General features: G+C 32.0%; 17 protein-coding genes and 1 pseudogene across 19 annotated transcripts; 11 read left to right on the top strand and 7 right to left on the bottom strand.

Moving 5' to 3' along the window:
* Positions 1–5,277: 5,277 nt before the first annotated feature.
* On the top strand, positions 5,278–5,848 carry LOC114369684 (auxin-induced protein X15-like). The gene has a single exon (XM_028326927.1). The coding sequence runs from the start codon at positions 5,346–5,348 to the stop codon at positions 5,667–5,669; it is 324 nt and encodes a 107-aa protein (XP_028182728.1). The 5' UTR covers positions 5,278–5,345; the 3' UTR covers positions 5,670–5,848.
* A 1,164-nt stretch (positions 5,849–7,012) lies between these two features.
* On the bottom strand, positions 7,013–9,280 carry LOC114370308 (annotated as a pseudogene).
* A 13,945-nt stretch (positions 9,281–23,225) lies between these two features.
* LOC114370310 (uncharacterized mitochondrial protein AtMg00810-like) lies at positions 23,226–23,723 on the bottom strand. Its single transcript, XM_028327618.1, has one exon. It carries the CDS (start codon positions 23,721–23,723, stop codon positions 23,226–23,228), a length of 498 nt encoding a protein of 165 aa, XP_028183419.1.
* Positions 23,724–25,990: 2,267 nt separating this feature from the next.
* Positions 25,991–26,899, bottom strand: LOC114370316. Its single transcript, XM_028327627.1, has one exon. It carries the CDS (start codon positions 26,897–26,899, stop codon positions 25,991–25,993), a length of 909 nt encoding a protein of 302 aa, XP_028183428.1.
* A 7,689-nt stretch (positions 26,900–34,588) lies between these two features.
* LOC114370059 (auxin-responsive protein SAUR72-like) lies at positions 34,589–35,300 on the top strand. The gene has a single exon (XM_028327350.1). It carries the CDS (start codon positions 34,663–34,665, stop codon positions 35,077–35,079), a length of 417 nt encoding a protein of 138 aa, XP_028183151.1. The 5' UTR covers positions 34,589–34,662; the 3' UTR covers positions 35,080–35,300.
* An 8,082-nt stretch (positions 35,301–43,382) lies between these two features.
* Positions 43,383–44,738, top strand: LOC114370325. The gene has a single exon (XM_028327637.1). It carries the CDS (start codon positions 43,383–43,385, stop codon positions 44,736–44,738), a length of 1,356 nt encoding a protein of 451 aa, XP_028183438.1.
* A 6,401-nt stretch (positions 44,739–51,139) lies between these two features.
* On the top strand, positions 51,140–51,715 carry LOC114369448 (auxin-induced protein X10A-like). The gene has a single exon (XM_028326680.1). It carries the CDS (start codon positions 51,258–51,260, stop codon positions 51,648–51,650), a length of 393 nt encoding a protein of 130 aa, XP_028182481.1. The 5' UTR covers positions 51,140–51,257; the 3' UTR covers positions 51,651–51,715.
* Positions 51,716–58,776: 7,061 nt separating this feature from the next.
* Positions 58,777–59,420, top strand: LOC114370746 (auxin-responsive protein SAUR32-like). The gene has a single exon (XM_028328143.1). It carries the CDS (start codon positions 58,858–58,860, stop codon positions 59,254–59,256), a length of 399 nt encoding a protein of 132 aa, XP_028183944.1. The 5' UTR covers positions 58,777–58,857; the 3' UTR covers positions 59,257–59,420.
* A 4,882-nt stretch (positions 59,421–64,302) lies between these two features.
* Positions 64,303–64,620, top strand: LOC114370334 (auxin-induced protein X15-like). Its single transcript, XM_028327648.1, has one exon. It carries the CDS (start codon positions 64,303–64,305, stop codon positions 64,618–64,620), a length of 318 nt encoding a protein of 105 aa, XP_028183449.1.
* A 2,670-nt stretch (positions 64,621–67,290) lies between these two features.
* On the top strand, positions 67,291–67,608 carry LOC114370338 (auxin-induced protein X15-like). The gene has a single exon (XM_028327651.1). It carries the CDS (start codon positions 67,291–67,293, stop codon positions 67,606–67,608), a length of 318 nt encoding a protein of 105 aa, XP_028183452.1.
* Positions 67,609–70,535: 2,927 nt separating this feature from the next.
* On the top strand, positions 70,536–70,865 carry LOC114370339 (auxin-induced protein X15-like). Its single transcript, XM_028327652.1, has one exon. The coding sequence runs from the start codon at positions 70,536–70,538 to the stop codon at positions 70,863–70,865; it is 330 nt and encodes a 109-aa protein (XP_028183453.1).
* Positions 70,866–80,008: 9,143 nt separating this feature from the next.
* LOC114370344 lies at positions 80,009–80,929 on the bottom strand. Its single transcript, XM_028327654.1, has one exon. The coding sequence runs from the start codon at positions 80,927–80,929 to the stop codon at positions 80,009–80,011; it is 921 nt and encodes a 306-aa protein (XP_028183455.1).
* A 5,118-nt stretch (positions 80,930–86,047) lies between these two features.
* Positions 86,048–97,510, bottom strand: LOC114372145 (thylakoid lumenal 15.0 kDa protein 2, chloroplastic). 3 transcript variants are annotated; one of them, XM_028329571.1, is made up of 7 exons: positions 97,232–97,510; positions 97,048–97,154; positions 96,249–96,339; positions 96,047–96,115; positions 95,847–95,956; positions 95,688–95,771; positions 86,048–86,293 (listed from the first exon to the last, which is right to left on the bottom strand). In XM_028329571.1, the coding sequence occupies exons 1-7, from the start codon at positions 97,449–97,451 to the stop codon at positions 86,282–86,284; spliced, it is 693 nt and encodes a 230-aa protein (XP_028185372.1). In that variant the 5' UTR covers positions 97,452–97,510; the 3' UTR covers positions 86,048–86,281. The 3 variants fall into 3 exon arrangements, with proteins under 3 accessions (XP_028185372.1, XP_028185371.1, XP_028185373.1); XM_028329570.1 differs by lacking the exon at positions 86,048–86,293 and adding an exon at positions 92,944–94,191; XM_028329572.1 differs by lacking the exon at positions 86,048–86,293 and having other exon boundaries at positions 95,322–95,771.
* Positions 87,187–87,915, top strand: LOC114372146 (auxin-induced protein 6B-like). The gene has a single exon (XM_028329573.1). It carries the CDS (start codon positions 87,270–87,272, stop codon positions 87,666–87,668), a length of 399 nt encoding a protein of 132 aa, XP_028185374.1. The 5' UTR covers positions 87,187–87,269; the 3' UTR covers positions 87,669–87,915.
* A 3,219-nt stretch (positions 97,511–100,729) lies between the features above and the next one.
* Positions 100,730–103,123, bottom strand: LOC114370207. Its single transcript, XM_028327498.1, has 3 exons — positions 102,920–103,123; positions 101,136–101,214; positions 100,730–101,022 (listed from the first exon to the last, which is right to left on the bottom strand). The coding sequence occupies exons 1-3, from the start codon at positions 103,069–103,071 to the stop codon at positions 100,954–100,956; spliced, it is 300 nt and encodes a 99-aa protein (XP_028183299.1). The 5' UTR covers positions 103,072–103,123; the 3' UTR covers positions 100,730–100,953.
* Positions 103,124–108,482: 5,359 nt separating this feature from the next.
* Positions 108,483–110,404, top strand: LOC114369164 (transcription initiation factor TFIID subunit 8-like). Its single transcript, XM_028326351.1, has one exon. The coding sequence runs from the start codon at positions 108,892–108,894 to the stop codon at positions 109,960–109,962; it is 1,071 nt and encodes a 356-aa protein (XP_028182152.1). The 5' UTR covers positions 108,483–108,891; the 3' UTR covers positions 109,963–110,404.
* Positions 110,405–113,241: 2,837 nt separating this feature from the next.
* On the bottom strand, positions 113,242–118,230 carry LOC114372332 (membrane magnesium transporter-like). The gene is made up of 4 exons (XM_028329830.1): positions 117,996–118,230; positions 117,835–117,887; positions 117,654–117,754; positions 113,242–113,665 (listed from the first exon to the last, which is right to left on the bottom strand). Exons 1-4 carry the CDS (start codon positions 118,066–118,068, stop codon positions 113,572–113,574), a joined length of 321 nt encoding a protein of 106 aa, XP_028185631.1. The 5' UTR covers positions 118,069–118,230; the 3' UTR covers positions 113,242–113,571.
* A 5,930-nt stretch (positions 118,231–124,160) lies between these two features.
* LOC114372331 (cell division cycle protein 48 homolog) lies at positions 124,161–128,802 on the top strand. Its single transcript, XM_028329829.1, has 9 exons — positions 124,161–124,317; positions 124,402–124,567; positions 124,651–124,879; positions 125,769–126,535; positions 126,621–126,842; positions 126,967–127,038; positions 127,124–127,405; positions 127,585–127,944; positions 128,270–128,802. Exons 1-9 carry the CDS (start codon positions 124,283–124,285, stop codon positions 128,576–128,578), a joined length of 2,442 nt encoding a protein of 813 aa, XP_028185630.1. The 5' UTR covers positions 124,161–124,282; the 3' UTR covers positions 128,579–128,802.
* Positions 128,803–144,179: the final 15,377 nt, after the last annotated feature.

Consider the following 144,179-nt stretch of genomic DNA (forward strand, 5'->3'; position numbering starts at 1 on the left):
CTGTATGAACCATACGGATTGCTGATTCGTAGGTTTGTAATTTTTTTTAAATTGTGAATAAAATTATATGAATTATAATTTTATCAATTTTAAAAAGAATTTTTTTGTAATAACTTTTTTTTGTAATAATTTTAGCAACTGTGTTAATTTTTTTCAATAATTTTAGCAATTATAAAAATGTTGATTTTGTGATATTATTGTGGTATAAAAAATATTGATTTTGTGATATTATTTTATAGTGGTATAAACAAGTGTATTTAGTAATTAGATTGTTAAAAAATTTATAATATATATAAACTTTTTAAAAATTACTAAAACTAACATTAGATTACTTAAAAATTAATTTACTGATTAATTAAAAATAATTTAATTCATAAGCATGACTAAATTAATGACTAAAAGATATTGTTTGTCGCACAATGTTACTTCAATATTGCAAAAAATTTATGATCAACACATAGTAAAACAACTATAATATAAAAAACTGGTAACTAACAAAGGGATAATATTAGACAACTGGTTTCTAGCAAAATCATAGTTAGGGAATTCCTAATAATTAAAAGGAATAATGTTCCAAGTCCTAATAATTTTGAATTTACTTCATAAATATGACCAAAATAAAACATAGTTAATAGTTGGATCAGGGAATTCAAAGACAACTTTCATGCCAGCTTTGAAGGACAGGGTTTCACAAAAATATTTTCATCAAGCTCCAATTTTAACTGTCTTTTTCCAATGATTGAACACAAGTCAACATTCTGCAATATCCTCCAAATGCAAATGAGTCCAGTCTTTAAGAAAATAATACATGGTGCTTGGAATATCCTGATATCAAGAATAATGTTATGTCAGCAATTTATGAAATTTAAAACTTGGAAGATAAAGAATTGTTGGCAACTAAATTGGAAAGTTGCTTACCAGGTTGCTGCAGGTAACTTTGTGTTGAGTGAGATACACCTTGAAAGTGACAGAATTTGGCACTTGATGGTATAATAAGTGTCATCTTGAGAATGATTTTGGAAGGCTACTGCTCTTGAATATGGTGAGAAAGAATACACTCTTACCATAATGAGTTAATGTGACACTTGATGATCTCCGATCAGGTGATAAAAATCTTAGTGTTGTCCACCCTGCTACAATGACTTGATTTGTCCAAATCTTTGTTGTAGACAACGGTATGAAAATTTCTATCCTTGTTAATGAAATGCAATAAACGGTCAAGTACGTCTTTCCACCTCATAGCAAATGACCTATTAACTTCACCGTAAATCTACATTTGATATAACAAAATAAGGTTGGTTAGATACACAAAATAAAAAAATAATGATATGTTAATTAAATCAAAATGAAGATGACCTGGTCCTTGGCGTTAACAGTGTTTAAAATAGCATATGTAAGAATGACCTTTAGCTTGATCTTGGCCATTTCGCAGCATTGTCCATGCTCTTCATTTGTTAATTATGACATAATTCACATTCAAGCATGATATAATAAAATTGACATTCAATTAGCAGTCATTATGAACGCCAATTCATTCTTAGCAATTAGCAGACTTATTAATCTATTAACTCGACATATATTCGAAAGAAAAATGATTTCAAATAAAACTGTTAAGTAGTAGAAACATAAGTTGAAACAAACATATAGATGTTGCTCCAAAGCGTATAGTTACATCAAACAGTTTAAAGCATTGGAAAAACATGACAAAAAATTAGTCATTAGAATTACGTAATTTTTTTCACGATTAATGTCAAAGTAGGTGAATGAAACTAAGCTCCAGAACAAGTGACATATTCTTAATGAGACGATGAGCCAGACAATACCATATTACTACTTGTTAGGGTATTTGACAATAATTGACCAAACATAACATCCTACTACCAAAGCTAACTAACTACAGACATGTCACATGTGTGAATAAACGTATCAATATGAAATGTAAATATTCTTACTAGGCAGAGTCGCAATAACCATTTCCAGTTCCTCGTTGAGGGTGCTTAACCGTGATGGTGGTGGAGCAGAGCCTGAATGTCCTGCTTCTTGCTTCATCAATACTGAAATATATTTGAAATTTTGATCAACAATCTGTAAGGTGTCTACACTATATTATTTTCAATTAGAAAAATTAAAAAAATCATACGGATTAGCAATCTGTATGGTTTCTACACTATATTTTTTTTTTCCAATTAACAATTTTTTTTACAAAATAACCAACACTAAAAAAATTCTAAAAAATAACTAACAAAAATTTTACAAAACATAATTACACAAAAAAAATTAAAAATATATTTTGGAGTTTACTATTTTCAATTAAGAAAAACTAAAAAAAACATACGGATCACGGATTCGTATGGTTTATACGGATTGACAATCCGTATGAACCATACGGATCAACAATCCGTATGATTTTTACACTATATTTTGTTTTCCAATTAACAATTTTTTTTTACAAAATAGCCAACACTAAAAGAATTCTAAAACATAACTAACAAAAATTTTATGAAACATAATTACACAAAAAAGATTTAAAAATATATTTTGCAATTTATTATTTTCAATTAATTTTTTTTTAAAAATCATACGGATTACTAATCCGTATGGTGTCTACACTATTTTTTTTACCAATTAACTAAATGTTTTTCCACAAAATAACCAACACTAAAAAATTTCTAAAAAATAACTAGCAAAAATTTTACGAAACATAATTACACAAAAAAAAATAAAAAAATATATTTTGGAGTTTATTATTTTCAATTAAAAATATTAAAAAAAAACCATACGGATCAACAATTCGTATGGTGTCTACACTATTTTTTTTTACCAATTAACTAATTTTTTTTACAAAATAACCAACCCTACAAAAATTCTAAAAAATAACTAACAAAAATTTTACAAACCATAATTACACAAAAAAAATTTAAAAAAATAATTTTGAGTTTATTATTTTCAATTAAAAACAAAATTAAAAAAATACCTTACTGATTGTTGATCCGTATGATTCATACGGATTACTGATTTGTATGAACAATACGGATCGGTAATCCGTGTGGGTCATACGGATTACCAATCCATATAATCCATACGGATTACCAATCCGTATGGATTTTTCTCACAAAACTTCATTTTTTCTGACAATGCTTCATACGAACAACAACAAACAACACCAAATACAGTCATTCAACAACATTAACAATAACGACTTGAGATGGAACCACTTACCTTGAAGAAGATGACCCACCAAGAAGACAAAACGAAAGGACCACTGGAAAGAGGAAGAAATAGTGTCGGGGCTAACACGAAGATGAAAGAAGAAGAAGCGGTGTCGGGGCTAATACAGAGACGAAAAAAGAAGAAGCGGTGTCAGGCTAAGAGGAAGAAGAAAGAAGAAGAAACGCTGTCGGGAGGAAGACGAAAGAAGAAGCGTTGCGGGAGAGAAATGAAAAGTGACTCGTATAGACAAGTCACTTTAGCTTTTTATATCAAAATGGTGAAGGACATTTTAGTCCTTTTACTAACGTTGCTGGGTGCCCAAAGCAACCGCCTATAGTTTACCACACAACTATATATGAACTTTTATAAACTTTTGGGTCCCCCCAGCCTTGGGCTGTTGCCCCCATTTAGGCTAGATCAAGGGCTAGCCCTCCCCGAGATCATATGAACTTAATCATCTTGCTTGGTATTAATGTTACACAATCACTATGGGTGACTTCGGTTGTGTGCTTTTGCGTAACCATGCATGATAGTCATGAGAATTGAATTTACTAAATTCTCATAGATCGATTGATGACGCCAATGGCATGTCGAGGTGGACTGCTAACGTACTTGAGATGGAGAATTGATGACCGAACTCCTAAAGTGAGATCACTATGATATATATATATATATATATATATATATATATATATATATATATATATATATATATATATATATATATATATATATATATGACGAGATTTGAGTTCTCTTGCGGTCAGTTGGTACTCTAGTGTAGCTGATATCTTATGGAAAATAGGTAGATAACTATGAATGAATGAAACTTTTTCTGTTAGTGATAATCTCACATTAAATGCTTACCTAATAATATAATAACGTCGACAGTGTTTATAGAAGTTAAAGACGAGCTGATTTTTATAATGAGATTCAAAGCCAGTGCAATGATACTTCATCTTTAATGTAACAATAAGGTAGTAGTAATTTACTAATTTTGCTCCAAACTAAAGTGTAATCTACTGTTTACAAGTGTGTATCTTAGACTCCCTATAATTAACTGTTCATACGTGTGTATCACAGTTGGGTCCAAGCAGAATAGGGGCCAACGAATTAAGACACAACTATATTTTTTAAAAGACATTTGTGAAGTATATATGTCTATATACTTCTACGAATTTAATTATAAGCGGCAAGAAAGTTAGAAGCTGTCAAAAGTGGTTATTTACAATGATGCCAATAATATGAAAATTAACTTTAGGCCAAACACAAGTTCATAACTTCTGAGTACCACCTATCCACCATTGCCTCCCTCACAAGAACTGTCTTATTATTCACATACTGCATCAACAGAGTCACACACTCAACTCCTCAGCCACTAGCAGGAAGAGGAAAGGAGCTAAAAATAGATAATAATTCAACCCATTTCGTATTTTTTATTTTTCTTTATCTCTCTTTTTATAATACTATATAACTTATTGTGTTTACACTTTTCTCTCATTTGTCATTCTTTCTCAAGTTGTCAGGCAACGTGTTTATGCATCTTTTTTCTTTCAGTTTTATACGTCTCGCTAACTACAATCGCAATTACACCTTTATTACGATCCATGCGAAAGATATAAAATTGACTTAATGATAAATGATAAAGAAATAAAAAAATATGTTGTGGGTTCGAATCTTCCAACTAACAAACACTAATAAAAATACAACAAACATTTGTCAATAAAAAAATAACCATGCATCAGAAAAAAATAGTATTGTCTTATGCTAAATTATCTGGTTGTTTGAAACATTCATGATTATGTAATCATGTTAGAAAAAAGCCAAATTCTTGGATTGTAAGGAACGCATACAGTACTATAAGAGAAAGACAGCAGGGACAACAAATTATAGGCCCCCCCTTGGAAGATAAGAGGACCCTTCAAATAATAGCGAATTGTTAATAAATGCAATGCACGGGAACACGTCATGCAATGTTTGGCAAAACCTTACCTTAGAGTGAAGACCGTGTGTGTTCTCAGCATAAATAGCCAACATCTGCATTAGCGGACTCCAAGCTCTAAAACTTTCTAATCATTAGTAATTCTAATTCGCATACTCTATCAGAAGTAAGCTTACAGCACTAAAAGTTCAAGATGCTTAGGAATTTTGTTGGGAGGATACAAAAGGGTCTTTCACTGTTTGTAGCTAGAAGGCCAGATGCATTCAGCTACTTCAGTGAAGATCGCACCGCAACGGCGGCACAAGATGATGTCAGGGAAGGTTATTTTTCTGTTCTTGCAGTCAAGGGTGAGGAAACAAAAAGGTTTATTGTTGGTTTAGACTATTTGCATGATCCTGCATTCTTGGGACTTTTGGACAAAGCTCAAGAAGAGTATGGTTTCAGGCAAAAGGGAGCTCTTGCACTCCCTTGTGGCCCTCAAGAGTTACAGAAGATTCTAGATGGTCCCAAAGCATAGAGCAAGGAACCAAAAGATATGAAGAAAGGGATGGTATAGTCATGCATCTTTCCATTGTAAAGAATAATTATAAGAAAGCAAAATCTAATTACTTATTACTTTGTATATCTCAAATAAAGTTCTTGTTCTTTCAATGAAAACAATAACACATTAATAAAAATAATTAACACTTATGGTAATATTTGCAGGTGCCCTAACTTCTTTCTTGAGAGTTTTTCGTTTAAAACTTACTTGATTTGAAGTTAAAAGATAAAAGTACCACTGAGCATGTAAGTTAGTTAAGTGAGAGTTTGTATTGCTAAGTGTCAAGTGATAAGATGAAGTCTGATGTATGGCAGTTGTCCAGATGGAGTTGATCCAAATATGTTTGACTTTGACAAACGAGTACACATATGGAAATGACCTTGGAGTAAAATGTTAGGAATTTTATAATTTTTAATTAATTAATATGAACTATATATTATATTATAATATTTATATTAATTATTTATATTTTTTATGAGTTCAATTTAAGCGATTTAATTTGGTGAGTCTATTAGACTATCAACAAAAAATTGATATGGACTCAATGAACAAAAATCAGTTTGGTCCATTAAAAAATAATGGGAACCCTAATAAATTTAAAACATAAGGCATGGTTATGATTCTCAATACACAAAATCAAGAAACAATTTCTTCTCTTCTATTTGAAAAGAAAACAACAATCTTATGAGGATTAAGAAGATTTGGTTGAGGAAGGTCATTAAAATAATTGTTTGTGATTGTTCTTCAGATTTCGCTGTATTTGGTTGATCAATCATTATGGATTCAGGTATTTCTAAAAATTTTCTTGATAATCTAACTAATGTGTTCCTGATGGTTATTAATATTTTATAAAGATCTCCTAAAACTCCAATAATTGGTATTAGAACCTCCATTACTATTAGATTATTAGAAATTAAAGTTGTTTAATTTGTGTTATATCTATGTTGCTTTGTTACGTGAACCCTAATTTTATTTTGAGATTTATTCTTTTTATCACCGAATTGATTAAATGTGCAACAAAATTTCTAGCAAGAATGTGGTGATACTTGCACGGTAAGTGTTCATGTACATGACTTAAATATGAGAAAGTGATATATATATATATATATATATATATATATATATATATATATATATATATATATATATATATATATATATATATATATAGTGGCGGATCTAAGATCCTGAGTCAATGGGGACAATTTACTTTTCAAATAATATAAATTAATAATAATTATCATTATGCATATGAAGATAAAGACATAAGTACCAAAATCATAAAATTTTAATGTATTTATTCAAATAAATTACATACCTTATAGTTGTCCTCTACGTGATTTCATGTTTTGAAATCGTTGAATGATCCGTTCATTGTCAATCTTATTAAACATGTCTTTCTCAATATAAGTCACTAGACAATCATTCATCCATGCATCTCCCAACCGATTACGCAATCTATTTTTCACAATTTTCATGGCAGAAAAAGCTCTTTCCATAGTTGATGTGGCAACAGGCAAAATCATTGCTAACTTCAAAAGAAGGTAAACTAATGGATAAACAATATGTCTTCCAGTTTCAACCAACTTCTCTGAAAGATTTTTTAATCCTTTCAAAGATGAAAGTTCTACATTGCTACGCATATCAATGATGTAAGTCTCAAGTTGATTATCAAGTATCACTAAATTAATTGCAGAGAATTCACATGGATAAAACTTTGCAAATTCAATTAGCCTTGCCTTATCAAAAGCAGAGAATAAATTGGTTGGATTTAAACAATCCATGCAAAAAAGCAACCGAGTATTTGTCTCTGTAAAACGATCATTAAGTTCCTAAAGTTGCATGTCCACAACAATATAAAATAATTCAACACGATAATGATGCTCAGTTGTGATACCTTGAGCTTTACCTCCACGTCGTGATCTCCCCTTAGAAAAAAATATGTCTTCCATATTAGGAATGTTAATGAAATGCTTATCACAAAATGAATTTACTTCCTGCAGTAAAGACTCCCATCCATTATCCCTCATAGTTTGCAACCGTAGCTTTGTGATGTTAACCAAGTTCATAGCATTGATGATGTCTTGATCTTTCCTTTGCAATGCCTGTGATAATTCATTTGAAATACCCAAAACATTTTTCATCAAATGCAATGTGAATGCAAAATCAAAATCTTCTAGCAAATGTAAAAAACCATTTGCTTAAGCTCTTTGATCTGCATTTGATCCATCTTCTTTTATAATTTCAAGAACATCAATTATAGAAGAATACATCAATATCAAATTGATCAAAGTTGCATAATGTGAACCCCAACGAGTATCAATAGCTCGTTTAAGACTAGTTTCTTGATTCAAACCTTGTCCACTAGGAATTTCTCCTTTTCCTAATGCCTCTCTAACATAATTTATTTGTTTTTCACGAAGCATGTCATGTCGTTTGCAAGATCCCCCAACAACATTTAATAAAGTGGACACAAAATTAAAAAGAGAGGCAACTTGAATGTGATTTTTTGCAACAACAACTAATGTGAGTTGTAATTGATAAGCAAAACAATGTACATAAAAAGCATATGAATTCTCCTTTAAGATTAAACTTTTAAGACCAGAAAATTCCCCTTGCATGTTGCTAGCACCATCATAACCTTGTCCACGAATTCTTGATATACTAAGCCCATGTTTACAAAACAATTCATCAATAGCCATTTTCAATGATAAAGCTGTAGTATCTTTAACATGAACCATACCAAAAAAACGCTCAACAATACTTCCCTTTTTGTTAACATAACGCAAAACAATAGCCATTTGCTCCTTGTTTGATATGTCACGTGCTTCATCAACAATGATAGCAAATAATTCATCTCCAAGATCAATAATAATAGCATTAGTGGTTTCTAATGCAGCAGCATTAACAATATCTTTTTGGATTTTTGGAACAATTAATTGATGATTTTCGGGAGCATTTTCCAACACAACATGATTTATTGATTCATTGTGTTCAACAAGAAATCTAAGAAGTTCCAGGAAATTACCTTGGTTAGCAGAATTGGTTGATTCATCATGACCACGGAAAGCAAATCCTTGCTTTAATAGAAAACGAATACAATCAATTGACGCTGTCAAACGCCTTCGATACAAGTCACGAACATGTTTAGATTGCTTAGATATAACAACTTCAATATGTTGATTTTGATTCATTAAATCTTGACACTTCCTCCAAGCAATGTTATGAGCACTATTAGGACCTCCAACATGAGATGAAAGTCTTTCTTTCTTATTCCAATTTGTGAATCCCTCTATCACAAATGTATCACCACCTGATTGCTTTCCATAATCATGCCTAAAAAGATAACAACACAAGCAAAATGCAACATCTTTTTCTATGCTATACTCCAACCAGTTGCCAAATTCATTAAACCAAGAAGGACAAAATCTTCTTAAAGACTTTCCAATTTTTCTTTGGGGAAAATTATGTTGAGTAGGTTGACATGGTCCTCTTTGTAAATATGCTCTTCGTATCTTATCTCGATCATTAGGATGATATGCTGAAATTTTAATTCGTTTTCCTGGATCTGATGACAAGTCTTCCAAATTAATTTCAATTCATTGTTGTTGGAGACTTGATTCACAAGATTTTGATGAAGATTGTTGCTCATTTGATGGTAATTTCCTCTTCAAAAATCTATCCATGATCTATTTACAATTTAAAAGAAATTAATAATTCTAAATTTAAAATATCCATAAAAATTAAAAATCTATAAATTCATCAAACATAATTAATATATAATTATATTATTTATATATCAAACTTAAGGGGAAAAAAAGAAAAAGATTTGTGGAAAAACACATAACCAGAGACTGAGAGACATGTTTATAAGTTATAACAATTATCGGTAATTTGGTACCTAAATCTTTCTTTGCTTGTTGTGTTGTTGTGATTTTCCTTGCTCTTGTAGACTTGCAGAGTTACAACCTCATATAACCCTCATCAGCTCATGAGCTCTCTATTTTCTAACTCCTCTATGCAAACATGTGGGAGAGTTTAAAGTAAAAGCAGAACAACCCACTAGAAAACGTGAAAGTAGAAGTGGAAGAGATAAATAATCTAAAATAATAAAAGAGAAACAAGAAACTGTCCACTAGAGAACAAACGTGAAAGTAGAAGTGGAACAGACAAATAATTTAAAATAATGAAAGAGAAACAAAAAACGTGTGGGAGAATGGTAGAAAAAGACAAAAAATTATTCAGGGGGTGCACCAATCATCATCACTAACATAGAAGTCATAAACCTCTTTCTTTATTCAGGGGGTGCACTTGCCCACCCTGGAATACACGTGGGTCCGCCACTATATATATGTATTTAAAATGTCCAAAGACAATCATTCAGTCATTATTTGATCAGAGTAATCATTATATAAGTATTTCATGTGAGCAATGGAGTGTCTAAAGACAATATTTGTTTGACAGGACTTATTAGCAATGTTTGATCAATGCGTTGATAGTACCATTTGTAGTTAGTCTTTTTTAATTCAAAGATTGAAGATTAATGGTGTGCTAGGTATCTTGTTTAGGTCTTGAAGTTTACCATAAAGATTATATGTCCATTGTATATTTATTGTTCTCTTCTTTAATTATTGTTGTTACTGCTATTACAGTTTAAATTACTCATCATTTGAATCACAAAGTTGTATGTATAAAATTTAGAGTTTGAAAGGAATCAATTGAAAGTTAAGGATATTGCATAATTATTTATTTATTTATTATTATTATTTAGAGAAGAAATAAGAGAACAAAATAAGGAATTTCCTTATTGCTTTTGTAAGACATATAAAAAATGTCTCAATTACATTATTTAGTGTGTGAAAAATGGCAAAATTCTCAATTTGGTTTATTTTAAAGTTAATTTAATTTTATACCGAATGATGCTACTGGGGAGATTTTGGTTCTGCTACTCACATAAACATGTCTATACAATGCTACATATGGAGTCATCCGTCAAGTGATAATGAAAGATTCATCTATGTGGACGATGACATAAAGTTGTTGTAGAAGCTATAGAAACTTTTATGTTGCTTTTAAAAAAACTCAATTTCATTTGAATTTGGTTGAGACATATATTGAGTTGTTTATTAAACCGAATTTTATTTCTAATTTGGACAAATTCAGTCATTCTTGTTCAATTAGAAATAATAAAGTTAGTATCTCTCTTGATTCAAATGTTGCAAGTTATGAGTTCTTTTATGGACATTGAGTGTTCCTATTGTAAATAATTTTGGGTGGTACAAAACTTAAAATTAAATAAGAATTTCGTCACTTTATAACATAAGCGCTTAAGTCATATATCTTAATAGAGAATTTGGATGCTTGTGTTATAGGAAATTCTAGATCCTTTATATTGGTTGGATCTTATAGTCTACATTGAGTATATAAAAGGAAAATAAACAGACAAAATGAAATTCAAGTACTGAAAGAACTAAGGATGTCTTAGAACTAATACATACGTATATTTGTGTTTTATTTCTTATGGGTTCATGGAATGAACAAATGTATTTTATTATGTTTATAAATGATTCCTTTTTATTTAAATCATGAGAATTTTTGGCCTCTAGACATTTAGTCTTTCAAAGTTGAAGTTGACCTTCAATTAGAAAAAAAAATTAAGGTTGTCAAATTTGATCGTGGGGAATACTATAATAAATATGACATAAGGTGAAACGTTTGAAGTCTCTCATGTGTTTTCTTCAATAATTGAAAAATTGTTCTACAACATATAATGTTAGGTAAACCTATCATGAACAAAGTTGCAGAATAATGAAACTAGACTCGTACAAATATGATAAAAAAGTTTGATTCTTTTCTACCAAAGTTACTTTGGGAAAAGACATTAAAGAGTGCAATTTATATTTTTTTAGGGTATCAATTAAAGTAGTCACTAATAACCCTTATAACGGTGAGCTGAGGAAATCTCAACATTTGGCATATGCACATTTAGGGATGTCCAACCGAAGTAATGCCTTATAGGCTGTATGAAGGTAAGTTGGACTTAAAAATAATTAGTTATTATATTTTTTTTGTTATATTTAAAATTCGCATGTATAAGTTTTATAATCTCATTTTAAGATCATGTTTGAGATGAAAATGTAAGACTTGTTGAGAAAATTGAGTTTGGAGGGGAAGGAAACATAAGAAGTGTTGTCTTTAAAGAATAACTTGTTATTGACAACAAATAAATCTTTGTACTTACCATTGTTCAAGAAATGAATATGGTAATTAAATAATGATGTTACTCTTAACATTATTAAAAGACAAGACAACATTGAGATTCCCTCTGAAGCACCACCTAAAATTCAAACTCAATAGCCTCAAGAAGTTTTATTAAGAAGATCCACTAGAGAAAGGAAAAAATGTAATTTGATATGCTTATCTCATATTTCTTTAAGAACATGAATATGATATTAGGTTGACTAAGAAGGTATAATCGACTTTAGTCAAGTCATGTTGTGCTCTAACTATCAAGTGGATTGATGTCATAAATGATGTAATAAAATTGATAGTTGAACATGACATTTGGGATATCGTCAAATTGCCTGAAAGTGTGAAACCCATAAGTTATAGATAAACATCTATAGTCGAAAGAGATTTAATGGGTAGTATTGAGATATATAAAGTTTGTCTTGTCGCTAAAAGTTTTACAAGAAGGAAGACATTAGACCATTTTAGTAATTTTTTGCATAGATGTATGTAAAGATTACGTTTCTAAATGGAAACATTGATGAAACAATTTATACGGTGCAATCAAAAAACGTTGTTTAAGATGATTCAAAGTCTATCGTATGCCAACTAAAAAAATATATATTTATGCTTTTAAACATGTCCCTCGTCTATGGTATTACAAAATTCATCAAGATTATCTCTTATGATGTTGAGGTAAATTTGGTTGATGATTGCATATACTAAAAGTGCAGTGAGAGTAAATTTATTATTTTTTTATTATATGTTGATGACATCCTACTGGCATCATACGATTTATTGTTGCAAAATAGTTATATTGTAATTTATCATATATGCTTAAGTTTATTTTTTATTGTCCTGAAATATTATTTTTTTGAGTAGGAGTCCTAAGGTGATATATGAATAATCTTGGTATACAACACTAGAAAGTAGTAAAACGCATAATGAGCTAATTGAAGAGAACAAAAATTTATATGTTTTCATATCGAAAGTCTAGAAGTTTAGAGATGATTGGGTATTATTCTAAGTTTGATTTTACGGAATGTCTTGATAACAATCACTCTACATAAGGATCCACATTTAACCATATTAGTGGAGTTAATATTTTTGCTATGAGACATCGTACTAGAATTTATGACTCCTAAATTATTGTAACTAGCTTTCCTATTGTTGCCAACACTAAAAAGCCATTGGGTGTTTATTAGGACAATATCTTAATGGTCTTATTAAGGATTCAACCAAGTAAAAGTTTGTTGACATAAATATTTGATTATTAAATGAAGAATTCAGAAAATACATAATTGTATAGAACATATAGAGACTCATTCCATGCTAGCTGACCCACTTACTAAAGGCTTGACACTTAAAGTTTTTCCTGAACACATTACTCAGATAGGTGTAATTCCTGATAATACCTTAGTTTAGTGAGAGTCTTGGTTATGTTCTATATCTTATGGTTTACAAATATTTTGTTGTTTGGATTTTCTGCAAAAATAAAGTTGATGTTTATGATCTTATTGTTGATGGATTGACAAGTGCATTAATTCGTCCCAAGTAATAAAGTTAAAATAGAAGTCCGAGTGTCAAATCCACAAGAACTTTGTTTGTACTTAGGTAGATGAATATTTTATTAATAAAAGAAGTTAAGAAAATTGATTTGAAAAGATTATAAGGAAAACAATAATTTAAGTTGGCAGAAAATTAAATCAAATAAGATAAGAAATTAAACAAGAATTTAAATTAATTAATTAAAGATAGAAAAATTAGAGAACCCAATAATATTGTAGAAGTAAATTCATAAGATGAGAATATTGGAAACTTAGTCTATCAGAGCTATTCTTTGATGTAATATTAGTGATTTTTCTCTATTTATAATTATTCTAATTTACACCTGCATCTACTAATATATTCTAACTTTGATCCTCATATGAAAAAGTCTAATTTATCTATTCTCTCCTAAATCCCTTTGCAGAGCTAAAATAGTAAATTACATCAAGAATTGAGATGCATAGCAGGCTAAACAAAAAACAACCTATCCCTAATTATGACTTTATTTAGATATTTTTTTTCCAGTTCTTTTAGAAAATAATGTTTTCTAACGTTATCCCTAAAACTTGTCATACAAATGGGTGATCAAACCACAAACAATAATATTAAGCACAAGAAAGGATAATGCAAATGTAATATTATTAAATAGATAAGAAGAGAAATTATATCAAGAGTAGTTGACTGTCAAGTTTCCAACAAAGGGAGTTTAACCTCTTGTTGTCATGGATGCTTTACAATTGCAAGAGGGAAATATTTAGTAAAAGGGGAAGAAAATAAGAAAGGGAATGGAAGGAAAGAATGACTCTATGCTTGCTTCTCCTTCTTCTAGTCTTTGTCTTCTATAAGAAATTGTATTCTTTTTGGAATTTTTTAGTGTTTTTTTCCTTCTTCTTTCTTCTTTTATAGGTACAGATTAGCTTAGTGCTAAGCAGACTTTTCACACTAAATCCGCCTTTACTTTCTCTAATTAGTCTATTTTTCTTAATTAATCTTGCTTTCCTTAATTATTCTGTTTTCCTTAATTAGTCCTACTTTTTTTAATAATCCTATTTTTTTGGACTTTATTTTATTCACCAAGCATAATAAATTCATCGCTTTTAATATACTCAAAAAGAAAGAATTAGGAGAAAAAAATTACAAATTCATATTAATTTAACCCAAAAATATACTCATAATTAGCAATTATCACTTATTATAAACTTATGTTCTATATCTTATGGTCTTCAATACACCAAATCAAAAAATAATTTCTCATTTCTCCATCTAGAGAGAATACGACAGTCCCATGAGGAATAAGTTGATTTGATTGAGAAAGATCATTAAACCAATTATTTGTGATTATTTTTCAGATTCCGTTACGTTTGTTTGTTTGATCAATTATTATAGATTTAGATATTTCTAAAAATCTTCTGATTATCTGACATAATGTGCTATGTGATTATTAGTATTTTATAAGGATCCCCTAAAATTTCAACACAAAATGCAGTCTCTGCACTACATGTCATGTCAGGAGATTTTAACCATATTCCATGTTTAAAGGGTCAAAATGATATTTTTCTTTTTTATCATAATTATAGGAGTATTTTTACAATTTTCTTTATGTAAGGACCTCTTTGATATTTTTTTATTTCTAGCTTTAGGGATTTTATTGCATTAGAAAATATCTATTTATATATATTTAAGCTTTCTTATGATGACATATTATTATTAAATGAAAATTAATTTGAGTTTATTTTTTTAATTTCTCAATCTCAATATTTTTATGAATCAATGAGTTGTTGTTCCTTATTTTGTTCCATCACGTATGCTGCATCAAAATCTTAGAGATGATCGAATGCCCCCTTAATTAATTGCTATTACTCTTATCTCGCCGTAATTGCAGTTTCTTAGCTTTGCCACAATTGCAGCTTCGAGGGAGTATGTTATTCGCCTTATGAAGCTTCATGAGACTTTTGGATTGAATTGTAATTCAGGATGCTTGTGTAATATTCACCTTATTTCTGGAATTTAATTACATTCAATCCAAAAGTGAAATTATAAAATGATATTGAAACTTATTCATTGTTCGACCACCTGTACTGCCATGGTCCAAGCCCACAATGTCGAACATGAAGGAAGGAGTGTGTTGGAAAGATACCTTTTTTTACTCTTCCTAAGCCCCAAATTCTAGCAGACGACTTTCTATCGAAGAGAGAAGCCATAGATTTGTTGCCCTAAAACAGATACCTTTGCTTAGCCAAGTTGTCAGCAAAATGATTTTGCTCTCTAAAGTCATAAACTACTGCCACACAATTTACTATATATTTCATGGAAAGCATCTATGCAGTTGAAAGTGTTAAGCAATTTCCTTGGCTTAATGTTTTTGATTATTCTCCCGTCCAAACAACTAGAGTAAAATCACATTCTTACAGTATATATGCTTAAGGTAAAATATCACAATACAAAATGAGGGCATTGAGGAGGACCTGCACTTCATCCTCAAAAGCCTACAATCATTTCTTATGACATCACCAATTAATTCCCCAGAATGTTTGACCAACATTGTTGAAAACACCTTCCTGATTGTAATTCTGTTTTGGTTATGAGATGAGCGAAACTCAAAAAAATATAAATTAAAACTAAACTAATTAAAAATATTTAGTTTTTTAAAAATAAATTAAAACATACTGATTGTAATTAAATTCAGTCACGGATGGGAGAGTTGGTCATAGAATGATTGCACACTGAATGATGTAACAGTATAAAATACTGATGGCTTTCGTAATAATATTATTTTTCCTGATAAAATGATTGAGAGAGATCGAAGAGGGGACAAAGAGATAAGAAATGGGCACGAAAATGTTCTTACTAGAGGAAAAGTAATTGGGATAAAGCTGATGAGGTGAAAGAAAAAGTGAAGGAAAACTCTTTAAAATAGCTTTATTAATTTTTGTAATTTATTTATTACAAACAAGTGTTTTTCTTTGAAGCTTCTTAAAATATTATTTGATCTTATATAATTTCCCCTTTAAGCAAAATTAAGAGAAGCTTAAAAAATTAAATCAAATACTACTTAAGTAAAAAAGTCTATTATGTAAAATTAAAAAAGGGGTAAAGTATTTCATCAATCAGCATAAAAAGAAAACAAAGAGGGCATGCAATCTGAGTGCCTATGTTTGAATTAAACAACTATATATACTAGTATCTTGGGATTCCCTTTATTGTTTAATTTAGTCAATTCATGTTTTTCTTTTTTGTCACTAATAAAAATTATATATATTATACTATTGCATAAACAAGACAGGAGTACAACAATACCTTTTAGGATGAATGCAATAATAGATATATGATGGGAAAAAATAAAATAAAAAATAAAAGGTGTTAGTAAAGTGTTTGTAGAATTTAGGTGTTAAAAATCATAACTCAAATTGAATACAATTGAAGTAACAATGTAACATGATGGCATGATAACAAGCAGGTCTTTTATCATATATTATATTATCCTTGTTAAATTGCAGTGAAGAGTGTGACACCCTCTGACTTGATATATATATTTATATAATAAAATATATGAAAATGTAGAATTATATAAAATAATTTTATTCAATAAATATAAAGGAGTTCACGTCGGTAAAATGTTTACATTTGCGTTAATCACCAAATTAAAAACTTATCAATTAGGGCTATGTAAATATTTTCAGCTCAAAACAAGACCGTTCAAGTTTATAAAAGAACTCAAGTTAAGCAATCGAATCAAATAAAATAAAATAACATAATTGGAACATCATACAATTAAAACATAAATCCATGCTGCAATGTCACATCTTATTAGAGCATTATGTCATAGCATTCTCCTGCACAGGGTTTCTTAAAGCAATACACCTAGCCATTTGCTCTCACGAACACAAGATTCAAGATCATCATAGGATCCAAACACAAACAATACAAAGGGAGCAAGTTATTCATTCCTAAATAGGCAGAGATAAACAAAATCACATATGTATAATATAAGTATAACAAACTCAACTTAACACAATTCGGATCATTTTATAACTCATTGCGTAACATCACTTGTCCCAAGGATTTAACTACAAAATCACATTCCATACCTTCAAATTAATTAGGTGTTCAGAACAACACATCTTAAGTACAACACAACATGTCACTCACACAATTCATTACCTACCATCACATAACATGTTACAATGATCATTACACAAACGTTATGCAACAAATACACTAAGACTCAATCCTATATGCAGTGTGGTACCATGTTAGTGAAAAATCTCATCGAACGCCTAAGAGTACATGAAGACAAATCACACACTGATAAGTTAGATCACTCTCACTAGGTAAAATCATAGGAAGACCAGTCTAGGTCACACTGTTTTGTGAGAATGCTTTAACCATGGGAGATCAGCACAGACTTAAAGGATCACTCAAACTGTATTTACCCCTAAGGCCTAAACTCCAAAGAGTCTATTAGAGCCTCTTCCTCCTAATTCAAGTCCAACCCTAGAAAATATTTTAACACGCAGACTCTATCTATGAACTATACAAAACACACGACTCTTTTTTTTTATAAACTCATTGTGCCTCAAAATGATTAAACTCGTCGAGTTCCCATAATGGATCTCATTGCAGTACTTGTCGCATATTAACTTGTTGCCCTTAAAGTATTTTATAGTTGTGTGATTATACAGTTTATAGCTCACAATTCAATACGTACAAAACATTAATTACCATGTATCTTACAATTCAACACATACTTTATCACTTACAATCTCAATCACAATTTCATAATCCTAATACAACAATTTATCATGCCTCATGAATCATATACACGTCACACAATAGTAATATTTGCATGGCACACACACACACACATTAAATCGAACTATATTATTTTCAATTAAAAAAAGTATCTACAACAATTAAATTAAAATTGTATCAAAAGAAATTAAAACTTTACAACTTCTTTAATTTATTATTTTATTACTCTTATTATTACTATGTATACATAACATGTTGATAATCATTGTGGGAAGATACAAGACAAAGACAATAATTTGAATAAAATAAAAAATTAAAGAAAAAATTATTTAGAGTAAAATTCAAGTTAATTAGAAAAACTCAATTTTTGGGGTTCACACTCAATATAAGAACACACCAATTTTATAACAATTTCGTATTGGGACATCAATTGACCCGTTAAACATATATAATTCGCAGTTATAATTGTAAAGATAGAATCAAAATTACAGAAATACCCCAAAATTCATCCCAATTGATCCTCTAAGGATCCTTACATATGTTCTCACTACTCTTCAACTGTGAATAACTGATTCATTACATCTAAGCGGGCTTACGTGTGTAGTCCAACAACAATAACGACATTTCTAGCAGTTCTCTAAGATTACTCAAGCTTTTTCTCTTGTTGCTCTGCTAAGATTTTCAAGCGTTAGAGAGAAGGAGAAGGGATATGAACCTCAATTTTACTGTCTCCATGTGAGGGGCATTTATCTCTCTACAGACATTATTTCATAAAGCCCAATGATGAGAATGCGCATAAATAAGCTCCAAAAGTGGTATCAAAATTTCAGAACGATCGAACAGTTAACGAGTTTGAGATAATAGTTTTACTGGGACATACGTGGGTGTATACGGGAAAAAGAAAAGATTTTGGAAAAAGAAGAAGGGAGAACAAATTTGGAAGGAAGAGAGAGCTTAGAACATAACATAAGATACATGTAAAAACTGACCTAACATGTCTCTATTTATAGTTAGGGTACTTTGAGTTTATTATTTATTCTATTTTTTTATTTTATAAAAAAAACTTTATTTTACTCTTTCATTAAATAAATAAACAATTAAAATATTCATTCATTTTCTACAATGTTTTTTAACTCTATTTATTTACTAATACTATAAAACCCTTATTTTAATTACTAAAAACTCTTTCCTCTCATTTATTTAATTTCTAAAAATTCTATTAATTTTTAAATAAATTTTTTTTTGTTTATTTAAAAAAAACGAGATGTTAGAACTTGTAAGCTATAACATATCTGCAAAATGCATGAATACTAAAATGCTCTTTGGAGAAAGATTAATTGAGTTAAATACTAATAATAGTCTTTCCATGACCTATATATGCACTATATAGTCATACTTGTTTGTCCGCACGTCTCCCCTCTCTGATCAGACCAAAAGCGTTTTTTTGTAGACCCCATTCATGCATGTTGTAGATAATGGTACGTATCTAATGAATAATAACACAAAAATCCAATGATAGTTGGCTCCAAGCAGAATAGGGGCCAACAAAATAAGACACTTACAATTCTTTCTGCAAATTTGCCTCCCCATAGCCATTTTTATCTTGTCGGCATGATTTAAGTCTTTATTCAGTTCAAATAGTCAAAGGAGAAACGTGTTCAAAACTTCAAATACAAAACATAATTTGAAGTTTCTACTTCCAATCTTTTTTATAAGTTCTAATAAGAGCTAATTTTTAAAGGTCTCATGCAATAACATTTTTACAAAAATATACTTCATTATGAATCATTTCTTTGACTTCAATAATACATTAATGTCCTCTGCCCAAAATAATACATTAATGTCTTATACTCTACATAGTATTTTGGGAAAATTATTTTATCTCTTCCCTATCTGAAGTTAATAAAATTTAAAACAATAAACATGCTATTAATGAAAGAGATTAAAAGAAATAAAGTCAGTAAAAATATTAAAAAGAATAAAAGCACGTCTCATGTTAATTTGGGGTAACTTAATTTGAAAAAAAAATTACACAATTTCATTTTACACGATTTTGATAGATATAAAATTATTATGAATGATAAAATTAAGTTTTTTTTTCCAATTATTACATATAATTTTACATCTAAAACTCAAATTTACTAGTTGAATATTATCCATAAATAAGCTATTTGATGATGTTTAGATATAACAACTACTACTTTTTAAATGAAATTTGTGAAGTATGTATATATATTTCTTTGAATTATAAGTTAAGAAGAAAGATAGATGCTACCAAATGAAAATGGTTATCCACACGACACTAATAAGGTTACTCTTATGAATGTTAACCTATAGTTCAGATTTCAGAGATAAGTTCAAACTTTCTGAGATCATTAATTGCATCGCGCCAGAAAAAGAAAAAAAAACTGTATTATTTGCTTACTGAATAACAATGAAATTACGTACACACACTCATCTTCTAGACTGCTACCTGAAACCGTAAATTAACTTCCCAATCTCAGCTGCTGTATCATAAGCCTACTCGATCAACCCCTCAGCTGCACTATATCGATCAGGAAGAGGAAAGGAGCTTAAAAAAAAGGTAATTCAAGTGTACTAGCTTTTTGATTTGTTTCAAGAACAATAATTTAATCAAAATATTGCATTGAAAGAGGACTTATCATGGTTTTAAAATACAGTTTCCAATTATAATTATAGTTACAATATGAGGTTATAAGGTTGGAGTGGTGTTTACAATAACAAAAATTAGAGGACCCGGGGTTTACAATTACAATATCAAAAAGAAAATAATTAGTTACAATATCAAAGTTTCTGAGGTGTTTACAATTACAGTGCGATAACAACTGCACCAAGCCACCAACCTTAGTGGTTCCGCAATTTCTCATAATATCCATACATAGTATCAACTAAAAACCTTTATTCATTTAAGCCAAAACAAGAACCAAATTCTTGGATTGTAGTATTTGAGCATATACATAAGAGAAACACGGGGACAACAAATTCCAGCTAGGCCTCCCTCAAAGATAAGAGAGGACCCGTCAAATAATGGCAAGTTGGCAATAAATGCAACGCATGGCACACGCATCCACTGTTTCGAAATTAATCCCCACCTAGAGTCAAGAAATTACGCTTATGTTCTCAGTATAAATAGTCAAACTCCACATACAACGACCTCAAGCTCTAAAACTTCTAAGTCATTTATTAATGTTATTCTATCAGAACAAAACAAATTTCCAGATTCTTAGGTATTTTATTGGGAGGTTACAAAAGGGACTTTCACTGTTTGTTGCTAGAAAGCCTGCATTCAGCTACTTGATCGGTGAAGATCGTGCCGCAACTGTGATGATGTTATGGAAGGTTATTTTTCTGTTCTTGCAATCAAGGGTGAGGAAACCAAAAGGTTTATTGTTGGGTTAGATTACTTGAATGATCCTGCATTCTTGGGACTTCTGGATCAAGCTCCCCTTATCGTCCTCAAGAATTACACAAGATTCTAGATGGTCCCAAGGCATAACCAAAGATGAAAAAAAGGATATTAGTCCTCTTTCCATTGTAGAAAACAACTATTAGGAACCATAATCTAATTACATGTTACTTTGTGTATCTCCATCTCCTGATATTCTTGTTCTTTCAATGAAAAAAAATAACACCCTAAAAAAATGACTAAAATATGCTTGAGATCTATGATATAGGTATCTGATTTTTGTTTTGAGTTTTTGTTAATTTTTGTTGTTATTTTAATAATTCTGATATATTAAAAATTTTATTTCAAGTTTTTATCGTCAATTAAGTGAGAATATGATACCAGCTTATTGGTTTTTTCAATATATATTACCTGTTAAAAATGTCAAGCAATTTCCATGGCCAATTGTTTTCATTATTCACCCATTTCGCAGCAAGAGAAGAATCACATTCAATCAAGGTCAAAATCACAACAAAAAAGGACGGCATTAACGAAGACCTGCACTTCAGCCTCACACGCCTGCCAGCATTTATTACGACACCACCAGTTCCCCCAAACCAGAAAAACTTCTAGCAGCACCATCAACACAAAATTTAAACATGTAATGAGCTTAGGGTTCTATACAACATTACAAGTAAAAGATATATCAATAATTAAATCACATTAATTGCTGCAATGAAACTGCAATTTGGGCCACAACAGAACCTCAACACTGTTCTATAGGACCTTTTTGTAAAAATCAAAGATTCAGATTTCAATATTCTAAGTGTAGATGATCGAATGAGATCGGTAGTATAGGATATTGGGTGAGCATGGGAGGCATATAATGGTAACAAATGATACAAAATCTTAAAATGAATAAAAATCTATACAACATTATAAGTAAAAGATATATCAATAATTAAATCACAACTGTTGGAAGAAGAAGAAGATTTTATTTCATTTGTCACACAAAATACAAGAGTATTATCCTCTATTTATACTAGAATAGAGTGACTACTCACATAATTTGCTTATTCAAGAATACTGAATGCTCACATAATTGCTTATTCAAGACTTTGTAATTTATAACTTTCATCTTCCACAATTTAAGGCTCATAAAACTTGTTATTATTATTTTTCTAATTAATATCTAACATCCTCCATTAATTGGAAAAATTTTTTGCACAGCAAATCTTGCTCGCAATCTTCGAAAATCTTCAAATTTGAGAGGCTTGGTGAAAATATTCGCAACTTGATCTTGAGTTTTCACATGAGTCAATTCTACTTCTTTCTTGGTAATGCACTCTCTAATGAAATGATACCTTGTATTTATATGCTTACTTCGTTCATGGAACACCGGATTCTTGGCAAGCTCTTGTGCAGATCTATTATCAACATAGATCTTTGTGCTTTCCTTTTGCAACAATTGAAGTTCCTCCAACAATCTTCTTATCCAAATGGCATGACATGTGCAAGAAGTTGCAGCTACATACTCGGCTTCACAAGTAGAAAGTGTCACAATGCCTTGCTTCTTAGAACTCCATGTAAAAACATAATCACCCATAAAAAAATACAAATCCGGTAGTACTTTTTCTATCATCAACATCTCCGGCAAAATCACTATCACAAAATCCCACAAGCTTATAGTTATTGGAGGGAGAATAAAACAATCCAAAATCAATTGTACCCTTCAAGTAACGAAGAATTCTTTTTGCGGCTTTTAGATGAGGAGAGGTAGGAGCCTCCGTAAAGCAACACACAACTCCCACCGCATATAGAATATCGGGCCTTGTATTGGTTAGGTACCTTAAACTCCCCACAAGACTCTTGAAGACCGTGGAGTCTACCTTCTCTCCTTCATCAAACTTTGATAACTTCAAGCCACCTTCCATAGGTGTGTTCACGGGATTGCAATCAAGCATATTAAATTTCTTCAACACTTCTTTTGTGTAGCTTTCTTGTGAGACAAAGATACCATTCTCTGTTTGCTTCACTTCCATTCCCAAGTAATATGACATGAGTCCCATATCTATCATATCAAATTCACGAGACATGGACTTCTTGAAGTCTTCAAACAAATTTGGGTTATTGCCGGTAAAGATAAGGTCATCCACATAAAGACAAATAAATAAGACATCACCATTATTAAAAGTTTTAACATAAAGAGCATACTCATTTTGACAACGAACAAACCCATTGTCTTGGAAGTACTTGTCAATGCGAGTATTTCATGCCCTCGGTGCTTTCTTTAGACCATACAACGCCTTGTTCAATTTCAAGACTTTTCCTTCTTGACCTTCGATGACAACCCATTGGTTGTTCAACATTGACATCTTCTTCAAGATAGCCATTTAGAAATGTCGATTTTACATCAAGCTGAAAAATTCTCCACTTCATTTGAGCTGCCAAGGAAATAAGAAGACGAATGGTCTCTATGCGGGCAACTGGTGCAAACACTTCATCATAATTAACTCCATATTGTTGCTTGTAGCCTTTAGCTACAAGTCTTGCTTTGTGTCTCTCAACCTCTCCTTTTGCATTCTTCTTGATTTTGAACACCCATTTGACTCCAATTGCTTCATGACCTTTGGGAAGGCTTGATAACTCCCAAGTGTTGTTCTTCTCAATGGCTTTGATTTCTTCTTCCATGGCTTGTCTTCACCTTTTTTCTTTCATTGCTTCATCAAAGTTTAAGGGTTCACTGTCAACAAAAAGACAAAACAAATCATTTATAACTTCAGTTTCATCATATAATTCTTGAATATTTCTCATTCTTCTTGGCCTTTCACTTGAACTCCCTTCGAAAGATGATGAGGCTTCATTGGTTGAAGGAGTTGGGGAAAGTGCTGGAGTTGAATCATTTGGAGTCAAGGCTTCTTCATGTATTTCTTCAAAGTACGGGAAAAAATCATAAGTGTCTTCTTTCTCCTCCCAATTCCATGTGCCTTCTTCATAGAACTCGACATCTCGACTCACAATTGTCTTTCCATTGTTTGGATTGTACAATTTGTAGCCTTTTGAGCTTGCATCATAGCCAATGAACACATGTTTCTCACTCCGATCATCAAGCTTGAATCTTCCTTGGTCGGGTACATGAGCATATGCAATGCTCCTAAATACTCTCAAGTGATCAACTATTGGCTTCACTCCACTCCATGCTTCTTGTGGTGTTTGATCTTTGACATTCTTTGTTGGAGAGCGATTGGACAAATAAACGGCACATGCAACAGTTTCGGTCCAAAATTCCTTTGGCATATTTTTAGCCTTCAACATACATCTAGTCATATTAAGAATAGTTCTATTTTTTCTCTCTGCTACCCTATTTTGTTGTAGAGATCTAGGAACCGTTAGAGGGCGACAAATCCCATATTTTTCACAAAATTCATTAAATTATTTTGATGTGAATTCGCCACCTCTATCGGATCTTAGAGCTTTGATTACATAACCACTCTCCTTTTCCACAAGAGCTTTAAAATTTTTAAAAACTACAAATGCCTCAGATTTTTGCTTTAGAAAATAAACCCAAGTCTTTTTACTATAATCATCAATAAAAAGCAAGAAATATTTATTGTTACCACATGAAGGAGGATTGATTGGGCCACACACATCGGTGTAAACAAGTTGGAGAGGCTCCTTTGCTCTTGAATTAGCTTCTTTTGGAAAACTCCTTCTTGCATGCTTTCCAAGGAGACATGCTTCACACAATTGATTAGGATGGTTGATGTGAGGCATCCCTTTCACCATCTTCTCCTCTCCTAAGGATTTTAGTGCTCCAAAATTCAAGTGTCCAAATCTCATATGCCAACACCATGATTCATCTTTTATGCTAGCCTTCAAACATTTTGCTTCATTGGTTTTAATGTTCAAAGTGAACATTCTATTTCTTGACATAAACACCTTGGCAATCAAATTAGAATTTTGATCTCGAAGCCATAAACAACAATCTTTCATATGAATTTCATACCCATTTTCAACAAGTTGTCCTAAGCTCAAAATATTGCTTTTTAGTTTAGAAACATAGTAAACATCCGTGATTAATTTGTGAGCACCATATTTTAAAGAAATTAAAATGGTACCTTTTCCTTGGATTTGCACCTTGGAAGAATCTCCAAAAGAAACATTTCCTTTCACCTTCTCATCAAGTTCCACAAATTTCTCTTTGCTTCCACACATGTGATTGCTTGCTCCATTGTCAAGATACCATAAGCATTTGTCTTCCTTCTCACCATTATTAAGTGATAGTAGTAGTGTTGGATCTTCAACTTCTTTATCTTTTTTTATCATCAACAAGATTGACCTTCTCTTCAAAATTTGTTCTACACTACCAAGAGTAATGGCCATATTTATGACAATTAAAACATTCAACATTAGATTTATCATACCTCCTTTCATATGCTTTTTCATAATTGTTTCTACCTCTTCCTCTTCCACGACTTCTAGTGGATTGATGGCTCCTCCATTCATTATTGTCAAAATTATCACGATCTCCTCTTCCTCCTCTTCCTTGGCCATGACCACGTCCTCTTCCACGTCCACGTGCTTTTTGACTACTTTCTCCTCCATTTTCTTTCAAAGAAGCTTTGGCTATGAGGACTTGCTCCAATGGCTCATCATGTCTTCTATTTAACCTTTCTCCATAGGCTTGAAGAGAACCCATCAATTGGTCTACGGTCATTGAGTCTAAATCCTTAGACTCTTCAATAGCACAAACCACATAATCAAATTTAGCGATTAAGGAGCGAAGGATCTTTTCCACCACACGAACATCTTCCATATTTTCTCCATAACGCTTCATTTGGTTCACAATAGCCAATACCTTGTTGCCAAAATCTGAGATAGATTCGGATTCCTTCATATGCAATGATTCAAACTCTCTACGTAGAGTTTGTAGACACACCTTTTTTACCTTATCAACACCTTCAAGGGAGGTTTTCAAAATCTCCCATGCTTCTTTGGATGTGGTTGCATTTGACACCAACTCGAACATAGCTTCATCCAAACCTTGATGAATGAAAGTAAGTGCTTGTTGATCCTTCTTCTTCGACTTCAACAAAGTCCCCTTCTCATTTGGTGACAAAATAGCCTCATTTTGAGGTTGGGTATAACCTTTCTCTACAATCTCCCATGCATCTTGAGAACCTAACAAGACTTTCATGCGACAACACCAATTATCATAATTCTCTTTGGTAAGACGAGGGAATTGAAACATACTCAAGCCATTGCTTGCCATTTCTCAACTCACAAAATGTTTCTCTCTCAACTCACAAAGTGTTTCTCTCTCAACATTCTAGAACTCAAGCTCTGATGCCACTTTGTTGGAAGAAGAAGAAGATTTTATTTCATTTGTCACACAAAATACAAGAGTATGATCCCCTATTTATACTAGAATAGAGTGACTACTCACATAATTTGCTTATTCAAGAATACTGAATGCTCACATAATTGTTTATTCAAGACTTTGTAACTTACAACTTTACAACTTTCATCTTCCACAATTTAAGGCTCATAAAACTTATTATTATTATTTTTCTAATTAATATCTAACCACAATTGCAATTTATAACTATGCATGAGGTAGTGGTGTCCAAGAAACCTATTTCATATGTTTTATCACTTCGGGCAATATGTATTTATTCCAAATTCCAAATAAGGAAAATTTGATCTAGTGAACTTATGGGGCCAATGCTTATACCCTTACCAAGCCAATCACGCTAGACTACTGTAATCACTTACTTCCATTTTGTACATGTTTCCCACAGGTTCTATGAGATTCCTAAACTTTCTTCTTTTAGCACCCTCCTTCTCTAGTCTGTCATGAGTGACCATGTTAATTTAGCTCTACCTCTAGAATTTAATTTTGATCACGACCCTAAACATGCACCTCTATTCTTGCCCATGTTCTAATAATCTTTGACAAACATTTCATTTTCTTTTTGAAGAAGTGTTAAACTTTCCTAGCCTACAATTATAGTAGAATTGCACTATTTCTCAACCAAATGTTTGAAATCTTCTTCCCCCATAATTAAAGAATTCAAAGGATTTAGTCCAAAATCATCAATTAAAAAGATAGGAACTTGATCCCACAAACTTCTTTTCCGGTTAAGATTGGTTGATCAATATGTGGCGAATTCTCTTAATTAACAATTTATATTTGGTAGTTGATTAGATGATAGTTGATAGTTGATAGTTTTAGAAAGAAGGTTATGTCATTGATTTTTTGGATGCTCAATTACAACATACCAATTGCCTATTTATAGGCTCAAGTCACCAACCTCTCAATGGTGGTGAATGTTTCTATATTACTTTAGGTCTTTCTAGAGTTTTCATGATAGATTAGTATCATGATAGTTTTAGGTTCTTCTATCTTATACATACACTTATAGTTTTAGATTGAGGTTCTTCTATCTTATACATACACTTATAGTTTTAGATTGTTCTACCATATTCATACACACTATAGTTCTAGGATATTCTACCATTTTCATACATATTATATTTAAGAATATTCTAGAAATTTGTAGCAATTTCAACACTCCTCCTTGATGCAAATTTCTGTGACTCCGAGCATAGCTCATAATTCTTCAAATCTTGGTCTCAGCAATGCCTTCGTGAATATGTCTGCAATTTGATCTTCTATTCTACAGTAGTCGAGTTTGATCTCTTTAGTTGCTTCAGCTTCTCTGATAAAGTGATACTTGATTGCTATGTGTTTTGTTCTGCTGTGATGAACTGGATTCTTCGCCATTGCAATTGCTGATTTGTTGTCGCAGTTGATTTTAGTAGGCTCATCTTGTTTTTCTCCCATGTCTTCAAGTATCCTACGAAGCCATATAGCTTGACTCGTTGCTTCAGCAGCTGCCACGTACTCTGCTTCTGCTGTTGATTGTGCTACTGTAGCTTGCTTCTTCAACGCCCAAGAGAACATTCCTGATCCTAGTGAGAAAGCATAGCCAGAGGTACTCTTCATGTCATCTGCCGAACCTGCCCAATCACTATCGGTGTAGCCAAGTAATTCTGAGTTGGTTTCAGTAGTATACCATATACCGAACTTTTTTGTTCCTTGTAGATACCTCAAAATTCTTTTTCCTGCTCCAAAGTGTATCTGACTTGGGCTTTGCATGAATCTTGATAGAAGACTTGTAGCATACATTATGTCAAGCCACGTAGCTATCAAATATAGGAGGCTTCCAATTAGACTTCGGTATTTGGATGCATAAGCTTCTGGTGCTCCATCATTCTTCTATAGTTTCTCATTTGTTATGAGTGGAGTAGCAACAGGTTTGCAACCATATATCTTGAATTTCTTAAGTAAGCCTTCTATGTATTTCTTTTACGAGATGAATATCCCTTCATTTCTCTGACTTACCTCTATGCCGAGAAAGTAACTCATCAAACCAAGGTCGGTCATCTCAAAGGTCTTCATCATGTCTTGTTTAAACTCCATCATCATCTTAGTATTGTTTCCCGTGTAGATAAGATCATCCACATATAGAGAGAGTAAGAGAGTGTACTGACCTTGAGACTTGATGTAAAGTGTAGGCTCACTCTTGATCCTCCTGAATCCTCGATCCATGAAATACTGATCGATTCTGCTATACCATGCTCGAGGTGCTTGCTTTAAACCGTAGAGTGCTTTTCTTAGTCTTAACACTTTGCTTTCTTTGCCTTCAGACATGAATCCTTATGGCTGCTCCACATAGATCTCTTCTTCAAGTACATCGTTATGGAAGGCGGATTTGACATCTAGTTGATGGATACTCCATCCTTTTTGTGACTCAAGAGCTATTAGAGCTCTTATGGTATCAAGACGAGCTACTGGTGCAAATGTCTCATTGTAGTCAATTCCGGGTTGCTATGAGAAACCCTTAGCTACTAGCCTCGCCTTGTGTTTCTGTATGGTGCCATCAGGGTTAAGCTTTGTCTTATAGACCCACTTAACCCCAATGATATCTTTTCCATGGGGACGATTTACTAACTCCCATGTGTTGTTTTTCTCGATCATCTGTATCTCTTCTTCCATTGCCTTAACCTATACTTCCTACTTTGACGCTTCTTCAAAGCTTCCAGGTTCAAGTATGGTCAAGTTACAAGTTTCATATATGTCCACCAAAGATCTTACTCGTCTTGGAGTAGACTCTGGTGATGATAGTTCTTGATCTTGTTGTTGTGGTGGAGGTGAAGGTGGTTCACCTGGGTCTTCTTCCTTAGCTTCTTCTTGAGGTAGTTGAGCGGGTATAAGAACGTTCTTCTCCACTTTTTCTTCATCCCAATTCCAAGAAGCGTACTCATCAACTTTAACATCTCAACTGATGTCGAGTTTCTTAGTTTGCAAGTTGTAGACACGGTAGCCCTTAGAGATATTGCTATACCCAAGGAAGATACCTCGTATAGTCTTGTCTTCAAGCTTGTGCCTCTTCACGTCTGGAATATGAATGTAGCATATAGATCCAAAGACCCTTAGGTGCTTTGCTGATGACTTCTTCCCGTTCCAAGCTTCAATTGGAGTCTTGTCTTTTACAGGCTTAGTTGGACATCTGTTGAGTATGTAAACAGCAGTGTAGACAGTAGACTGCTTCAGCCCAGAATGTGTTAGGTAGTCCCTTCTCCTTGAGCATCGATCTAGTCATTTCCATAACTGTGCGATTCTTTCTCTCGAACACTCCATTTTTTTAGGAGAATATGCGACTGTTAGTTGTCGCTCAATGCCTTCATCCTCACAAAATCTTTCAAACTCGCGAGAAGTGTATTCTTTGCCGCGATCACTTCTTAGTACTTTTATCCGTTTTCCACTTTTCAGCAAGGGCCATGAACTTTTTGAATACTCCAAAGACTTCTGATTTTTATTTTAGAAAATATACCCATGTCATTCTAGAGAAGTCATCAATGAAGAGTATGAAGTATCAGTTGTTCTCATGTGATGGCGTCCTCATTGGTCCACGGATCTTTTGCTCTCCATGCTTCGCTTGTTGAGAAAGGAAATCGGTGTTGCTTACCAAGGAGACATTCTTCACACACTTCATTGTTCTCCTTTATGCTTGGAAGATCTCTCATCATGTTCTTCTCATGTAACAAATTCAAGGCATGTGTGTTGAAGTGGTCAAATCTTCGATGCCATAGCCATGAATCATCAACTTGTACCTTCATGGCAATGTTTGTTGCATATTTTAAATTTAGAGGGAAGCTTCTATTGCTCTTATTCATCTTTACTTGGGCTATCTCAGACCTTTTATTTTTGTTATCTAAGATTTTGCATACACCTCCTTCAAAGTGAAGTGTGTAGCCTCTTTCCATCATTTGGCCAATGCTTAGAAGATTTTCTTTTAGGCTGGGAACTAGTAAGACATCATGGATGAGTCGTGTACCTTTATCTGTCTCCACCATGACAGTGCCTTTGCCTTTTGATTCAACCACACTTCCTTTTCCCAATCGAACTTTGACTTTGACAGACTCGTCAATGCTTTTGAAAATAGTCTCATTGGCCATGTGATTGCTACATCCACTATCCAAGTACCAGCTTCCTCCCTTTTCTTTTATTGAGTCTTGAGTGACATAGAACATACATTGTTCTTGATCATGCTCCTCTGCGATATTAGCTTGATGCCTATTTTTGTTGCGACAATTTTTCTCTACGTGCCCGAACTTCTTGCAATAGTTGCATTATGGCATATTACGGAACCAACAATTTTTCTCTGTGTTGCCTTGCCTTTTGCATTTGCATGGAGGATTTTTATCTGTTTTGTTCTTAAGGAAATTCCTAGAACCTTCTCTTCTTCTGGAAGTTTCTCCATAATTTTTCTTTCCTCCATTTTCTTTGTTTTGGGACTGAAATTTAAACTTTGACTAGAAGGCATTTTCAAGTGTATCTTCTTTATGCCTATACAATCTTTGCTCATATGCTTCAAGAGAGCCCACAAGTTCTGTCTCTGATAGAGTGGACAGATCTTTGGTTTCCTCAATCGTTGTCACAATTGGGTCAAACTTTTGGGGCATAGTAATTAGAATTTTCTCATCAATTTTCTTGTCAAGAATATCTTTCTCAAAAGCTCTCATTTGATTAACTATTTCTTTAACTTTAGAATAGTAATCTTTAACTGTCTTAAACTCCTTTATCTTCAATAGTTCAAAATCTCTTCTTAGAGATTGAAGTTTAACGGCACGTACCTTAACACTTCCTTGAAACTCCTCCTGCAATGTGTTTCATGCTTCTTTGGCAGTCTTAACTCCCATAATTCTTGGGAAAATTGGATCAGTCACCGCTTGTTGCAAGGTGAACAACGCCTTTGAATTTTTCTGTTTATTTTTCTTCAACTCTTTTTCTTGAGATGCATTAAGAGCTGAAGTATCCGCGGGAACGGTGAAGCCTTCTTCTACTATGTCCCATAAATCTTGATATGAAAATATGTTTCCATTTTAACACGTCAGAAATCATAATTTTCACCATTGAAGATAGGGACAGATATAGTTAACGATTGAGTAGTGTTATCCATAGCTTAGAAAAAATATTATTGGAGTAGGTTAATAGTACAAAGGAATTTTTTGAAGTAGTTGGGAGGATTTTGGAATGGTAGGTAGATAATATAACTATGCCCAATGTATGACCGAACGTAGCTCTGATACCACTGTTGATAGTTGATTAGATGATAGTTGATAGTTGATAGTTTTTTAGAATTATTTTAGAAAGAAGGTTATGTTATTGATTTCTTGGATGATCAATTACAACATATCAATTGCCTATTTATAGGCTCAAGTCACCAACCTTTTAATGATGGTGAATGTTTCTACATTACTTTAGGTCTTTCTAGAGTTTTCATGATAGATTAGTATCATGATAGTTCTAGATTCTTCTATTTTATATATACACTTATAATTTTAGATTGTTCTACCATATTCATACACACTATAGTTATAGGATATTCTACCATTTTCATACATATTATATTTAAGAATATTCTAAAAATTTATAGCAATTTCAACAGAGGTAGATATGTATTTATTGTCTTAAGATTTTGGATTAAATATGTGTCCAATTCATTTGTGTGATTCTTATTTGACCTCCCTTTATGGAGATGTTTCTGGTGTTGTAATTCAAGTCTAGTGAATCTCATTGTAGTTCTGTTTGGCCAGAGTTTGAATAAGATGTGTGAAACTCTAAAAGGTTAGATTATAAATAAGACAAGATATATATTACTTTTTTTTCATAAAAATTGTACTAAAATGATGTAACAATATAGTGTACTGCTCGTATTCGTAATAAAAAAATTTTTACTGGTAAAATGTTTGAGAGAGATTGAAGAGGGAACAAATAGATAAGGTACACGAACATGTTCTTAGAGGAAAAAGTAATTAGGATAAAGCTGAGGCTAGGTGAAAAAGGTGAGGGAAAGCTCTTCAAAATACCTTTTCTAAAAGTTGTTTTTTCTATTTTTCTCTATAAAACATGATATTATTTGTAAAGCTTCTTTAAAATAGTATTTATTGTACACAAGATTCATCTAAAAAGATTTAGTAAAGAGAGTTGTTATGATACCAGAGAAATTTAAAAATTTTGATACAATTGTTTCTTGGGGGTCAATGATTGAATAAGTTTAAACACATTGATGAAGAAAATGAGAAGGGGACAGCAAGGGTAAAGAGAGCTTCAAGATAACAGTATTAAAATCCTTAATTTTGGAAGATAGCATAGAATTTTCGAGAATTTCTAAATTACACTATCAATAACACTCAATTGCTATATACTCTAAATCATTACATATCATTGACTCGCAAATAGTAACCGTTAATTAAAGATCCAATTCCACGTTCCCGCGTATAATTAAGAAGGAAGAATTGAATGAGCCAAAGGTTGCATTAAATGACATGTCGCTTTAATATCGTGAAATGCCTCCTTTCTGGCTTATTAGGCTCCCCATGATGGAGATATATGTACACATTGCGCTTTCTTCCCATCCAAATCCAATCCTAGAATTCGCTTTGTAATATTCCTGCAATACTCTAACTGAACACTAATGCTGAAATTCCATATTAGAAATCAAGTTAATTTTTATTTATTTAAAACTACCTTAATTAGGACCTTAAGTTCTATAATGATACTCTAAATATTGTACAAATTTTAATCCTTTGAACTGATTATGAGATTGATCATTGATCGAGATTGAATCATACTTACAATTCCTCTTTAATTTGGAGTTATGTATGTTGTAACTTAATGTAACATAAGATTCATATATCATAACATTTGCTCCAAGATTGAATATCGTAGAGACTAATGGAAGATTCTCAAATCTTTGATTGCAAATGTATTAATCATTCAAGGGTCTCCCACTCTGGACCCGAAAAATCGCTCATCCAAGTGATGTTGATGAGGAAAACGAAACAGCAATAGTGGTGTGCCACTCGCCAGAAAGAAAGGGTTAATCATAGGTAATTTTGGGGCTACGTGGTAGCTATCATGAAAAGAGGTTCATTTATTTTCCTTTCGTGATGTGCTAACATAAACTATACACATCTGAAAAGGATAGTTTCCAGTACCAACTAATCATGCAGAAAAAATAAAAATAAAAATCAAGCAAATAAGGGCACACAAACAATATGTCAAGGCTTAAAGAAAAGAAATCATAGTTCTAGATTCAATTTATATAAGAATATTGCACGGGTGATCCTCACGGAGACACCGCGTGAGGAGTACACGCCAATTGTCTGTATAGTGAGTCCAGAAGGGTGAAAAAGACCCTCAAAATTGTTGCATTTAGTGTGCATGTTTCTGTACCTATAAGTAAAAGGCTCCACAGTACCATATCTCCCAAGAAATTTCATGCATTGCTTCTCTTCATCTTATCCACTTAGTCATCATTATAAATATCTACACTCTACAATCATGAAACTAAAACCTCATTTATAAAAAAAAAAAAAAAAAAAAAAAGCTTTCCAGTTTCAACCATATAGCTTCATAAAGAGTACTTTAATTAATTAAGATAACATTACATTACAAAGTTCATGATGCTCTGGTCTTTCTTTGGAAAGGTACATGACGGTCTTGCGGTAGTGTTTGCACCGATTAAGAGATCGCTGACACCGATCAGCAATGACGATTCAGCGAGAGAGGTGCCGGGTGACGTTTTGGAAGGGCACTTTGTGGTTCTTGCTAACAAGGGTGAAGAAAGAAAAAGGCTTATTGAGGAGTTGCACTATTTGGATGACCCTGCATTTTTGGGACTGCTGGAGCGGGCAAGAGAAGAGTATGGTTTCAGACAGAAGGGGGTTTTGGTCATTCCCTGCTACCCTCAAGAACTAGAGAAGATTCTAGAACAACAACCAAGGGATCATGAAAGTACTGTTGGAGGAGATGGAGGCAAATTAACGGATTCAGTTCAAGATATTAGTGAATGTAGCGCCATTTCATGCAGTAGTTGACATGAAATTGGAAACGAACTTTGTTGAATTTAATAGCAAATTAACTGTTAGATATTTAGATTCAAATCGGCCATATCTTGTTTGAGACTTCTGGGGCTGGCTACTAATAATTTAATAGAGTAAAATTGTTAATGGCTTCATGAACATAACTTCACTGCACCAATCACATGAGAGTCAAACTTCAAGTTAACTTAATTAGCTTGGTCTAACAAGTACAACAATTGTTTTCTTAATTATTATCACATCATGTGTATGTTATAATTCTTAATCCCCACTTCTCTCTTTAATTTCTTCTATCTGAATTGTAAGTAGGAATAACATTATATATACTTAAAAAAAATTCATCAGAAAAGCTTATATTGATAAATATCCAAAAATAAACATATGTAGGGTTCATAACTTCATAAGTTCAAACATATAGCAAAGGTCTAATCAGTGAATTAAGCGAATGAAACCGCATGTTTGAGTTTTATTCAGCACAAAAAATAATTATAAAAAGGGTAAGTAATTAAGTAAATTGAAGATGTATAAAAAGGCTCTCTCAATTTTAGCTTCAAGAGATCACATGGGAAACTGCAGCAGCAACAGCAACAGCGGTGGCAGAAGATGTAAGGTAGGACGTCTACTTTTCTATTCAAGCTATTAAGTGTGAATAAATAAAAACAGTTTATGTAACTGGTTCAGCTTTCTTGAGACCACACTAGAGTAAGCTACGGAATAATCGGACTTTCCACAAAGGAATGCTCTTTGCACTCCCTTACAAGCCTCAAGGTCTGCAGAAGTTCAGAGAAGAGAAAGAAGCATAGAAAGAACATGTGTACATGAGACAGAGAGAGAGAGAGTGCAAAATAAGTTCTAAGCTATTGTTTTTTATCAGCAAAAGAAAGATGTGCATTAGATATTTTGATTTTTGGGTACAAGAGGTACCCAACCCTTACAAATTAAAAAATAATCATAACAATTACCATCTCCATCCTGATTACTTTGTACTAAATTAAAAAAAATTATAATCGTAACTTAGTAAATCTAAATTAAAAACATTTTTCTTTGATATATATCATAAATAAAATAAAACTTATATAAATTATTTACTTACTAATAAAATAGTTTAATTTAATCTCAATCTCTTTTTTGAACATCATTAATAAAGAGAATAATTATTATTTTTGAATTATTGAGAGAATGTTTTCGTGTTTCTGTCTTATACATGTTTCTTTGTCTGATATTTTTGGCTATATTTAAGATGTTTATAACTATTTTTTAAGCATGCATGGTAATTTAAAGAATATATATCAGTATCCGATGGGCAAGAACATGCAAACAATTGGCAAACAAGATGAATTAATAGTGTTAGAGCTTAATTATTTCATGCATTAATGCAAGTACTTATGCAACAGGTTCCTGTATCTGTTCATTGATCGCCATAGTACTACAAAAATATGCATAAATGGGATTAAAGCTTTGTTATTCAGAATTTCAGATAAAAATTATCTAAAAGAATCCAGAATTATTCACCTTAAAATAGAAATCATTATGGAACAAATTGAAGATAACAGCCTTAATATGTAGGTCTTCTCCCAATTTATCCACACATTCTTTTTTTTATTATTAATATATTATTAATTGATTTCTAATTAAAAATGATCAAGAGGAGGTTTTTTTCTTTTTATATACATTAAACATTCTACTCTTCCATGAATCCATGCATGTGCAGTTATGCATTATTGCACTCACATGCTTGTCCAGGACCCTACGACCCTACTGCACAATACGTACAATGAAATCGTTTTGCTGCAATATTCACACCGCAATATTTCATATTTCATATTTAGTTGTTGTTGCTGCAATCAAGAGTGAAGAAACATAAAGTTTTTTAATTTGTTGTTGTTGTTTCCTTTAATGAGACAATTTTGTTCGAGTTAAGTGAGACTATTATGAGCCATACATCTCTCCATTCGAAATTCAAATATCTACCGTAGTTGCATAATCAAGGTTTGAAGGTAAACTATCTTATCATAGTTTTTATTTTTTAAAACTGTGTTATTATAGTTAATCCACTTGTTCGATAATAAAAAAAGTATATTGTTACTGCTTGATTGATCCTGGATTCTTGGGCTCAGACAGCAACAGCCTCTTGCAATCCCTTGTCGGCCTCAAGAAATTGCAGAGTGTCGGAGAGAAGCAGAGCAGACTGCAACAAAGATGCATGAAGATATACACACCCTAATATTGTTAAAATTGATTTTCCCTAATTAACTAGGAAGTTTTAATTTCTGATTATAATTAGTTTAGCCTTTTGTTCCTGCTCCAATATTCGTTATATTTTTTAGTCAATTTATCTTCACTTATTGTAATTAGTAAATTAAAAAAATTAATAAACTAACAATTAACATTTAACAATAAAAAAATACTCAATCTCTGCCATTGTCAGCATCCTCATGTTCCTAATCCATGGTTAATTATGATATGCACCTAACCCACCCAATATTAAGCTCTTAGTCAAAGCTTATCAGGGTATTTCTTTCTGTACCCTTCAATAATCATTTAACACTCCCTTTTTTCATTCTGAAAGGTAATCCAGAATGTAAAACATTCATTATAGATTATCTTTTCCAAAATGAAAGGAAGGTATCGGGTGATTAATTTAATTATGGGGTGCAGAAGAAAGGATCGACTTACTATATTTGCACTCAACCCATGTCTTTTGTGTGCCTTTGGATGGAAAATTATTTGCTTAAAATGATAGTTTTTTTAAGATAATTATTATTTATTAAGTATATCTATTTTATATTACAAAATTAACATTTTCTTTATTATCATACATATATACATATGGGTTATTCACAAAGTTTTGATGTTAAGTCTGTACAACTTGAACTCATTTTTTTGAGTTTAAAGTTAAGTTTAAGCTTATTTGTTTATTTTAAAATAATGAATTAAACTTGTTTTTTGTTTGTATACAATGGTCCACTGTTGGTAGAATTTATGGTCTCATATATATTACTCAAATCTCCTACTACTATGCCAATCTTAATGGTTCTAATGAATTGAACATAATTAAACATTTTAGTGACTCAAACTTAATAGTTCATGCATGCATATGATCTCTTGTCATTTTCGTCTCTAAGGTTGCATTCTGAACTTGGGTAGATGCTAATATAGAAACAATACTATTTTTGCTAGAGAAAACCTTTTAAATCCAGTGCAGATAGCCACCTGTTTTCTTCAAGATTTCTTAATTTTGCTGCAAATCATTACAAATCACAGAAACAAGCTCAGTAAAATGTCCCCACCACCAACTGAGATCTTGTCTCGATACCATGAAAATGGAACAACAGGATTTGAATATGGAGCCATCACTGATCCGTGTTCATAATGGTTCTGTCTTAGTTAACGTTGCTGCTGCATGTTACCAAATAAAAGACTCGGCCCCGCTTGAGATACAGCTGAATCTAGCAACTGACAAAGGATCACGAGTTCTCATAAGTGTTGGCTGAAAGAGATAGCTTATCTCTTCACACTAATTTCAGGAACAATGGTGCTGATTATTAATCCATGCGTGGACAGTGGATCTCATACTCAAGAGTAGATCCATCACTCTCCTCTTTCTCCCCAAGGCTCTGTTTGATTGTGAGGAGAAATAGAATGAATGAAAATAAAAGGGGATAATTTTATTTAGGCAAGTATTTAAATATCTAACTTCCAATAAATAAATATTTAATAATTAAAAAATTTTACAAAAATACTTATTATTAATTTCATGTGTAAAACTAGAGATGAAATTTATTGTGAGAAAAAATAATTAAACAAAAATTAACTCAATACTCTAATTTTTTTATTCATTTTTTTCTATCAATATTTTTTAATTTTAAAAAAAAAATTCTTGTGTATGCACAAAGGATCTTGAGGGAGAAGGGGGAAGCTAGACCCTTGCTTGCCCAGATAATTTGAAAAAAAAAAAGAAAAAATATAATTGAATGTTAGATTGTTTAATTTCAGAAAAATAAGTGAAAAATAGAGTAAAAATAAAATGATAAATTTGTTTTAGTTTGAATGAAATGAGAGAATTAAATTTAACAGTTTTATATGAAATTACTCTTACAATATAGGAACACATATATGGTTAACATAATTCTCTCACAAGGGGCATTTTCCTCATTGCAAGCAATCACTGTCAAATTCTTGCACATAAAAAAAGCTTCTCCAACCTATCACAAGTGTTCAAATCTTTCACCCGGGAGAGAGAAGCTTCTTTGCGCGTCGCACCCACGCTTATTCAACTTATTTCCACATTCAATCATCTCAATCAAACCACTTGTCACATTTCAGTCTTTGTCCATTTGCTCTAAATCAGTACTACCAAGCAAAGAGTATCGTTTGTAAACATTCAAAAGTTTAAGTGTCCATTTTTATAGGGACTTTATTTATATTTGTGTTGTATAATTTCTAATTTATAAGATAAGAGATAAAATGAGGTAAAGGATAAGTAGCAAGAATAGTAAATAATAACAGATATTAGTAGACAAAGAAATTAATAGGAAACAAAAGAATTAATAGGAAATTCAATAAAATGAAAATGTTAGGACTTAGCATGTCTTGTTTGTTTAAGATGTATTATTTTTTATTAGATTACTTGTCCCTGATGTCTCATGATGACAAACTTATTTTATCTATCTATCTTACAAATGTCTTTGTAAAGATTCAACAAATAAAATGCATAAAGTTCTAATTCTAGATATTTCCTTTAATGCATGGGCATAATGCAATTACTCTATGTTTAACAATGATTTTATTAAGATACCTTCCTTTTAATTCTATTAAAAATTATCCTCTCCGAGTGACTAATTCTCAAAACAAATACATGCAAGGCCTTCCTTGTATTTTTATTAAGGATTATTCTCTGTCAAGTACCTAACCTCCAAAATAATGCAAGAAATTAAAAGTAAGAAAGGATAATAAGATAGAAAATACATGTTGCATTGATAAATATGAAGTATATAATACATCTTTTGACTTTTCAGGCATGTTAGGCCCTAACTAAGAGTTTAGCCTCCTAAAGCCATAAGAGGCCTTACACTGAAAAAGGGGTATAAGAACTGGTAGAGAAAAAGGGATAGAAGGAGGGAATAAAAAATAATGAGAGAAAAGAAAGAATTCCCTAAATGAGAGTTCTCAGGCTTCAGGTGTGTATTAGAGTGTTCTGAGACTCGGTGTGTCCTTTCTCCTTGGCTTGACTCTCTTTTTATAGCTGCTGGAGTAGACTTGGGTCTGCATGCTCTCGCTTAGCGCACTCTTCTTGCTTAGCGTGGATGCATGCATTTGCGCTTAGCGCGTTCTGCTTGCTTAGTGCAGGTGCTTGAATTCCCGCTTAGCGTCAATGCTTGTCTTCGTGCTAAGTGCGCCTTGCGCGTGGAACGCGCTACAATTTAAGCATGAATAACTTCTAAATAATTATTTTTAAGGATATTTTTATCATCATAAACATTTCATATTTAACCGTTATCAAGGGCAAAGTTTAGTGTCATTGTCTAGCCTAGGCCCATGCAACTAAGTCATGTGAGTTTAGTGATATTTTGGCCGTTTAGCTTGGCCTCGAAAACGTGAAAGGGTGCATGCTTGATGCTTTTGCTTAATTTTCTAATCCCAAAAGAGGTAATAAATAGGAGAAGGAGGTCAATAACATATTCTTTCCGTCAAATTATAAATGTAGTTTTAAGTTATTTTACATAGACTAAAAAATATTAATAAATAAATGAAAAAATTAATTTTATAAAATTAATTTTATCTAATTATCATTAATTTATTTTTAATTTTTATTTCTTATCATTAATAAATGGAGTACTATTTAACTCCCACCACTAAGGTTGACTCAACCAATTTGTTTTCGGTCCAAACAATCCACGCCAGGAGCATGCACTGATAAAAATCTGTAAATTAATTGGAATTTTCAGGGGATCATTGGTTCATGAGTTGAAAATACATTTCAAGACAACTTGTCTTCAATTATCACTGGAAGCACGAGGTTTCAGTCCATTCATTTAGTTCATAGCAAATGGCAGAATTTACACAATAATTGAAATCTGTTGCAGCATAGACTTTACTGCAAGATGCTTGTGTGATTAATTGTTAAAATTGACGGTGGAATATCTCCATGTGTACAACTTCATGGCCTTCTAGACATTATTGGTGTGTCATAAATCCTGTTTTGCTAGCCATGTGGTGGCACGGGATTATGGCTTTTTTTTCCCTTTCTCTTTGCCTTGTTTTTGTACTGTTTTGCAATACTGTTGCTATTGTTTAGTCTTTATCAATAAATATGTTTTGCTTATTAAGAAGAAAAGAAAAAGGGCAAATAATATTATAGACACACAAATTAAGAGCCAAAATCTGAAGCTGAATGCCGGCGAATATAGGGGAAGAAGTCAACGCGCCAAAGGTTGCATTAAATTGGCTCCACTCACTGCAAATCCAAATGATTGAGATAAACATGTTCACTCCCTTTCGAGATCCTATGCAAGTTCACTTTGTAAATCTCTCCCACAGTACTCTACATTAAACACTACTGTAGCTGATAATTCCAAATTAACTATAAAATCTAATATGATTTTAAATTGTGATTGTGATGAATAAAAATAATAATATTTATGTTACAGGCAATTATGATTGCGGCTGATGAAATCGCAATTGTATTGCGGTGAGAAAAAAATCTTTTGCAATTTAATTGTAGATCGTAATTTAAAACTATATATGAAACCTAGTTTCAAATTGTAACTCACTGTATCACAACTTTGTTGTTGTCTATCCAAGAAAGAGCATTGAAGGACGGGATAGTCATGCATGAAGACATTCATATCTTTTATATATTGGGAATGTTGTGTGGGATCTTTCCCTCTTTTCACAAAGGTACTTATTTGTTTTTCTTTGGCTATGTTTTAATTAAGATATATAGATAGAAATAGGAAAATGATAGTTTAATTTTAACTATTCGTGAAGTTGCTGAGGTAGCATAAGAGGTGGACAACACTGATTATGATAATTCTTACCGTCATGCTTTCAGTGTTGTCTTTTTAGAGTTGTTATGTAAGCTACATGTTTAGTTATGCAGAAATTATAGTTGTAAGTATAATTATGAAATTCTTTGTCATATTCAAGATCTAATTCATCTGAATTTAATTGAGAGAACCTATTTAAGAGAATAAACTATGTCTTAATTTTTTTTCTATTCACAAATTAAATCTGAACCTAAAATTAGTTTTAAGGAAAATAAACTTTGTAACTTTATTTTTATTACAATTTTGCACCTTGAATTTAATATGGGCATTACTATTTTTTATCAGTGATATGGGCATTACTATCAAAGCATATGTTGTGACCTTTTCAAGGAAAATATACCAATCTATTAACCGGTAATAATCATATGAATATCGAAGGTTTTAGCATGGTTTCGAGGGAAAATAATAAGAAGAAAAAAAGTTCATAAGGAATGAGACTTATTTAACAAGCGCCACAACTCGATGTGACTTATTTATCCCATATGGACCTTATTAAGAAGCATGTTGATCCCCACAACCAACATACTAAAGGGAGGAGTCATGCGATTAGCCATTTCCATATTTTTGTTTTGTTTTTCTTTTTCTAAATTATAAAAGCAATTCTTTTAGTATAATACACTGACGATTTGCTTCATAAACTAATATTATATAAAGATGGAGATACACTATTTTAAAACTTACCCTTTTTTGTTATCTTTTTATAATATTTAATTTTCATTTACATAAAATCGTGTGTATGTGTATATTATTTTATGAAAAACAAACCTGCTGCTGCAATAATGGAGCTCGATCACATCATTCTTTCAAGTGGCTTGTACAATAGTAAATCAAAATCAAGAGTTATAAAATTGACTCTTAGTGAAAAAATAAACAATGAGAAAAAGTGGTGAATTTAAAGTCATTGTTCGATAATAATAAAAATTAACATTTAATATCACGATTCTATTATTCTGTTATAAGCTACAATTAGTTAGTTATTAAGCAGTTAGTTAGTTACCTTTTATACAGTTAGTTAGTTACTCCTTATCATTTGTATATAAACCATTTCTTGTAATACTTTCATCAATTAATTACAATCTATTTTTTTCATCCTGCACTTTCATATTTGATATGGTATTAGAAGTTATTCCTTCTGCGCCTATTGCTTCCTCTTGAAGCCTCTCTCTGTACCTTTCCTTCTCTCCTGGTATTGTCTTAGTTTCACACCCTCTTACAAGTGAAAACTACAATTCTTGGAAGAAAGCAATGCGCATGGCACTTCATGGGAAGAACAAATATGGGTTTGTCGATGGTTCAATTCCTGAACTTGATTTGGGTCACTCCACTCATGCTTTGTGGCATCACAATGATAGTATCATCTCTTCCTGGCTTCTTAATTCGTTATCAAAAGAGATGCAAGTAAGTATCTTACATTGTTCTTCTGCCAAAGCAATCTGGGATGATCTCCAAGTACGTTTCGATCAGTGTAATGGTCCTCTGATTTTTCAGCTTAAGCATGAATTGATCATTCTACAACAAGGGTCCATGTATGTTTCTTCCTTCTACTCCAAACTTCATTCTCTCTGGGAGTCACTGTCAGAACTGAAACCATCACATAGTTGCACCTGTGGCAGAATTAAACCATGGTGTGATTTTGAACAGATAGAGTATGCTATGCAGTTTTTGATGGGGCTGAACGAATCTTTCTCTACTATCAGAGGTCAAATTCTATCCATGGATCCCTTTCCCTCAGTAACTAAGGTTTTTGCCTTAGTTGTTCAAGAAGAAAAGCAAAAAGAGGTTGGTGCTTCCACGTCTGGAACTTCTGCTAGTGAAGTTTCACATGTTTTTGCCTTCAAGAATTCTTCTACTGCACAAAATAATTCTGAAAAATGCTCCATAGGCTCTTCCAAGAATCGCCCCTTGTGTGCTCATTGTGGTATGTTGGGTCATACTCAGGATCGTTGTTTCAAGTTGCATGGCTATCCTCCAAATTATAAGAAGACTGGATATTCCTCAGAGGTCAAGAAGCACTATTCTTCTTCTTCTTCTGAACCACCACACAAGGTTGCTCAACAAGTGTCTGTTGATATGCCTCACTCACAACCTTCTTCTGGGGACTTAGGTTCCCAGTTTCAGCTTATTGCCCAGCAATATAGCCAATTGATGAATCTTTTAGAAAGTCATGCTACCAATGTTGTCATTCCTCACGGTGTTTCTTCCGCTAGTGGTATGATCCTTTCTACTTCCACTTCTAATTTTCTTCATGATTGTTGGCTTTTAGATTCTGGTGCAAGCATTCATATTACTTGCTCTCTTCATCATTTTTTATCTTATCAGCTTGTTTATGATAAAATTGTAACTCTGCCTAACAGTGACATTATACCCATTCTTGCCATTGGTTCAGTTTGCTTAACCAATACCTTAGTCTTGCATAATGTTGCCTACATTCCTAAATTCAAATTCAATTTAATTTCAGTTAGTGTCCTTCTAACCAATCCTAATTTGTCCATTTCTTTTTCCCAAAATGAATTTGATATTCAGGAGAAGCAAGCTTGCAAGAGGATTGGTAGAGGGGATCTTATCCAAGGCCTTTATGTCCTAGACCTCAAGGACACTCATGATTGAAAATTTACTTTTTCTGTTATCAATTCACATGCAAATTCCACTCTTTGTAACAATGCTCATATTTGGCATTCTAGATTTGGTCATCTATCAAACAAAGTTTTCAATCATTTGAATAATAAAATTGGTTTACACTTCTCCCCTAATTTCTCTTCTTCTAATTGTTCTGTTTGTCCACTTGCTAAATTTAGAAGATTATTTTTTCCTAACTCTAATCATTTATCTGATTTACCTTTTGACTTACTTCACTGTGATATATGGGGTCCCTATGCCCACCCTACATATGAAGGAAAGAGATTTTTCCTTACATTGGTAGATGACTGCTAAAGATTCACTTGGTTATTTCTGCTTAAGCACAAATTTGAAGCTTCAATCTATGTGAAACAATTTTTCACCATGGTTCAAACTCAATTTTTTGTATCTATCAAGTGCCTCAGGTCTGATAATGCTAAGGAGCTTGCTCTCACTCAGTTTTTGGCTTCCATAGGCACTCTTCATCAATTTTCCTATGTTGAGAGACCAAAACAAAATTCAGTAGTGGAAAGGAAGCATCAACATCTACTCAATGTAGCCAGAGCTTTGTATTTCCAATCTAAAGTCCATATCTCTTTTTGGGGAAATTGTGTTACCATTGTAGTCCTTCTCATCAACAGAACTCCTTCACCATTACTGAAACACAGCTCACCCTTCAACATTCTATTCAAGAAGGAACCCAACTATCATGCCTTGAGGAGTTTTGGTTGTTTTTCCTTTGCTTCCACCCTTCCATCATCTAGGAACAAGTTTTCTCCTAGAGCAGTACCTGCAGTTTTTGTTGGTTACCCACAAGGTTATAAAGGATACAAATTGTATAGCTTGGACACTAAGAAGTTTTTTGTGTCTAGAGATGTTGTCTTTCATGAATCCATTTTTCCATTTCAAACCATTTCACAACCCCAAGTCATCCTTGATTCCTTACTTGATTTGGTTATCCCCATTCCTCTCACTAATACATTACTTAACCCTGACCAAAATACTAGCCAATCACCATAGATAGCTACTAGCTCTAACCAAGACCCAAGTGATTCACCCTTAATCCCTGGCTCAGATCAACCTGACCCTTTGCCCCCTGTTACTTTAAGATGGAGTACACGCCACACTAAGCCTCCCTTATACTTGTCTGACTATGTTACATCACAATCAAAGGCTGCATATCCAATCCAGCATCATTGTTCCTTGTTGGCTCTTAGCTCCCCTTACAGAGCTTTCATTAACCAGATTTTAGCTGTATACGAACCTCAATTTTATATCAAGCTGCTCCTTATCCTGAATGGCATCGGGCAATGAATAAGGAAATCCAAGCTCTTGAGGCAAATTCCACTTGGACACTTGTTCCCTTACCACCTGATAAGCATTGTATAGGATGTAGATGGGTGTATAAGGTTAAATATAAAATAGATGGCTATGTAGATAGATACAAAGCTCGATTGGTTGCCAAAGGATATACTCAACAAGCTGGAATCGATTTCTCTGATACCTTCTCTCCAATAGCCAAGCTTACCACTGTGAGAGTTTTGCTCTGTGTTGCTGCTGCTAGAAACTGGTGCCTCCTCCAATTAGATGTTAATAATGTTTTTTTGAATGGAGATTTGTTTGAAGAAGTTTATATGGAACTTCCCAAAGGTTACAAGTCAGAAAATTCTTCCTTGGTATGCAAATTGAACAAATCATTGTATGGACTTAAACAAGCTTCTAGACAATGATTTTGTAAGTTCTCCACTACCCTTCTTAGTCATGGGTTCCATCAATCCAAGCATGATTACTCCCTATTCATCATTGGTTCAGGAAATTCCTTAGTTATTCTACTAGTGTATGTAGATGACATCATCCTGTCAAGACCAAATTTTGCCTCTATGCAAGCTATTTAGACCAAATTGCAGTCTATGTTTCAATTGAAGATCCTTGGCCCTTTGAAATATTTTCTTGGCTTAGAAATAGCCAAATCCAACAGAGGTATCTCACTTTTCCCGGCTAAAGTATACTCTATCTCTTTTAGAAGATACAGGTTTTTTGGCCAGCAAACCTTCCAATCTACCAATGGATCCCATTCTGAAACTCAATCTTCATGATGGAGACTTACTCCCTAATCTCTCAATGTATAAAAGGTTAATTGGTAGATTGATTTATCTGACCATTTCACGTCCTGATATCACATTTGTTGTGAATCGCTTGAGTCAATATATAAAAGAACCTAGAGTTCCTCACCTACATGTTGTTCATCATCTTCTGCAGTATCTCAAATCTGCTCCCAGACAAGGTTTATTTTTCCCAACTCAGAACTCTCTCAAACTCATTACCTTTGCTGATGTTGATTGGGCCAGCTATGTTGATACTAGTGAAGTTGTTTGGTTAAAACAGTTACTTCTTCACTTTGAAATTGATGTGCCCTCTGCGATGTTGTTTTGTGATAATAAATCTACTATAAGCCTTGCCACCAACCCTTCCCACCATGAACGGTCCAAGCACATTGACATAGATTACCATTTCATCAGGGAGTTTGTTCAGTCCAAAGTAATCAAGCTTGTCCATGTCAAGAACCAACAACAAGTTACTGATGTTTTTACAAAAGCACTTTCAGACTCGACTTTTGATAAATTTATTGTCAAGTTGAAAATGATTAACACCTATTTACTAACTTGAGGGGGTATCACAATTCTGTTAGTCTATTATAAGCTACAGTTAGTTAGTTACCTCTTATACAGTTAGTTAGTTACTCCTTATCCTTTGTATATAAATTATTTCTTGTAGCACTTTCATCAATGAATTACAATCTGTTTTTTTCATCCTGCACTTTCATATCTGATATTTAACAACTAATATTTATTAATAAAAAAATAATATATCAAAATCAATTTATGTATATCGATTACCATATTCGCAATTAATTTGTATAATATGCATACATGGACATACAATTTTGTCATTAAGATATAAAGGAACATCAAAGATAAGACTCGGCTAATTGAAGAAGTTTCTCTCAATTGATCCACGCGGATTAAATAATAGTAAATGAGTGCATACAAATGATCAAGACAGATAAGGTTTATTATTATTATTATTATTATTATTATATGGACTACGTACCTATGTATGCTGCAGTATGCATTATTGTAGTCACATGCTTGCCCCCAGCTGGTCCCTAGATAAAGTCGTGCACCCATACGTCTAGCAGAGAGTGTACACTGAGAAGATTGCAGAGTACCAAGGGTGAAGGAAAGAATACCCTACTGCTGATTTCTGTAATTAACTTCCTATTACTTACTATGACACAGAACACTATAATGAAGTTTTAATGTCTAATTATAAATAATTTAGCCTTTTAATTTGCTACTGCTTCAAGATGTATTATATATATGTGTAGATGATCAATTATATATCCTTTAGCCAGTTTAATTTATAATTGTTAGCATTATTATTATTTATGTAAAGTCACACAAGGTAAGAGAAGCTTGTAATATTATCCACTCATACTTATATTAATTGTAACATTTATAACAATTTGATAATGAATTTTTATCAATAAAAATATTCAAAAAAGCACGTACGTTTATCATAAATTTTATATGAATTCGTTTGTGTAGTACTATTAGGACAAATATAGGGGAAGAAATCAGCGCGTCATATATGGTTGCATTAAAAATGAGTTTGGCCACTCTCCACAAGATTGAGATAAATTAACACTTGCTTTCTCCTTTGAAACCTCTTTCAAGTTCATTTGGTTTGTAACATTTTCCACAGTAAAGAATAGAGTCATTGTCTACCAAGAAATTAAGAGCGTTGAAGATATGGATAATTATGCATGGAATACGCTCAAATCTTATTTGCAAAGGCGGTGAAGTGTTTCCTACTTTTAGCACATAATAACTTATCCCTGCAATGTTGATGATGTAAATGAGACAACCATAGCGATAGTAGTGTCAGAACGAATGACGGATTACTTTGTAGTTATCTTTTGATGTTATGTGGAAAGGATTTTCTCTTTTGATAGTCAAGTGTTATAATCTCACTGATTATTTTTTAAAGCTTCTACTTTACAATAGAACCAAGTATTATATATCATTTTGATCATATAATTAGTTAATGGGAGACCTCTAACATTTATTCGTAGTAAGAACTAAACATTTAAAATGTAAAAGTTACAAGACTAGACATTGTTATGATGGTTTGATTACGGTCTAATAACGAGTAGTTCTATAAGTTCAACAACTATTACTATTGGACATAAGGACATGGTTCCCCAATGACTAGAAAATGAGTGGTCAAATAGCTAGGTTTACAATAGACTCTAGCTAGTAGGATCATATTAAAATTAGTATTTAAGTGTAACCTCTAAAGCTAATTCCTAAAGTGAGAGGTAGTCTACCTATATACACGGTTTTGGCCATTATTACTACTCAACGCAGAATCTCTAATATACCCTCCTCATGTGTGCCTTGAAGTTTATAAAAATGGATGTCTAGCTACCGTTGATTTGATAACAAGCTCCTAAGGAATTATCCAATAGGCCCCACAGCTATTAAGATTAACCTTTAATATTATCTTAGATTTTTTTTTTTTATCATACAGCATCTCAGAATTTAAAGTTTGAATTAAACTTAATTTCAAAAATTAGTTCATTAACTGAGAGTTATATTCTTTTTATATATGTTAGGTTAGTCATATATATCATTTTTAACATCAATCAATCAACATATATGTGAAAGAATTTTACAAGAATTTTACACTTAGAGAAAAAGATTGTTGGAATGTATGTTTGAAGATAAGATTTCACATGAACAAGTTGAATAATATATGAGTGAAAAGACTTACATAATGAATTATACTTTTGATAATTTATTTAAAATTTCTTTACTTTTAAAGAGGTCTAATGTGGTAATACTACATTTTCAAGAACGCAAATAATACAGTTTATTCCCATAAAATTATAATTATGATTCCTATGATTTGACAAAATACTCCTTCCATTCAATTTTTAATTGCTGGTTTTTTGGAAAACTATTTTTTCTATTTATCTATCGTTTAATTTTTAAGATTACATTAATTATTTTTTTTATCAATTATTATATCATTACTTCTTTTTTAATCTTTAATTAATTTACACATACATTTATTGGGGAGTGAAAAACAAATATAATAAAAAATAGAAAATTTTATAATTATTTTATTAGAATCAAGAAAATTTATTACATTTCTTGATTTCTACAAATTAAATAATCTTAAAAGAAAGATAAAAAATCAAAATTTTAGTATATTTTTTCATATTTATAATATATATAGTTTTTAGTTTATTTTTACAAGAAATATTTTTTATTTTATTATCTAATATTTTTAAACTTTTATTTTTAGAACCTATTGTTAATCTAACGAATCAAGACTAATGATAACTATCAAAATCAAAATTTTGAAAATATCAAGTAATATAAAATGTATTTTTTAGGTAGTGAAAAGAAAAAAATATTACAACTACCAAAAACATATTTAAGTTATTATTAAATCTCATTTTACATGATGAAAATAAATAAAAAAATACATATGACCCTTTTTAGTGTTTATGTATGTCTAAAAAAAAGCGTTTATATATGTAAATGCTTAAGATTAAAAGAAAATACATACTGTATATCACTTTATTAAGTTTATGTGTACAGTGTACGCGTAAAATCTATGAACACTTGCACCGACAGTCATAACAAACCGTCAATATATGTACCCTAGCACATTTCATATGTACAAAGCAAGCAATAAAGATCCCCCATCTACCAAATCTGCAGAGACTTTGAACTTGGTTTAGGGCTGGTTCTGTTAAACATTCAGCTCAAATCAAACAAAATCTTGCACATAAGAATGAGTATAGGAGAGTCCCACACACAAAGAATCATCAAACAATCAATATTCGTTTATGGGCCAATCCAAAAGTTTTGGTTGTTATTAGAAACCTTCACTTGAAGCAGAAAGCCATGCACATTGCCAGATTGTATAGGCCATCATATATTAATACAAGGTTTTAAAAATTGGTCCGAGATTGTGATTTAGACTGTAACATCAAGATATTTTAATTTTCTTTGATCACATCGGTTGCATTTGTTCTTGTGATATTAAGAAAAGCGACCAAACTGCAATGCAAATGTAACCTATTATATATATATATATATATATATATATAGTAAGACATAGGGAGAAGAAATTCTTGGCCCTACCTCAACGATAACCTGCTTAGCGCGTATGGGAAAGAACGATTGACCTGTCAAAATCATGCAATGTATCTGTAAGGGTTACACACACACCCGCCACATGCTATTGGCCTCTCACCTACAATCAAGATTTTTCGTGTGTTTTCAGTGTGTTCTCGGTATAAAAAGCCGAACTCATCATGTAGAGTCCCCAAGCTCAAAATTTATATATATTAGAAGCTTTCAATCGCTATTAATTCAATAAACTAAATATATATCCCTTCAAGAAGAAAAAAACTAGCATTCAGAGTTGAAGATGATGCTTAGGACCTTTGTTGGGAAGATAGAAATGGGTATTTCACAGTTTGTACACAGAAGGCCACCACTGAGGAACTTCAATGAATCCACAACCACAAGTGTGGTGCCAGATGATGTTAGGGAAGGATATTTTGCTGTTCTTGGAACAAAGGGCGGAGAATCCAAAAGGTTCGTTGTTAGCTTACATTACTTGAATGATCCTGCTTTCTTGGGACTGCTTGATCAAGCTCAGGAAGAGTTTGGTTTCAGGAAAAAGGGAGCACTTTCAATCCCTTGTCAGCCTCAAGAATTCTTGAGGGTTGCAGAGTGTAGAGAAGAGAAGCAACAAAGTTGCAAGGGATACTTATGGAGGATTCTACTTAAGTTGTTGATGATTCTTTTTATTCTTTAGTCACTTAATTAATTGTTCCCTTTTACAGTGTAACAAAGGTAGATCAAATGTTATTGCTTTAATAATTTCTTTGATTTAACGCACACTTGAAAGCAAAATATTTGCAATTATTTCTTTCGAGAAGCTTACAAAATTAACTATTATTTCTCTAAAATAAGTTAAATCAAACACATTCTGATATTCTTCCATATGTATGATGAAATTGCAACTGTTTTGAGTATGATCTTACCCGCAGAGATTATGCATAGGAATATCAGTGCAACTGTTCAATCCAAGGGATTCCAAGCCCTCTGCTGAACAATCGAGCAGAAAAGGTATCATATATAAAATGAAAAAGGTTACTATATTCACACACAACAAATAAAGAAATATAATTAAAGGAAAATAAATTCAGAAAGTGGAGAAATATTTGATCAATATATACAGTTGGCAAACAAAATGAGGGATATTTGCAATTGAAGAATTGATTTGTTGCTACAAACCATGTCCATGACTTTTTTTCACTTTAATTTCTTTACTACACTGATTCAAAAATATGTTGATTTGATTCTTCTTAAGCAGTCATCACTATGTACAGCTATATCAGATACTAGTACTATATAAGCTTTTACTGAGAGCTTCGTAATGCCCTAATTACTTAGAATGCGTCTCATGAACTTTTTTGTGGGAGAAGAAATAAATCTTTAAAAAACCCATCAAGCTCACTGATATGCATGCACCAAAATGCTTTTACTGCTGAAAAAGATTAGAAGATTACTGGTTGGTGCAGTTGTCCCGTTTTGTACAGTCACGGTGAGTTGGAGGCTAAATCGATCTGTATAGCGAGGAACTGAGGATATTAATTGCAATAATGACAAATTTCAGTCCTTATCTTCCAATGAAATGTCTAACTCTCTCTAGCTTCCAAATATCTAATTCTTTTGTCATCTTAAAAGAAAATAATTTGCATGGATATAATGCTTTCATTTGAAATGAACTATTATATGCCTTTCCCATTGGAATCATAGAATTGATGGTGTACAAATTTATTTGAATAAATTATAGTGAATACTGTAAATGGTTTGTCTAAATTATAGTCACTATTTTCTTGTATACTAACCGCTAATGTGTTCTTCCATTTGAATAATAATTTATTAAAAAGTAGTAGACAAAGAATACATGTTTAGAATACAACAACAACAACAACGCCTTATCCCACTAGGTGGGGTCGGCTACATGGATCAACTTCCGCCATAATGTTCTATCAAGTACCATACTTTTATCCAAACCATTAATTTCGAGATCCTTTTTGATAACCTCTCTTATAGTCTTTTTGGGTCTTCCTCTGCCTCGAATTGTTTGTCTTCTCTCCATCTGGTCTACTCTCCTCATTACAGAGTCTACCGGTCTTCTCTCTACATGCCCAAACTACCTAAGTCTATTTTCCACCATCTTCTCTACAATAGGCGCTACTCCAACCCTCTCTCTAAAATGATTAAGTAAATTTCATACTTCTTCCAATACATTTTCTAGACAGTCAATGATATACAAATTTACCAAGCTCAACACACTTATGATACATTCGTAGCCCGGTCTGCTTAATTTCCTTAAAAACAAAATAAGTTTAGACTAAAATATTGATTTACACAATATTTGGTAAAATTAATCAAAAGCTAATTTTTTTTAAATAACTTATTAAATGACAAATATTCAATAAAATTATCTATCAAAGTATTTTAAAAATATAAAATGACAAAAGTAAATATATTTATATGATATTTTTATATAAATTTTAATTTTATTTTATGGATAAAAATATATTTTGAGGTGTTATAATTTATTTTTAACTATTACTATTATTAAAATGATTTATCTATAATAATAGTTTATTTATATTTTCAATAATTATGAAAATTTGGAGTTTGAGAATAAAAATTAATAAATATTATTCATACGTTATTTGTACAATAGGACTTAACTTCTTCTGAATTTTTATCCAGAAGATGTTAAAGTTAATGAATTTAGAGTAATTTTGATTATATTTTGTGTAGAGTTATAGCAGGGGCATGGAAGAGGATTAATGAACTAAAGTGTCGTGCTCAGCGTGATCTCCTCGCTCAACGAGTTAAAACCGCTCAATTCAAGCAAGCCGCTTAGCGCAAGAAGCCATATTGGAAGACAATTGTCACAAGTAAGCGCGTTAAACACGCATCCTACGCTTAGCATGTGGCCACTTGATCCAGCTGGACATGCGCTCTCAGTGCGAATGTCCCACTAAGTGCATAAGAGATTTCTAATTGGTCACTTAGTTGGTGAAACATATAAAAAGGAAAGGAAACATTTTGTTTTCTAGAAGAATGAAAAAACTAGAAGAACAAAGAAACCAAAAGAAGCAAAGAAAAGCAAGAAGTCAATGGAAAGAAAATTTGTTTCCGAAGCTCTAGTCGATCTGTTTCAATTCATTTCTCTTCCATTTTCTTCTCTTTCATCCCACTTTTATATTTTTAAGTCTCTCATGACAATGAGAGACTAAAATCACTCGTTGTTGGGAGTTTTGTTAACCAAACTCTCCTTTGTGTAATAATTTTGAGCTATCTTTTAATATAATATTGTTATTATTATTTATCTCTGTGTTTATCTACACAATTATAGTTTGATCATCCATCTTCATGTATTGTTTTAGATATAAATATTTGGAAATGTTTGTATGCTAAGAACTTGGAAAGAATATCTAAAGTGAGTCATATTTAGGGAGAGTGGTTTTCTTGAGCTTGTTCTTTGCTCTTAATGCAAATCATTTAGTATTCAATACCAAGGAATTGGGAGCAATATTAAGTGATTTAAGTTCTTTCATTTGAGGGATCTTGGTTAGAATGGACTAGTAGATGCAGATAATAATTATATTAATGTTAAAAGAGAAAAATTTATTAAGATTACATCAAGAGAAGTTCTGACAAGCGGAGCCCCCAACATGTTCTTCAACTTATCACAACACCATCTCATAACTTCAAGCAATTGTTTTCTTAACCTTCATGTTCCTTGCTTTATAGTTAATTCCTTTTAATTTATACTTGTAGTTAATTAATGAATAAGATTCAATTTGAGTCACTAACTGCTTAATCGTTAGATATACATATAACTTTAAGTACAAGCATAGTCCCTGTAGAATTCGATACTTGATCTTACCGTTTTATACTACTTGTATAACTTAGTATGCTTGCCAAGGAGTCAAAAAAATTTTGGCACCGTTGTCGGGGACTTTTGTTCCTTGAACTCGGTAGTTAAATATATCTGATTTTGAGCAATTATTCTTCATTCATTGATTCTTTGTATTTAATATGTTAATACATATTAGATTCTTTAACTTGATAACCTGTTCTCAAGTTATTTTAGCCTTCTTATATGCGAGGTAAGGCTTCTGAGGTAAACCTTGTTCCACTAAATGTGGAAATCGTGGCAACCTATAGGAAAAACAACACCTTAAAGAGGAGGAGAGAATAGCTAGAAAAGCATGCAAATCAAGGAAGTAAAGGAATCTCATCCTCCACAGCATCCTCACCATTTCCACTTGATTTGGATGAGCCAACTACATCCACTCCTTTTTTCTATTTTTGCAGATAACTCAATCGCAGGAGATGAGTCATAGAGAGTTTACCTTGGAGGACTATTCCAGCTCCTCATCACCACAGTACTTCACCAGTATTGTGCAGCCAGAGGTACAAGCGACCAACATCTCATATCCCCATTTTCTTATACAGCTAATACAAGGTAACCTATTCCAAGGATTGCCAAATGAAGATCCTTGCGCCCACTTGGCCACTTACATAGAAATATGTAATACAGTCAAGATAGATGGTGTTCTGGAAGGTGTTATTTGCCTCAACCTATTCTTCTTTTCCCTTGCCAACAAATCTAAGAGATGGCTTCACTCATTTAAAGGAAATAGCCTGAGAACTTGGGAAGAGGTTGTGGAGAAAATCTTGAAGAAATACTTTCCAGAATCCAAGACAGCACATGGCAAGGCTTAGATTTCTTCATTTCATCAGTTTCCAAACAAATCACTCAACGAAGCTTTAGATGGCTTTCGCAATTTACTCCGTTGGACTCCAACGCATGGATTTAGTGAGGCAATACAACTAAATATCTTTATTGATGGCTTACGACCTCAATCGAAGAAACTTCTATACACTTTCACTAGTGGTAAGATAAAGTTAAAAACACCTGATGAAGCTATGAAGCTATGGAGCTAATTGAAAACATGGCAGCCAATGACGATGTAATTCTTCGAGATAAAGCTTAAACTCCTACAAAGAAAAGTCTATTTGAACTCACTTCCCAAGACGCATTGTTGGCTCAGAACAAGCTTCTAGCAAAGAGACTAGAGACCTTGACTAAAACCCTAAGCAAACTTCCCAAACAACTACATTCAGGTAATCCTGCTAATGTTTCTGTAATGCAGGCAGAAGGTTGTGCTGTGTGCGGAGGAGGAGCTCATGAGTCAGGCACCTGCATGACTCAAGGGGGAAGCATCAAAAGAGGTCAATTATATTATCAATTGAAACCACCAAGGGTATAATCAAGGAGGCAATGCAAGCTATCATCCAGGAGGCAATGTAGGTTTTCATCAAGGAGGAAATTTCTCCCAGAACCAAGGTCATGCTTGGAGGTTCCACCTAGGTAATAACTTCAATAAAGACCAAAAGGGTCCATCCAATCACCCCCTTAACCAGGGTCCGAATCTATACGATAGAACCACCAATCGAGAGGACACTCTGGCTCAGTTTATGCAAATTTCTATTTCAAATCACAAGAGTACTGAGTCGGCTATAAAGAATCTGGAGGTTCAAGTGGGCCAACTTGCTAAGCAGTTAGCTGAGAAACCCAATGGACAGTTTGTAGCCAATACGGAGAAAAATCCTAAGGAAGAGTGCAAGGTGATCTTCACCAAGAGCAAGGTAAAAGAAAGTCTGGAAAGGAATAAGAATGTAGAGGGAGAAGGAAAGGAAGTGGAAAAAGATGAGGAAGATGATGAGAGACAAATAAAAGAGACTGAGAAAAGAATATTAGAAGAAAAGAAAAAAAAATACCAATGAAGATAGTGATGAGGTCCTGAACTCAAAGACCAAGAGCCAATTAGCCATAGAGGGCAAGAAGGAAGTACCAACTGTACCTGCAAGGATATTCCTTATCCTTTGACTCCTTCGAGAAAAGACAAAGACATGTATTTTGCTCACTTTCTTGATATTGTCAGGAAGCTAAAAATCACCATCCCCTTTGGTAAAGTGTTACAGCAGATGTCGATGTACGCAAATTCATGAAAGATCTCTTAACTAAGGAGAGAAAGTACATTGATAACAAGAACATTGAGGTGAAAAGAAACTGCAGCGCGGTGATCCAATGTATCATGCCCCAAAAATTTAAAGATCCTAGGATTGTGACTATCCCATGCTCCATAGGATCAACTTTAGTGGGTAAAGCTCTCATCGACTTGGGGGCAAGTATCAACTTAATGTCTCTCTCCACGTGCAGAAGATTGGGAAATTTCAAGGTGATCCCTTCTAAAATGACACTATAGCTTGCAGACCGCTCAACCACGCGACCCTATGGTGTGGTTAAGGATGTCTTAGTTAAGGTAGAGCAGTTGACCTTCTTAGTGGACTTTGTTATAATGGACATCGAGGAGGACGTCGAAACTCCCCTAATTATGGGTCGACCTTTCATGCTCACTGCTAACTGTGTGGGGGACATGGGAAAAGGCCATCTGGAGATGAGTGTGAAGGACCAAAAGGTTTCTTTCAACCTATTTGACTCAGCAACACCCACCATCATAGAGCTCTATGACCTATGAGGGTCCTTTGCGTCAAGCCAGTGATGTTAAAGAAGTGCTTATTGGGAGGCAATCTAGAATTTCTAACCTTTAATTTTCTTTTCTATTGTTTAACTTATGTTGTTAGATATATAGTTGCATAATTGGTGTGATATTTTTGTGATCTTGTGCTTGCTGGCTTATACCCTGATTGTTTGAACTCCCTGGATTAATACATGTTATATCGATAATGTGATCAAGTTCAAATTCAAATTGCTAGTAGGGTGGTTGTTGTTGAAATAGGCTATGATTCAATTCTAATGTTGCGCGCTAAGCGCGCAAAGACAATTTTGGCCTATACGATAAGTCGAAAGCACGCATCTTTTCATCATTCTCCTATTTCTTAATCATCCAACCAACCTTATATCTTCATAGTAGTATATTTTTAGTTTTTATTAAACACATGTTTTTTAGTTCTAAAGAGGAACTAAAATTACATTATTTTTTAATATAAATATAGAGACGATAAAATTATTAATTTTTTGTAGAAACTAAAATTAAATTTTAAAAATTACTGTAACATGATAAAAGTCAATTGGTTTAATTATTAATTTCATCTCTATATTTATTCATACTTTGTAAAATGAAAGATTTTTACGTAACATAATGCGGTCAATTGAGTTAGAGGAAGCAACAATCTAAAAAACGACACTTGAGCCTTGAGAATTCAGCTAACGGCAAAGGACGCAAATCTAGAGGACACCCGTATATGTACCAAGATAAAATAATTAAGCAAAACCTAAATAATAATAAATAAATAAAAACTTAATTTTTTCGGAAGTCAAATTTGAGGATCTCATAACTTATTGGGTCAAAGATTATCTTACTCATAATACGTGATTATTGTTAATATAAAAAAATAAATTTTACATGCGATAAAAATTAAACATATATTTTCTGTTAAATCCATCTTATTATTACTCTCATATAAACACAGCAAGATTTTACATTACTAGTGTGTCAACTTTTTCCTTTAAACCAAACTTATTTAATTTACCCTTACTCTCTTAGTAATATTATATCCCTCTTATTTCAATGTCACGGTCAACTCCTAACAAAACAGAGGGGGCATAGTGATATTTACAAGTCATGAAGCCCGGCAATCCTTTCCTCACTATCGTGATTTTGATCTTATGATTTAAGATTTTGACCAATGACCTGTCCAAATAATGTCATCAATAATGAATGCAATTTATGTATGGCAAGACCCACGAGCAAGCGTGCAAGGTTCCCACACGGTCAAGAAATTTCGTGGATGTTTCTTCATCATCTCAATATAAATAGCCAATCTCTACCCATAGATACTCAACCTCAAGTTTTCAACTTCACTATCACAATCGAAGAAATTTGCATTATTCAGTAATGGATTTCAAGATGCTTAGGTCTTTTGTTGAGAAGATTGAAAAGGGTCTATCACTAATTGCTCCCAAAAAGCCAGGACTCAACTACTTCAATGAAAATCAAGTGGAAACTACAACGAATGTTGTGCCCGAAGATGTTGTTAGTAAAGGGTATTTTGCTGTTGTTGCAATAAAAGATGGAGAAATCAAAAGGTTTGTTGTTGAGTTAGACTACTTGGCTAATCCAGCATTCTTGGGTTTGTTGGATCAAGCTGGAGAAGAGTATGGCTTCAAACAGCAGGGAACTCTAGCAGTCCCTTGTCGGCCTCAAGAATTACAGAAGATCTTAGATGGCTGGAGAGTCATACCGGACAACAGCAAAGGTGCAGGAAGGGCTATTTATTTTCCTAAGTTCCTATGATCCATATATATAAGAGGTTTTAATTTCTGCACTAAAGTTTTTTTTTTCTTCTTTGGGTTGAAGACGTGTACTTTTTTTATATAATGATCATGTTTTAACTTATGACCTAATGTATATTACTTGATTTCTGATATCATTAAGCTGATCCTCGTGGTTATTTTGAAGACGTGTATGTAGATATTATGTAAAATCTATGTTTTCTAATTTATATAACTTAGTGGGTTATTTTTAAGTAGTTTAATTAAGTGGATATGCTAAGGGACCAAAGCAATGTAATAAGGGCTTAATAAGTAGATTACTTTATGAGTTTAATGGTTATGTCAGGTTGCTGTAAAAAAATTACATTATTAATTAATCAAAAATTTTAATCAGTATAACTTTTATAATAATTATTATAAAGATTAATAAATTACTATAAATAACATTTTGTGAATAAATGGTTGCTTAACTCTAACTTTATTAGCTTACTTTGGCATAATAAAAATCATGTTGATGTCAATAAATAAGTAACTCAAGATTCTCAATATATCAATCATATAATTTTTTTTTTTTCTTCTTGTCTGGAGACTTATGAAGGTTCCATTAAGGGGAAAAAAAAAAAAACTTAAGTCAACTAAGAACCATAAAATTTCGAGCTCTCTTGTTCATGATTTTGGCTTCTACAAAGTCTTTAGCATCACCAAGTTGAATAATTGGTGGAGATTAGGGTGGGAAACCAAGGGCAGACCTATGTTATGGGGAGGGGACCAGGCCTTGGCTCTCCTGATTTTTTTTTCCAATTAAAAAAATAATATATTATTATTTATTTATTATAAAAAAATCTAAGTTTTATTTAATAAAAATTCGGATTTTTTTAATACTTACATACCTTCATTTCAGTTAAATCCTTTTGGAAGTAAAAAAAATCTAATTTGAAACTGAATATTATATTTTTATTAAATTTTTATTATACAATTAGTTTTTATCTCTTAACTTTTTTTAGATTGTAAAATTAATAGTAATCTTATTTTTTAAGAAATCTTATCTCAACATTATATTTTATCAACTTTTAGTTATTATATATTCATTTTTATCTCCTAACTTTTTTTAATTATAAAATCAATAATGATTTTATCTTTTTAAACAAATACTAAATATTATATTTCATTAAATTTTAATTATTATATAATTAGTCTTTTACTAATATCTAATTGTTAAACTCTATTTCTTGTTTGTTATAATTTTCAAATTATTGAAATAGACAGTTAGATTTCATCTTAAAACCAACTGCATTAAGAGAAGTTGTTCAACAGATATATAAACGTTGTAGTCTAAGGATTGAGGCAGCGGATGTGGGACTTAGGTATTTCCTAATAAAGACAATAGTCATTGTAGTAATGAGCAACTAGCTTAGAACATTGGCAAGAGACAAATCAACATCACACAAAAGAAAGGAATTTTCAAATATGATATTTATTGTTTTAATAACAAATACCAGCCAGACCAAAAACTTCAACAACGGTTACAAAGAGGGTAAAAGGGAAAAAAAGGAAAAGGAAACAATAAAAAAATAAATAAATTAGACCGTTAAAATTTAAAGCATTATATCTAATCATGTTTAAAGACTCTTCGATGGTGGGAGACATGCTCCCACGTCTTAACCTCCACCCTTCAACAATAATAGCTACAAATCCGAATACTTGTTCTAATTCTTTAATGATTAAGTGTGTTGTAGATCTAAGATTTTTGGTTAATTGTGATAAAATATATAATTAAGTATCTTGTAGACCTAATACTTTGGTATATTGTTATAGTATATATTAAAATTGGGACAGAATTCCATGAGATCGAGCAAGACTTATACAGAATCTTATCCGTTAAGTTTAAATCATTCTTATTAAAAATAAAAATGTTCAAGTAAGCCACGTGACATTTTTTCCCCTGCCCATTCAAGATTTCTAAACTCTTTTCTCCTTAGATCCATGATGTCCAATAAAACTAATTGCCCGAAGTCAATAAAAGGTTCCTTCGTTGGCAAGTTTTAATTAAATGGAATTATGCTACTCCTAATCCGTTGGAAAATTGAAGTCAACACTGAAAAAAGAAAATTCTTGCTGATTGAATAATTGGAGCCAATTGTCCTTTTGCTAATTTGATTCCAAAACAATACTGCACCAAAGTCGATGCTTCTGGGAATGCAACCCTTTTTGGATAACCAAGTTTGTCATCTAGGTCGATAACAATAGAACCAGATCTTGCAATCAACGTGGAATTTTACAGCAGATACCCCGTGTTCCACACGACGAAAATTCATGCAATTCAGCAGATAACCCCAGTCTCGATCCACTGGTTCAAACAACCGGAGAGTCTTCGATCCGCTACGAGACAAGCAAGGTCTCAAACAATGCTAAAATTAACCTAATGACCTGCACAAATAAATTAATTAGGTAGAAAGTAATTAAGTAAAAAAAGTGAGATGATGAATTTTAATAATTTTAAAAATAATTTTGGAAAAGTTATACAAATTGTCAACTTTGTTAAAAGATGTAAACTAGTTTTAAAAAAAAAAAAAAAACTTATATTTAAGGACGGAGAAGGTAGCAAATATTCTTGATTCAATGATGGTTTTGATTTCTACCATTTCGACCATTGAAACTAAGCAAAGGGATCATTCCATTTAACAGTACTTAAGATAGTATAAAAAAGCCAAGACAACAAAAGGAAAATAAATCATTTTGCAAACTTTAATCAGAATAGTTCATCTAATTCATTGTGCCGACACCGCCTACAAATTAACTCCATGTACTGATTTCGAGTACACACGGTTGTTGTCCACGCGAGTCCAAAGCCAGAAGGATGAAAAAGACCTTCAAAACATTGCAATAAGTCGCATGTTTCTGCACCAATTAACAAGCAAATTACGGATGTTTTTTTTTTTCTAATTTATAGCTGCTTGTCCGTATAATGTCCCATATATATTGATATTTTAATTTTACAATAGTGGCACTGCAAGCTCATCTAAACAAGCTTTCAAGATCACTAAATCACACTACAGTGATCTCAGCAACAAAAGATATCAATTCGTTAGAATACAATTAATTATTTTTGGGCAAGACACGTGATGGTTTTAGTCTTTGTTCAATTCCGAGGAGATCACCAGGGCTCAGCTGCTTGATGGAAGATTTAATTTGTTGGAAATTAAATGTGAGTGATAAAGGTTTGATTGGAACTGCATTGCACACCCACGTATTAAGATGCCATGATGAGATGAAAGCTACCATGTGTATATCATTTGAACGTACGTTTTTCTTCTTCCTGTAAATGTGATTCCAAACACGCAGAAAGTCTCATGTTCCTTAAAAATGGTGATAATGGCATTTTTACAACATTAGTGCAATTTTTTTTTCAAAAACACTAAATTAGTGCTATTTTGAAAAGAAAAAAATTACCAAATAAGAAAAAATTATACATGAAAAGAACCATATAATTAACATTTGTATGTCATATTTCCAATGTATGAGTTATCAAATTTTATTTTTAACTCACTCACAAATACCACTTGCCATTTTTTCATTTAATAAAAAGTTGTATAAATAAAAAATATGGTTTGATAATTTTTTTAAAAACGTATTAGGTCACCGTATCCATGTAAAGTACATGATAAAAATGTTAATAGCACATTCTTTAATACATATTTTAGACATATTTTTTTATTGATTAAAATTTATTAAAAATTATAAAATATTGTGAATCTCATCTCATTTAATCAATCAGTCATAATTCTGTATTTTTAAATAAATTTTTAATTTCAGTAAAAAATATTTAATTAATAAAAAGAAAGTGTCCTACTAATAAATCATTATTTCACCAAGTAGATCTAATTCAATGAATTGAACAAGATGTGTAAATGTTATAAATCTATGATACTTTATTCAATTCATAAAAATAAAAAAATTATTATTACCTCTAAACTCACATATAAATAAAAATATGTAATTTAATATTAATTTTAAGAAAGTTATTTAACATCGTTTAATTTTATAAATCTTAAGTAAAAATGAATTTATTTTTAAAATATCTTTCATTAAAATTTGTTATCATAAATTAAAAATATTTTAAAAATAATATCATTAAATAAAATAAAATTAATTAAATTTATTTATATTGAAGTTAAAATATAAGATACTTTTCTTATATATCAACCTAGAGGAAATAATAAGAAAGGTTAGAATATCTACCATTTAAATATTTGTGATTACGAATTCTTATCTTTTTTTTTACCTAAATTACTATTTTTAAAGTGTTCCTTCTATTTATCCTCTAGCCACATCCTTTACCAAGCAATAATTATATATCTCACCTATAAAATATTGCATTTAGAGACTCTGCACTCTACACTTGATTTGGAAAATTTGTTCCATCAAATCGATCAAAGTCTTGATTGATAGATAAATTATATGTTTGGATTAAAGATAAAAAAAATACTAATAATAAAATATTTTTTTCATTTAATTGAAAATTTTAATTTTTAAAAATAAAATTTAAAAAAAAATATTTTTCCATTTTTCTTTGATTAAAATTTCATTTTTTTTATATAATCTCCCATTGTTCATACACGTTTCAAACACATCAAAAGATACGAATCCATAATCACAAGAATCAATTTAAAAATAGCCATTTAGGCCAAAAAACCAGGCTGTTAAAACTAATTAGAAACCTTCACAGTTCAATGGAAAATCAAATTGTTGAATTTTATAGGACAGCCATAAATATTATACAATAAAACATGGGGACAACAGAATCTTAGCTCTACCTCAACGATAAAGGCTGCTTAGCGCGTATGAAAAAGAAGAAATTGATCACATGGCAAAATCAATACATTGTGTGGCTGCACCCACTTGCCACTTGTTTAATGGCTTCTGATGACCACCTAGAAATAATCAAGATTTTTCGTTTTTCTGCATTTAATTCCTCAGTATATATATAGTCAAACTCAGCATATAGAGGCCACAAGCACAAATTTAGAACCTTCCAAATTTTACTAATTCACCATATCCTATCAAGAAGATGCTTAGGTCGTTTGTTGGGAAGATAGAAAAGGGTGTTTCACTACTCTTTGTTCACAGAAGACCACCATTGAATCACTTCAATGAAGCCACAAGAGTGGTGCCAGATGATGTTAGGGAAGGATATTTTGCTGTTCTTGCAATAAAGGGTGAAGAATCCAAAAGGTTCATTGTTGGCTTACATTACTTGAATGATCCTGCTTTCTTAGGATTATTGGATCAAGCTGAGGAAGAGTTTGGTTTCGGGCAAAAGGGAGCTCTTGCAATCCCATGTCAGCCTCAAGAACTACAGAAGATTCTAGATGGTCGAAGAGTGTAAAGCAGAGAAGCACCAAAGGTGTTGGAAAGGATGTGATATTATTGAAATACTATTGATTTGATGTTGCTAACTTCCTATATATGACATACAAGTATGTAGGAAGTTTTTATTTCTAGTTATCGTTGAATGATCAAGCAGCCTTTCGCTACTCTGCATGAAGATGTGTATGTAGTTATAAAAAAAAAATGTGTATGTAGATTATTAATTCATTTTATATATTCTCTAGGTCAATTGATTTTAATACTTCTTGCAATTAATAAAAGTTAAGCATCATCGATCGCATAAAAAAATTCATTGGTTCATTATGCAATCTCGACGTCTCGGAATGAAAATGGGTGCAACTTGTTTGAAATTCTCTCAATATATGTAGATTCCTGAGCAGAACTGCAGAAGTATTATTCTCCGTTAGAAACTGAGCATGAGAGATAACTTTGAAGAATGTGAGGGGAAATTATGTAGTGAGAAAAAATTTCACTATAGAAAAAATATTTCTATATTAATTTTTAATAAAACATTTTCTATTATTTAGTTTGCCTATTAAAAAATTTAATTGAAATGTCTTTATTTTCACATATTTTTTTGTTATTTATAAACATTTATATAAAAATAATGAAAATAAAAATTTGTTTTCATTTTTTCTATACAAGTTTTAAAAAGGTAAAATAAAATAAAAAAATATTTTTATGAGTAAAAACAAAACACTTTTCAAACCACAAACAACCTCGGAATGTTTATTTTTACTGCAGCAATCCCTAAATGTTAAAAGTTTGAAAAATTAATGTAATTTGTAGTATCAATAAATTACCAAAATTTGTCAAACAATTGAATGGAAGAGTACTACAATTAATTAATAATCTTGAATTCAAATTAGTTGAAATTCGGGAATAAAAATGGCAGTGGAGTCGACGAGTATTATTGAAATTTAAACTAAAGAAAAGGAGGGGAAAACCCTTCTATTATCCTCACTTTTTGTCTTTGATGACTCGGTATTGACCTTCTACTTCTAGTTCTATTTATATTATATGTGAAAATCTTAAATAAGCAGATCATAGTTATTTGATCCTTCTGATAGCTAATCAAGATATATTATGTAAGATGTAGACACTTCATTCTGTAAGAACTGCTGCCGATAACTCTCTAAGGTGGCAACGAATTCTGTCTAAGAGTGTTGTGGTTTTCCATTAATTAATTCAATTCAGTGGGAGCTCTAGAGAAAATGAAAAAGTGATTTCAAGCAAGTGATCACGTGGCATAGTGTTAAGATCGTAAAGAGAGCTAAAAAGATATTCACTGAAGCAAATGCTAAAGAACCTGCTGACAATTCTGATTCAAGAGCTTATTCACCTGTTTATAGACTTCACTATCTTAATTAATTAGCTTTGTTTTCAACAAGTTTTTTTTTCTTATCTTGGACTGTTCTGTAACATGTTTAGACATGTATTATTTTAAAAACCTGATGACTTTGTGTGTTTTGGACAGGTAACATGCATTGTTACATCTGTGGATCACACATATGCTTATAAACTTATTGGAATGATCATCTATGCATGCAATCATGCACTATTGCACTCACAGGCTTGTTCCCAGGCCCCTACTCCCGTTACGCATAATGAAAGCGTTTTGCTATAGAGTGTAGACCCCATTGACTATTTGACATTGCATTGCATACGTCGAAGATAATGATAAATAAAAATAACACATGTAATCTACACCACCGTCACACAATATTCACACTAAACTCCAAGCAGAATAGAGAGGTAAACGTTTTGATTCTTACAAGTCATGAACCATATCACGCGGCAATTTCATTGGTCTTATCCTCATATATGGTTGAACATTTTATCAAATGACCAGTCGAATAATGGCATTATAGAATTCAATTTGCAAGACTCGTACTATAGTCTATAGAGTCAACAAATTTCTTGTTTGTTTCTGCACGATATCTCTGTATCGATAGCCAAACTCTGCATATAGATAGCCCAAAGCTGAAACATAAGCTCTCAAGTTCACTAATTCACTGTCATCTTATATCAAGATACATACATAACTATATATTAGGTTTTCATAACTTTTTTAAAGGCTTGCATGGATACTTCGTGGATATATATGTGTGTGTGTGTGTATAATTGTACGGTTACACCCAACACTTCTTGCCACAGCCTACGGATTAAAATTCATCTATTTGTCGTCCCCATATATCCTTTATGAAGCAAGAAATAAAAACCCCACCTAATAAATATTGCAATCAGAAACTTCGCGCGCACCTGGTTTTGGTTTAGAAGATTTGTTTCGTCAACATTCTAATCAATCAAAACCTTGCAGCCCCCCGGCTTAACTATCACTTCAACTGAAAACCACTCTGTTGCATTTTATTGGAAAACCATATATATTATACGGTAACAGAAAGACATAGGGACAAAAAAATATTTGCTCATTTTGAGAAGGAAGAAATTGACCTGTGGCTACATGTACACTTGCCACTTGCTGTTAGTGGCTCCTCCTCACCAATAATAATCAAGATATTTTATGTGTTTCAGCATGTTCTCAGTATATATAAATAGCCAAACCGAGCACATAGAGTTCCCAAAAGCTCAAAATTCAAAAGCTTTCAAGTTCACCAACTCACCCTATATATCAAGAATAAAAAAAATAATTAGCACTGAGTTAAAGATGCTTAGGTCTTTTGTTGGGAAGATAGAAAAGGGTGTTTCACACTTTGTACACAGAAGGCCTCCACTGAACTACTTGAGTGAAGCCACAACAAGTGTGGTGCCAGATGATGTTAGGGAAGGATATTTTGCTGTACTTGCAATAAAGGGTGGAGAATCCAAAAGGTTCGTTGTTGGATTGCATTACTTGAATGATCCTGCTTTCATGGTACTGTTGGATCAAGCTCAGGAAGAGTTTGGTTTCAGGCAAAAGGGAGCTCTTGCAATCCCTTGTCAGCCTCAAGAATTACAGAAGATTCTAGATGGCTGGAAAGCATAGAGAAGAGAAGCACCAAAGGTGTTAGAAAGGATGTGATTGAAATACTATTGATCGATGTTCCTAACTTCCTATATATGTATGACATACATGTATGTAGGAGGTTTTAATTACTAGTTATCTCGTTTATATATTATGCCTTTTGCTACCGATTGAAGATGTGTGTATGTAGATGATATATTATATTCTCTAGGTCAATTAATTTTCATCACTTTCCAATTAATAAAAGTTAAGGATTATCGATCATGTCAATTATTTGTTTGGTTCATCATGCCATCTGTGGATGAAATTGGGTACAACTTGTTTGAAATTTCTCTCAATCCAGACCCTCCGTAGATACACTAGCAGAAGTATTCAGCATGTAATTGTAAACTTCACAAGCATGTTAGTTCATATATATAATACTAGAAAGAGATCCTATCAGTAAAAAAAAAAAACAAAACAAAACAAAACAAATTCAGAACATCCCATGTACAAAGGGAGTTATAAGACATGTGGTATGTACGGATCAGGGTCGGAACAGATTTATCTTTGTCGTTTCTACGCGATCTGAAATTTTGATCGAATTATTTATTTGATTTGAATTCGACTGAATTAAGAGTTGAAATATACTTAAAGGTGGTTGATAAGTGTAATGATACGCTTAATGTTAAGACTCTTAACATGTGCATATATGTACATGTTAACTAAACCCTTCTCTTATATACATAAGGTGGTTGATACAACTTTTGCACCAATCATTTTGTAACTCATTTTTATTTGGGTAAGTTAGTGAACCGGTAATTAATTCAATTCAGAGGAAACTCTAGAGAAAATGGAAAATAGATTCCAAGCAAAATTCTGCCCTATAGCATAGTAGTGTTGAGAAAAGAGAGCTTAAAATATTCCCTGAACGAAATGTTGAAGAACCTGCTGACAATAGCTCTGATAATGAAGAGCTAGCTAATTCACTTTCATGTTTCTTGACTATTAAAAAAAAAATAAAACAAAAGTGGTGCAACACCATCCCATGTTTCTTCACCATATATAGCGTTGTTTTTAATAAGGTTCCTTATTTAATTTTTCATGTTTTTGTCCCTGTCTGTTATGGAACAATGTATAGACTTAAATGTATGATTTCATTTTAAGAACCTGATGCATTGTGTTTTGGACTGGTATGAGCCTATTGGACTGATCTATGCATGCAATCATGCGGTACTAGTATTGTAGTCACAAACTTGTCTCCAGGCCCCTACTCCACTTGCTGTAGACCTAGACCCCATTGACAATTGCAACTTGCAGATATTAATAATAATTATATAATAACACATGTAAACTAACTAATGCCACACTAAACTCCAAGCAGATACGTTTTGATTCTTACAAGTGATGAAGCATATCACGCGGCAATCCTTTCCCTATTGCGAATTTGATTGATCTTATCCGCATATGCGGTTGAATATCTTGACGAATGACCTGTCAAATAATGCCATTAATCAATGCAATTGGCAAAACTCGCTGTTGAGTCAAGAAATTTCTTGTTTGTTTCTGCATGATCAATATAGATAGTCCACATTGAAAACTCAAAAGCTCTCAAGTTCACTAATTCACTATCATCTTGTATCAAAAAGTAATTACTATACCATACATGCAGTCACAGAAGTGAATATATGCTTAGGCCTTTTGGGTTGAAATGTCAATTATAAATTTCTAAATGAAATATAGTAAAAAAAGATTTATTGAAATCGTTAAATAGTTGAGGATTTTATATATATAATATAAATATGATCGACACCATTAACAATTCTGCACTATTGCTGTCTCCTACTTGTTCGAGCTGGGAGCTCCTACTCCCGTTAGTCCGTTACACATGATAAAAGTGTTTTGTTTAGAAACAGTTGCACCTCATACTTCCTGCCAAAATCCATTTATTTGTCCCCCCAGACACCCTCTACGAAGCAAGAAATAAAATCCTACCTACGCCAAATTTACTCATTAATTTACAGCATTTATTTTACAAATAAACAGTGTTCTTTAAGCGCTATCTCTGATGACGATATATATTGATATACAGCGCTTACAAGAAACCACATATATTTGAAACTAATATACAACGCTTAACCCAATAAACGCTTTAGTGTATATATAGCATTTTTTTGCAGTGTATATGGAACAGGACTGCACTTTACAGTGTATATAACAAACATATATTGCAATCAGAAACTGCGCACTTGGTTTTTAGAAGATTTGTTCCGTGATAACTCAAATCAATTAAAATCTTGCATTGAAGGACAGAAGACTCCATATTTCACAAAAAAAATAATTAAGGAAAAAAATAACTTCTTTTAGGCAATTAAAAACTTTCACTTCAACCAAAAATCAAATAGTTGGATTTTATTAGAAAAGAAATTTTTTTATAGACACCCCATATGTTATCTTACATCCAGAGAGAGAGAAAGAAAAAAAATATAGATATAATAAGTTACGGGTGTTGATGATATGTTTATAAAAAAAATATTCATGTATTATTATTGTATTAAAAATTATATATATATATATATATATATATATATATATATATATATATATATATATATATATATATATAAGTTATACGCACAACAAAATCTTGGCTCGCCCACAAGGGCCACTACAATAAAAATTTCTTAACGCGTTTGAGAAGGAAGAAATTGACCTATCAAATATTAAGGCCAATAAATACACTGTTTGGCTACACTAGGTACACTTGCTGCCACTCGTTAGTGGCTCTGCACCAATAATCAAGATTTTTTATCTGTTTAAGCGTGTTCTCGAGATATATATAAATAGCCAACCTCACCATATTTATAGAAGCATCAAGCTCAAAATCCGTAAGCTTTCAAGTTCACTAACTCACTATATCTTATATCAAGAAGTAAAAAAAAAAAAAAAAAAAGCATTCAGAGTTGAAGATGATGCTAATTAGGTCTTTTGTTGGGAAGATAGAAAAGGGTGTTTCACACTTTGTTCACAGAAGGCCCCCATTGAATGATCACTTCAACGAAGCCACAAGTGTGCTGCCAGATGATGTTATGGAAGGATATTTTGCTGTACTTGCAATAAAGGATGGAGAATCCAAAAGGTTCATTGTTGGCTTACATTACTTGAACGATCCTGCTTTCATTGAATTGCTAGATCAAGCTCAGGAGGAGTTTGGTTTCAGACAACAAGGAACTCTTATTGTTCCTTGTCAGCCACAAGAATTACAAAAGATTTTAGATGGTCGGAGTTGGAGAGCATAGAGCAGAAAAATACCAAACCTAAGGTGCGGGAAAGGATGTGATTGAAATACTATTGATGTTCTTAACTTCCTATATATGACAAACAAGTATATACAGGAAGTTTTAATGTCCAGTTATCGTTGATATATTAAGCCTTTGGCTACCACTTGAAGATGTGTGTATGTAGATGATTTATTAATATATTCTTTAGGTCAATTGATTTTCATTATTGCTATTCCATGCTCCCCATACTAGAATAAATATCTGACGGGATAAAATCTCAATCAAGATGACAGATTTATTTTATGTTCTGTACTTTCAATAGGATCCATTAAAATAAATCGCATAATAATAAAAGTTTAATTTTATCGATCGCGTGAAAATTTTATTTTTAATTCATGCATGCCATCTGGAATTAAATGAAATATTTGGGTGCAACTAATTTGAAATTTATAACTCTATAGGACCTCATCCGTAGCACCATTGTTCTCTGCAGAGCAGAAGTATTATTCTCCGTGGAATTGTAAATTTTAAAAGTTTGAAAAAGAATGTAATTTTCAGTATCAATAAATTATTGCAATCATATGCTCAAAGTCTAGGAGGGAAAATTTTGTTGTCCACAAACAATGATTGTATATAGTTTTAGCATAAATAAATGGTCATTCATATACTGACAATATATTGTATACATTGTTATTCAATTAAAAATTATCGATAATATAATTTTTACACAAAAATTAATAAATTTATTATATATAATTACATAATAGATTGTAATTAAATAATAATATAAAATTATTTTAACATGTCAACATTTATTTTGAAACCCTAAGGAAATTGTTGATGATAAGTCAAAGGAAAGTGAGGATGACGTCATGTTCCTTATGTCCTAAGTAATATAAGTGCTATAATAGATGGGACAAAAGATGACGATCCCACAAGGATGAGTTAACCTTTAATGTATAACTTAATTTTTCTATTTATAATGTATAAATTGTAACAACAAAAAATATTACAAACCTTGAACTTGTATAGTTAATGATTAGGCCAATTAAGTTACTATTGCACATAAGTGTACAATTGACCTAAGCTAAATGTACCTGATTAGAGGCATATCGTAGCTTCAACTCATTTATATCATTAAAAATTATATTTGAACACCTAAAATGCTAGTTGCCATATGAAAGAGATAAAATAAAGAAAAATACTAATGATAGATGATATGGCGTGATAAAAAAAATACAGACAAATAAGTGCTAATTAAGTGTTTAGAAAATATGGTGGTTAAAAAATCATTGCTCTTGTTTTAGAAGAATATGATCCACTTTTTGCGCCTTTGACGACCCAGTATTATTGACACCTCTTCAGCTTTAAATTTTAGTTCTATATTCCAAAAGTTCTTATAAAAGCAAAGCATAGACCATAGAAATTTGATCCTTCTGATAGTCAAGATATTATATAGACACTTCATTCTGTAAGCAGAACTCAGCTTCCGAAATCCGAATCCAATGCCTCCAAGGTGGCAACGAATTCTGTGTAAGGCTGTTGTAATTGGGGAAGAAAAGATAATAAAAGAGATCATTTTTTTAACTAATAAAAGAGATCGAATTAGTTTTCAAGAATAAAACACAAATGAAATAAATAAATTAATGAGTGTAATTAATAATACTCTTTAACATGTGTATGCATGCACATGTTAGTTAAACCCTTCTCTTATATACTTAAAGGTGGTTTATACAACTCTTTGAACCAATCATGCATCTCGTAAGTTATTTAATCTCATTTTTATTGAGGTAAGTTAGTGCATGAACCCTTAAATAATTCAATTCAAAGGGAACCCTGGAGAAAATAGAGAAAATAGAGAAAATGAAAAGAGATTCCAAGTAAATGCCATTTGTGGCATATATAGTAGTGTTGAGAATAGAGAGCTGAAAATATATATTCCCTGAAGCAAATGAAGAAACTGCTGACAATAGCTCTGATTGAAGAGCTAATTCCCTTGTTTCTTGACTTCACCACTACTGCAGCATTGTTTCTAACAAGCTTCCTATTTTTAATTTTTCATATTTTTGTCCCTATCTGTTATGTAACAACGTATAGAATTATATGTAAATGGTTTTATTTTACGAACCCGGTGCATTGTGTTTTGGACTGGTATGAACCTATAAATTAATTGGATTGATCATCTATGCATGCAATCATGCACTATTGCAGTCACAGACTTGTCCCCAGGCCCCTACTCCCCTTGGCACTTACGCATTAATCAAAGTTTTTTGCTGTAGACCAAGACCCCATTGACAATTTCATATTTTGCAGATAATATTAATGATAATTTTATAATAACACGTGTAAACCAATGTCACACTAAACTCCAAGCAGAATAGAGAGGTATACGTTTTGATTCTTAAAAGTGATATGAAGCATATCACGCGGCAATGATCCTTTTCCTATTGCGAATTTGATTGATCTTATCCGCATATATTGTTGAATATATTTTGACGAATGACCTGTTAAATAATGGCATTAAATATATTGCAATGTATGGCTAGACTCACTATAGATCGAATCAAGAAATTTCTAGCTTGTTTCTGCATGTGCATGATCACAGTATAGATAACCCTAGTTGAAAATTCATAAGCTCTCAAGTTCACACTATCATCTTGTATCAATAAAACAATCATGCATACAGTCAGTCACAGAATTTAATATGCATGCTTAGGTATTTTGGGTTGGAATGTCAAAGAAAAATATTTGGTAAACATGTAATATGTTAATCAACACCTAGAGAAAGAATAAGAAAAGAAAAAAAAATACAAGTATGATAGGATTTATGAAAGGATAGAATAAGAGATAGAGAAAAATAAAAGGTATTAGTCGTGGGGTGTATAAAATAAAGAGTGGTTTGTTTATGACTAGTCAATCTTTAATATAAATTTCTAAATTAAATATATTAAAAAAGAATTATTAAAATCATTTAATTAATATTTGAGGTTTTTATATATAATAAATTGATAAGAAAAAAGTTGACAACTGTTGATATATATGTTTGTTGTGATCATCATTTTTAAAGAGGGAGATTCTAAAAAATGTATGAAGCAATAGTAGTTATTCAAACAAATTAGTAATTTTGAAGTCATTTACCATTACTATAATTAAATAAGATCTTGTAAAAAGAAAATAGGATAAATAGTCATTTTTGTCCCTAAATGTGTAATTTGCTGACAAATGCATACCTGAAAGATGAAAATATAAAATCTAATCCCTAAAAGTGTAAAAAATGTGACAAATATATTCGGCCGTTAACTTTCATTCATCACCGTTAATAAAATAGCTTACATGACACAAAGACGTATTTTTCATCTCCGAATTTGTCACTGAGATGATTGTCAACGTAATCATCTCTAATTGTCAACATATGAACATATTTGTTACAAGCTTTTTCGACAAACCCTTGCTTTCATGGTTATCTCTCCTTTTGTTCTTCCTTCTCAAGGATCACCACAAATCCAACCACCGACCACCACCGGCACCGCCAGTTGCGCCGCCACCAATCACTGCTCACGTCATTGCCAACCTCCACCACCATTTCCTCCAACTCTCAAACCTCACTTCTCTCCAAAGTTTCTTTCTCACACTTGGCCCTCAAACTAACTCACTTGTGTGTTGTAGGTGAAGAGGAGGAAAGGATGAAAACAAAGAAGAGAATACATATTTGTCATATAATATTTTATTGATTTTTTGTCTTTCTAGTCTTTGGGGATAGGAACAGGGTAAATAGTTACTTTTGTTCCTGAATATATAATTGGTTGACAAATATATCCTTGAAAGATGAAAATACAAAATTTAGTCCCCGAAAGTGTAAAAAGTGCAACAAATATATTCGGTCATTAGCTTTCTTTTGTCACCATTAATAAAATAGCCAAGATTTGAAGAAGTGAAATATGAGATATATTTATCTTTTATTTATAGTAGATTGTGAATAATTATTATAATTTAGAAAAATTTGTAATGATTGATACACTCTAACAATGTTTATTTTGGTAAAGTGGTACAATGTTTATTTCAATTAATTTTTATTGTGATAAAAAAACTATGGTTGATAATCAATATTATCATTATTATTATGTTTGTTTTAAATTATGTTTGACAATATATTTTTTTAAAGTGATTATTGTAATGTTATGCTTGTAATGATAAAAAATAGAAAAAATTTATCCTAAAATTATATTTTACCCTTAAATGAAATAAAATTTTAGATCTAACAAATTAGTCTAATAGAAACATACTGATATTTAGGTCCAATAAAAAATTATTAATATTTTCATCCAATAATTTTAACTTATTGACATTTTGATTCAATAGAGTGTACTGACATCTAAGTTCATAAGAAAGTATTGACATTTTTCTCTAATAAAAAATTATTGACATTTACTTTCAAAAATGATATCTTACTGAGATTTTCGTCCAATCTAGTCAGCATGATCACGCTGACAATCACTTCAGTGACAAATTCATTCATTTGTGTCATATAAATTATTTTATTAACAATGACGGACGAAAATTAATAATCAGGTATATTTGTCCTACTTTTTATACTTTTGGAACTAAATTTAGTATTTTCATCTTTTTAGAGATATATTTATCAGCAAATTATATATTTAAAAACAAAAGTGACTATTTAAATATATATATATATATATATATATATATATATATATATATATATATATAAAAGCCAAAGAAGGGTCATGCATATTGATCATTGCTGAAGAGGTCATATTTACCTAAGATATGTTAGAAAGATTCTTAATCATGAAATAAAATGCTATTATTTTTTTAACTTTTGAGTGATATAGACTCGGATTTATCGGGTGATATATATACTGCTCGATAAAGATTTGTAATCTCTATTTGAGATATATAATAATTATTTATTGAGGTATTTTGGTGATCACTTTGACAAACTGTGTTGAATCAGATTATTTATCCAAATAAACAGTTGCACCGGATACGTCCTACCAACACGGTTAAAATCTATTTATTTGTCCCCCCAGACACCCTCCAAGTCCAAGAAGTAAGAAATAAAATCCCACCTAACAAATATTTGTCAGAAACTGCGCACTTGGTTTAGAAGATTTGTTCCGTGAACATTCAAATCAACCAAAATCTTTCATTGAAGAAAGACACGAGACTTCATTTTCACAAAAAACTATTTTAAAAGAGAAAAAAAAATCGTTTAGGCAATCAAAAACTTTCACTTGGACTGAAAATTAAACCAAATCTGACCAATAAATCTGTCATTCAACTAACGTAAAATTGTTCCAACTTAATTAAAAAAAATGTTGGATTTAAATCTTGTTGCACTAAATATTTGGAGAAAACAAAATTATGCTTATAATAATTATATCCGGTTCAAATAGAATTTTATCATATGATATTTGTGGTAAAAAAAAAACAAATTGTTGGATTTTATGAGAAAACCATATATATATATATATATATATACACAGTAACAATAAGCCATAAGGACAACAAAATCTTGGCTCTCCTTAGCGCATTTGAGAAGGAAGAAATTAACCTTCCAAAAATATTGGCAATAAATACACTGTATGACTACACGTACACTTCCACTTGTTTGTAGCTCAGCACCAATAATCAAGATTTTTATGTGTTTCAGCGTGTTCTCAAGGTATATAAATAGCCAAACTCAGCATATAGAAATCCCAAGCTCAAAATTTAGAAGCTTACAAGTTCACTAACTCACTATATCCTATCAAGAAGAAGAAAAGTATAGCATTATTCAGAGTTGAAAATGATGCTTAGGTCTTTTGTTGGGAAGATTTCAAAAGGGTGTTTCACACATTGTACACAGAAATGTTAAAAAGAACAATGACATACAAGTTTTAGAAAGAATTTTCTTTTTCTTAATCTTCAAATTCAACTACTGCAGTTACAAAGTTACAAATATATAGACTATTGCAGTTATAATATATTTAAAACTATTCCACATAACTACTCCATATAACTACTTCACATAATTCCTAATTACAAGAAATTACCACTAACTTCTTAACTTCTATTAACTTCTATTCACATCAACATTCCCTCCCTTAAACTAAAAAGAAAAACAAACATTTAGTTTATAACTGACGCATCAACCATTCCCAGCATACTCCGTAATTTCAAGAATTATTCTAACTTGAGAGGTTTTGTCATTATATCTGCAACTTGTTCTTGAGAATTACAGTAACTCAACTCCACAATTTTGTCTCTGGTCAAATCTCTAAGAAAATGAAATCTTATATCAATATGTTTGCTTCTGCCATGAAAAACAGAATTCTTTGATAGTTGTATAGTAGAATTATTGTCACATTGAATCAAAGTACTATTTTCCTCCTTATGACCAAGTTTCTCTAAAACTCTTCTCAACCAAATACACTGACAGGCACAAAACGCAGCAGCTATGTACTCAGCCTCAGTAGTAGACAATGTCACTACAGGCTGTTTTTTAGAAGACCATGAAACTGCTCCAGAACCAAGTAAGAATGCAAAGCCAGAAGTGCACCTACGATCATCCAAATCACCAGCAAAATCACTGTCGGTGTAAGCCACCAAATTTGTGCAACCATCCTTTTTGTAGAAAATGCCAAGCTCAGTTGTACCTTTCAAATACCTTAATATTCTTTTTGCTGCAAACCAATGAGATTCAGTTGGGCAAGACATGAATCTACTAATAAGACTCACTTCATACATCAAATAAGGTCGAGTTGCAGTCAAGTACATCAGACTGCCAACTACCTGTTTGAACAAAGTTTCATCAACTTTGGTTCCTGCTTCATCCTTTGACAATTTCGTGCCTGGATTTATCCATTCCAAACCTTCCTAGAATTTCATGAGCATACTTTCTTTGACACACAAAAATCTCATCTAAACTTTGTATTACTTCAATCCCGAGAAAATATCTCATCCTCCCCAAATCAGTCATGTCAAATTCCAACATCATGGAATTCTTAAAATCATTATACATACTTTTATCATTTCCAGTATATATTAAATCATCAACATAAAGACTTACTATTAAAATTTTACCTACTTCCTTCGACTTTGTGAACAGTGTGTGTTCACATAAACACCTTTCAAAGTCTTCTCGAACAAAGTAAGCCTCTATCTTGCTATACCACGCCCTTGGTGCTTGCTTCAAGCCATACAATGCCTTTCTTAGCTTGTAAACTTTGCCTTCTTCACCTTTCTTCTCATATCCCAATGGTTGTTGCACAAATATTTCTTCATTGAGTTCACCGTGAAGAAATGCACTCTTTACATCTAGTTGAAAAACATCCCAATTGTTTTGTGCTGCCAAAGCAAGTATTAATCGAATGGTGTCAAGTCTAGCAACTGGAGCAAAAACTTCAGTATAATTAACTCCATATTGTTGTGCATACCCCTTCGCCACTAGCCTTGCCTTGTACTTGTCTACCTCTCCTTTCTCATTAAGTTTGGTTTTGAAAACCCATTTAACTCCAATTGGCTTCACCCCTTTCGGTAGAATAGTTAACTCCCAAGTCTTGTTCTTTTCTATTGACTCTATCTCTGCCATCATTGCATCCCTCCACTTCTTACTCTTGACAGCTTGTTCAAATGTAAGTGGGTCATCTTCAGTGAGCATTATCATAGCATTCAGACCATCTTCATCTGACAAACCTTCACCTGTTACATAGTCTATTGCCCAAGATGGTGGTCCTCTTACCCTTTCTTCATTCAAAATTGGTGAATCATTTTCAGTTGATTCACTAGAAGAAACACCAGTTTCACTTGAGTTTCTTGTATCAACATCACTGCCTTCTCCTTCAATGTTACCTTCTTCTTCATTGTTTTCTATTCATTCTTCCATGTTATTCTCATCACCATCATCATTCCACTTTAAAACATCTGATCTGCATTCTTCATTGCTTTTGCCCCAATTCCAGCATTCATCTTCTTGAAAAATCACATCCTTGCTAATGATGATTTTCTTGGAAACTGGATGATATAATCTGTATGCCTTTGATTCATCACTTACTCCCAATAAAACACACTTCTTGCTTTTTTCATCTAATTTGCTTCTCTTCTGGTCTGGAACATGTGCATGAGCTACACACCCAAAAACTCGAAAATAATCAACCATTGGCTTCACATTGCTCCATGCCTCTTTTGGAGTTTTGTTCTGCACAGCCATAGTAGGACATCTATTGAGGATATGCACACTCCATTTTACTGCTTCGGGCCAAAACATTTTAGGAACCTGCTTCTTAGCTAACATAGAACGCACCATGTTTATTATCGTTCTATTTTTCCTCTCTGCAACTCCGTTTTGTTGAGGAGTATAGGCTGCAATCAATTGTCTACTAATGCCTTGATTTTAGCAAAATTCTACAAACTCATTTGAGGTAAATTCACCACCTCTATCTGTCCTCAAAGAAGCAATATATGCACCAATCTCCTTTTCAACATGAGCTTTAAAATTTCTAAACATGGAAAAAGCTTCTGATTTTTCATGTAAGAAATAAATCCAAGTTTTACGAGTGAAATCATCAATAAAACTTAGGATGTACCTCTTGTTGCTATTTGATTCTGGTTTAATATGTCTGCATATGTCTGCATGCACAAGTTGTAACTTGTTTGATGCTCTCCATAAACTCTTCTTAGGCATATAGTTTCTGTGTTGCTTTCCAGTTAAACATTCTATGCATATCTTCTTTGGAATCTTGACCGAAGGCAACCCAATTACCATCTTCTTATCAAAAAGTGTCCTCAATCCGTTATAGCCTAAGTGACCAAACCGGCAATGCCAAAGATGAGATTCATTTTCTGATACAATTTGGAAACACGAAGAAGCTTTTGGAATCATGGTAGCCAACACAGAAAACATTCTATTTCCACTCATATCTAACTGCATAATTAATCCTTTCTCAAAATGATATACCCTACACTTCCCATGTTGAATCAAAATAGTTAAGCCTTTTTCTTGAAGTTGCCCTATGCTCAATAGATTATTCTTAAGTTCAGGAACATAATAGACACCAGAAATTGCCTGAGTAAATCCATTCACTTGCATACGAATGATACCTTTTCCCACAACAACCATTCTGATGTTATTGCCAAGTTTTACAGTTTGGCTAAAGCTTTCATCCAGTTCTGAGAACCACTTCCATTTTGTCTTGCTCCAATTCAACATAAGACATTAATAACAATTCTTCATCTTTTTCCTTCTCTAATTCAACATAATTGGCATTTTTCTCCCAATCAGAACATTTATATTGATAGTGTCCTAACTTGTGACATTTGAAGCATTCAATAACAACTTTATTGAATAATTGTCTTCCCCTTCGTCGACCTCCTCTAAATGAACCATTACCTCTACCTCTACCTCTTCCTCTACTTGCTTTGTCTTCGTGGGAGATCTTCAGAACCTGCTCTTCTTCTCCACGACTTCTCATCCTCTGCTCATGAACAAGAAGACTACTTTGCAACTCATCAATAGTCATCATGTCTAAGTTGTTGGATTCTTCAATTGAGCATACCACATAATCAAATTTTGAGATCATTGATCTCAAAATCTTTGCAGTAATGACTGTTTCACTCATACTTTCACCATGAGCCTTCATTTTGTTGGCTATGGTTAAAGTACGAGAAAAATATGCATTCACTATTTCTCCTTCCTTCATTTGAAGAATCTCAAAATCTTTGTGTAAAGCTTGCAGTTGAGCCCTTTTGACCCTGGTTAAACCTTGAAATTTTTGCTTCATTGAATCCCATATATTTTTTGTCGTGTCCCTCTTGAGGATTGTTTCAAGGACTTCACGATCTATTGCCTGGAAAAGGTAATTCTTTACCTTTAAGTCCTTCAACTTCTGCTCCTCGATCAATTTGCATTGTGCCTCCGTAGGCTCTATTCCATCTGCCACCATCAATATCCCATTCTCAATGAGATCCCAATATTCTTTGGAGCGGAGAAAATTCTCCATCAACATTGCCCAATGATCATAATGACCATTAAACCTTGGAATTGCAAGCTGCACAAAACTGCTACTCCCACCTTCTGTCATTCTTCTCAACTCGTTCTACTCGAAAGAAAGAAAAACTGCAGTTTCTTTCTTGACTCACACTCACTGTTTTCTTCACACACTCACTGTTTTCCTCACATGCACTCAATATCAGGCCCCTACAATGGAGCTCTGATACCAATTGTTAAAAAGAACAATGACATACAAGTTTTAGAGAGAATGCTTTTTTTCTTAATCTTCAAATTCAACTACTGCAGTTACAAAGTTACAAATATATAGACTATTGCAGTTACAATATATTTAAAACTACTCCACATAACTACTCCATATAACTACTCCACATAACTCCTAATTACAAGAAACTACCACTAACTTCTTAACTTCTATTCACATCAACAAGAAGGCCCTCACTGAACTACTTCATTGAAGCCACAAGATCAAGTGTGGGGCCTGAAGATGTTAGGGAAGGATATTTTGTTGTTCTTGCAACAAAGGGTGGAGAATCCAAAAGGTTCATTGTTGGCTTACATTACTTGAATGATCCTGCTTGCATGGGATTGCGAGATCAAGCTCAGGAAGAGTTTGGTTTCAGACAAAAGGGAGCTCTTGCAATCCCTTGTCAGCCTCAAGAATTACAGAAAATTCCAGAAGGTGGGAGAGCATAGAGCAAAGAAGAACCAAAGGTGTTGGAAAAAATGTGATTGAAATACTATTGATATGATCATCCAAATTAAACTTCCTATATATGACATACAAGTATATAAGAAGTTTTATTTCCTACTTATTGCTTATTAAGTCTTTTGTTACAGCTTAGGAAGAAGTGTATGCACAACAGTAGATGATTCATTTCTCTAGGTCAATTGATTTTCATCACTTGTTGCAAGTAATAAAAGTTTCTTTGGTTCGTGCCATCTGGGGATGAAATTTGGTGCAACTTGTTTAAAATTCTCTCTATCCAGATTACAGGCCCTAGTAGATTCCTAAGAACTAGTATTATTCTCCGTGGAATTGTTAACTTTATTACTTATTAGAATCTCAGTTGACAATACTGTGCAAAACAGAACAAAACAAACTAAGAACAAATCCCGTGTAAAAACAAGAGACATTGTGATTGTGGTATGGTGATTACTCCGTTTAACTTCCAAATTAGCAAAATTGGTAGAGTATTAATTTGGCCACTATAAAATTGAAGAAGTGAGGGAAATTAAGTGGAGAGGTTATACAGAATTTCACTTAAAAAAACGTTTTCTATTTTTATTTTTAATCAAAAAATGATTTTATTTTCACATTTTTTTGGTTTTTGAATATTTATAAAAAAAAAAACAATAAAGTTTGTTTTTATCTTTCTATATCAAGTTTATAAAACAGAAAATAAAATAAAAAAATTACAATTAAAACTAAAAACAAAACATTTTTCAAACCAACAACCCCAAAATTATCAAAATTTGGAAAATGATGTAATTTCCAGTACCAATAATTTTTACAAAGTTCTTTCATTTTTTCACAAAAATTATTGCAAAGCTTGACCTTCTATAGTTAGGGATTAGTCCAATTAAGTTAATATTGCACACCCACCCTCCTACAGCGAAAAAGATTAATATTGAACACTAGTGTACATTAACCAATTGACCTAATTAACTAAACGAAACCAAGTTAAAAAAAAAAACAATGTACCTGATTTGACACCAACCTAATTAGCTTCAACTCATTTTATTTGGGAGAAAGTACTAGAGGTCTAGAGCAGTGTTTCTAAACGAGAGAAAGGAGGACAAAAAACCTCAATTATCCTCACTTTTGTCTTTGATATTACTCGGTATTATTGACACCTCTTCAATTTCTAATTCTATTTTCCAAAAGAACTTGAATTATTTTTTAAGATCTTAATCAAACAAAGCATAAGCCATAAGTGATTTCATCCTTCTGATGGTATATAAAGATATTATGTAGACACTTCATTCTGTAAGAATTTAGCTGCCGATGCCTCCAAGGTGGCAACGAATTAATAATCCTGTGTAAGGGTGTTATGGTTTTTCATGAATTAATTCAACTCGGTGGGAACTTCAGAGAAAATGAGAAAGAGATTTCAAGCAAATGCCATGCGGAGTAGTAGTGTTGAAGGGCAAAATGAGAAAGAGATTTCAAATAATGCTGAAGAACATTCTGACAATAGCTTTGATAATGAAGGGCAAAATTCACCTGTTTCTTGACTTCTCCTTAGCATTTTTTTAAAGATCCTTTCTTTATTTTTGGTATTTTGGTCTTGGTTTGTTCTGTAGGTTTTTCTTATCGTCAATATTAATTATTAATCTTTTATTAAAATATTATTAGTAAAAGATTCGAACTTATGACTTATCTCATATTTTCCCTTCAACTCTTAAAATTCTATTTTAGACCACCAAGTTAATCTTACAACTCTTGGTTTATCTTATAGTAACCATGTTTAGACCAATCATTTTATTTACGAACCTGAAGGATTGTGTTTTGAACGTACTGGCATATATGAACATATTGGACTGATCTATATATGCATGCAATCATGAACTATTGCAGTCACAAACTTGTCTCCAGGCCCCTACTCAACTTGCTGTAGACCTAGACCCCATTGACAATTGCATACGTTGCAACTTGCAGATATTAATGATAATCATACAATAACACATGTAAGCCAACGTCACACTAAACTCCAAGCAGAATAGAGGTAAAGGTCTTGATTCTTACAAGTCAAGAAGCATATCTTGTGGCAATCCTTTCCCTGTTACAAATTTGATTGATCCTATCCACATATATGGTTGAATATAGATTTTATCCTTTGACCTGTCAAATAATGGCATTAAATAATGCAATGTATATGGTCAGACTCACTACACAGTATAGAGTCAAGAAATTTTTTGTTTGTTTCTGCATGATCTCAGTATCGATAGCCAAACTCAGCATATAGTTATACCAAGCTGAATATTCATATGCTCTTAAGTTCACTAGTTCACTATCGATCATCTTATATCAAGAAGAAATTACCATTCTGTCAAAAAATAATTGTCATCACTTCTATAACTTTCACTCAGTTCCTTTATTGTTTCTCTCTCTCTATCTCTCTCTCTCATACTCATATGTCCAAAAGATGTACATTTATCATTGCACTACTTTGTTCTCTCGCTAGGCTTCTAGTATAGTAAAAAATGTCTTGCGAAGAGGGAAAGGTATGTGCAAGTTTTGTAACTTAATACTGCAGCATGCAGAACTAACTTGGTACATCTTGCACCGGTTTTGTCTTGGTTTTCTTTCAATAATGTATTTGCTTATAAAAAAATGAGAGAAATGATAGAAAGACACATTCTGACACACACTTTTAATACACTATCTATTATTATTGAAATTTATTAAAAATAATAAAATTTTGTAACTTTTATATCATATTTAATAATTTTTTTATATATAATTTATAATTTTTAATAAATTTTAACTAATTAGAAAGACTATGTTTAGAAAAATATGTCAAAAAGATTATAAAAAAAAAGTGTATTCTAACATTCTTCAAGGAAACTTGAGTAACTACAAATCGCACCAAGTGCAGCAACAAGAAAATCAATTAATGAGAGTGTAATAATATTCATGTTAATTTAGGTTATAATATCATTATTAATTGTAAATTAGGTGCGTGAACATAAATGAGCTGTTAAATTTTATTAAACTAATGGAGAGGAAAAGGAGAAAACATTGTATAAGATTTTAAAAAAAAAATCGGATGTGGGCCGGCCCGTTTAACCAAGCTAAACAGTTTAAGTTTGATTGTGGACTTCTAAACATAAAGTCTGTGGGACATGCTAAGTACACCCAACAACATCGCTGATGCACCAACAATTAGGTGAATTGGACAAAATTATCCTTCTGTCAAATTTTGAAAATAAACGCAAGGATTTTGCAGGGGGCTTAGCTGTATACTTAACTCTACCTAAAATCACATAGAAAACTCAAATGGACAAAAATACCCTTTATTATCTCATTTACTCACCAGGCACCCCCCACTCTCAACCCTAACGCACATCCCTCTGGTTCTCTCTTTCTTTCTTTCTTATCGAATCTAGTTATAATTTGATATTGGAGAACCTGTAATAGACAAAAACTAAACACTGCTAGATTGCACTTCCAGAACTATGCATGCATTCCGAAACAAATTATTCAAAATATATGTTATTTTTTGGATTACTTGTTCCAGATTTATGTATGCGTACAATTTTAGATAACCAATTAATTTGTCATTCAATACTTAACAAATATACTATGTGATAAGAACACATGGAGTTTATATATCCTTAAGATGTTGAAATGGGTAGTATACAAGAAACTAACATGTATCCATCACCTTACTGTCGTATCAGTGTCTCTGTTAAGTATTAGATAATTTGTTAATCGGTGTACCAAAATCGCACAAATTTAAAAATAAAAGGACTAAAGTTACAAAATAGGAAATTAAAATCACATATAAATTAATTATATTAGCTAGGGAAATCAATTAAGCCTATATCTAATAATAAGCTCATTTTTACGGTTACTTTTAAGAAATAAACAACAAACGCGGCAATGCTTCAAAGAGAACAGATTTTTGGCCTAGTAAACATCCAATTTTAATTGATTTTAAGGACTATTGGATTAGAAAAATAAATAAATCTATGTGATAAGATATCCGACACCATTTACAATTATGCAGAATCTGCACTATTGTTGTCACCTACCAGGCCACTACCCCCCTTACGCACGATAAAAACAACTCATATTAATTACTTGTTCTTGATAATGATATAACTCAGAAATAACAACACATACCAATTCCACTGCTAACTATAAATTAAATAGATTTGGAAAAACATTGATAATTAATTACAATACAATTCACATGAAGCATCATACCGTGATTTCCTCCCTAGTGAAACTTTGATATTATATATTTTGTCATATTGTAATTTGCACTTAAAAGTAAAAACATCGAAGGAAGAACTCATTTTTGAAGTTTTGTAAATCACATGATAAAGATCATCAAACTTTAGTTAATTGTAAGGAATATTGAGTTAAATTAGAAAATTTAAATCTTTATGATTTTTTTAAAAAGCAAAGTGATTTATTGATATAAGGAATTAAAATGTTTATGGTACCATAAATTCTAAATAAAACAGAATAAACCAGAAGATATATATCCAAATAAACTGTGTAAACAGGTGCACCAGATACTTCCTCCCACAACACGGTTATATTTTATCATGAGCCCGCAACACGGTTAAAATCCATTTGTTTGTTCTCCAGACATCGTTATAAGAAGCAAGAAACAAAATCTCACCTAACAAATATTTCAATCAGAAACCGCGCACTTGGTTTAGAAGATTTGTTCTGTGACCATTCAAATCAATCAAAATCCTGCATTGAAACACAGATGAATCAATATTCACAACGAATCAATTAAAAAAAAAACACACACACACACACACACAATTTTCATTTAGCTAGGCCGAAATAACTGGCATAACTATCACTCAACTGAAAATCAAATTGTTGGATTACGACGAGTGTTAAATACTTTGTTGCACATTTTTTTAATACACTTTTTTCTACCATTGAGTTAGAAATTATTAAAAATTACATAAATAATTAGAGATATTGTTCATTAAATAAAATGTAAGACTTACAAAACTTTATAATTTCCACAAAAAAAAATCAACTAATAAAAGACTATATTTAAAAGAATATGTTAAAACAATTATCATAGGATTTCTCTCTATTAGAAATCATATATATTGTTCCCTCTGATGTTAAATATAAGTAAAAAAAAATGTTTGTATTTAAGTCTTAAATATAAATAAATTTCAATTTTTTATTTAATTAGACTATTTTTAAAATGTGCTTCATTTAATAAAAAATTTGTGTTTAATATCAAGTTTAAATAAAAGATAATTTAAAAAATATTTTTTTAATTGAAATTGACATAATTTAATAACGTTAATTAAATTTCTTAATAAATATAAAATATGTCGAGTATTTTTTTTCCTTATAATTAACAAATATTGCAATCCGAAAGGTTTAGAAGATGTGTATGTGTTCAGCAAGCATTCAAATCAATCAAAATCTTGCAGAGAAAGACAACATTAAGGGCATATTATTATACGGTAACACTAAGACATAGGGACCACAAAATCTTGGCTCTCCCACAACGATAAAAAAAACTTCTTGATGCTTTGGAGAAGGAAGATATTGACGTTTCAAATAATTGCAATAAATACACGGTATGGCTACATGTACACTTGCCCCTCCTTAGTGCGAAGCCACCAATAATCAAGACTTTTTATGTGATTCACATTGTTCTCATTGTATATAAATAGTCAAACTCAGCACATAGATGAGCAAGCTCAAAAGTTCACCACTAACTCACTATATCCTATCAAGAAGAAAAAACTATCATTCAGAGTTGAAGATGATGCTTAGTTCTTTTGTTGGGAAAATAGAAAAGGGTGTTTCACACTTCGTTCACAAAAATCCCCCACTGAGGTACTTGAATGAAGCCACAACCACGAGTGTGGTGCCAGATGATGTTAGGGAAGGATATTTTGCTGTTCTTACAACAAATGGTGGAGAATCCAAAAGATTCATTGTTGGCTTACATTACTTGAATGATCCTGCTTTCTTGGGACTGCTTGATCAAGCTGAAGAAGAGTTTGGTCTCAGGCAAAAGGGAGCTCTTGCAATCCCCTGTCAGTCTCAAGAATTACAGAAGATTCTAGAATGTTGCAGAGTGTAAAGCAGAGAAGCATCAAAGGTGCATGCAGAAAGGGATCACTCATGACACAAATACTATAATAATATTGATGTTCCTATCTCCCTATGATAGACAACAATCAAGGGAGTTTTAATTTTCTTGTTATAACTAATTAAGCCTCTTGTTACAGCTTGAAGATGTATATGCAGATGATTCAATATATTCTTTTAAGTTAATTAACTGTTACCAGTACCACTTCTTGCAATGATGAAAACTTAAGCTGCATTTAGCACTACGGCATCAATAGTTTGATTTCTTTGGTTTAGACATATACTATTTTTGGGGGGATGAAATTGGTTGCAACTTGTTTCAAGTGTTATTCTCCGTTGTTATAAACTTTGTACGAGCATCCAGTTCATAAACCTAGAAAAGGATCCAATGATATCTATAAAAAAAAAAAATGAAACAAATTTAAAACATCCCTTATCTTACCAATAGTAAGATAATGTGGTGTGGAAGAAATTATTATATGATCCATAACATTAATCTTAACATGACATGTAGTCAAGATATTCACTTTAAAGTGTTAATAAAATTCAGCTATTAATTACGAAGAAATTGATTAAGATTTTAGACAGATGATAATTTCAGACTAGATTCAATCCTCTAGAGTTTAAAAAGAAACAGCAGGATATGCAGTTATAAATCCAACCAATAAAATTTAATTTTACAATTTAATATATTATATATTATGTTATACTACAAATTCTATGGATGAGAGTTTTTGCAATTCTACAGCCGAGGATTGGGATCCTTTTCAGAGCATACAATAATTTCTCATGGGGATGAGTGGATTACTCCATCACTGCAACTACAAGCCTTTGAATAATTAGTTGATATGCCATTACTTTTTTCTTTGTTACATCGATTACAAAGATGTTTGATTGTTACTATCAGTTGTTTCTGAATACTTACAAAGGCTGGCGTGGCATAATATCTAGAATATCTTTCATGAGTTATTTTGTAAGAAAAAGAAAAAACTTAAAAAGACCATATTTCTTAGTGATATGTATGCTCCAACATGCTTACACTGCTGAAAAAGATTAAAAGAGTGTTCGTTCGTTGGCACTCTTATCTCATTTTGGATGATGACGTTATAGTTCTAAAGGATTGTAATGATATATATAATTCAGATGGAGAGTATCTAAAGATTCGTTTCATTGATACTGTAACCCAAATATATACTTAGACTACATATAAATCGACTAACTCTGCAATGAATAGTAACTGAATAATAGCTTCAAAACCATGAGCGGATCTACCTATTAATTTGAGTTTGGGGCAGCTGCTTCACAAACTTCTAAAAATTTCTTAATATAATATACTTAAAAAAACTTCGTACCCCATTGCCCAGAGGCTCTTCGCTATGCGAAGGTATGGGGGAGGGAACGCAGCCTTACCCTTGCATATGCAAAGAGGCTGTTTCCGGATTCGAACCCATGACCAACAAGTCACCAAGGCACAACTTTACCGCTGCACCAGGGCTCGCCCTCTCTTAATATAATATACATGTATAATTATTTTGAAATGTAATAAAAAAAAGTCAACCCATAATATAAGCAATGTTTTAAAAATTGGATCGATTATCGACTCGGTTAAAGACTAAATCAATGATCAAACTGATGAGTAGCTAATTGAATCGCATGACTTGATCTAATAGAGACGCAGCAGAGCTGCATCAGTATAGCAGGCTTTTGATGTATTGGGCCATGCAAGACATCAATTTTGAGTGAAAAACAGTCTGCCCAGAGTTGAGTTATACCGGTTTAATCCAGTTTGATGACATAACTACCAGTTTAATAGCATTTCTAACCCAATGATTGATTCAACCCAATGATAATAAGTCTTGTTCCCGACCAGTCCAATCAGGGTTTTTAAACTATGAATATAAGTATTCATCTAATACGGAACCTCAGAACAGATAATAATAAAACAAAGAATTCAGGAAAATGAGAAGTAGTAATTTTGCATCCCCCAAAAGCTATCCCTACACCTACTAAATAACAGAAAGGAAACTGCCCACTAACTCTCTCCCACTCTCTCCTGTAGCCAACTGCCCACTCTCTCCTGTTACAAACTGTCTACTCTCTCCTGTAACAAACTGCCCACTAACTTATTCCTCTTCTACCCCTCTTTTCTTTCTACGGGAATACACTAACCATTCCCTTGGGCCTTTCTGCATCTCATGAACTAAAGGCTCCAAAGGCCCATTGCGAATTTGGTTCCTATCAACACTCTCTCCTTGAAGTAAAGTCTTGTCCTCAAGACTCAATTCTGGAAACTGGCTCTTCAATGTCAATTCGTCTTCCCAAGTTGCTTCATCTACGCTTTTCCCCTTCCATTGTACTAGCCACTAGTTGACTCTTTCGCCTCTCTTCATTATACTACGAGTTGCCAACACCAGTTCTGGTTCAATTTCTCCTTCACGGTCATCCTCCAATCCACTAGGCAGTGTGCTTTCAACTTTGTAATCTTCATGTGCTTTTTTAGCAAGGACACATGGAAAATTGGGTGTATCTTGGAACTTGTAGGCAATTTCAACTTATAAGCTACTTCCCCAATCCTCTCAATCACCTCGAAAGGCCCATAGTATCTAGCGCTTAATTTCGGACTGATTCTTGCAGCCACAGAATGCTGCCTATGTTGCTTCAATTTGAGGAACACCAAGTCACCTATCTCAAAATTCATCTCCTTTCTATGCTTATCCGCTTGTGTCTTCATCCTCTCTTGTGCTCTTGCCAAGAGATTTTTCAATTGTCTCAAAGCTTCATCCCTATCTTGCAATTCCCTTTGAACTACTTCCACCTTCACTTCTCCTTGTACTCATCTTGAGTGTTGTACCTTGTAGTTTCAAGAATTCTTTCCAGAACAGACTCATAAACAACGGATCACGATCACTCACAACAGAATTGGGTACCCCATGAAACCTAATCGCCTCTTTCACAAATATTTCAGCTATGGCTCGTGCTGTGTAAGGGTGTCTTAATGGAATAAAATGACTATATTTAGATAGCCTGTCTACCACGACTAGAATGGCCTCAAACCCTTTGGATCTCGGGAGCCCCGTGATAAAATCTAAAGATATATCTTCCCATACTTGATTCGGTATTGGTAAAGGTTGTAATAAACCTCTAGGGGCTGTTGTTAAGTATTTCTGGCGTTGACAAACATCACAGTCCTGCACAAACCTCATAATATCTCCCTTCATTCCTTTCCAAAACAGATTCGAAGCAAGACGCCTATAAGTACGATAAAACCCGGAGTGTCCTCCTTGGGGAGTAGCATGAAACTCTTCCATTAACTTAGGAATCCAGCTTGAGGTTTCAGCAACTACTAATCTGTCTTTGAAGAATAACACACCTTGTTTATACTCAAAACCAATATGCTTTCCTTGATCTTGCTTCAAGTCTTCAATAACCTTCCTCCAAGTGGAACTTTCATGCACTTCAGTTATTAAATTTTAGCAGTCCAACCACACCGGTATGTATGCTAAGGAATTAAGCTCCATCTCCCCCATGCTTCTTGATAATGCATCCGCCCCCTTGTTTTCTAAACCCGGTTTGTATACAATCTCGAAATTATACCCCAACAACTTAGCTAGCCAATTTTGCTGGCTCCCCGTGGTAATTCTTTGTTGGAGAAGTTGCTTCAAACTCTTTTGATCGGAATAGACAGTGAATTTCCTTCCAAGTAAGTAGGGACACCAATGTTGTATAGCCAATGCCACTGCCATTAACTCTCTTTCATGAGCAGATTTAGTGACATTTCTGCTACTTAAAGCCTTGCTAAAGTACGCCACTGGTTTCCTGCTTTGCATCAAAATGGCCCCAATTCCTAAACCGGATGCATCACATTCAAGCTCAAATTCTTGTTCAAAATTGGGCAAGGTTAGGACAGGGACTGAAGTAATCTTATTCTTTAGTTCCTCAAAAGCCTTTTGAGCCTGGTCATTCCACTCTAGCTATCTTTCCATAGTCTTTGATGAACTTTCTATAATAGCCTGTGATACCAAGGAACCCACGTACTCCCTTGACATTAGTGGGAACTGGCCAATCCAGCACGCTTTTCACTTTGTTTGGGTCCACCTCTATCCCTTGCTTTGAAATGACATGTCCTAGGTACTCTATGCTTCTTTGCCCAAAATTACACTTCTCCTTGTTGGCATAAAGTTGTTGCTTCCTCAGAACTTCCAAGACACATTTCAATTGCTCCATATGCTACTCCCATTCCTTGCTATACACCAATATATCGTAAAAGAAAACTAGCACCCCCCTTCTTAGAAACTTTCTAAAAACCTCATTCATGAGAGAGTGAAAGGTAGAGGGCGCATTCATTAGCCCAAAGCGCATAACTAGATACTCATAATGTCCCTCATGTGTCCTGAAAGCAGTTTTGTGAATGTCATCCTTCTTCATTCAAACTTGATGGTATCCGAACCTCAAATCTAACTTGGAGAAATAGGTGGAACCATGAAACTCATCTAGTAGTTCTTCAATCACTGGGATTGGGAATTTATCCGGAACCGTGGCCTTGTTGAGAGCTCTATAATCCACACACATCCTCCACTTGTTGTTTTTCTTTTTAACTAGAATTACCGGACTTGAATATTCACTTTGACTTGGCCTTATATGACCAATCTCCAACAACTCTTTCACTTGTTTTTCTATCTCGTTCTTTTGATGGTAAGAATATCTATATGGCCTTACGTTGATTGGATCATGTCCCTGTTTCAGCTTAATTGTATGCTCCTTCACACGAACAGGAGGTAATCCCTTCGGTTCCACAAAGACATCATCAAAACTGGTAAGAATGTCTCCCAGAGCTCATTGCTGCTCACTGTTCAGCCCATTCTCCTTCTACTCCTGTCTTTCATCAAGTACCCCACACAAAGTGGCAAACAAAGACTCCTCTTGATTTACTCCTCTCAAGGTTTTCGTTCCCAGTTCTGTTTCAAACTTCATTATCTGCGTATTCCAATCTACTGTCATTACCCCTAGAGTTTTTAGCCAAGACATACCCAAAATAACATCAATATCTTCCAAATCGAACAAGACAGCATCAAGTGTGAACCTTCCTGCCTCTGTCTCTATTTTGATTTCTTTACACATACCACTGGTTTCAGTCGTGTGGCCATCCCCCATCAAAATTTTCATTGATTATGTCTCCTCCCATGTCCAACCTAAAGCTTCAACCAATTTCCTTGAAATGAAATTATGGGTCGCCTCGCTGTCAATGAGAAGAAGAATGGGAATTCCACTTTTTTTTTTTTGGTCAACAAAAATAAATTATATTAATAATGAAGTACCAGAGGTACTAAGGATACAAAGAGGCATAAACCACAGTCACCTGGTTCCAAAGACAGACTACAATCAGTCTCAAAAGGAACCAGAAACTGAAATGAATACATATTAATTACTACGAAATATAACTATTTATATTCCCCCCTGCTATTAATTACTACAAAATATTAATTCCACTTATCTTCTGTTGTAGCTTCATGGTACTATGGCTCCTCTGTCTCATTGTCCTTGTTTATATTTTTCAGCGCCATCTCCCCTTGCGTTTGGGCCTGGCCCATTAGTTCCCTTGCCTCCGTAATTTCTTGACCCAGTTCGACCCATTGCCACCAAGGGATTTCTCTGGCCCGATGCGGTCCTAGTTCCGGATTCCATACATGTGTCTCCACGTCCCACCCATGCTCTGTTTTTGCTAGTCATCTCCATTTTGACGGCCCTCGCTATATTCATCAAACGTCCTCTCGTTAACAGATTGGCAACGTGCAAGCTCTTCAAACCATGTGCGAAGCAAGCGAAATATTGTTCGTCTTGCAATTTGGGAATCTGAGCAATTAAACATTCAAACCGTTGAATGTAGTCATCAATGCTCCTCGTCTGTTGCAGCGCCGATAATTGCTCATATGCTGTTCCCTTCCCTGCATACCTCTGCATCAGTTCATACTTCAATTCCTCCCACGTCAGGTTCTCATTCTCAAGCAGTAACAAATTGAAGAAATGAACGGTCCCGTTCTCCATGCTAATCTGGGCGAGCCTCACCTTCACCTCGTCGCTTGTTTCCTGCACCTGGAAATAGATTTCAGCCCTTGAAATCCAGCCGACGGGATCTTCGCCAGTGAAAGAAGGGAGCTCCACCTTCTTGATCGATTGTCGGAATTCGTCTAGTGCTTCTGCTTCTAAGCTCTTCCAAACTGAACCAGCACTGATCGGATTTGGCCTCTTTCCACCATGCTCTCCGTTCGTTTTGGCCTTGCGACTTCCGCCATGTGATCCTTCTCCCTCTTCTCCATCGTTGATGTTCATCATCAAGCTCTTCGTCACCAGTTCTAGGATCTTCGACTGGTTCTCCTTTGCTTCTTTTGCTTCTGCTTGTATCGCCTCCATCATCGATTTCATCATCTCCAAATCACCTTCAACCTTTTCCATCCTCGCGTCCATCGCTGATTCGTCCGCTGGTTTTCCTCCTCCTCTACGTTTTTTCATTCACCGTCCTGAGAGATATATCCGGCAGGTCGGACCAATAATACAGAACCTCAGAACAGATAATAATAAAACAAAGAATTCAGGAAAATGAGAAGTAGTAATTCTGCATTAGACTGGAAATCATAAAAACTACAAAGGAGAAGGTCCCCCTTGTCCCAGTGCTGAGCTCCTAAATAGAGTACCTCGTAGGTTCTCTCTATTCCCACCAAAAACAGAAAAGATCCCCCCAAAAGCTATCCCTACACCTACTAAATAACAAAAAGGAAACTGCCCACTAACTCTCTCCCACTCTCTCTTGTAACCAACTGCCCACTCTCTCCTGTAACAAACTGCCCACTAACTTATTCCTCTTCTACCCCTCTTTTCTTTCTATGGGAATACACTAACCATTTCCTTGGGCCTTTCTGCATCTCATGAACTAAAGGCTCCAAAGGCCCATTGTGAATTTGGTTCCTATCATCATCCCACAAATTCATACAGTATATATAAGTATTGTTCCTGCATTTGCTGATAAAAAAACAAAGATGGTATTGTTTCTGCAACATAAAATTTCCCAATCCACCATCATTTACAGTCACATTTTATTATTTCAGAACTTATACCAACCTCATTTATTTTTCAATTCTATAATGTAGTATTTTTAAACTTTAACATGGTGTAATTACGTTTCATTGTTTTTAATGTGTTGTAACTTTAAATTTGCTTTTAATAGTGCAAGTTTTAGAAAGTCATGGATGTCACTCACAACTTAATAGAAGTTTGTTAAACGTTTTTTAGTAGAATCATGGTTTATGTAGAACTTATAAAACCGGTATGATGTTAAAATGAGCCACTTCACAGCGGTGTTAAAATGGAATCTAATATATGTATGTACTCCATAAGGCAATCACCGAATTGAGCATGTTGATTCCAGGAATCTCTAGTATCATGATTCATTTTCATAACACAGATTTGGGGTTAAGATAAAACTACAGCTAATTCCATGTATCGGTCACCTTCCAACTACTAACTAGGATCACAAATCCAGTAACTTCCTCCAGAATAAGCCTCAAAGGCAAAAATAGTATATTTACTTTCAAGACATACACAAATTAGGACAGCTATTTAGCATCTAAAAAAGAAAACAACACTACGAAGATAACTCTCAATTGATCCAATTTGAGATAAATACTTATAAGTTTAATCTGCATTTAGCAGACTTCAAAAGTCAATGTACCATCTGAACTGAGACACCTGAGACTCAATTGTTAACAAATCATGCCAATGTTCAATCTCTTGCCTCTCTTATTTATATAATAATGAAAATACATTACAGACTCCATATGTATTAACAATGAATGAAGTACATAAGATCCTTATACGCAGCATAATATACTCTTTTTTTTTTAGAGAACAGAATAATATACTTAAAACATGAAACAGATTCTCCTAAATATTTTAGTTCATATCTGTACACCTATGGTATCACATGACCAAATAATACTGATCAATGAAATTAATTCACCTCAGAACAATTATTAGGCCCAACTGGTTCTCTCAAGCAACTAGAAATTGCCATAACTGCTGCTTCAATAGATGCATCTTCCCCCTGTATCATTTGGTGTTAAGTTAAACCGTTAACTAGGCTAATTAAAAATAGCTACACTGAGAAGCAAGAGACTACCTTTTCTTTCCAATAGAAAATGTTCCCATACTTCCCAGCCAAGCGATTCCAAAAGCTACGTGGGACATCCAAATCAACCGTAGCACCAACATTGAAATTCAATATATTGCCTGCTCAGAACCACTTCATATATTAAAGAAGCCAAAAAAAACACAAAGGAAGAACAAAAGTAACAAAGAAAAGTGTGATGGTTCACTTACCAAATGTGGGATCAGCAACAAAAACAACTGTTCTGTCATCTACTTGCCAGAAATCTTTAATAGCCAAACCTGCAGAGTTTATTAGTTTCAGCTTTCAAGCTTAAATAATAATAGTCTTAAACCCTTAAATTTCAATAGCAGCTTGTGAGTTACATGAGATCCATATTATGCTAAATTGTGCAATGACCATAGAAAAGAAAACCTGGCGTAACAGGATAGTTCTGGGCCAAAACTCTTAACTTGAATCCAGTATCCGCTTCAAGAGCAGCAATCTCTTCTGCTAGTCTTTTCTCCTGCAGAAAAAGCATCAATTGAATATCATTGACATTCTTTCTTCCCTCAACTCACGAACTCAGTAATTCAGTTGTAAGCGTAACTTCATTTTGAATAGGAAATAAAAGAAGCAGCATCATGTTATTGCTACCTTAGAAGCTTTTGGTTTCAAAAAACTTTTTTTGTTTCCATTTGTTGCTTTTATTGTTAATTAAAAAAATATGGCCTTATAATATTTGTAACTAAAATAAGAATTTAATTAGAATGGCATCCAATCACAAATTGTCATTTATGGTAAATTTATTGGTTTTTATAATAATTACTTTAAAAGTTTTGAGATCTTTTCTGATTGTCTTACAATATAAAAATCTCTGCACTGCCAGTGTATGATTAAACTCTTAAAAAAAACAAAAATAAGTAGAGTTTAATAGACATGTTTTGTCAATATAAAAGTTTTTGCACTATCAAACAATCAGAAATCATCTTTAGTAAATTGGTACAACGTTTATAGTAATTGTTATAAAAGTAAACAAATTTACCATTCATAGCAATTTGTGCTTAGATCACATTATAAAAAAAAAAAAAACAGAAAATGTTTCCTCAAACCATACAAATTCCAATTTCATTTCATACAAACAGGTCGATTTCAATTCCTGAGCTTCAAAAAATGCATTGTCACGTCAAAGACTTGAATTAAAGTGTTTGCAAAGATTGCGAGAACACGAGACCTGTCCATCGGATAGGAACCCAGCAACATCAATGACAGTACTAAACTCCTTGGGGAGCAACTCTGGCTTGTTCACACCAACTTTTGCAGCCTCAGCCACGCCAATTCCTACAAAGTTTGAGACTTTGAGTTTCAATTCTACGACTGCAGCATTAAAAAGAAAAAAGAGGGGTAGTGACAATTACCTCCGAATAATAACCCAAGTGAGAGTGCCCCAGAGAGAGCAAAATGAAGAGGCTTGAAGTGCCACGGGGTGCGTGTTGGAAATGAAGGGACACGACACGACAGCGTCTTAGGTTGTAATGTCCGAACAGGAAGAAGCGAGCGAGGCGGGGAAGTGAGAGATGCAGATAAAGATGATAACGATGGAATGTGAAGAAGATAATGAGAATGAGCCATCATCATCTTCCCTTCTCTGGAAACACGCGCATGTTACTTAGTTGTTATGGTTACTTTTTGGAAGGTTTCGGTTTAGGCCCATCATTATGATCATCTATTTCGGTTTAGGTGGATAAGGTGTTGCTGGGCTTATGGTTATGGGTAACTTGGGGATGGCCCATCATTATAATTACCTATAGTCCCTCCATCCAAAATAAATATGGTCTTAAATTGTTTTACATATACTAAAAAAAATTAATAAATAAATGAAAAAAATAATAAAATTAATTTTATTAAATAGATGAAAGATAATAATATTAATATTATATTCAAAAATTAAAGTGACATTTATAAGAGATATTAATAGAAAAGAACAATTAAAGTTATATTGAAAAATTAAATATAACACTTATTTTTAGATAAATTTCTTTCCCAAATGAAACACTTATTAACATTACAATAGAAATATAATTTCATTATAAAAATAGTCAACAGAATCATGTTTCAATTATATTTTCACTCCAAGTATATGCAACTGAATTGTTATTTCATGGGAAAAGCAATTTTGGAAATAAGTAAAAGCTCACTCACATGGGTAATGAAAATAACAAAAAGACTAAAATATAATTTTAGTTCTCCTATTTTTGTCAATCATCATTTTTAGTCTTTTATTTTAAAATTGAGATATTTAGTCATCTTATTTTATAAAATTAGTAATTTTGATTCTCCCATCCAAATCAATGACGTTAGCCATTATAAATTAATTTTTGATTAATTAAAATGTATTTAATTAAAAAAAAAAAAAGCCATGGAAAACTAATCTAATAAGCGGCGAATCCAAACCTGACCTTCACCTACGACGTCGGCTTTGGCATCTGCCGCCATTAATTCCACTTTAAGCAATAAACCCAAACCAGCCTCAAACATCATTAGCTATTGTCGTCATTTGTGCGTTCTGCTATATTATTTTAACGAAACATTTTTCATTCGAAAATTTGTGTGCATATAAAATAACTAACTAATTATCTATAATTGTGATTGTTTATATATAATGCTACAAGCATTTTTCTGATCCTCAGTGTCCCAATTCTTATAATTGCATTTCTTGCCATTGCACACCTAATTATTACTAGGAGGATCAACTTCATTTTACTGCATTTCTCGGACATTTCTTATGCTTGTTAATTTGTGACATTTTTTTAATTTAATTTGAGAAGAAAAAAGCATATTAACAAAAGAGACAACAGATCCAGAACCAAAGAAACACGAAGAAAGCCACTACGGGACCAAAATTATTGATTTTATACATAAAAGAATTAAATATTTCTATTTTAAAATAAAAAATTAAAATTAAGAATTGACAAATATAGGAAAAACAAAATTATATTTTAACCTAAAAAATAGTGGTGATAATAGCACCTCCTCCTGTTCTTTGAAACAACGTCATTTTTTTATTCAATTTAAGTTTGTTGCTACAGGAGTTTAAACTTTAACTGTTTGGATGGAACATTTTAGCAATTCAAAGAAATTGAAATGCATGATCAAAACTAGATAGTATTCCACAGTTCTCTCAATACTTTCAACTCTGAAAATATATGAGCATTGCCAATATCAAATATTTATTAAACCTTAAAAAAATAAGATTAATATAATAAATTTTATATTCATCATCATCTAAAGCTTTAAAATTTTTGGATAAAAAAATGGTATCACATCTAAAAATTATTCAAATCGTTCAATCGAATGGCTAATATGAATAGTAGGGTTGTTCACAATTCAATTCGAAGGAGAAAATTGAACCAAATAGAAAAACAGTTCAAAGGAACTGAACTTATTTGTTTATTTTTAACACCAAACTGAACTAAACTGTTTACAAGTTCAGTTAACTGATTCTATGTTAAAAAAATGTACTGGACTATTATAAATTACCAAGTTGGACATTTTTTTAAGTGAACTAAATTGTTATTGAACCTGTTCTACTGAAGTTTTTCTGATCTGTTTTTGAGCTATTTTGCTGAAAAAATTTTAAACATGCGTCAACAGCAAGAATTTCATACTGAGCTTGGAAGTTTCTATTAAAAGAATCATGTCTACATATAAATAAAAACATATGCAGAAGCCAGAAGTTGTGGAACTAGGTTCTTACGAGGAATACTGTTGCATGGTATGTAATTTGTTCAGTTTGAATTTGACATAACATCAATTGCTTATGAATAAAGCTTGATTTCGATTGCAAAGAATATATACAATACTCAACATGAAATAAAGCACATATAAACCATAAACTTTTAGATAATCTGTACCAAAAGAAAAGTTTACAGATTCAATGTGGGCAGAAGGGGCTGAGCCTGCAATTGATGAGAGAAAAGCACATATAAAGCCTGAACTGCGTAAATAGTACTACTACTAGGTAATGATGTATAATCTCAATCTCTGTGGAATGTCCCTCCACTTGAAAAAAAAAAATGATACATGACTAATAGAAATTCTCTTTCAGATGTAACTTTTTCTCTCTTAGACTCTTAGTTATTAATTTTTTGCCAAGTAATACTTAATTGGAGTAAAAGAAGACACACACCAAAAGAACTTGTTGGTTCTAAATTTCTAATAGATTAAATTACCCATTTGGTCTCTATAGTTTCACAATTCTTATTTTTTTGATCCCTATAATTTGAAAATGATCTTTTTAATCCTTATACTTCATATTTTAATTCCATTTTAGTCATTATCATCAAAATATGAGTAATATTATCAATTATAATTAACTATAAAAATATTAACAAGTAATTCATAACTAATTTATAATAAGATAATTTGTAATATAAAAATAATTGATAATTTATAATTAATTTGTAACTAATTATTTTTATATTTTTTTATAATAAGGACTAAAAGATAATTAAAATATAAATTATAGAAACTAAAAATATCACTTTCAAACTATAGAGACTAAAAGAGAATTAAAATACAAACTATAAGAACTAAAAAAGACATTTTTAAATTATAGGGACTAAAAAGAACATTTTTAAATTATAGGGACTAAAAGAAAATTAAAGTATAGGAACTAAAAAAACCACTTTCAAACTATAGAGACTAAAAAAAATTAAAATATAAATTATAAGGACAAAAAAACCGCTTTCAAAACTATAGGGACTAAAAGAGAATTAAAATGTAAACTATAGGAACTAAAAAAAACACTTTCAAACTATAAGAACTAAAAAGGTAAGAATCATGAAACTATAGGGATCAAATGAGTAATTTAACCTTTTTAATAAAAGGATGTATGAATAAAACTGAAAACGAAGTTTTGCTTCTTGACAAATTTAAATACTTGATTTAAAACTGTGTCACCAAATCATTTCCAAACACATAGTTACTCGTTTCATCACAACAATTGAATCCTTGTATTTGTTTTTCAAGTGATCAGAGAAAAGCATGTGATCGGCGTGGGGGGGAGGGGACATCAATTGATCCAGGTTTGCAACCAAAATAAAGATAGGACAAAGTATGCAAGAAAAATAGAAGTGGCCTAAGGAAAGTAAATAGGCCAGTTGTAGTAGTAATGTTCCCGGTGGTTCTTGTCCCAGGTCTTGTTCCACTGCAACAACACAGTTGTTTTTAGCAGATAATTAGGTACTCATATTAAATAAAGCACAAAGTAAACAAAAGTATCAGCTCTAAAGAAAAAATAGATAGAGTTAAAAAGCATACCATGAACTCATATGGCTGATTCTTCTTCCTTGCCTGTTTCCAGTGATATTGCTCATATAGCATTGCTTTGTCATGCCAACTGTACATTAAAGGATCTTAGAATATGTAATGTAAAAACGAGTTGATGCAAAAGAAAACTTCAAAAGGCTAAATCATAACTACAAAGAGAAACCGTGCAAGCAAAGTGTCAACTAAACTCAAATATCATAAGCAGGATATAGGGAACACAGATGAAGAAAACACCAAATTGACCTTAAAGCAAACAAGACACACGCATAAATTAAGAGCCGAATCCTTTTTTCTATTTTTCAATTTTCTGTTGAAACTCTAGAGCATACATTACATTTCAGCTGTCCATTTTCACCTTTTAACTCATCTTTATGTGTAAGAGATATGAATATGAAATTCTTTTTCGTAGCTACATTTAAACCTGAAATAATGAATTTTCTTCATACCTCTGCTGAAATTATAAGGTTTAGATTAGGAATGAGGAAAAGATATAAAAGTAAAACAAAATACCTCAGCAAACAAGTGTAGGAGCCAACTGCATCATAAAAACACCTTTCTGTATAGTATACATACATACATACATATATATATATAGAGAGAGAGAGAGAGAGGGAGGGGTGGCTAAGATGGGCAAGAAAACTGTCATAAAACTAAAGACAACAGGTGTAGGAGACAACTGCATCATAAAAACACCTTTCTGTATAGTATACATACATAAATACATATATATATATATATATAGAGAGAGAGAGAGGGAGGGGGTGGCTAAGATGGGCAAGAAAACTGTCATAAAACTAAAGACAACACGAGTACAGGACTGGAAGACCTAAATTTTGTGTATTAAAATGAACCTCCATAGCTTACTCGAGAAAAGAAAAGAAAAAATGAACCTCCATAGCAAAGTCATTGCTTCAGATCCATTCAATAAGCTTGTAGGCCATGAGACCAGGGCCTGTTTGGATATACTTTTTCATAAGCACTTATAGGAGAAGGAAAAATAAAAACTTCTCTATAAGCTGCATAAGTTAAAAAATCAACTTTTTGAGAAGTTCCTATTAGAGAACTTCTACAAATTAGCTTATTGATAAGCTAATTTTAGCTTGTAGAGAAGAAAAAAAATCATTTTTCCTTCTTATTTGCTTCTTCTATAAGTGCATTTGGAGAAATTTATCCAAACAGACCCTAAATATCACTTCAGATTCTTGGCTATAAATGTAAGCAATACATACATAATATAAAGTGACTATGTACTCAGCTGCAGTATAAAACTCCTAAAATCATTAGTATTGCATATGACTAAACAATCCACACTACATATATATTAGCTGGGTTTAAACTCCAACTTGGAGGAAAACCAAATCTCACTATCAAAGTAGCATCTATCCGTTCCTCACTTTAGTACCAAATATTCCATAACAAGCTAACAGAAAACTACATAGTTTTCCATACAAAAGCACTTTCTCAACCGAAGCAATTAAACACACACACAAAACACAATACATAAAATTTATGCTACAAACATAATGCTATCATACATTCAAACACACAAATATATAAAACTTATGTTACAAATACAATGTTAAAAAAGTACGAATATATTACTAGCAAATATATGCATATGTTTGAATTCGTAAAAAAACTTATGTCCCATTCCCATATTATCATATTATGATGTATTAAATGTTGACTGAAGAGTAAACCTAGCAAAAAGATATTATGCTGCGTCTATTATCGAAGTTTGAATCAATTGAAAAGAGGGGAAAGAGAGTTGGTACTTGAACTGATTAGAGAGCTGCCACATGTAGGGATTGAAATATGTGAGAACAGCGAAGGCAGCGGATCCGACCCATATGTTGACGAAGCGATCCGGGTCCGAATGGGGCACTCCCGGGTCGCCACGATAAGCGTTTCCGAAATACTTTTCCATTTTTCCTTCTTCCTATCCCTGCTTTGTTTCTCGGTTTCCACAGACCCTCTCTACCCTTTATCCACACTCCTCTCTCTGTATTAAACCACGCCTTGATAACGACGTCGTTTTTGCACTCTTTTATGAAATTAGTGGTTTTGGATTAATGTGTTTTGTTGTGCCCTTCCAAACAGCATCTTTGAAAATTAGGGGGAAAATCATTTTTGAGGTAAAAATATTTTGCAAAAGGATTAAGACTTTTACTTTAGCTTTTATTTTGTTTTCTTTTCCTTCGATTTACATTAAAATACCTACTATAATCATTGTGCAAATCAAATATGTAAAGTTTTTATATTTCGTGATTCGTACTTTGTAGTCTTTATAGTTTAAAAATGATATTTTTAGTATTTATCGTTTAGATTTTAATTTTTTTATAGTCTTTATAATTTAAAAGTTATCTTTTTAATTCTTATAATTTGTATTTTAATTTTCTTTTAATCTCTATAGTTTGAAAGTGATATTTTAGTATCTATAATTTATATTTTAATTACATTTTAGTCATTACTAAAAAAAATATATATAAAAATATTTAGTTACAAATTATCAGCTATTTTTTTATCATAAATTATCTTGTTATAAATTAATTACGAATTTATTATGTAAAAATAAAATATGTAAAAATATATAACATTCTTTTTTGTTTTTTTTTTTTCGTTCGATTAAGACTTTAACTTTAGACTTTAACAAAAAAAAAATATGTAAAAATATTTTGCAAAAGGATTAAGACTTTAACTTTAGCTTTTATTTTGTTTTTTTTCATTCGATTTACATTAAAATGCCTACTATAATCATTTTAAGTGCAAACCAAATATATAACGTTGTTATCATTTTGTGATTTGTACCTTTTAGTTCCTATAATGTGAAAGTGTATTTTTAGTTCCTATCATTTATATTTTAATTTTCTTATAGTCTCTATGATTTAAAAGTTGTCTTTTTAGTTCTTATAGTTTATATTTTAATTCTCTATTAGTCCCTATAGTTTGAAAGTGATATTTTTAGTTTCTATAATTTATATTTTAATTACCTTTTAGTCATTATTACAAAAATATATATAAAAATAATTAGCTACAAATTAATTATCAATTATCAATTATTTTTTTTATTATAAATTATTTTGTGATAAATTAGTTACGAATTACTTGTTAATATTTTTGTAGTTAATTGTAACTGATAATATTACTTGATAGCAAGGACTAAAAGGGAATTAAAATATAAAGTATAAGGACTAAAAGGATCACTTTAAAAAAGGTACAAATAATAAAACTATAGGGATTAAACAAGTAATTAAACCTAAATGTTAAATGCATTGGCTGATTTGCACCTTCCCAAACTATTTAATCAATGTATCTCCTTTTAGATTTTTTATATCATTTTCACAAAAATATCCTATGGCAAAAAAAAACTAATTTCCAAGATGATTTTTTTTCAATGAATAAATATTCCAAAAACTAATTTTTGAAAGGTATTTAATACATTCTGAAAACTATTTTTTGGAACATGTTAAAATTTGAACACTTTCGGAATCTAGTTTCTAAAAATTGGAGAAATTTAAACATATTCCAAAAACTTATTTCAAAAAGGAAGTGTTGTGAAGTCTTTTTGTTGTATAGTATCGAATATATGACTTTCATGTTATTAATATAACGTTTTAATCAATTAAATTAATAAATCAATTATATTATAAAAAAAATTAATGTCATATATATAACACTAAAATTTTTAATATATATTTAATACACATATAAGTTTTTATAATAAATTTTGCAACAATTAATTTTGATCTAATAATATATCTTCTTCTTTCAAATCTGAATATCCATCCATGGCTTCCAAAAAAAGCCGATAACCCTTCCTCCCACAACGGTGCCAGTCTTGGATTCACTATTTGTTTTCTTTTTTAATTTGATTCGAATTGGGTGTGCATGTTTCTATTTTTTCATTCTCTCTTCTGCCTTTCATTATCATTCCCCATTTTTATTTCATCTTTTAATACAATGTTTTTGTTAATATAAATTCTCATTTTCCATTCTGGTACATGTTAAATGTAGATATGTTTAATTGTTTAATGTTTAGTTGTTGGTGACATGCTACTGGAATGTTTAATTGTTTAAGGTTTAAATGTGTTGTGTTTGGCATGGGGTAAGTTTTTTAAAAGTGATAGATGGTTTACTTTTGTTTTTCAAGGATTTTTTACCATTCCTTCTTTGAATATATATATATATATATATATATATATATATATATTGATAGATTGATGAATTTGTTACGATTTTTTTTTAACTAAAGGCATGTAATGCTGAAACTCAAAGGTGCATTTGATTTGCAAGTATTGAACCTAACAAAAGCATATGCTGAGGGGTTGGGTAAAGTGACACATATAGATTTTAATATGTAGCTTAAATGGGTGAGTTTTTTTTTAATTAATTGTTAATATGTGGCTTAAATGGATGAGTTTTTTTTTAATTTATTTACTTTTTGAGATTAAGTTATTATCTCGTTTTTTTTTTTTGTCATTGAGTATGGTATCAATCTATGATTGACAATCAGTTCCAGGGTGTTGAAAAGTAATGTTTCTGAATTTTATCTTTATTTTATAGTGGAAATTTCAAGTTGACCTTTCTGTTGACATCTCTGCTGGAGATCAGGTGTGTGTTGCTCGCTAAATTTTGGAGGTAATTTTAAGTTTCATTTTTTAATTTTATTTTCAAGGATTATATATGATCCACTTAGTTATTGAAAATCAATGAAAATATGAATATTGACTGGATGTTTTTATATTACAGATAATTGTAGAGATATTTGGAGCAACTGTTTCATCTGATCCTAATTAAGCCTATCCCGGTTAGATATGCCTTAGCAATTCTAAAATTGCTAACATGATTTTGTCTTAGTTGGAAACTTCAAATAGGTAGTGGAAGTAATTATCGTTGATATGAAAAGTTTAAAATTATTTGACGTTTTATTTGTTGTATACCTTATTTTTCTTTTCATGTTTTGCATGTTGTTGACAATCAAACTGATTATAAATAATAGATTATCTTTGGTGCTTGTACTGACTGCAGATAACAAGAAGAACCTAAGAATCGTATCTTGTTATTTAGGAAGTTATTGCATTGATCTTATTATGATTCTTTCTAGACAATAGAAGCATTGGAAAATGTTTTCCTTGACAATATCGACTTATGTATTTCTAATATTATGCAATATAGATGCAATATACATTTTGACACAGTATAACTCTCCCTCAATGGTCATTTTTATATATTGTTCATTTTTGTTTCATTGTTCTAGCACACAAAGATCATAGATATGATCCATTATGCTATCTTTTTCTTCAAATGTAAAAGTGAAAAGTTTTGGCCTATTAAAGCTCCCAATTTTTACTGATCTACAAGATGCAAAATTGATTATTTTAACTTTATTATGAATCGTTCATATTCATTAATAAAGGGTATCACATTATAATATGGTTACTATCACATTATAATAATGCTATAAACATATTATTGTCATTTTATTTCATGTCTATCTTGTTTATTCTTAATATATAATTTTTTTTAAAAATAATCTAATAAGCAAATAATTACATACATCGCACGGGTCATCTAATTCAAGATAATGTTAGGGTTCTTGTCCTTTTTATTACATTAAAAAATTGAAAATGAAATTGAACAAAATTATAAAAAGTAACTATTTATCTTAACTCAATTTTTATGTTTAAGTTGTTTCTAAATGAGATTAGAAGAAGAAAACAAAGTAATACAATACACATCACTAAAAGTAAGAAGATGTTTCATAAACATCCAATGTTTGTGTATTTTGAGACTATTATAAAACTAAAAGCATTTGGATTATGCATAATATTATGTTTAATTTGTTTATAAATGAGAATACCTGAAAAAAAAACTAATTAATACAATACACATCACTAAAAGTAGGAAAAGGTTTCATAAATATCCAATTATTAATGTATTTTAAGACTGTTATAAAACTAAAAGAACTACAATTCAAATTGAGGTAAACTATAAAAAGCAACTATTTATTTTAACTCGATATTGTGTTTAATTGGTTTCTAAATGAGATTCAACACACATGACACATCGCTAAAAGTAGGAAATTATTTGGATTTTGGAGTATGGTGCAGTTGCATTTTGCACAGCCTTTTTATGTTCAAGATTTTACTAAGTGGTTTTTTAAGATTTGCAATCACTTGCTAGACAATATAGAAAACGGAGAATTCTGAAATCTTTAATGATAAATTCTTGCGTAATTGGTAATTTAGTACATTAAAAACCAAACTTACTTGCTACACGACTTGATTACTCGTGCATTTGGCGTTATTCTACACCAATGCAAACAACTCTATTCCCAACCAACACAATATTTTGTTAAACTAAATGTTTATTAAAGCTCTTTTAGTAATCTTGGGCATTCAAACATTGGAGGACTCCTTACGTATATGCATCATGTATGGTCAATAACTCACTAGCTTTTCATGTTTCTCTTACATCACTACTTATGTGAATGCAAAATTATTTGCCATTCATCATGGTTTTGAGCTAATTTGGAGTGTTAGCTATAGAAATGTTATTTGTGAATATATTGCAGCAGTGTTTTGTCCGTCATTTTGCATGGTATTCATCACCTCCACATCCACCTTTGATTAAAAGGATTCATTTGTTCATGAATTACCCATCGCAACTGTCTTTCTTTCCAACACATATTTTGTAAAGATAATTAATTATCGCGTCGACAAAATGTGGAGTCTCCTCTAAATAGTCTTTTGTTACTTGAGATATTTGACTAGCTAAACTTGATCTTGTTATTTTTGTTGATACTTTAAGAATGGTTAGACCTAGAGTATTTTTTTTATTTTTTTTACATGAGACCTAGAGTACTTAGTTCTTATTTTGATTTTAAAAAAAGTCGGTCTAGTCCAAAAAGAATAATACGTAAAAAAAATAGATATAATAAAGAATAAATATTCATTTCCATGATAAATTAATCTTGAAACATAAAGAAATTTGAATTTAGTTTCTAAATTATGTGACAAATGACTCCTAATAATACATATAAATCTAACAATAAATTAATTTTTGAACTTTATACACAAAAATCAAATTCATCATTAAAAATTATAATTTGACGACACAATGACTCTCAAATTTAATAATAAAATTCATCTTTCATACTTTTTACCCATTTAAAATTAAATTTAAATTTTTTATTTTCATCAGTAATTTGTTATTAACTCCCCGTTTCAGGTACCAAAATGTTCCACTACGCCAACTATCAAGATAGAAATAAAGAAAAAAAAAATAGCAAGAAAGCATGAAGGGATGTATTGTAAAGGCATTTGCAAAGTAGTCCTTGTGGCTTTGATTGACAAAAACTAGCTCAGTAGTCTCTATAAATAAACCTCCCTCTCCATCCACCTTCTTTCATCTCATTTCTTCTTCCAAGTTCCATTTCTTCCACAAATCTTACTGTTTCTTCTACTTCTCAAAAGCACTTTTTCAACTCCAATCATCTCAACCCTTCACTTCCGGCCATTCCCAAACTAGCTTATTTCCAATACTTCAAGACACCACCACCACCACCCATCCATCCCTGCAAATTCCCCACTTCCAGCAACCACCTAGGTTTCCTTTCAATTTTCTCCTTTATATATTCATTTTCCAAACGCGCCCTTCTTCAATTGCAGTCCCCGAAACACTCAATCCCCAATGGACTCCAAACAATGCCGCCTGCAGAAACCCTAATTTCCCCTCCCAACAACTCATGACCAATGACGGGGCAAGAGCCGCGCCCGACGACTTCGGCCGCGCCGCCGCCCGCCTCGCCGTGGCGCAGCTCTGCGACGCCGCCGGGTTCCATGGCGCCACCGCCTCGGCTCTCGACGCCTTCGCCGACGTCGCCGTCCGCTACCTCCTCGACCTGGGCCGAACCGCCGAGTCCCACGCCAACCACGCCGGCCGCACTCAGTGCACCGTCTTCGACGCAATTCGCGGCATGGAAGACTTAGAAGCGCCGCGAGCCTTCGCCGGCGCCGGCGGCATCAGAGAGATCATAAACTTCGTCGAATCCGCTGCCGACGAAATTCCGTTCGCCCAACCGATTTCTAATTTTCCGGTTGTTCAGGAACGACGCCGCATCATCCCGAGTTTTGATCAGATGGGTGAGGCTCCACCGGCGAAGCATATACCCGCGTGGCTACCGGCTTTGCCCGATTCTCACACGTACATTCACACACCCGTGTGGGATGAAAGAGTCTCTGATCCTCGTGAGGATAAGATTGAACAAGCGAGACAGCGTAGGAAGGCTGAGAGGTCTTTGTTGAGTTTGCAGAAACGATTGTTGCTGCGTAATGGGTCGGTGGAATCAAAAGCAACAACATCAGCTTCACCGAATAGTGCTGCTTTGGATCCTCAAGTGGTTGGTGATGATGATGATAAGGTTGTTGAAAAGGATGTTGAGAAGGTTGTTAAGGTTTCGGTTTTGGATGATGATGGTGGTGGTGCTGGTGGTGATGGGAAGCGCGTTTCAGTGTTGGAGGCGTTTGGTCCTGCAATTAAGATGCTTGGGAGTGGAGGGTTGTGTGATGAGGATGATGATGGGTTGGGAGAGAAAGAAAAAAGTGAGCTTCCTGTTGTGAGGCCTACTGTGCATTTTAAGTTTAAAACTGGGAAGAAGCTTATTGGGGAGTCATTGGATATGAGAAATCGGAAGAAGGATGCGTTGCGGACGGCAGCATTGGCTGGGAGGGAAGATGAGAGGGATGATAAGAAAAGGAGGGCTGAGTATATTCTCAAACAGTCCATGGAGAATCCTCAGGAACTCACCTTGTTGTAGATTGATTAGTTTGTTTATTTATTGCAAGGTTTTAAAATACGGTCTGCAATTGCAATTTCAGCCACAATGTTAATGTCTTTGAGGTGTATGCGCCTCATTGGTTGCATTTGTATGCAATTTCTTGCAATATCGAGAAATGCGATGAAACTGCAACCGCAATTTAAAACCTTGATTTATTGACTTGGACGTGATTGGTTTGCATTGAGTTGAGGGGGGTGGTCGGAAATTAAGGGCTTGCTCATTTTCTGGTGAGGACTTCGTGACTTACATGTAGATCTTAACATGTTTTTAGAGAAGATGAATTTGTTTCTTTTCTTGCTAGTGTAGCTCTAATTTGTGTACGGATTTTTTTCACATAAAGCTTTCTGTTTGTGGCTCATTGTAATTTACACACCAAATTCAATTGAATCAATATAGTGAATTTTCTGTGCCGTGATCTTCATTATGCTGGCCTTGTTTTCTGTGGCACCACTCAGCTGTTATAACCATTGTCTTTATATAATAGGCTGTTCCTCATTGTGGTTTCTTTGATTTGTGTGATTATATTGTCGGTAATGCATTCTTTGCAAAGGAAAACAAACAAGTGTATTTTTTTATCCCCAAATTTTAATTTTAAATTGCTAGCTTGAAATTAAGAAATTTAATGGGAATTTCGTTACGGTGTGGCTACTTCAAATCTTCAATTCTTACTTCTTTACTAGAGAAAATTATAATTGCAATATTAGTATTGCAGTAGATGTGTTTAGGAAAGGTATACTGTATGTGTGCCTGATATTTTCCAATTAATTGTTTCTTCCTGTTCATGAATCAGTCTTTGTTTTATTATTTTGTAATTATGAGATAAACTTAGTGTTTGTTTAGAAATGTGGTGGACCATGTTTAAATCGTGGTAGCCTTAAAGCTACTCTTTGATGTGGTGTAAAATCATGGTGAGATACCGTGATTTTGGGTTCTCACTGCCAATTCAATCACACTGTTAGTAAGTTTTCCCCTGCACCATTTGGATGATTTCAGCAGTTCATGCATTGACCCAGATCCTACATCTTCTAGTGATAATAATGACTACTTTTTCTCCTATCATCTCTGCTATAACCTGCACTGTTTTCATTGAGCTGGTAATTGCTTCAGGATAAGTTGGTACTGTCATATTTGTCTGTATGGCTCCATGCCTATGAAAGTAAATTACAGGCAATGGCCACAATAGCTAAATCATGTGTATCTTATAGGATGTTTGCTTTAGATTTTGTTTTATAACCTCCTGCAAGCAAGGTATGTGTTTAATAAGGCTCTACTCCACTTCCCATTATATGAGGTTAAGTTCGACTATGTATACTCAAACCAAACATTTCTAAATTGGATTATTATAATTTATAGTACTGAATTGTTTCTAACTAGTGTTTTAATGCTACTTTTTTTCAAAATTCATAGTACTGAATTGTTTCTAACTGGTGTTTGTTTTACATTATTGATTTTATACCATGTTGCTTATTGATTGAGGCACACTGCAAAGGCACCTCATCTTATCATGCAATGCATTTGACATAAGTCTTCTGTAGCACTATGCTTGCTTTTGGTAGTATCTTCGTACCAAAAATGGAAAAGATCAATTAGTCATATGAGCTTTGTTAGTCATGTTATGTATCCTTCCTTGCTAATAAAAGGATTCTTTTTCTTTTTCTTTCCCCCTTTCCACATATAACTGATAGCAGACCACTCATCGAAAGGGCCTATGTCAGGAGAGATAAGCAAATGGTAAGGGGGGGAATTGATAAGATGTGGCTAATGACTGAATAACTGTTTGTACAGGGGTGGATAACTACCTAAAAGAATAAGTAATATAAATAAGAGGAGAGTAGTACACAGGGAGATCTAGAGTTGTACTTGAGGTGAGTGAGGTACTCTTGAATATATCTTATAAGTGCAATTCTCTTGCTCTAGTCACATTAGCTATGGTATAGCAATAATCCAGATTTTCTTCAATTCTTTTATGAATTCTTGCCCTAACCCTAGTTGGACCTAACAACTGGTATCAAAGCTATAGTATAGCAATAATCCAGATTTTCTTCAGTAGTTCAGTGTGGTGCCTGCCCGTTTGAATAATGCAAAACCAGAATTGGCTTAGGAACAATCTTCCATTACCACTATCAGTAACAATGGATGCAGGAAATCCATGCAATCTCACTATCTGTTATAAAAACCTGTACAACCCCTTTAGTTAGTGGTAAAAGGGTGAGTTGAAGCTATGAAATGCACATACTTGCCTACTCAATCCACAGCCGCCAGTATGTTATTCCTGCCACGAGTTCTAGAAAAGCCTGAAATAAAGTCCATAGAAATGTCACTCCAGATTTGGGTAGGGGTTGAGAGAGGCTGCAAACGTCTGGTATTTATTTCTTTGGCACACATGACAGTTTGTTATAAACCTCTTAATGTCTTGCATCATACCCCTCCAGTGAAAAACTGTTGCAACTATTTTGAATGTGCGAAACATCCCCACATGACTTCCCATGGCATGGCAGTAGTGTGGAATTCTTGCAGGTATCCTAGAAGAATTTCTAGGGCTTGTTATGATAGAATAGTTTTCTTCCTTCCTTAATCCGATACCCTTAATATAATGACTTTTAAGATAGGTATCATGGATAATAGTGTAAAAACTAGTTATATGTCAGTGAATATTCCATTTACTCTATAAATTTATTGTTTAGTCAAAAGAAGACGGTGAAGCAGAAAAATTGGAGCCAATCACGAGACATTTTTTTTTTTTGTAAGAACACGAGAGCTTGTACGTGATTAACGGATGGTAACAGTTTCTTTGGAGGTATTACATATTTTATGATTTAGAGTTTTTTTAGGGAAAGATTTTTCTAGAAAGCTTTTTTCAAAACTTATGGAGATGTTACTTGTTATTTTTTAAAAGTGATGAATATTTTTTTTGTTGAGAGAATTTTAGATAGAAAATACTTTACAAAGAGAATTTGAGAAAGTTTTCTTTTTTTTTTTCTTTTCAAAATTATAAGAAATGCTGACAATTTTTTTAAAAAATAACAGTAACATGTTAATTGTAAATTTATAGATCTTTTCTTTTATAACTTAGTGACATCTAAAATGGGTAACATTTTATCCTTCATCTCTTCTGCACCCTTTTGTCAGGTCCCAAAGCATTATATGTACAACGATATGGTTAATTTAAACTCGCTTTCATTGCAATAACAGCTTTCCAAACTACTCAGTACGTTCTATTGGCTGTCTCAACTCTCAACCATGCTTGACAGACCCATATACCACAAACAGATCATTTGTCTTCATTTTGGACATTACCATTCTATAGTGCTATAGTTAACACTGGGAAGAATGGTCAAATTAAAGGCTACCTCATCATAAATATTAAGAGGCTCTAGCAGTAACATACTGTCAAAATTAAGAAGACGGGTAGGTGCCCAGTACAGAAATGTAAGGTATGAAGCTACAAAAGAAATCTCCAAAATCTCGTACATCAACCAGTACTAACATCAAAATCAAATGCACTAAGAGATTATTCAATTTTCGAGGAAAGACTCTTTCTTCCTCGTGTAAGAAATGAAGTTACTCGGTCCAATTATATAAAAGTTCTCAATGCTTCAGCTTCACATCCATTTCCACAGGAAAGACTTTGTATCGATGGTTGAAGATCATGAAGTCCACGTTGGAAGGTAAAGAAACAATTCTGCATCCAAGGAAACAAACCAGGTGATTGGGGATCCAACTAATTCCATAACAAGTCATATCGTTAGTAGAATCAGGGCAAATTTACTTTAGGGGGTCCCCTTTACAAACTATTTACGTAAAGGGGTCCCTTCTTTAACATTTTACGGAGGGGGTCTCTTCTTGGGGTGGTGCCGCCAGTGGAATTAGCGACATAGGCGTGCTGCCATGAACAAAAGCGAGAGCTCCTGAACCCGCCAACAGAAATGGCGGGATACTCCTCCACGTAGGCAGCAATGCCGCCAGTGGTGCCTGCGAGACAGGCTAGCAGGGAGTATTCCGCCATTGCTTCCAGCGATATAGGTTCAGCAAAGGAAAAAGAAAAAAGAAATAGCATTGAAATCCATTTTTATTGACCAATTAGAATTGCCTCCCAGGATTTATAATTGTCTCAAAAGATCCAATATTCATACATTATTTTTCCCCAGGTTGCTAGCAAATCTGAACAAAATTAAACCAAATATAACAAAATCATTAACCAATACAAATAGAGAAACCCCTTTATTCCAAGTTTTCTTTTTTCCCTTGAATTTGAAGAAACCCACAAAAGCTAAGAATTTAGGGAGTTATAACCAAATACAGAGACCCTTTTGTTAAAAGCCTTTAAATTTGAGACCTTGCACACACAGGAATAAACCCAAACACCCTAAGGTCAGATTTCAAATCTCAGCAAAGACAGAAGCTTTCAAAAGTTTGCGTTATTTTAGAGAGAGAAAGTACCTGAGCAGACTCAGAGGCTCCTCTGAGAGGAAAAGAGGACAGAAAAAAAAAAACTGGGTGAATGAATCAAGGGAGCAATGAGAGGGGGAGAGGAAGAAAGAAAGAGTTGGCTGTGGTATTCATAGAAGACCAGGGAAAGAAAAGGAAAAAAATAAAAAAGAGAATATTTACGGAGAGGAGTATCCCGCTGGAAGAAATGGCGATACCTCCTAGCCTGTCTCGCAGGCACCACTGGCGGCATTGCTGCCTACGTGGAGGAGTATCCCGCCATTTCTGTTGGCGGGTTCAGGAGCAGCTTTCGCTTCTGTTAGTGGCGGCACGCCTATGCCGCTAATTTCGCTGGCGGCACCACTCCAAGAAGAGACCCCCTTCGTAAAATGTTAAAGAAGGGACCCCTTTACGTAAATAATTTGTAAAGGAGACCCCCTACAGTAAATTTACCGTAGAATCAGCCTAAGTTACTACATTACGAAGTTTCTATACCTCAAGTATGAACCGAGTGCAACCAAAAAAATCAATTACAAAGTTTTGGAAAGAGAAAATTACTTTGACAATGAACAAATATATTAATAACATTTTAACACTTCTTGTACACTACTCTTAACATCCTTTCCAATGCAATGTTTTATCATCAAATGCCACTTACGCCACTCCTTTTTTTATCTCATACGGACGGTAACAACAAATGATCCAATATTAACAAAATAGGTGTAAAATGGTGTCCAAGAAATGGTGGTAAAGTATTACTAGGTATTATATTAGGCAGCATGCTTTTATACAATAACATTAATATATTATTAATCATGCCATATTTTAATGGAGGCAACTGACACTTGTATGACTGACTAAGCAGAAAACAGGTGCATGTTTTCTAAATTGTTATATAATGAAATAAGTCATATTATATCAACAAAATAAATCATATAAGTATGTGGATGGTGATATCAATGGTTAAATCATTGAGCTTGAGCTTTCTGGTAATAATAATGTCGTGCTGAGGAACAGTCAAATTTTCCTTTTTTTTTTTTTTTTTTTTTATAGACAACGGTATATTGAGCATATTTGTCAAATCCAGATACCTAGCATCTAATATGCAGGATTATGAATGAAGAATCAAACATAAGTAGCTTAATGGTCCTATGGCAAATTAATGGATCCTTGCTTATTATATTGAAGGGGGAATCAATTCCCCTTGTTTGGATGTTGAAGTTAGCAAAGGAGGGAAAATGAGAAACCAAAAACAAAGCACATTTTGGTTGAAGGAAAACAATTAAAATCCCTTCTCCACAGCTGATATCAAGATATTGGTTACAGGTAGGAGACTGTACAAGAATAAAGAAGAAAACTCTAAGAAAAGAAAAAGAAATGTACAGACACATTGCAAGTGGGAAACACTTCCCACTCCCTTCCCCACAATAAAAATCTTTGCTACTTGAATAAATGATAGAAAGTCTAGTTTCCAGGTCAAATTTGAGTACAAACACAGGCATTTCCCCTAACAAGGAGTTCCTCCTTCTAAACAAAAGGAATTACATTTGAAACCTTAATTGCCACATAAAATTCTGTAACACAACCTATATGGCCACTATAACTGACATGCCACAACCTGTAACTGCATAATCCAAAATTAATATAAAAACAACTGCCTAACAAAGAATTATAACTTCCTAATTCTGAACTCGGCCAATCAAAATTGAATTAATTAATCCTTGTGTCAATAAATTATTCCTCTAGTTTGAGAGGAAAGAGGGAAAATTAAATAAGTATAAAAATGAAAGAAAACCATAAAGTAATCACATGTACTGAACATGAGATTTTACATTATCATTTAACCCAAACAGAATGATATTTACTACTTTACTCTTACCTAGAAGTATTTGTTTATCTTCTTATCTGTTTCCAAACTCCTAACAAGCAAGGTGGTTATAAAGACAATTTTGAATATTTACCTAGTGGGATAAGGCTTTGTTGTTGTTGTTGTTGTTGTTGTCGTCTGCTTCTACCTTCCCACCAAGAATGGTTAGGTGAAACTAAATTTTTTGCCAAACCTATTAACTTTCACACCAACTCTATTTCCACTTCAATGTAGTTTCACTCCTTACTATCAAGTATGAGTTAAATACCTCAGTGGGGTTTGAATCAGTTAGTAACTGATATGATTAGGCAGCTGTAGTTAGTTGGTCTGACAGCTGGATTATCAATTAGTGAGTTAGAGATTTATTTGTGAGGAGAGAATGTATAACTAGGTGAAGAAGGGGTTTTTGGTTTCAGAGTCGATTTGGGAGGAAGAGCCCAGGTATCTCTTAGAGGAGTCTGTAACCACATTTCCTCATCTCTGTCCTTGTATTGCTTCAATTCAGGTCAAGAGACAGAAGTTTCAGTCAATACAATTCCCATTTCTTACATTCTAGTCCAATATGATCAGTATGCTCACTAAATGAAGGACCAATAAATACAACAGAACTGGTTGAAGGCAGACCAAGCTTTAAAGGAAAAGACAAAAATATAGTAAGAGCAACTAATGAAAGGCATCCTATAATATATTTTGAGCACTATCGCAGAAGTAACTCTTCTGAGTTCTGAGTCCCACAATGAACTTTTCATTCTAAGCTCACATTTCACCACTCATCCAAATAATAAATCCACCACCTCAAACATAAAGTTTCTCTTCCAATATTAATTTCCTAAAATCAAATCTCCTCAAAAGTCATTCTCCACCCAATATCCAAACAAGACTATAACAAACACATCTAGTTTATGACTATGTCCAGTATATACAAGAAGACCAACTCAATGTGAGGCAACTAAACCACAACCTTTCTTGGAACAAGAAGCTATTTGAGAATTAGTTTGCCAAGTTCGCAACATTAACCTCCCTTTTTAACTATCTTGATTTCCAAACCTTCTCTATTTCCATTGTTTTACTATTTCAGGCTTTCAGTCCTCTCACCCAAGCAACATAACCTGATCATGGTACACCAAACATAAAACAGGCAACATAATCACATAGCAAAAACTAATATTGCACCTAAATCACTATGTTCATTCCCAAAGTCAAAGGAAGCATATCATCTTTCATTGGATCTTTGCTAGTCCTAAAAAATTTAGAATAATCACTTGCTAATAGCACTTACAGTAACATTAGCACAATCAAATCAACCACAAGCTCAAATTCACATTCACTAGAATCAAACCTTCAAAAAGAAAAACAAGGAATAATTAGTAATTACCTGTTCTCTTCAGAGTGAGGGTGGATTGACAAAAACTTTCCTGGCACGGTTAGTGCAGCCCACATGCAAAAAACTAACCCTAGAGTCACCTCAATCACCACCTGCAATTCCAAAAATCTAAGATTAACAAAATTCCAATAAATACACAAATAAAATTCACCTCCACAAAATCAACACTCACATTCAAAGGAGGCCCTGAAAACTCTTCCTCCGTAATCTTCAACAAACCCTTGTCTGAAACCAAACCAAACCCAGAATTCAGATCCGCTTGCATCAAACCCTTGAAGCTTTTTCACTAAACAAAGTTCAAATACATAAAAAAAAATAGAGAGGGGTGCGTACATTGGATGGTAGAATATGCGGCGTGAAATAGAATCAGAAGCCCGAGGAATCCGACAACAAAACCTAAACCCATTGTTATTTGTGTGCGATCTACGTTGGTGATTGATGGTTGACGGAGACCAGACAACTACAGAAAGATCGGAAATTGCGAGGAGGATGAGTGAATTATGGACGCAAATTAACAATTGCAATTTTTTTTAGCCTTTTACTCTTAAAACCTTCTTTGTCCAGTTAACTGAACTAACTATTGTAAAGTAGATTAATAGACTTAAATCAATAAACTTTTTTTATTTAAGAACAATCACAACAAATTGCTGCAGTTTAAAAACATCAATTTAAACTAGTATTTTGTTTTAGTATAAAATTCACCAAAGCAAATTTTGAAAAATATTTTTTATTTTAAATAATAGTTTTTTTTAAGAAAGAAATAAGAGTGTGTTTAGATAGGATAATTTAAATAGGTAATGTATTTTTTTTACAGGGAATTAAATTTTTTTATATTAAAAGTAACTGGTTGGATATTTTACTAGAAGGAATTCACAATTTTAGAATTTTAAAAGGGATTTTAGTTAGTTGAAAGAATAAAATTTCAAATTTTATCTTTAAAGGAGTGAATTTGAAAATTTGGTAACAATTCTCTCTTCTCTCTAGTTCGCCATGTTCGTCACGGAGTGCGCCTTTGAGGTTCTGGAAGATTTTTTGGAGTCTGTCAGATCCAGGGTGGCATGCTCGGGCGACGCGTGTGCGAGTCGTGGCCGTGCGTGGAGACGCGTTGGTCGCCGATCTCCCCCAAGTGAACACTCGGACGGCGCTGCCGCTTCGAAGCTAGCGCCAGAGGATCGGCGACCTCGGCACTTGGCTGTGACGTTGTTGCCGGAGCTGCAATTTCCTTTGCGGCATCCGGTGCGGAGGGGATTGGAGGTTTCGGCGGCGCTGGATTGTTTTCGGGCTCTTCCACCATTGTGGTTACAGTGGTTGTGGTGGTGTGCGCGGGATAAGGGAGATGGAGAGTTTTCTGGTGCGGTAGGGTGCAATTTGAAGCTTACTCTGAATTTGAAGTTTTTCTTGAAGAGGGAGAAGTTGAACTTAGGGGAGTTAGGAGAATTTGGGTTTGGTTTGAAATCTGGGGCTTTAGTGGTAATTGGATCCTTGAAGAAAGAGGTTATATCCAAACATAAAATCTTAAAAATAAAAAAATTTAAATTGAAGTATTTGAAATTCTCAGAACTTAAAATTCTAAATCTTTAAATTTTAAATTGCCTCATCCAAACATACTCCAAGATAGTTGTATACTTATATGTTGAGTCTTTTATCAAAACATACCATCATGTTTTATAAAACTAAAAATGTTTGTTTAGTGATATAAAGTTTGAGTTTTCCAGCATGGTTTGGAGGTCCTTTAAAATGGGGTACACAATGATTTACAAACCCTGTTTTGTAAAACTAAAGATATGAATGTTTTTACAAATTTTATTTTTTGGGAGTTAAAATTCTTTTTGCAACGATAAAATAAATAAGCACTTTGTAGTCTTATCTTTATAAGTCATTCATAAATGGAAGATAAAATATAATTTTTTATATAATTAAGATTTATAATAAATGAATAATTTTGAACATATCAATATATTATAATTAATAAATAAGTATTTATTTAAATATATAAAATATATTTAAGATTTATAATGAATAATTTTAATTATGATATAAATTACTTCTATTTGTTACTAATTTATTTTTAAAAAAGAACATAAAATTTATTTAAAAAAACAGTGTAAATTAAAAAATAATAGATACTTAACAAAATTAAATATACAAATAAAGATGTCTTAAAAAAACAACCATACAAAAAATACGTTGATTCTCATTCTTATCCTAAATAAAAAAAAACCTCATATATCTTGATAAGCAATTAAGTTTTTGGTCATTTTGTTTAAACTTAACAAAAATAAATTGTGGAAAAAATATTTTTTAAAATAAGTATTTTTCTAAGAATTTACTTCCTAAATAAACAAAAAATTATTTTTTAAAGTCAAAATAGTTTAAACAAATACACATAAAAAAAACTTGTTTTTTAAAAAAATAGATAAGTTTAAATAAATGAATCCTTTGTCTCAAAATACTTTCCAATTCCAAAATTCAAAAGGTTAATTTAATTGTGAAAATATTGTTTTGAGAAATAGGAAAAAATCTTGATAGGGCTATTATTTCTCATTCATTCTCTTCCAAGTCTCTCCAATTCCATGGCAAACCAACCCAGTCCTCTAATGTTAAAGCTTTTACTCTTTTTTAAAAGAGAAAATAAGACAGTATAAAAAGTTATAATGAGTTTTTGAGTTTTAAAATAATTATCTTAAAGTAATTCAAACGGTAATTTCTGATTGGATGACGATATAAAATTGTTTTACATTGTTAAAATCTTTTTAAAATCTCAATACAATTCAATCAATTTTCTATTTTCATTGGATCTAAATGATTGCATTTTTTACTTTTTGAGTAAGGGAACCAAGAGGGACTTCAATACGATAATCCTGAAGGGCAAGAAGACATCAAACTGACTTGTCGTTGATGAGGTTGTAAACGATAAAAATTTCATCCTCCCCTCCATCCTGACACCATGGATAAGCTCCAGCTCTTTTGCAGTGACACTATTTTGCTCAAGCTAAAACAAATAGACCCACTATGCAAAAAAAAAAAAATAGAGTTTGAGTTTGGGTGTTTGATAAACGTTTGTGTTGCTTTTTTGGTCCCTTAGGAAAGTAAAGGAAATATACAATTTGTATTGCACTTCTAGATGAGAATGGAGGAGACCAAGATAGGGATCAACAAGGTTGTTAGGAACAACCTTAGTGTATTACTCACAAAAATTGATATTGATGTAGATGAATGTGGGTATGAACACCTCAAAACTCATCTTGGTCCATACATGCAATTATAAATATACGTGTATGTGCGTGCATATATGTGCATGTACTCGTATTATTGTACATAAATAAATATATATGTAAATACACATATATTTATACGTAGGTGACATGACCATTGACCAATTTCTTACCAACAAATGAACCTCAACCACAAGATTCATCTAAAAAAGCAGTTGTGGACAAGTTTATGGTAAGAATCTCTAATCTCTTATGAGAAATGCTGAACGGGCAAATTTTGTGGGTCGAACAATTCATCGATCCACTTAAAAAGAAACATTTGATAACTATTTAATTTTAACATGTTAGTTAATTTCAATCTTTTAACTTTGTTCTCTTTTCCAAACTTCCACACTTCTTTAGTGGTTCTCCCACAAGACTTCAAACAATTTGGCATGCACGTTGTAGAGACAAGCAAGGATGAAGAGGAAAAGGAATTTGAGTGGGTGTTGAGAGAAGACTAGAACAAGAAGAATGTGCCATTAACAGTAGAGAACGAGAGTGATGTTGGGGATGCGCAAAGTGTCATTTGTGGGAGTGGTTCATGGTTGAAGATTCATCTCATGTCCCCTTCATTTCACTACTTCATTTTCTCAATAGAAATACCTTTTAAAACATTTTTCAAAAATCCGAAAAAAAAATTGGAGGATGTATGAATCATGGGTCTTGGTATAATAAAATTGTTCTTGATAAAACCTTGTAACCTGCAATAACAATTGTGTTGGAAGTAGACACATTTAAATTATTTTCCTGATTGCAAGAACACTGCACGTGAAAGGTGGTTGAGTTTGATTTGAAGAATCAACGTAGATGTGATAATTTTTTATTTTATTTTTTTTACCCTACAGCCATAAGTTTTATTTTTACTAAGTTCATAAATATGAAAATAGAAATAAAAGATTGTTTCCAAGTCCTATTTAGTACAAGTAGCCTTTGGGAACACCAATAACTTTATTTGTTGGTTATTTGAAAGAGTTGTTTCTGGTTGATCAAAATGATCTCTCTGTTTAGCTATGTAATTGTAACTTATTTGTTTTAAAGAGGTCACATGGTTCAAAGTATTAAGAATCATGCTTCACTTTCATCTCTTTCTCAACCTTAGACTCTTTCAACGTGTTTAAGTTTGTTCACAAAATCATAATCACAAATAGAAGTTGTCTTTTTATTTATGCATTAGTGCAATTTTGAGGGATAAGTTTGTAAAAGAGAAAAAATTTAAAAAATTGTAATTAATTAATATTTTAAAATTAAATAATAGCCAAATGTTTATTTTTAAGTGAAGCGGTGAATTGTTCGATCTACATGTCACAAGTTCTAGTATTTTTCTATTATATAACTAGTTTATTTAAACATTTAAGGGTACTATACAATGATGCTATATTGAATATAATGCTAACAAAAAATAAAATAAAAAATATTTTTCATCTAAAATATGTTAAACAAAATCTAATAAGAAAATATATTTTTTAAAAATAATATAACATAATGATAATTATATAAGTTTAATTAATAGATTTTATATCATAATAATATATATTAAAGGCTAAATTATTTTATTGATCTCTTATCTTTATTTTAAATTGTAATGTGTTTCTTTAATTTTTAAAAGGTGAAAAATGTTCCCTTAAATTTTATTATAACATGGCGAGCCAACTTCTAAATTTTATTTAATAATAATTTATATCTTTTTAAAAATTGAAAAAAAAAAGTCTCAAGTCCTCTCTCTCCTCCACAACAGCAAGCCCCAAGACACTACCTCCTCCATGAAACACTTCTACCTTCATTAACAATTTTAGATCTGCAGCCACCGTGATAATGCAAAGCTCGACTACAACCCGCTGCCCAAACCACCAATCCATCCCTAAAATTATATATTTATACCCAAACCTAGGTAGTTTGACCCACCCATCCATACACTGAGACCTCCTTTAACACTCCGCACACAATATCCTCCATACCCAAACAACCAACTAAAAAGAAGAGATCTCCACAGGTAGGGGTGAAAATGAGTCAAGCCAAGCCAAGCTTTACTAGGCTTGAGCTCGCCTTGAGTTGAATACGCAAAGCTTGAGCTTAGCTCATTACCTGTCATAGGCTTTTTTTGAAGGCTCGACCTACATAAAAGTCTGACTTGACCTACGAGCCTATTTAAAAGTTTGCTTAAAGACGTCTTTAATCAATTAATTATTTTAAAACCTAGTAAAATACTAACTAAAAAAAGAAACTTATAAAATTTCGTATAAGTAATGTACAAATCCAAAAATAATTGATAAACAAAATTATATTGAATTCAAGTTATTTAAACACAAAGTATATCAAAAGAAAATGAAAAAAAAGAGTATAATATTAAAAAAATATATGAATTAGAGATGATTTATACTAATATAACCAAATAAAAATATTTAAATTGTCTGAAAATATCTTTACAAAACATTCTTTTCTGTAGAAGTATTAATCTGGTTGCATTATCCTTTTAATTTGAATCTTTTTCTTTTTAAAAATTTTTCACACTAAACTCTCTAAGTACTTTATGTCTCTAACGAATGAAGTTTTGGTCTAGCAAGAGATTGATACCAGTTAGTTATAAAAAGTTTTAATTGCCATTAAACTAATATACTTTATTAGCAATTAAATTAAAAATAATAATATTTATTTACTATGCTACTTTAAAATTATATATTTTATTTAAAGTATGAAATATGGATGAATCATATTTTGTTACATATATTATACTACATATTTTCTAATTTTTAAATAAATATATATAAGTGACCTATCGATTCAAACTTTGACTTATTAATTTAGTAAAAAGATTTTGATAACACTGTTGAGAAGAGTTGAATAAAAAATAATCATGAAAAAAAATGAAACATATAGTAATTTTCTTTTTTTTTAATGTGGTAAATCCATAAAATTGTTTCAAATGTTATGAATTCTTTTATTTTCAATTTATTAAAATTCAAAATACAAAATCTAATCATAATCATATAAGTCTTAAAAGTTATTATAATTTTACCTAATATTTTAAAATTCAAAAAACAAAATTATGTAAAAATAATTTTTTAAAATTTTAATTCAATATACTCCCAGCTACATGACATATTTCATTCTCTCTGAAACATCTCCATTATTCTAGAATATACAAAATTCTTAAAATAATCAGCAAGTTTTATCATCCAATAAACTTAATTTTAAAAGCAAAATAACAAATTCCATGCTTCTTCTTTTATTTTTGTTAGGTAACAGGAAACGAAGCTTTCCCATTCCCTCACTTCATAAATATCCACTGACTTACCCATCTTCCCAACTTTCAGATCCCTTTTCTTTTTACTCATTCATTTTCTTTCGACTCTCTTCATTTCCATCATGGCCAACCAACCTGAGTCTTCCTCCTCCGATGCGTAAGATTCCTCTTCTTTTTCAAATCTCAATTCAATCGTTTTTCTTTCTTTTTACTATGAATCTAACTGATTCTGTTTCTTCAGTAAGGGTACGAAAAGAGACTTCAGCACCGCGATCCTTGAGCGCAAGAAGGCGCCGAACCGGCTCGTTGTTGATGAGGCTGTAAACGATGACAACTCCGTCGTCGCACTTCATCCCAACACCATGGAGAAGCTCCAGCTCTTCCGTGGTGATACTATTCTGCTCAAGGTAAACCACTGAACTCACTGTGTGAGAGGAAACGGAAATGAACGGAAATTATTTTAGATAACATTTTTTTTTTTGTGGTTTAGGGGAAGAAGAGAAAAGATACTATTTGTATTGCGCTTGCCGATGAGACGTGCGAGGAGCCGAAGATACGGATGAACAAGGTTGTGAGGAACAACCTTAGGGTTAGGCTTGGAGACGTTGTTTCCGTTCACCAGTGCGCTGATGTAAAGTACGGAAAGCGTGTGCACATTCTTCCCGTGGATGATACCATTGAAGGGGTTACTGGGAATCTCTTCGATGCGTACTTGAAACGTGAGTTTAAGTTACTGTTTTCGAAGGGTTTGTTGATAAGATGCTTAGAGGATTGCTTTAGAAGAAACGGAAGTTAATTATCTTAGGTCTTTGATTGGATAAACTTATTAACAAGCATTTATGAAGTGAATTGAGTGCATAGGAGAATCTCAGTTCATTTTTGGAAGAGTGTATTAAAGCATCTGCATGACTGCTTAAATGTGTTTCTTATCTTAAATTTGTGAACCTACAATGCCACTTAGATTTAAGAACGTAAAACTTTACTCCAATGCTAAAGTTGCTAGAGTAAATACTTAACTTTGAGTCACATTAAATTTTGGATCGAAAAAATTGTTCTTGTTTTGGAAATAATCAATTAAGCAATGGTTGCTTATATAAGCAATTCAATGCCAAGTCATCAGCTCTAATGGAAAAATTTGTTAAGCAACTCATTTAAGCACCCGCATCGGGGATGTTCTTAGGAGTGTTTATGGATAAGAGTTTTAATAAATAATCAATGGCTTTAATATAGATAAAAATAATTGATGGAGAAGCTCCATTTATTTTCTTCTCCTGCCTGTAAGTGTTTATGGAGAAGTTCATCCAAATTTTAATAAGTAATGGATGGCTTCTCTAATTTTACTGCATAGGTGAAGAAACAAATCTCTTCTGTGAAGTTAAATTGGCAGGATATATATTCTGTTGCATTCTATTTTTGTTTTGAATACTAAGCATGTAAAATGGTGACCAAGTGAGGCTTGCCATAGCATAGTAATAAATTAAAAGTAAAACGAGGGAGTAGTATTTTTTTTCTTTTCAGAAGTGTATGAGGAAGCTGCTTAAGCAAGTAATTATTTCTATAAAAATAAGTTAATTCAACTATGCATTAAGTCCTGTTTTACTTTTTCAGCTTATTTCCTTGAGGCATATAGGCCAGTGAGGAAGGGTGATATGTTCCTTGTGAGAGGGGGGATGAGAAGTGTGGAGTTCAAGGTTATTGAAACTGATCCTGCTGAGTACTGTGTTGTTGCTCCTGACACTGAGATCTTCTGTGAGGGAGAGCCTGTTAAAAGGGAAGATGAGAATCGATTAGATGAGGTTGGTTATGATGATGTTGGTGGTGTTAGAAAGCAGATGGCGCAGATTCGGGAACTGGTGGAACTGCCATTGAGGCATCCACAATTGTTCAAATCTATTGGTGTTAAGCCACCAAAAGGAATTCTTCTATATGGACCACCTGGGTCTGGTAAGACTTTAATTGCTCGGGCTGTTGCAAATGAAACTGGTGCCTTCTTTTTCTGCATTAATGGCCCTGAGATCATGTCAAAATTGGCTGGTGAGAGTGAAAGCAATCTGAGGAAGGCATTTGAGGAAGCTGAGAAGAATGCACCCTCTATTATCTTCATTGATGAGATAGATTCAATAGCTCCAAAGCGTGAAAAGACTCATGGGGAGGTTGAGAGGAGAATTGTTTCCCAACTCTTGACCCTCATGGATGGGCTTAAATCCCGTGCACATGTAATTGTTATTGGAGCCACGAATCGTCCCAATAGCATTGACCCTGCTCTTAGGAGATTTGGAAGATTTGATCGGGAGATTGATATTGGTGTACCAGATGAAGTTGGGCGTCTAGAGGTTCTTCGTATCCATACAAAAAATATGAAGCTTGCTGATGATGTAAGGATCAAATCTTTCTCCCTAAGTTGTGGTTTGATTTGAATGTTCTGAAATCTGAGAAGGTTGTTCATTGTGTAATTTACAGGTTGATTTAGAAAGGATTGCTAAGGATACTCATGGATATGTTGGTGCTGATTTGGCTGCTTTGTGTACTGAAGCTGCTCTTCAGTGCATCAGAGAGAAAATGGATGTCATTGACTTGGAAGATGAGACCATTGATGCTGAGATACTGAACTCAATGGCAGTGACAAATGAGCATTTCCAGACTGCTCTTGGGACAAGCAATCCTTCTGCTCTCCGAGAAACAGTAAGCATTTTAGCAGTTTCTTATAGCTTTCTGTCGTTTTGTTCCTCCCTCCTCTGTTGACACTCTTGTGATTAGGCTTTCAAACTTTGATGTGTATGTAACCTTGATTTTACTAATGAACCAGGTTGTTGAAGTGCCTAATGTCAGTTGGGAAGACATTGGTGGTCTTGAAAATGTGAAGAGAGAACTCCAAGAGGTAAATTGAGCTCCTGCATTGAGCTACATCTCTACTTGTTTTCTCTCATTGTTGTCTAGGTTTTAATAAATGTTCTCTTTCTCAGACTGTTCAATATCCAGTGGAACACCCGGAAAAATTTGAGAAGTTTGGAATGTCACCTTCCAAGGGGGTTCTTTTCTATGGTCCCCCTGGTTGTGGTAAAACCCTTTTGGCAAAAGCTATTGCCAATGAATGTCAGGCAAATTTCATCAGTGTCAAAGGTCCTGAGCTACTCACAATGTGGTTTGGAGAAAGTGAGGCAAATGTGAGGGAGATTTTTGACAAAGCTCGTGGTTCTGCTCCATGTGTCCTTTTCTTTGACGAACTCGACTCTATTGCAACTCAGGTTTGTACCACACTATAAGCTATGACTTGGACATCAGATAAAAGTTATTTGTTTCTTAGGCATTTCTGTGTTCATTTAAATAAATTAGAATACAGTAATTAGTGTGCCTTAGTACTTAAGACTTCAGTAATGTCTTTTCTCGTTAGCTGTGTTGGAAACTTGTGTGCTTCATCTTGCAGAGAGGCAGCAGTGTAGGAGATGCTGGTGGTGCTGCTGACAGGGTGTTGAACCAATTGCTTACAGAGATGGATGGCATGTCAGCAAAGAAAACTGTGTTCATCATTGGGGCCACTAATCGACCAGACATTATAGATCCTGCACTTCTGCGACCAGGTCGTCTGGACCAATTGATTTATATCCCACTTCCAGATGAGGATTCCCGCCATCAGATATTTAAAGCTTGCTTGAGAAAATCTCCCGTTTCAAAAGATGTTGACCTTAGAGCTCTTGCCAAGTATACTCAAGGCTTCAGTGGTGCAGATATTACTGAAATTTGCCAACGTGCATGCAAGTATGCTATAAGAGAGAACATTGAGAAGGTAAACTTAGGGGGGCACCTTTTTCTGTGTTCTTCACTACTGTGCCTTGACAACTTGAGAATATTTGAGAAATGTTAGAAACACACTCTTTTAACACATTATTTTGAACACTCCCTACTATTGATTGAAATTTGTTGGAAATCACAATTTTTTGTTGGTTTGTTGAGTCTCTTTCTTGATGTGGTTTTTCTTTCAATCAATATTATTTTATTATTTAGAGAGTGAGTTCAAAAAGGTGTGTTAATTAATGTGTTGTTAGCACTCCTCAGTATTTTTAACCCGATTCAATCTAAAGCTAATTTGTTTTCGTAACTTGTCTTGGCAGGACATTGAGAGAGAAAGGAGGAAAAGAGAAAACCCTGAGGCCATGGAAGAGGATATTGAAGAGGAAGAGGTAGCTGAAATCAAAGCAGCTCATTTTGAAGAATCAATGAAGTATGCACGAAGGAGTGTAAGTGATGCTGACATTCGCAAGTACCAGGCTTTTGCACAAACATTGCAGCAGTCGAGAGGGTTTGGATCTGACTTCACTTTTGCAAATACCAGCTCTGTTGGTGCTGCTGCTGGTGCCGGGGCTGCATCCGACCCTTTTGCAAGTGCTGGTGGAGCCGATGAAGATGATCTTTACAGTTAGAGGTCAACCTGTGGCTTTTGTTTATGAACGGCAATACTGCCAATTTATGTACTTCTCATTTTCTGTATGAAGTCAGTCTTCAATTGGATTTATTATTGTCGTTGGTCTGTAAACGGCACTGGTTCATGTGGTGTGAGCCTCATTGAAAGTGGAAAGATTTATTTGAACTTACAAAGAAGATTTAAAGAACATTTTAAGATTTAAAGAGCTTAGTTTTGACTTTATAATGATTTTTATGACTTAAAATTTATTCGAGTGAGTTCAATGCATGGTATCGGTTTACCAAAATAGTTTTTTAAACTTTTTAATGCGTTATAGTCAAATTAAAAAGGAACTGAGGAAATAATAGATATCAGGAGAGGTATAAATGTTAGTTTAACTTTTTTTTTCTCCTTTTAATCTCATTAGTCATTTCTAAAACTAAAGATTGGTTTTCTCTCCCTTCTTTTGGTCTTTTGTATACCTCTTAAGAGGTTAGACCATCTTCAATAGTTGATTTTGGAGAAAGATCTTAAACTGAATATTTGTTTTTTTAAGGTCTAGCTATGCTACCCACAAGATTTTCATACTTAAAGTTTGGTTCTTGTTGAAGAACCATGAAAGTCTACATGTTTTTTTTTTCAATTTTTATTGTCTCTCCCTAATTGAATTTTGTGGGAAGAACCAAATAAAAAAAAATACAATAAATACATAACAATATAATCTCTTTGAGTGACATTTATATTGATTATTGCATCTTAGTTTCTATTTTTTCATAAGTACATCATGCATTAACATGTAGAAGTAGGAAGATTATTTCTAAAGTTAAGAACTTCTTCAGTGCATAAAACTCTTTGTTTTAATCGACTACAAGACTGATTGTAATCGATTACACAAGTTATTGTAGTTTATAGAAATATTTTAGTTTCGGTTTAATTGATTACTAGTTAATCGTAATTGATTACATAATTTAGTTGAGACCATGTTTGATTTTTCATGAGTCTTTGCTTTAATCGATTACCAGGTGATCATAGTCGATTACTTCGTTCTTAAAGGTGTTTCCAAAAGGGATCAAGAACACTTTAATTGATTAAATCAAGAATCTAATTGATTGCATTATCCTTGAAAGTTTTTCAGATGTTGGGAAGAACACTTTAATCGATTGAAATGATAATATAGTCGATTACTTTTTTGAAATAATCAATTACATTGGATATTTAATTGATTACAGACAGTTATAATTATTTTCTCTATAAATGTTACCTTGTGTTCTCACTTTTAAGAAGGAAAAAGAGAGAAGAAAAAGTGCTTAGAATAAGTGTGAGACTCAACTTCTAGAAGTGAGTTGTGAATTACTTGTAAGATCAAGAAGAGACTCATTCACTCATGCAAAGATTCTTGTCTGCGATTGATCAGATTATGTCTATCTTTGACTCAAGTTTTTCGTGTGTTTTACATGTTGTTAGCATATGCATGAATTTCTGAAGGCATGTTAGAATAAGTTTTTTCAGTTTGGGTCAATGGTAGGTTTCTTTTAGGCTCATATTCACAAAGGATCCTAGGGTTGGGTACCTTAATCTTTTTTTTTTTTCTGGGATAGAAACTGAGATTGATTGTGATTGTTTGTAAGAATTATATATGTATAGTGAAAATTTAATTTGGTTTGGATTAGATAACTAAAGTAGCTTATTTAGAGATAGAGAGCGAATCGGTATAAAAATTAATGTACATCTTCTCTTGGTTTTATCTTTCCTTCTCATTGTATTTTTGATCAATTTGCTGAAGTTTAAAGAAAATATCTTTTTGAATAAGAACTTTGACAAAAAGATTTTGTGTTAAGGGTAATTGATTAAATATTAGTTTTAACAAAAGTTTGTGATACGATCCTTGGAAAAGAAAGTTTTCAAAACTCTGTTTTTTTTTGTTTGATTTGATTTAGAAATCAATTTACCCTCATTTGATTTGTGAGTTCCATCATCTTTTTTCAGCCGACAATGACCATGAGGCCATATTAGAGACTTGTGCAACAATGAGACCAAGATTGAAGCACCACGAGAACATAGATAAGAGGGAGTGGGAGAGGGGTAGAAGAGAAGGGTAAAGGGGGAAGAAGAGGGGACCGAAGTAGAGGGGGTGAGTGGGGGAAGAAGAAAGGGGTGGAGCAAATGGGTTATCTTTTTTCTTACAACATAAAAATCCAAATTGAATTGTCGTAATTTTCAAACAAAACATCAATCAATATTTCATTCAAATCTCAATTCAAAATTGAATTTCGAATTCTTAATTTCTATATTTTTTTTTCTTAAAGTAGTAGTTCTAGCCGTTGACTCATTTTTTTCAAATTATTTTTCATTATTAAGAAAAGGTAACAAAGATAAAATACGAGCTTGTTTTATAGCAATTGAAGGAAAGAGAGAAGAGAGAAGAGAGGCTCAAGGGGCAAAGGGGGTGGATGGGGGAAGGAATGAGAAAAAAAAAGAAAAAAGAGAAAAAAATATATAACTAATTATTTTAAAATAAATTTTAAATAAATATTAAAAGATAAGTTTTTGTGAAATAAAAAAAATGATTTAAGATAATGGGATCTCCTATGGGAGATGCCCTTATTTCAATAATATTATCTATAATTTATTGGCTTGTTTTACTTTTCTCACTTTGCCATGGCTGTGCAACCTGTCATGTGCTTTGAATTCAGTTGCTATCTGAAACTGACTTGGAAAAACCAAATTTGGAACGAAGCCTCTATTATAACCATCCTGCAAGGTAACAATCTTATCATGATTTTTCTGATGATCACAATAAAAAAGGTACTCTGTTTGTCCATTTGTGCTACGAATTGTGTGTTCTCACATAAATTTTCATATAAAAACTTCCTTCACATAAGCCATTGGTCAAATATCTCCCACATTTAAGTCAACCCCTAATTTCTTCATGTACATGATTTTCTTAAAATTTATTTTTTTGGTCAATTTGATTTTCTTATAAAAAAGTTCAATTAGTTGATTTATTTTTTAAAATGAGTTTAATTTAATTTTATTTGAAATCAATTTTGATCATATTTATTAAATTTTTCAAAGTCGATGTAACAAAATGATATCAAATTGAACTCATTTTAAAAAATAAATATTTAATAACATTTTAAAAATAAAAGATTTAATTGAACTATTTTTTTTATAAAAAAAACAAGAGAATTAAATTGAACTTAAAATATAAATTAAAAGACTAAAAAAAGTAATTAAATCTTTTTTTTTACCAAATCAGTTATATATGGCACATACATAAAGGCCAATATATTGTTATCTCATTTAATGATTTTGATAGGTAGCTACAACTTCTGTTTGACCATGTAGACTCTTGATTACATGAAAAGAGTTGTTGAAAAATCAAATAATTTTCATCTCTTCTCCTTCTCTCAGTTTCTTTTAGAGCTTGATGGTAGTAGCTGATAATTGTAGGAATACGTCATAGATGAAGCGTTAGAGAACGTTTTAGAGTGTGTGTCTTTCATTGAATCGAAGATCCTTATAACTCGTCCAAGTTCAGGTGTAGCTCTAAATGTAGCCCACTGAGCCGGGCCTGAGAGCCCACAAGTTTGGTCTAGAACAGTTTGCATTTTATTTTATTTTATGTCAATTTGAAACACAGAACATTCTGAAGATAGTAATCAATAAAAGTTAAAAAGAATTCGATGATAAAAAAAACAATTTTTTTATTAAAAAAATTGTTTTTTTAAACTTCCTTTCTCTTTTGAATAATCTGTTTGTGTAAATGTAGTGCTATTATATATATATATATATATATATATATGCAGCGTAAACAAAACTTTCTGAGTATGTCTTGAATACTCTTAAATTTATTATAATTAAACCCATATGGCTGAAATAATATAGAAAAAATGAAAACATGTCCATGTCAAAGTGAAATACGCATGGATAAACATGGTCCATGGCGCATGACCGACACGAATATCCGTTAAAAGCAGAATTAATTCCACCTCACATGCTAAGTGGTAGTTGGACAAAAGAGAGAGAAGAGCTTTCCCTATGTGTCAAGCATATGGAATGAACCAAATGCTGTGAAGGCAAAGGATTATTTAGTAATGATTTTACTGCTGTAAAGTGAAAAATTAAAATATTTTGAATAAAAAAGTGAAGAATCTCAAATGTAAATGAAATTTAATAAAGTAAATTTTATTAATTTTTTTCCATTGATATACTTCAATGGAAGCAACTTCATATTTAATATTTGAATTCAAAATCTTTTATTAAATTAAAAACATTCTCATGTTAATTAATCTATGTGGTAATTTAATAGTAAAACTTACTCATATATATATATATATATATATATATATATATATATATATATGATTTGCTAACATATTTTCATATTAGAGTATTTTAGTAACCTACACCAAATTATTTGAACCAAAAATTTAATTATTTTTTTATAATAAATTTATTTAGAGAAAATATGATAATTTAATATTTATATTTTTAAAATTTATTTATTTTTCTCCTTCACTCATTCTCTCTCCTCTTCTTTGTCTCACATAATTTAATGTTTATATATATTTTTAATTTAAATTATCATATTATTTCAAAATAAATTTATTATTATAAAAGTAATTAAATTTTTGGTCCAAATAATTTAATATAGGTTATTAAAATACTCCAACACGAGAGTACGTTAGCATATATATATATATATATATATATATATATATATGTAAACAGACCCTAATTACAAGTAGCTAGTTATCTAAACTTATGAAGTTCAACTCAAATAATTTGACACTATGCTTTTTGGCACTATTGGCTATTGCAATATGCACTTAATAACTTTATAAGCGACAGCTTCACATATATGGACAAGGGAAACTCAATTGCAACGGGTCTCGTCAAACCCCGTTCTAAACTAATGATGTGAAGCTAAGTAAAATGAATTCAAAATGTCTCTCTCTATCTTTCTTGTCTCCTCATCAAATTCTAATTGAAGCTTGTGACTCAAAAATCTAGTACTAACATTTTTCTTTGTAAACCTCAACATCTTTCAGCTTAAATTCAAAACTCTATATCTATCTTGTCCTTGAATATGAGACAGCCACATGCATAATTTTTCGTTACGGGAAAAACTTGATCATTCCAACAATTAGCCACATCAATGGAAAGATATTGTTTAGCAAATAAGCCCCACATATCAAAACTTTATCTACACACATGCGAAGAAGCGTGCCCCCTGGCAAGTGGCAAGTGGCAAGTTGAGAGACACTAATATGAGACCACAAAAATCGTTGCACGCTTGCATTTGTGAATATCAAATCACAAAAGAACAAGTACTCTCTCAATTATTATAAATATAAACCAAAGACAGTTTCAATTTTAGTGATTGAAAGAGGACCAGTTTGGTTGGCAATCATCTGAAGCATTAGTGGCACAATAATTGGTAAAAAAAAACACATCATATCATGTCATGAATGCCGTATAATAATAATGGAGAGCAACATGATACCAGAGTCACAGACCTAGATCATAACAATTATGCCATTGATGTAATAAAAAAAAAACAATTATGCCGTTCATGAGGAAAGCCCAATATGCCTTCTCTCTATTTTTTCTTTCTTTCTCCTCCTCTTCTTTGTTTGAAAATTGCAATTTCCCCTCCTTATACTTCAACTTTTAGGGGACACATGCATACCAATCTAAAGGTAGTGTTATAGCTAGGGCAAACACTTTGATAAGCCTTTTGCAAAAGGAAAAAAAATGTTTAATAGTATAGAATTGTTTCTTAGAAACACATTCAAGATTATCAAATTCTTGAGTTAATTCGTTAATTCTTACGAGTTTATTTATCTTTTGTGAGTTGACTCGTATGTAAATTCTCTTTTTAGTTCGGATAGACTCTATAAACTCTAAGTAAACTGAGTAGACTATCAAGTTTGTTACCGAGTCAACGAGTTAGCAAATTAAAAAAATTATACCAAGATGTAAGTTATTTTGGGTTATTTTTTGTCTGTTTAGTGTTCAACATACTTTCATTTAGTGTGTTGTTCCCAAATAAAAAATTATCATCTTTAATAACATCAAACCCTCAATGGGAATGATCTATCACTAGTATAACATCTGCAAGTTATTATCTAGTAGTGATGCATTACTAGACTTGATTATTTAAGTATTATGAAATTTTTTATTTACTATTTTACTTTATTATATGGTTGAAATGTTTAGTTGGTATGTTATTTATAGATATTTTATTATTATTTTTATATGAAGTGGATTCTTATGAGTCTACGAGTTGAATTCACGAATCGAATATATGAAACTCTCACGAGTTTATGTAAACTCTCGAGTTTGATAAGCTTACATACAAAGATTTTTTTACTTTAAAACTATTCTAACTATTTTTTATACAAACATTTAAAAACAGGAAATTAATTAATTAATTGAAAATTTTAAATTCTTCAAATTCCGGTATGTATGTGTATATATATTATTAGATATTTATCAACTATGACAGTCTACATATATCATTAATTATGTATTATAACTTATATTATGAATGATATTTTAGTGGTCTTATAAGTTTTTTTTTTTTGGGATTGATACACATTTTATTTGGTATATGAACTTTTTTTTGTAATATATAGATATCAATTTCTTTCTAGCATCCCATTATTAGAGAAGAAAGAGAAGGCTTTGAAGACCAAAACTCCAAGTCTATTTCCACTTATTTTATATCCTCTTTTATTAACTTCATAATAATGATTTGTTTGGTGATGGTTTTCATCTTTGTACTTTCTCTCTCTCACACCCACACCTACACCTACGTGCGCAACAATATGATATTTTCTTGATCTAAAATGTTATGTTGACAATGTACCGTGCATTTAATGCAAATTTACAATATTGCTTTTCATGCAGAAAAGTTATTTTAGTATTTGCACCATGCATTGAATGCCACACACACACAAAATAAAGTTTTCTTGTTCTGAAATGTTAGGATGTCATTGCACTACTCACAAAAAAAAAAGAAATAGAGTTTGGCATTGCACCACATGCATTTAATATAAATTTACATTACTTTTTTAGTATTTGTTATGGTAATAATATCCTTAGTTTTGTACTTTTTTCAGCTGAATTTTATAGAATGGTAGTGGAGTAATGTATTTTTAGCATTTTTCATTGCACAAACTGATTTGATGTGAACATTTTCTCCTATATTATTTTACTCTTTATTGTAATTTTAAATTATGGTCGCCATCGTATTACAATGAATGAAAACTCTTTATATGTCGAACTACCGTAAAGAATCAAAATATTTTGACGTTAAGGACCATCATTTAAAATCATACTTTCAATACACAATTACAGATTTTTTTCCCAAATCTCTGATCCCCCTGCCATCTTTTCGAACCATACATCTATAGCCAGCACACGGGAAATGACACGTGAACTATGCTCATGAGAGGCACGAAATAATATTAGAATGACCCAAAATTGTTTTGGAATCTACACATGGAAGCTGAGTGGTGGAGCTAAGATAGCCCTAGCCAAAGGACGAAAATGGTTGGAAGAAAAAAAAGAGTGATTGTGATATGGTGATGGTGATGTGAGGCAGTAGCCACTGAAAGAGAAGATGGCCGCACGAGGGGAGCAACTGAGCATGGCGGCAACTGCAGCGGGTCGTACCCACAACAACTCACCTTTATTTCTCACTACGATTCTTGCTGTCGGCTAACTCTCTTCTTTCATTGACCCACAACTATGCTTTTTAAATACCATTTTAATGTGAAGATATTTTGATTCAATTCAATACAATCGCAATCATAAGTACGGTTACATCAATAGTAATTTAAAGGTTATATTTAATAAGATATTTTAATTAATTAAAAAATTTATTTGTCAATTTACTAAATAATTTTTTTACTAGTTTAAGTATTTTTTAGAAGATATCTGAAATAGTATTTTATAAAATACTAATTTTTTATTTTTAATATATATTTTTTAAAAATAAATCATTATATTATTATTTTTCTGTTATTTTATACTTTTCAATGATTTCAACATCTAATTTTATTAAATATTTTAAATTTAATAAGATAAATTTTTAATTTTCAATAAATTTGACGAAATATATCCAAAATCATGCCCACGACACAGTTAAGTCGAAAATATGAATATATAGCTCCGATCCCTATGCAACACAAGACAAGGTGCATGTGAATTTAATCAGTGAATAATTTACAAAAAAAAAAATAGTGAATAAATCATCATGCGCTGTGGTTACAAGTAGTAGAGACAAACGCACGAGATTCGTGGGTTTTGAAGAATTCTTTTAAATAAATTATAGTGTTCATACGATGGAGGCAAGGCAACATTAAAACATAATGAGAACAAAAATGATCAATCACTATGATGTTAATGAAATTTGAAAAATTGAGGAAGCCACCCGATTTGTCTACCACTTGAGTTCTTCCCCTACCAACAAGAACCAAGGACTGTAACATGCCCTCTTTTGATCTTTAATTAAGACATTTGTAATCTAATTACACAAACTAATAAAAATAGATAAATAAGTCAATTTTATTGTTTTATTTTAAATGTTATTAATGTATCAATTTTATTCTTATTAATAATCATAACTTATTATAAAAAAATACGAAAACATTAAAGTTAAAAATATTATAGTAATTAATAAGAAAAAATGTAAAATAAATAAATACTTCAAAAAAAAATTATAAAATGTGTTATAAAAAAATTTCAGTTCCTTCTGAATGGTTCCTTATATTAAAGACCCGTGAGAGTAGTATTTTCACTATTTTGTATTGAGATATAGTTGATCTTATTAATTTTTAATCATTAGAATTTATTTAAATCTTTCATTTTCTTTACTTCTTTTCCACTAAGAGCAGTGTTATTTACATAGAGGGTTTTTGCCTATAATCTTCTTAGACATTATTAAATAACATCATGTATCTAACACGATAAGCTCTTCTCAATCCCACAAACAACACAACATATCACATATGTCTGGAGTTATATTAGGCCTCACGGTCCACGGACTTATTTTACATATTCTTATGCTTACTGAATTGGGTGTCATTGTGTCTAGTGTTTGCAGGTCTCGTGATCACTTGCTGGAGATCGTTCAACAGTCTCTTATGTCCACCCTGCTCAAGGGTGTCAATTTCCCCCGACCAACATACATATACAATTCAATTTCCAACACACAACCAATATCACACGCAGACTCAACTCAATCTAATGACCAACACATGCATTTCAGTTCCAGTACACAAATAGCATGCATTTTGTGAGCTACACAAGATGACACCCTAATTATGGTTACTAATTATATTAACGCATATATAAATATATTGGGAAAATCCAAATCACACGTCGCTTAGAGATAAAGTCTGAAATGAGTATATAAGTAAAAAACAACGTCCTTCATCTTATGAGTTAGCTTTTGAAGTTAAACTAAATTCATAACACATTCTAAAATGGTATTAGAGTCTATCTTATATTCATTAAAAAGATCATTTATTATATTATCCACACTCCAAATTCAAAATTGTTGAACGTGAAATATATAATATATTGAAAAAAAAATCATGTCTTACATCAATTAAAGATCAAATCTACAAAAAAGTATATAAGCTAGTGAGAAGCAACCCTTAACTCACAAATTGGTTTGTGGGACTGATATATGCTCAACTCAAACTATTATTATTGTTGTTGTTGTTGTTTATAATTGTATACAACTTTTTTAAATCGTGGTGGAGAGGTAATATTTTTTAATTCTTGTAATTTTATTCTCAAATAAAAAAATATGTGCATTTTTTAAACTTTATTAATGAAAAATTTAATAAAGAAATTGAGAATATTAAAATAATAATGTATTTCATCAAGGATTTTCTTTTAAAAGAAAAAAGTTGTGCATAAATTTATTAGAGGAAAAAATATTTAAAATTTATAATGTTAATATACATTTAATAAAAAAAATTGTAAGATGATTTAAAATTATTTTAAAAATAATGCATATCATGTTTCAAAAATAAGATCAACTTGACTCTAAAATATTTTACCTAATTTTTTATAGAGAAAAGGAAAATAAACTTTTATTATCAAATTTGAAGATGAATACCAACAAGTTGTTGGTATGAGTAATACTAGATTCAGTTTCTTTTAGTAAAGTCTCGAGTTCAAATTTTGTGATTGAAAAAATATGATTGGAAGGGGAGAGCTCCACTAAATGTGGTTAGCCAAGATCTCCCAACGAAAATTAGTCATCAGTAAAATCGATGGATATTTCATACTAATAACATAGTTACAAAAAATATTGACAATGAATACCAAAATGTCATGTGTTCAAATAGAACTGAGCTCAAATTTCTTAAGTAAAGTCTCAAATTTGAACATTCTAGATGAAAAAACATGATTAAGATAGAAAATCCCACTAAAGATAGTCAATTAGGTTTTTGTCAAAAATTAGTCACTAACAAATTTGATAAATATTTCGCACTAATATCATGGTGACTCAAAAGCTTGACAATGAATATAAGTGTTAGATTTTTTGGATTAGTATTATTAAGTTATATTATTTTGAATGATTAACTAATATTGATTATAGGATTTTTTTTTTATGTGTAATGATTGTAGGAATTAAGAATATGTTGTTTTAATTATAATGATAAATATTTGTGATTTGAATTTATAATGTAAATAAGCATAAGTTTAATTTTTACTTGGACTATATTCGTCAAGGTATTTTAGTTAGTTTTTAACTTTTTTTACTAGTTAAAAAGTTTATTTAACTGTTCAATAAACTAATTTTTTAATAGTTTTTAACATTTTTTTTAAACATTATTTGAAGTAACATTTTCTAAGATATCAACTTTTAATTTTTTATATTTTTTTATTTTTATCTTTAATATATTTATCCAATTTTTTTATTACCTTATTTTAATAAATCATGATTTTATTATTTATTTTGTCATTTTGCGCTTTTAGTTACTTCAACGGTCAATCTTATTAAATACTTATAATTTAATAAACTAATTTTTCAATTTATCGACTAGTTTTCAACTTTTAGCTAATTTTTCAGCTTCAAATTAACTTTTCAACTAGTTCTGTTAAACATAACCTAAATACCTATAAGAGGAATCCATGCTTTCATCGAATAATTCTAAAAGTGTTGTCTCATTAGATAGTTTTGTATGTATAACTTATGTGAAAATCCTAACCACCAAACAAAATTTACCATTAAGATTATGTTTGGTAAGACATTTTAATTAGTTTCTAACTTGTTTTACTAGTTGAAGAGTTTATTTGATTGTTCAATAAATAAGTTTTTTTTAATAGTTTCTAACGTTTTTTTTTAAATACTACTTAAAATGTCATTTTTTTAAAAATACTAACTTTTAGCTTCTAGCTTTCTATATTTTCTTTCATTTTTGTCTTTAATATATTTATTCATTTTTCTTGTTACCTTTTTAAAATAAATTTTTATTTTTATTTTTCTATAATTTTACACTTTTCAGATACTTTAACAATTAATTTTATTGAATATTTTAAATTTAATAAACTAGTTTTTTAGCTTTCATCTACCAACTAACTTAAACTTTTCTTTTGAGTGCACATACATAGATTCCAAAATTTTCTTTAATTAATTTATGCGTTAATTAAAAGCATGCTATATTATACTGTTTTTCCTAACAGGATGTAAGATCTAGTTTTTTAAAAAATATTATAGGAATTCCATAAAAATAAGATAATATAGGATGATTTAGTTAAAATTATTTTTTTAAAAAAATACATGTCATGTTTGAAAAATAAGATCATGTGGACCCTAAAATATTTTACCTAATTAAAAAGAACATAAACTTTCGCTATCAAACGTGAGAATGAACAGAAGTGAACGGTTGTTCTAGTGGAATAGCTAAATGAGCTTAGAAAGCGCCCACATAAAAATTTGGTGCCATGGTGGTTCAGAAAATTGGCCAACCAAGTGACAATGAATTACTGAGTTTCTTCCAAATAAAATGGAATCAACCTATCGTTTTCGCCGTAACAGCTGTTCAAACTTAGTTATTGGCCATGCTCATATAAAATTTAAGATTTAGTTGTTATTTCTTCCATTTTAAAAATGACTGATGTTTAATTTTTTTATAAAGATTAAAAATATCAACAAATAAGCTATTTATTAAAATAATTCTACTAAAATTTTGTTTCTTTTCATAAATATATTATTTGTAACTATTCATTAATTAACGGTAGTAGTTGAAAAAACAAATGATAGACACAGTACTAAAAAATCACTAAATTGATGTAATTTATTTGAGACAATTTTGATATAAAAGTTTTAATGTTAAATATCAATCATTTTGGAATAAAGGAAAATTTTTTTTTTTCAATTTTGAAATTGTAAACATCCGTAATTCGTAAATACGTTTATTTAAGATTTAGTGGATCAATAATAGTTGAATTAATAATAATTAAATAATATTGTTTTTATTTTAATCTAATATATTGAATAATATTAAAAATAAAAATAATATTTATAATCTCACAATATTAAAATTAAACTTTACTTATAATATTATAATTCATAACTATATATTATTAAAAATTTAAACATGAAACTAAATTAAATGCCATACATAATATTTAAGTTCAACAATCTACAATAATATTCAATGAAAATACAACTGAAAACTAAATAAATATATTTGTATTACTGTATAATTTTTTTAGAATTGTATCAATTGTCATAATATTAAATTTTTTAGAATTTAATATTTATGCAGTGTAAAATATTTTACATCATCAATCAATAAAAATCATTAATAATAGAATTTTTAATGTAGTTATTATAAAAATTAAATAAATTTATTATAATTTATGATTGAATAATAATAAAAATATATTTTAAACAATCAATATATATACACTATTTATTCATTTTTAATTGAAAAAAAGAGAGTAAAAAGTGTGTCTTTTCAACAAATCGGTTCAATCCAGTTATCCTCGATCCATATTGGGCCGCTAATTTTACTCAATTTTTAATCAATTCATCTGGTTTTACAGCAATTAATTTTAGATGAGTTTCAACTCTTAAAAATTCTAGCACCATTCTGATCCGGTTTTAACAAGTAAACAATTATTTTAGCATGTGGAACGTATATAAATATAAGATAATTATTCATTTTTATATAACTAAAATTTATATAAAAAATTAATATATAATTATATTGCATTAAATTTATATAAAAAAATCACCATTCTGAATATTTAAATTGATCAACGTTTAACATTTTTCACACAAATTAAGAAAAGTATAAATAATTTAAATATTGAAACGATTTTGCTAAATTTTTTTAATCATTTTTCATAATTTTTATATATACATTATGAAGTACTATAAAACGATAGTATTTATTATGAGGGGAATTGAAATGAAAATTTTAATATTTTATTAAAAATTAATAACATCAATGTTTTTTTTATACTAATACCTCAACTAATTTAAAGTAGAGGGAGTACTAAATCAGCAGACCCTTTAATTAATTTGAGCTTGATGTTAAAGTTTTATTTGTTGCTTGGAACGAAACATTAATCAAGAGATGGAGAGATCCAAGGACACAAAATTTATTAAAAAAAGATAAGTGGAAAGGTATAGAAGGGGATGTAGCCAAGAAAATAAGTTTACTTGAGGCTTGTTGTTGTCTGATGTTTCCTTAGCACAGGGACCATTAGCGATTAGATAGTCTGAAAAGTAACTAATCATATATGTTGCCTTTTGAAGGTTGCATAAAAAAAAAAACAGTGATACGTAATATGAGTTATTTGGATTTTTTTAAGATGAATTATGAAAGAAAAATAAACTTTTTTTTCCATAACTTCAAACCAATTTTATATATTTACAAATACAAAAGGTAAAATAAAATAATTTACAAAAAATAAATAAAATTTGACCTATAAGAAAATTTTAATTTATCTTATCTTCGTATATTTTGGATTCTTCTATTTTTTATTAAATTTATTTAGTCTTTTATATTTTTAAAATAATAATTTTGATTCTCATATTTTTTGTATATTTGATGAATTTCATCGCTGTAAAAAGAAATTCACAAGTAGGGTGAGAGACGGAATTCACCAAATATAAAAAATAAGAAGATAAATATTATCATTTTTAAAGTATAAGAATTAAGAAAAATTTTAACTCAAAAATGAAGGACATAAAAACTAATTAATATATTAGTTTAATGAATATACATTGTTAATGTAAAAGGTTTTATATTCTTATTTAATTAAAAAATTATTTTTATTATAATTTTAGGATAATTATTTTTAAAATCAACATACTTATTATATATATATATATAGATTCGTGATTGTATCACAGCGGAAAAAAACTACAGTCTTAGTCCTTTCTTTTCTGTATTTTTATCCAATCCCCTGTTATTTTAAATGCTAGATTACAGCTAGCTCTCTTCAACCTCTGCAGCATATTAGCAAGCAACAATTTCTTGTTTGTTTTTATTTTCATATCATTTAGAAGGTTTGTCCAGGCCAGGGTGCAAGGAGAAGAAGGGTAGCTATAATTTCTTCCTCTTTTCCCCTTCAATTAAAGTTTATATACACATGCCTGCAACATTGTTACTGATTGCATATTGTTTTATCATATGTAAGAACAATACACAAGAGAAAATCAGATACATGGGCCAGAAGCTAGTGTTTAGTAGATTATTCTGTTCTTCTTTAACTGTAGAATGGAATCCCTGGAATAAGTTTCCTTTTGGACTGTAAAGATAAAGCCATGAATGGAGGCACTGCAAGAACACTAATAGTAAAGATACCCACTTCCTAAGAAAAAGGTTCTAGTATAAAGGAAAAGTTACTTTCTGCACCATAATTCAACCATGCATAGACATATGAGTCTCTATACACCTTTTAAATTACATTATTATAATTCAGTATCTCATCAGTGCAGCTTTTACTTTCCAAATTAGTGTTACTAGCAACTGAAAAAGAAAACTAAAATTAATAATAAAAGTAATAAAATCCCTCAAGACTTAAAGTAGAGAGATACTGATGCACATAAATTTCAGTACCATGATGAACTGAACCTCAAATTGTGAGTTTCAAAAGACCCTTGACATGCTGAAAAAGAAGATCTGTTCAATAATTATGCAAGTTGTTGAAACTGATCTAACCTCTTTCACGTCTTAAACATAACACATAATGTCACAATGTGAAGAATCACATATATAGTGACACTCTTCAGTTACAATCTTTATGATAAAAACAATATAGAGAAACTAAGATGGTACTAGTTCCTAGGCCTTGGCTCAGTGCTCATGCCAACACAGAAGCATGGCTACGCAACGGCGAAGAATGTAGAATTTTGCTCGCTGCTTCTTCACAAGATGGCTGCACTTCTGGCCAAAAGACTTGCAGGGATCACAAACTTGATGCTGTTGCTGCTGCTGATGATTGCTTTGGCTTGTGTTGCTTTCCTGCACTGCCATGAATGATTTTCTGGCAAAATGTACTATTCCTGATATGTCACCATACAGCAATAATATATATTAAAGTGGTAGAAACATTGGAGCTTCTGC

This window comes from Glycine soja, chromosome 10, assembly GCF_004193775.1.
Source record: "Glycine soja cultivar W05 chromosome 10, ASM419377v2, whole genome shotgun sequence".
Lineage (NCBI taxonomy): Eukaryota > Viridiplantae > Streptophyta > Magnoliopsida > Fabales > Fabaceae > Glycine > Glycine soja.

What these genes read in the sequence shown, in the direction of transcription:
- LOC114369684 (XM_028326927.1), top strand. Translation starts at nt 5,346, where the DNA reads ATGCTTAGGAATTTTGTTGGGAGGATACAAAAGGGTCTTTCACTGTTT.
- LOC114370310 (XM_028327618.1), bottom strand. Translation starts at nt 23,723, where the DNA reads ATGTCTCGTGAATTTGATATGATAGATATGGGACTCATGTCATATTAC.
- LOC114370316 (XM_028327627.1), bottom strand. Translation starts at nt 26,899, where the DNA reads ATGGCAAGCAATGGCTTGAGTATGTTTCAATTCCCTCGTCTTACCAAA.
- LOC114370059 (XM_028327350.1), top strand. Translation starts at nt 34,663, where the DNA reads ATGATGCTCTGGTCTTTCTTTGGAAAGGTACATGACGGTCTTGCGGTA.
- LOC114370325 (XM_028327637.1), top strand. Translation starts at nt 43,383, where the DNA reads ATGGCACTTCATGGGAAGAACAAATATGGGTTTGTCGATGGTTCAATT.
- LOC114369448 (XM_028326680.1), top strand. Translation starts at nt 51,258, where the DNA reads ATGATGCTTAGGACCTTTGTTGGGAAGATAGAAATGGGTATTTCACAG.
- LOC114370746 (XM_028328143.1), top strand. Translation starts at nt 58,858, where the DNA reads ATGGATTTCAAGATGCTTAGGTCTTTTGTTGAGAAGATTGAAAAGGGT.
- LOC114370334 (XM_028327648.1), top strand. Translation starts at nt 64,303, where the DNA reads ATGCTTAGGTCGTTTGTTGGGAAGATAGAAAAGGGTGTTTCACTACTC.
- LOC114370338 (XM_028327651.1), top strand. Translation starts at nt 67,291, where the DNA reads ATGCTTAGGTCTTTTGTTGGGAAGATAGAAAAGGGTGTTTCACACTTT.
- LOC114370339 (XM_028327652.1), top strand. Translation starts at nt 70,536, where the DNA reads ATGATGCTAATTAGGTCTTTTGTTGGGAAGATAGAAAAGGGTGTTTCA.
- LOC114370344 (XM_028327654.1), bottom strand. Translation starts at nt 80,929, where the DNA reads ATGACAGAAGGTGGGAGTAGCAGTTTTGTGCAGCTTGCAATTCCAAGG.
- LOC114372146 (XM_028329573.1), top strand. Translation starts at nt 87,270, where the DNA reads ATGAGCAAGCTCAAAAGTTCACCACTAACTCACTATATCCTATCAAGA.
- LOC114372145 (XM_028329571.1), bottom strand. Translation starts at nt 97,451, where the DNA reads ATGATGATGGCTCATTCTCATTATCTTCTTCACATTCCATCGTTATCA. An exon ending in GGTTCCTATCCGATGGACAG is followed by an intron (nt 96,340 to 97,047) that starts GTCTCGTGTTCT and finishes CTTTTTCTGCAG; the next exon opens with GAGAAAAGACTAGCAGAAGA. An exon ending in GAACTATCCTGTTACGCCAG is followed by an intron (nt 96,116 to 96,248) that starts GTTTTCTTTTCT and finishes TAAACTCTGCAG; the next exon opens with GTTTGGCTATTAAAGATTTC.
- LOC114370207 (XM_028327498.1), bottom strand. Translation starts at nt 103,071, where the DNA reads ATGGAAAAGTATTTCGGAAACGCTTATCGTGGCGACCCGGGAGTGCCC. An exon ending in CAGCTCTCTAATCAGTTCAA is followed by an intron (nt 101,215 to 102,919) that starts GTACCAACTCTC and finishes TTTAATGTACAG; the next exon opens with TTGGCATGACAAAGCAATGC. An exon ending in ATCAGCCATATGAGTTCATG is followed by an intron (nt 101,023 to 101,135) that starts GTATGCTTTTTA and finishes GTGTTGTTGCAG; the next exon opens with TGGAACAAGACCTGGGACAA.
- LOC114369164 (XM_028326351.1), top strand. Translation starts at nt 108,892, where the DNA reads ATGACCAATGACGGGGCAAGAGCCGCGCCCGACGACTTCGGCCGCGCC.
- LOC114372332 (XM_028329830.1), bottom strand. Translation starts at nt 118,068, where the DNA reads ATGGGTTTAGGTTTTGTTGTCGGATTCCTCGGGCTTCTGATTCTATTT. An exon ending in CGCATATTCTACCATCCAAT is followed by an intron (nt 117,888 to 117,995) that starts GTACGCACCCCT and finishes GTTTGGTTTCAG; the next exon opens with ACAAGGGTTTGTTGAAGATT. An exon ending in CCTCACTCTGAAGAGAACAG is followed by an intron (nt 113,666 to 117,653) that starts GTAATTACTAAT and finishes CCTTGGATGCAG; the next exon opens with AATTGTTTCTTTACCTTCCA.
- LOC114372331 (XM_028329829.1), top strand. Translation starts at nt 124,283, where the DNA reads ATGGCCAACCAACCTGAGTCTTCCTCCTCCGATGC. An exon ending in CTTCGATGCGTACTTGAAAC is followed by an intron (nt 124,880 to 125,768) that starts GTGAGTTTAAGT and finishes TTACTTTTTCAG; the next exon opens with CTTATTTCCTTGAGGCATAT. An exon ending in TCGACTCTATTGCAACTCAG is followed by an intron (nt 127,406 to 127,584) that starts GTTTGTACCACA and finishes TTCATCTTGCAG; the next exon opens with AGAGGCAGCAGTGTAGGAGA.